Source organism: Sorex fumeus, unplaced genomic scaffold, assembly GCF_029834395.1.
Source record: "Sorex fumeus unplaced genomic scaffold, SorFum_2.1 ptg000098l, whole genome shotgun sequence".
Lineage (NCBI taxonomy): Eukaryota > Metazoa > Chordata > Mammalia > Eulipotyphla > Soricidae > Sorex > Sorex fumeus.
Window position 1 is genome coordinate 14501369 of NW_026606155.1, and position 121896 is coordinate 14623264.

At 41.7% G+C, this 121896-nt stretch overlaps 1 protein-coding gene across 1 annotated transcript; it reads left to right on the forward strand.

Moving 5' to 3' along the window:
- Positions 1–60980: 60980 nt before the first annotated feature.
- SEL1L (SEL1L adaptor subunit of SYVN1 ubiquitin ligase) lies at positions 60981–121451 on the forward strand. The gene is made up of 21 exons (XM_056133498.1): positions 60981–61162; positions 68196–68233; positions 69459–69687; positions 81533–81700; positions 85273–85378; positions 86561–86723; positions 90217–90270; positions 90361–90420; positions 97734–97815; positions 98140–98294; positions 98751–98807; positions 101987–102055; positions 104050–104127; positions 108700–108762; positions 110033–110120; positions 110437–110585; positions 111699–111864; positions 112367–112441; positions 113897–114069; positions 117817–117945; positions 120895–121451. The coding sequence occupies exons 1-21, from the start codon at positions 61090–61092 to the stop codon at positions 121102–121104; spliced, it is 2385 nt and encodes a 794-aa protein (XP_055989473.1). The 5' UTR covers positions 60981–61089; the 3' UTR covers positions 121105–121451.
- Positions 121452–121896: the final 445 nt, after the last annotated feature.

The following is a 121896-nucleotide window of genomic DNA, read 5'->3' on the forward strand; positions in this document are numbered from 1 at the left end:
GTAGGCAGGTAGATAGGGAAAGGCCCTTTGCAATGGAAGAATTCTAGGAATGACCCAACTTGTGGATACAGAAAACAAAGGCCTGATAAGACCATCCACAGACCCTCAGGATATAGGCCTCCCCATGAAATTCCTCTTTTTGGACCTCCCTGGTAACCTCCTTAGCAACGAACTTTTACCTGGAAAGAAGCCCCACGTGGGGGCAGTTGGAGAAACCCTATAAAGGCCACCTGGAACAAAGGAAGGGCGCGCATATGCTGCCTGAGCCCATGTGCTGCTTGCGCCCACGTGGCCGAGCACATGTGGTGCCCGAGCACATGTGTCGCCCGCATCTCCCCTCTTGAGATGTGTACTTTCATGCTTTCGTGTCTAACTTTACTCTCTCTCTCTCCCCCTCCACACCTAAAAATCCTCCAAATAAAATCTATTTACTTCACTGCTTGTCTACTCCTGAAATTCCTTTCTGCGAGGCGAGACAAGAACCCAGCAACCCTGGGTCCCGAGTGGCAGAGGTGGGTAGGGAGAAAGTGACTGTCTTTCTCCTCCCCGCTTCACATAAGTCACCCGTGGGGCCCACCGACATCAATACCAACTATACACCTGATTTCTTCAGCTGAAAAGCTCTCACCACTGTTCCCTTAGCCCGGGCTTGCCTTTAATCAGAACTGGAGTGCCTACTCCTCCCCCTGTTCTTTCTCACTCATCCCCCTGCACCCGAATCACCTGGAAATCTCTTCCTGGGAGTGTCAGCCTGGGCTCCAGCCCACATTAGCCTAATCCTGGGATTTGGACAATGAATCCCTGTTCCCTGCCCTAATCATTCACACTACCACGTGGCATGGAGACTGCCCACAGCTGCTTCTTCCCTCATACCTTCCCACCACCAACATCAAGTTCTGAAACGTTCTAGGATGCAAAATTGGACAGCATGTCCGGTTTTGAGATGATGGATGTCTCAGAGCTGAGTATTAAACCTAGAATGTGTTACTGACTGAACCACTAATCAAGTATCTCCTCTGTCAGGCCTAACACAAACTCCTTCTTGAAGAGCTGTAGTGGGGTGTACAGGGTGAATTGTAGGAGTCCTTGAGCAAAGAAGTTTCTGATGGACAGGCCACAGCCTTGGTGGACAGGAAAGGGAAGGAACGATTCTGGAGATAAGATCCAAATCCCAACTTCACATATCCATATTTATCTCTCTCCCTCCTCCCCCAACCCCATTGACTTTCTCTAGGAGTCATCCATCACCCCAAATGCCTGGAGTTAACTCCTTTTAATTCAAGGCACTGGAATCCCAAAAGCATTCCCTTCCCTCTCCGCAAATATAAAAAGCAACTCCAGAAAAACAGAAGAAACAGAACACTTACATTATTGGGGAAGGGAAAAGGAACTTTTTGAGTTTGTCTTTAAATTGGTGCTAGCTCCTTTAAGAGTGTAGGGCCCCCAGGCACTGACCATTCTTTATTCCTAATTTACATTAAAACGCCAGCACCTCACAGGTGTTTGTCTCCTCAGCTCTACAATCCTGCCCTTCCAATGAACTTCTCCTGAGCTGGGGTAAATAAACATCCCTCTTCTATGAGATCATGTCTCCTTCTCATAAAGTATCTTTGTTCCATTCTGCTGGAATTTCTAAATGTGTGCTTGCTGGATTTTGCAAATGGGAAGGCCCAGGAGAGAAGAAGAGCAGAAAGGAGAGAGAGAGAGAGAAGGGGGCAGGCAGCCGGGTGCTGAAGATAAAAATGTGACAAAAGCACAAATCACAGGCTGATGCTGTCAAAGTCACTGCCAGCCGCTGGCTGATGCTGGGGGCTGGAGGGCTCCTCTCAAAAGAGACACAAACTTCCCAGACACAGACTTAAAGCCCCAGCTGGGCACTTCACTGCTGGCCAGATGTGGGAACTGGAGGCTCAGACCTGTGTCTCCACTGCTCCTAAACCCCCGGGTCCTTTGCCCCTGCTGGCCTTTGTCTCTTTTTTTTTTATTATTTTTTTTTATTTTTTTTATTAGTGAAAAATCATGAGGTACAGTTATAGGCTTACAAATTTTGTGCTTGGGTTTCAGTTATACAATGATCAAGTCCCCATACCTCCACCAGTGCCCGTCATCCATCCCCATGGGTCCCAGCATCCCCCCCACCCTCATCCCCCCCCCCTCCCCCCCGTCCCATCCTGCCTCTGTGGCAGGGTATTCCCCCTTGTTCTCTCTCTCTTCTTTTGGGTACTGTGTTTTGCAAGAGAGGCTTTGAGTGGCAATCATGTTTGGTCTATCGACTACTTTTAGCATGCTTCTCCCACCCTGGGAGGGCCCTCACAACACCCTTCCTTTGGTACTCTCTTCTCTATCTGAGCTTCCTTTTCACCTAGAGCCTGTGGCTGGCCTTCCATTCATGGAGCAAAATTCCTAGTACTAATCTCAGCCATTCCTGTGTGTCACTCTCCCTTTTTGTTGCTTTATGTTCCCCAGATGAATGCAATCTTTCTGTGTCTATCCCGCTCTTTCTGACTCATCTGCCATTTGACCCAGCTATAGCACTCCTGGGAATATATCCCAGAGAGGCAAAAAGGTATAGTCGAAGTGACATCTGCAATTGTTTGTTCATTGCAGCACTCTTTACAATAGCCAGAATCTGGAAAAAACCTGAGTGCCCAAGAACAGATGACTGGTTAAAGAAACTTTGGTACATTTACACAATGGAGTACTATGTAGCTGTTAGAAAAGATGAAGTTATGAAATTTACATACAAGTGGTACTACATGGAAAGTATCATGTTAAGCGAAATGGCCTTTGTCTCTTTTGCAGGACTGGGAAACAAATATTCTAGGTCAGACCTCAAGAGTTAGGTAGAGAAACTTTGCTTCCGCTTTGCTACTGCATAGCAACTCTTAAGCCCCCGGTGTCACTGGCACTTGGCCTGGGGTCCCCACTTCGGCACCTATGCACACCCCTGGTGACAATTCTGGTTTATTTTCTCAACTTAGAATTCTCTGGAGCCTGGAGGCTTCCATTCTAGTTTTTGGGGACCACCACACAGAGAGACTAGAAAGAAAGATAAAGCTCCCCAGTCACAAGGAAGCGCTTCTTCCCCTGGTTAGTTCAAAGTAGAGGGGCTGCTCTTAAGTGGTGGAATGGGTTTTGTGACAGCTTTGTCACTACCAGGCCCTGGGAGCCCTCTCATCTCTGAGTGTCGCTGTCTTTCCCAGAAGGAGCTGGCCCTGCAGCTCATCACACACAAGGTAACCACACACAGGCTGCGCATGCCGGTTCTTCTCTTTCCACTTCCAAGCCATCAGCTAGATTACTGAAGCTCTAGAGAACCTAGGTTCTAGATCACAGAGATTCCTTATTTATTTGGTCTACTGGCCCTCTGGACCGTTTCAAAAAAAACCGGTAAACAGAAGGGAAAAAAAAAATAAGCCCAAGCACCACCAATGAGACAGGACAACAGATAGAGCACTTGCCTTGAATGAAGTCAACTGTGGTTCACCACATATAATCCCCCGAGCAACACCAGGAGTGATCCCTGAGCACAGGGTCAAGAGTGAACCCTGAGCATAGTTGGTTGTGGCCCCACAATAAACAAAAACGTATTCAGTGTCCCCTGATGGAAATCTGCTTTCTTTAAGCAAACAAAGAAGAGGCAGTTCCAACTTGCAATAAGCCTCCTCCCCATAATTCTAGCACCTCGCCTCTCCCGGTGTAGAGCATCTCAGTTTCCATCTGAAGAAAGTTTACTTCATGCTGAGTTTTGGAGCACCCTGTCCCAGAGAGTGCCCTCTAGTGTGCGTCATTGGTCGGGTTGGAAATTAAAGAGCACACAGAAAGAAAGAAGCACTGGGAGTTCAAAATGTGGGGGGGTGGCATGATGTGTTCAGTGGCTTCAAGCCCCCTTCCCAGGCTCCTCCAGCAGAGGAACAAAGAGAAGGGGGAAGGGGGACTCGTGGGTAGATGGTTAAAGTGACTCACTTAATTCAGAGCTCTTAGCATACTTATAGGACATCTGAAAGGATTCAAGATATAGGGCTGCACGTAGGTGTGATTGATCATTTACAGAGGCAAAGCATTTCAGCAGAGGCAATTCTCTTGGGGCAGGGGGTGGGGTGATTAACTCAAGGAGACACTCTGTCTCCTAGGGACTTCTATATTGCTTTATTGCTTTTCTCTTTCCCTTTAGTTGTGCATATTAAATAATTAATTTAAACTTAAAAGTTTACTTCTTTTAGTATTTGCAGTTCTCTGGGTAAACACAGTAAGAGATGTAATTCAGCTCTCTGGACTCTGAGGGCAAGCAAAGTTTTTACCTTAAATCCCAGACTAAGTCATCAGACCAGTTCAGCTTGTCCTTCCCCATGGGTGTCCTGTCTCTTAAATCATAATGGCTTGCATCAAAAGCAAACTTTTATGCTTTCTAGAATGTCCCATTTCAATGCTGGGGTAGCTTTTGCCACTTGCCCCAGGTCAAACCCAGTCTCATGACGGGACCTCCCTTTGCAGGGTGTTAGAAACTATGGCAGCTGAAGCCTGAGTCATGTGATTATGACAGATGCCCAGGAATAGATATATTTCAGAGGTCAATCAACTCCCAAATACTAGGAGCACAGCATTAAAGGTATTTCTGTTTTAAAGCAAAGAACATTGCTCTATAGTAACATTATCTGTAGCACTGTCCTCCCTTTGTTCATCAATTTGCTGGAGCAGGCACCAGTAACGTCTCCATTGTGAGAGTTGTTACTGTTTTTTGGCATACAAATATGCCACAGGGAGCTTGCCAGGCTCTGCCGTGAGAGTGGATACTCTCGGTAGCTTACCGGGCTCTCTGAGAGGGATGAAGGAACTGAACCCAGGTCGGCTGCATGCAAGGCAAACACCCTACCCACTGTGCTAATATGAAAAGGCTATAGGAGAAATAGAAAAGCAAGTAATTCACCTCAAATACAAAGTCCAGGATCACCAGAAGTTTTGGCTTATAAGTAATCAAGACTGACTTGGGAAATACAACAATGAGAGGTAAAACACAAGGGAAATGTTAAATATAACATTTAACTCAGGGGATTAGAAATGATCTCAAGAGCACTGTAAGCGTCTCTAGGGGGAAGTAAAGGGACAATTCACCTAAAACATTTTGGGTCAAAATCCAACAAAGAACCTTTAAGGGTACAACTTGAAGTCAGTTGTCCTTCAAGAGAAGACAATGACCAGTTCTCTAAGATGGCCCCAATCATTGCCTCTCCTGAACCACTCATTACTTCTCATATCCAAAATCTAACCCAGCAAAGGCAGCCTTGCGATCACCAAATGAAAGGAACTATAGGCAAAAATAAGGGAATTGATTCCAAACTTCATGCCCCTTCAACTTTACTTACAATGCCCACCTGTCTTGGAAACTGAGGTCACAGCATTGTGAATGTGCAGCTATGTTTAGCATACTAGTTTTGATGTCTGGTCTATTGCTTGGGAATCATGTCCATTTCCTATTAACACAGCAAAGTATGCTCTTAGTTTGGCATAAATCTTTTACTGGTTCACTAGTTTTCATTGACATACTTCCCTCTGCGTGAGTGCTTCATAAGTAGAATAAAATTCCATTACAAGGTCAATGAAAAAATTAACACCTATGAGTGTTCCCAGACTTTACTAGGTGTTATGCTTCGAGGGGAAAATTGAGTCATGGCATATTTAAGGAGATGCAATGATGAATAGGTCTGACTGTTCTCTTTAAATCTCTATGATTCTCCCAGAACCTCGAAAGAGACTCCCGCTCCCCAGACACTGTCACTTTTCTGCAAGACCACCCAAGAGTGGCGATGTGGCATGTCGGTCTGCCAGTCTACAGCTTGTGATGACAGACCCTACAATCCATTCTGGCCAGTCACTCTCCCTATGAACCTGTCCCCAAAATTCTTAGGCAGCCCATAAATGAGGTGAGTTTGATTGCCATTCAGTTGGTAAGGAGGATATTTTCAACTATCCTTTTCATTTCTGCTAATTTTTTTATAAATTAGAAAATAAAACATAAAACTACAATGAAAAAGCATCATAATGATCACATTTCCTCTTATCCAGTTAATAACCCTTGTTAATATGTCATGTTGGCTTCTAATTGGGGGGGGGGGGGAGGCTTTTAAAATAAAGCTACCATTTTAAATATAAAAATAGTACAAACCTATGATCAAAGAGTAAATAATGGAGAAAATCACAAAGCCAAGACAAAATCCCACATTTTGGAGCCAGGGCTATAACTAAGAGGTTAAAGCACTTGTTTTGCATGTGTGAGGCCCTGGGTCAATCCACACATTCTGGAAAAACTCTTCATATAAAGTTAATACAATCATATTATTCTGTGCACTGAAACAAAAATACAGAATGAGAGATAAATGGAGAGAGAGGGCAAAATGCAACTATTCAAATTTTATAATTTTCTTTTAAAAGTGTTCATTTCAGGTTTGCACTGATTTTATAAAAATGAAAGAAGCTAGAGTGAAGTCAAAGGTGTAGGATAACAATTGATGTGTCCTTTTCTCCCTTGCCACAAGGAGCTTAGATTTATCAGGTTGCACCCATCACAGTGCTCCCGAGTCACTCCCATTCCTTTGTTTGTCTGTAACCACTTCTTTGTGCTCTCTTCCTCAACAAGTTAATCAGCTTTTCCCCTAATCAGAATCTGTTAATTTGTAAGGTCAGATCCTTCTAGGACACTGAACTTGTAAGTTAATATTGCCTTTCTCCTCTCCTTATGTCTTTTGAATAGTTTACTTTAATGCAATGATGTTTTTGTATAGATACAGGAAGACAGTTAATATTATGCTTTGTAACTTAGGATTTAACTAGCTTTGGATATTATTCATTCCCGGGAATCTGCTTTCTCAACTTAAGCCTCAGTTGTCCTCACTTCCTAGTGCCCCCAAGAGCAAGGTCCCGACAAGGGTCTGGATGGAACCAGGGCAAGCAGTAAGCTATGTGCTACCCTGGCATCGAGATGGGCCAGGCCAAAGTGCCACTATACTTAACTATAAGTTAGGAGTTGGATCATAGACAAATGTTGTCATGATCCAAAAGTAACGATGAGACTAGGACCCTGCTAGGGATAGGAAAGACTATCTGGCCTGAGCACTGTAGTCTGAGATCGAGATGGCCCTAGGACAGCAATTCTACAAGCTTAAAGTATTTCTTACTGTGCCTATACAAAATGATTTCTATTACATATGCTTATATGTTTGTTGGACAAGGAGAGGAGAAACACACCCAGGGGATTCTGTTCTAGGGTAGGTTGATCTGCTAAGTGAGAATCTGTCCTTGAAGCAGCTTTCCTGTGTGTCCTGACTAGTTTGGATGAGGCTGAACATTTCTCCCCTTCAAACTGCCTTCAGTAAATAATTTCAGTATATTGTAAGAGGCAGTTTTCCTTTTCTCACAGAAACCTGGCTGGTCTTTGACATGCAGATCTCAGGTCCTAGCCAGGCCTGATCTTTGGGATGTAGATTCCAGGCTCTAGCCAGACTAGTCTTTGGGATGCAAATCCAAGTGCTTGTAGTCCAAGAAAGGTTTCAGTTTTGGTTTTGTATCTTCTTTTAGGTAGACAAAATTACTGGCCTGCAGATGCAAAAAAACAGTGTATGTTTTGCTGCCTCAGTGTTCTTTCTGTAACTCCTTTTGATGACATCACTGCATTGTACCCTTTAGAGGTACCATGATCTATATAAGGAGATATTGGGGGCTCTCTAGGGGGAACACAGGCTGAAAGAATCTGGGGGGACACAGGCTTGAGAGAACCCGAGGGTCACAGGTCTGAAAGAACCTGGGCCCTCCATGACATAAAGTTCTTTTATGGGATATAATGAGACTGTAAAAGTGGGCTGAGGGAGGCAGAGGAGAGACAGGAGTGAATGGAGAAGGATTGGAATAAACTGCAACTAAAACCAACCAGCCTGGCCCTCGTTTCCTTCCTTCACCCGCGCATCGCCATCAACCTCCCTGGAGTAGGGAAATGGCCTGAGACTACCGAATGCAGGTAGCGGGAGAGATAGACCGCTGTTGTCTTTTTGTGTTTACACAAAAGGAACTGTGGAACATCAAGTGCTTCCTCACTCTTTATAAAGATGTATTTTGAAGCTATCACTGAGGTTAAGAAATGAGTTTATGAAAGTAACAAAGTATGAGATTAATACCCAAGAATAGCTGAGATCAGCACCAGGAGGATTACTCCATAACTTAGAGGCCAGCCGGGTATCCTAGAGGAAAGGGCTGTTCAGATAGAGAAGGGAGCACCAAATAAAGGATGTTTGGAGGATCCTCCCAGGAGGGGAGATGCATGTCGAAAGTAGACTATGGACTGAACATGTTTGCCACTCAATGCCTCTTTTGCAGACCACAACACCCAAAAGGAGAGAGAGAACACAGGGGATTGCCCTGCCACAGAGACAGGGGGGATGGGGGGATGGGGGTGGGAGGGATATTATCCATGGTGGTGGAAAATGGGCACTGGTGGAGGGATGGGTATCTGATCATTGTATAATTGAAACCAAAGCACAAAAAATTGTAAATCTACAACTTTAAAAAAAATAAAATAAAATAAAGGGAAAAAAAAAAGAAATGAGTTTATGAAAGACATTAGAGGATTCCAAAATTTTTAAAGCTTCTTATTTAGTATAGATGGTTCTCCTCACTCTGCTATTTTCTGTGAGAGATGAAGGTTTTCACATTCACCTTCTTTCTTATTCTCTCCCCCATCTACCAGATATGAATTCTACTCTCATTTTTTGCATTGCCCGTGTTTATAATATTCAGCATTCTTTGCCAATAATTCTCTAGTTCTTTAATATTTAATCTTCATTTATATGAGTTAGTATTTACTTACCAGTATTTACTTACGAGTATTTTTCCCAGTAGTTCCTCAGGTGCTGCATTGCATAAGCTCTCTTGTGTTTCAAAATTCCTTTGTGCCTGAATGTTACTTGACATAAAAAGAGTCCAAAGTCAATAGTCAGTATATAATTGCTTGAAGGCCACAAATTTGGTCCCTGGCACCACAAGGCACTCCAGCACAGCCAAGTTCAGTCTAGGTGGTACCTACACTTCTTGGCGTCAGCTGCACCACATCATCAACCAAAAACTAAATCATCAGACCCCAGTAGTATTGCCGAGGATTTCCAGGAGTGAATGAATGTCCAGGTGCTACTGGATTGTCCTCCCCTCAAAAGAGCCCTAGGTCAACTCCTTCCCCCTTGAAGAGTTTAGAACTCTAGTTTTTGTTTGTTTGTTTTTTGTTTTTTATTAAACCACCATGAGATACAGTTACAAAGCTTTCATGTTTGACTTTCAGTCATACAATGATCAAACACCCATCCCTCCACCAGCACATTCTCCACCACCAATGTTCCCAGTATAGACCCCTTTCCAACCCTCCCCCTGCCTCTATGGCAGACAATTTTCCCCCTACTCTCTCTCTACTTTGGGGCATTATGGTTTTCAATATAGATATTGAGAGGCTATCACATTTGGTCTCTTATCTACTTTCTGCACACATCTCCGATCCCGAACAATTCCTCCAACCATCATTGACGTAGTGATCCCCTCTCTTTTCTAGCTGCCTTCTCCCGCAGCTCATGAGGCAGGCTTCCAACTATGGAGCAATATTCCTGGCCCTTATTAGAACTCTAGTTTTATTGTATCCTGTCATCAAACATTGTTATTGCAAAAAATTTAGATTTGTTTGGCTTTATTTTTTCTCCTTCTATGTGAATTTCTTACTGCCTCTATACACCTAAAGAATTATTTCTAGGGCTGGGAAGAAAATGTAAGGATTAGGATGTGTCTTGCTTATGTCCTATCCAGGGTCAATCCCTAGTATCACATGGTATCCCAAGAAGTTTTGAGTATAACCCTGGAAACCCCCCAAAAACTTCAGAGCTGTCCTTGGTGATCCCCTATGTGATAGGGTCTGAAAATCACTACATTATTAGACCTAAGCACTGTATCACCAGTCAACGGACTGAATATTGCTGAGAGAGGACACTGGGCCCCTGAGCACCACTTGGCAGGCCCTTACTTCCAAAAAAAAATAATTTTATTAATATTCCTTTATTATAAGGAAAAATAATTTTTCTTTATTAAGTTCTGTTCTTTAACTAAAATATTTTTAGTGTTGATTATGCCTCTAATCTTCCCAGAACAAAGAGTACTTTTAGATTGAAGACTCAGTTTTGTTTTCAACTCAAGATAATTTCTTTGCTCTTTATTTCCTTGAAACTTCTTCTGAGATACCCAATACTGTTGTTCCAGAATCTTCTGAGCCTTTCCATAATGGAGAGTTTGAATGGTTTAGTTTAAAACTCAAGTCCAGGTCCTCTACCAGTAAGTCACAGCTTCAGTCCATGGGTGAGGGGTTTTTTTTCCCACACTTAATGTCCTACATTTATGTTTCTTTCCTCCTTTAATTATGATTTAGGGAGAACTTTGATTCATTCCCTGTTTCATTAGATTGGGGGAGGGACAATTTGAATAAACCCAATAATGCCAAGTCCTCAATTTTTATAGATGTTGTTAAATTGTGCAACATACTCCCATGCTCACCCAAGGTAGGAAACACCATACCCCTTCCTTTCTTGCCTCCTCTAGAAAGTACACGAGGAAAACAAGTGAGAGCCACCCATTGATTAAGCAAATACTAGCTGAGCGATGCTCCTTGCCAAGCACTATAACACAGCAATAAGGTACACAGGCTCTGTCTGAGTCCTCATGGCACTCTGAGCCCCAAGGAGCAGGCTGACATTAATCCAAGAATCACACAGATCACATAAAATTAAAATGATCTCAGTTTCATAGAATGAGAAGAATTGCGTGGCTGGATGGCAGTAGTGGAAATGCAAGGCAGCAGACGATAGACTTAAAATGTTCTCAAGATGACACATATTATGTTTGCCTCAATTTTGTCACATTTTTTAAAAAAAAAAGAGTAAGTACCACGAGAGGGAGATAAATAGTGCAACAAAAGCATAGATGAGTGTAGGTCAAGAAACCTTTCCCTGAGGAAGAAATGATTGAGCTGAAATCCAAAGAAACAGTAGGATGAAAGTTATTACAGGGCTAACCTTGAAACCACTCTAATTTATAAAAAAGATAAATCATTCACACACGTTGGTGCTTCATTACCAGGATGGCAGGATAATGTATTTGAAATATTAGCCAAGATTCCCCCCTGTATTTCCTTTCACCTTGTTCCCCTTCCCCTCCTACTCACCCCCCAGGAAGACAGGTGAGTTTTGTGTCTGTTCTGGAGGGAGACAGAAGCAGAAGCACCGGAAGGAAAGCATCATGTAGACTTTCAGGGGCATTCTGAATTAGGCTTCTGGTAGAAAATGAGAAATTTAGGGGACACAAGGAGATTCCTGGGTTTAGGCTCTTGGGGAGCAATCATAAATTAAAGAACAAGGATCCCTCCCATTCCCTAGATTCCAAATAATTGCTCATGCTTGAGCTACAGAGCCAAAAGAAAAGCAATGGGATCAAGATGGAGAGAGTACATAGGGTGGAGTATTTGCCTTGCATGTGGCCCACCTGGGGTCAACTCCTGGCACCCCGTATAGTCCCCCAAGCCCTACAAGGAATGATCTCTTAGCCTAGAGCCAGGACTAAGGCATTAATACCACAGGGTGTGGGAAAGAAAGGAGAGGAAGGAAGGAAGGAAGGAAGGAAGGAAGGAAGGAAGGAAGGAAGGAAGGAAGGAGAAGGGGAAGGGGAAGGGGAAGGGGAAGGGGAAGGGAAAGGGGAAGGGGAAGGGAAAGGGGAAGGGGAAGGGGAAGGGGAAGGGGAAGGGGAAGGGAAGGGAAGGGAAGGGAAGGGAAGGGAAGGGAAGGGAAGGGAAGGGAAGGGTAGGGAAGGGAAGGGAAGGGAAGGGAAGGAGGGAGGGAGGGAAGGAGGGAGGGAAGGGAGGATGGAAGGAAGGAGGGAGGGAGGGAGGAAGGGAGGGAGGGAGGGAGGGAAGGAGGAAAGAGAACAAAGAGAGAAAGTAAAACAGTGTGATCATAGAAACTATGGGTGGTGAGGTAGGGGAGCTTTGGGCTAACTTCAAGAAACCTTCAAACCTGGTGAGGTGTGAGATGAGGCATCTGAGTCCATGAGAGGGGCACCTGTTTCTTAGGGAAGAACCCTGGAGAAAACAGCAGATGTGGTGAGAAAATGGTTCCCTGAAACTGTGTGATGGGTCACAGTGGAATTCCCTGAAGTACCAGAGGGAGTAGAGTGAGGTGATCCATCTGGAATGCATTTCCCTATTCTTTGATTGCAGTGATGCTCTCGGTCGCATGCCCAGATAGCTGTGTTGCTCACATGTCTTCGGGTGCAGTGTTCACACACACCTGAGGTTGCACGTTCTGTCACATCACAGCAAGCACAGTTGTTCCTGCCAGGCTGGACACAGGTGAGTGGCAGAGAAGATCAAACTCTCCACCTCACACTTGCACGTCAGTCACTTTCCCTACACAGCCACCCTCAGGCCTCTGAGCATGAAACTTGTAGAATGGAAAAGGATGTGTCCTGGCCATCCTTCATGAACCCATACCCAGAACAGGAGAAGGAACGGCCACCTCCATAGATTCTATGACCCAGATGACACACGGGGCTTGTGGGACACCAGTACCCGTGCCCCTGCACCACCCTCCTGCTGCAGCAACACCCCCCCCCACCCCATCCCCTGCCACTCCAGAATTAGAAACATGAACTGATGAAAATAAAGTTGGTGCCATCCTAGCAGAAGGAGAAAACAAAATAAAACCAGGACAATTCTTTGGAAGATAAAGAGTTCTGTTCCCTGGTTTCCAGGCTGAGATGCTTAGTAACGGCAAATTTCCCCTTATGCATCTTCTTGTGGCTCTGAGTAATACACTTGCATCATCGAGTGATGGTTTAGTCACAGTACAGTAGTCCCCGCTGGAACCTCATGACAGCCCAAGTTCAGCCCATCAGGCCTGGTTAGGGTTCATGGGGGCTACACAGACTAAGTGGGGGTACCACCACTGCCGGCCTTGCCTCGCTCTTCCAACTCACTGGGCTGTTTTCTTTTCTTTCCTTTTTTTTTCTGGTAACTTTCCTCTTTGATGAATTTGATGGGAATAGAATCCACAGCTTTAGGATGGTGATGATGTACCAAATTTGTCTATTCATTTTTAACTTCCTGACCCTCTGTAAGTATTAGCTGTGCAAAACGGCTTCCTTTTATAATGTCTCATACAGTGTAAAGAATTTCTATGAACTCCAAAGGCTGCCAGGAAGCCTGCATTTAACAGCTTGGCCAACCGTCCGAGAAATTCTGAAGAGACCCAAAGACAGCTTGATGCTTTTTGATAACGTGGCCTAATTTTTAAGACTCAAGAAATCAGATCCAACTGAGTCCTAAATGTATTTTTCAACATCTGGAATGTAGAATACTTAATGGATCACTCCCATCGATACCCCAGTTGAATAAAAGCCTGAAGGTTAGAACTTGCCACTTTTAAAATATTAGACGAAGCGTTGAGGCCTTTAAATGTTGTTTTAACACTGCTTGGTGCTGAGAGCCATCTGGAGCCGAAAAAGGCAGGTTCCAACAGCGTGGCGATGCTGCTCTCTGGTGGTAAAATGCAACCGCGTCTAAAACATTTCACCAGAAGAGATTCCTAAAGTGCTATCAAAGCACTTCGGGGAATTTCCTACAGTGCTACCAAATTTCCTGTAGTTTCCTATAATTTTAATTATAATTTTAATTAAAATTCCTATAATTTCCTATAGTGCTACCAAATCATGTGTGCTGACCACATTCTGTGAGTCTGTACAATTTGCAGGTGTTAGTTTATGAGTATTATTTACTCAGTATTCATAGCCCAGCTTCTTTCCAAGGATGCTACTGATCACCCGGCATTACAAATGGAAAGAGTAAAACACAAAGAAGTTAGCATACCCATATTTACTCTAGAGACAGTGGAAGAGCTGGCACTCAAAGCCAGGCAGGCCTGATTAGAAAGCTCATAGGCTTTCCAGTAATAATCATACTAATTATTATTAGCAGTAATTTGTTCCTAGATGTATCACCAATGTCTTACACTGAATGGATAGTCACTATTTGTTGAGTATATAAATTATAATAGTTTTCATTTGCAAATATGTAAATATGTGGGAATATATATCACTGTATCACTGTATCACTGTCATCCCGTTGTTCATCGATTTATTCAAGCGGGCACCAGTAACATCTCTATTTGTCCCAGCCCTGAGATTTTAGCAGCCTCTCTTGACTCGTCTTTCCCAACAATTGGAGGCTCTTCCAGGATCAGGGAATGAGACCTATTATAGTTACTGTATTTGGCATATTGAATACCCCACGTGGAGCTTGCCAGGCTCTGTCTGTGTGGGCGGGATACTCTCAGTAGCTTACCGGGCTCTCCGAGAGGCATACATAGATATTTCTCTCTATGATTTGCTGCCCATAAACATGGTGTGGTAATTATGGAAAATAGTAAGAAGTGTCTTATAGGGTCTGGAAAGACGCCTGGAGCGTGGCAGCAGTTGGGTAGTGGAGGTCGGCTGCTGGGGATGGGTCCCTTGGAGCCGGGAGGGCTCTCACCTGCCCCCCTCTGGGGCACCTCAGTGAAAACGGCCTGGAGTCAAGTGGCATGGTTATGGAGAGTCTCATTTTATGCTACCTTCCGTGGGAAGCAGCTGTGCATTCTCGGGAATATATATATGTCACTGTCCTCCCATTGTTCATTGATTTGCTTGAGCAGGCCCAGTAACATAGTGAGACTTGTTACTGTGTTTGGCATATATAGAATTTATCATGGGGAGCTTGCTAGGCTTTGCCGTGTGGGCAAGATACTCTCAGTAGCTTGCCGGGCTCTCCAAGAGAGGCAGAGGAATCGAAAGCGAAGGAATCGAACTCGGGTTTGCCCGGTTGGCCACGTGCAAGGCAAACGCTATTGCTCCAGCCCTTATATATGTATACATAAATATATATATACATATATATCATCATAGGCTGCTTAAGCATGAATACATAAGCACTGTAGCACTGTAACACTGTCCCCCCCCCCCCCCCATTGTTCATCGATTTGCTTGAGCGGGCACAAGTAATGTCCCCATTGTGAAACTTGTTGTTACTGTTTTTGGTATATCAAATACGCCACGGGGAACCTGCCAGGCTCTGCCGTGCTGGTAGGATACTCTCGGTAGCTTGCCGGGCTCTCCAAGAGGGACAGAGGAATTGAACCCGGGTCGGACACATACAAGGCAAACGCCCTAGCCGCTGTGCTATAGCTCCAGCCCACTGTTAGATAATTCCATCATGCAAATATCATCAGTGCAACATACAATCCAAACAATAGAGCCCACCACACACACCTAGCCTATATGATATAACCAGTTGGAACCACCCCCATAGTATTTGTGATCACTACTAACCAAAACTCATTAAGCTATACATAACTGAATCAAGTGATGAGTACTTTCCTTGCATGTCTATCTTTTTTTTTTTTTTTTTTTTGCTTTTTGGGTCACACCTGGCAATGCACAGTGGTTACTCCTGGCCCTGCACTCAGGAATTACTCCTGGTGGTGCTCAGGGGACCACATGGGATGCTGGGAATCAAACTTGGGTCGCATGTGTGCAAGGCAAACGCCCTACCCACTGTGCTATCACTCCAGTCCCACATGTCTATCATTTGATTATAATCATCACTGTAACACTGTATCACTGTCATCCTGTTGTTCATCCATTTACTCAAGCGGGTGCCAGTAACATCTCCATTTATCCCAGCCCTGAGATTTTAACACTCATGCTGAACTAATTTAAGACTTTATCATAGATGATTTAGCTCATTTTTAAAAATCATTTAAGCACACTTTTTTGTACACATCATTCAACAAGCATTTATTAGGAACCTACTACAATGCTAAGTACTGTGCAAGATTCTTTGAGGTTTTAACGGTTCGAGTGATACACCTACAGCCCTATAGCCAGTCAGTGGACTTCTCTTTCACTTCTAAAAGCTGGAACTAGAACACAATATGGCATCTACTTGTAGTGTAGTGTTTTGGAGAACAATTCTTGACTATTACTGTTATCCTGATTATTTAAACCACTAGTTAGAAACATGAGGCAGAGGGGAAACTTGGGTTGTGTTTTCGAACTGCATACATTAAAACAGTCCTGACAACAAGAAAAAAAAATTTAAAAATGGGACTACATCCAGTTAAGAAATTTCTGCAATGCAAAGGAAATGCTGATCAGAATAAAGACACTCCACAGAGTAGGAGAAAATATTTGCCAACCATTCATCTCACAAACCAGTATTATCCAATATACACAGGGCACAAGTAACATCTAGTCACAAGATGTTACAACCCCATCGAAAATGGGGAGAAAAGATGAACAGACATTTCCTTCAAGAAGACATACAGATGGCCAACAGGTATGTGGAAAAAAATGTTCTCATGGCTGATCATCAGGAAAATACAAATTAAAAAATGATATATCTACACAATAGAAAACTATGCAGCTGTTAGGAAAGATGAAATCATGAATTTTCTTATAAGTGGATGGTCATGGAAAGTATCATGCTAAGTGAAATGAGTCAGAAAGAGAGGAACATAGAATGACTGCTCCCATTTGTGTAATATAAAATAACATAATATGAGACTGATACCCAAGGACAGTAGAGACAAGGGCCAGGAATACTGCTCCATAGTTGGAAGCCTGTCTCATGAGCTGGGGGAGAAGGCAGCTAGGATAGAGAGGGGATCATTAAGTCAATGGTGGTACGAGGGATCGTTTGGGATGGGAGATGTGTGCTTAAAGTAGATAAAGGACCAAACATGATTGCCTCTCAGTATCTATATTGCAAACCATAATGCCCCGAAGTAGAGAGAGAGCATGGGAGACACTGTCTGCCAGAGAGGCAAGGGGAGGGTTGGGTTGGGGGGGAGGGATTATTCTGGGGACATTGGTGGTGGAAAATATGCACTGGTGGAGGGATGGGTGTTTGATCATTGTATGTCTAAAATTCAAACATAAAAACTTTGTTACTTTATCTCACAGAGATTAAATTTAAAAAAAGAGCCTTCATCCACTGTTGGTGGGAATGCCGACTGATCATCCTCTTTGGAAAATAGTATGGGCACTTCTCAAAATACGAGCTTCCATATGACCCAGAAGTTTCGTCTTTCAGTATCTACCCCAATGGCCCCAAAATACTATTTCTAAAAGATATTTATTTCATTGTAGCACTATTCACAATAGCCAAGATCTGGATACAGCCAAAGTATCTAGCAAAAGATGACTGGGTAAAGAAATTTTGGTATATATAAAAAATCTTTTCTCACTCCACTGTAAGAAGAGATGAAATTGTGCAATTTTCTGTCACCTGGATATAACTAGCAGATATCATGGTTCATGAAGCCAGTAAGTCAACAGTTGAACAAGAAACTTGTTCTATAAAACTGAACTTACCTGGGGGTGAGGGTTAGTGTGAAGTGAGTACTAGGACACTGTTAGAGGGAAGGGGACACTCTGGTGGTGGGCATGGCATTTGGAATAATATATGCATAAGACTATTATTGACCATATGTTAAATCATAGTTCACCAATAAAACTGGGATGGTGGAGACAGACCATGAAAAATTATAAGTATTTGTGAATCTTTGGGGCTGGAGCGATAGCACAGTGAGTAGGGTGTGTCCCTTGCACGCGGCCGACTTGGCCAACCTGAGTTCAATTCTTCCGCCCCTCTCGGATTGCCCGGCAAGCTACTGAGAGTATCTCGCCCACACAGCAAAGCCTGGCAAGCTCCCCGTGTCGTATTCGATATGCCAAACACAGTAACAAGTCTCACAATGGAGACTTACTGGGCCCACTTGAGCAAACCGATGAATAGAAGGACAGTGCTACAGTGTTACAGTGAATCTTTGGGCATTTTGTGTAATCCCTTGAGGAACCCACTGACTTCATGAATCCACAGAAGAACCCAGGATTGAATCAAAAAGACCCCAAAGCCATTGTCTGATCTGCTTACTGAGCCATCACACCGCCAACACACTAGAAACAAAAAACAAGGAAGGGAAATTTGGGGGTAGATCCATTTGCATACCTACCCAAGAGATATTCTACCAACTCAACCATGAAAATATTTGAGTAGTATTATTGAATTTAGGTTCAATGAGAAGTACAAGTCATGAATTTCCTATTTGTAAAACAACCAATATACAGAATAATCACTAAGAACTCTTTCATCTTCAAAGTATACTGATCGAAATTAGAGAAAAATTGCCTTTCTGCATTCTTCTCTTTGAGATCAGAGAATCAATGTTAAATACACCCAATGTGTTCTAAAATCTCAATCTTCTTTTGTTACTGCAAATGTATTCATTCAATGGACAAATATATGTTGACTAAAGCGAACTTGCACAGGTTTTACTTAGTTTTGAGGTTGACTTTGAAATGGAAGGAAAACTGACATTGTGGCTTTTACATTCCTCCCTTTAGCACCTGTCCTTTGCTCACTTTTCTGGAGGTTCCTTATCTGAGACACAGTGGGTACCTCACCATGGAGAAGAGACACATGGGGTAAGCAAGCACTCAGAATACGGCAGACAGGAAATGAGGAGATAGCTTACACCCTTAAAGGGAATGTGCCTACCTGATAGATGGCCATGAAAAGGAGACCCAGGATAGGCAGACCAAGCATTCAGGTGAGCAAGTGCCCCATGCATTGACTTCCCATCTCGAAGCTCACAGCCCCAGCTGTTTTGTTCCCTTCCCCCTTGTCTCTGTGGACAGAGGGAGGTCCAGGAGAAACACATTCATGTAGGACTCATCCATCACCCCAGGGCTCCTTGAAGTCATCCCTACTGATGGAAGGGGAATAGGAAATTCACACAAGACCTATGGGGCGAAGTGGATGAGGGAGTTGAGGTTTCCTCAGGAGCCCAGGAGCCCAGCTGCCCAGCATGTCACACACACAAGCCTTCTGCCATTTGCACTAGAATAACAATGTCTGAGAAGCCCATCAGAAGCTGGAAATATCCTAAGTCAAAATGCATTTAATATACAGAACCTTCCAAACACCATAGCTTAGAGTCAACCACCTTAATCATGCTCAGAACACAATTAGTCCACGATTAGGCAAAATTATCTAATACAGAATATACTTTATAAGAAATACTTTATAATAGATATCTTTGACAAAAGTGCACATATATATTTTATAAGAAATTCATGCCTTATCCTCATGGTATTTATTGAGTGCTGTACCAGATGTGGAATACAGAATAGTTGGTGACCCTAGATCCATTCCAGGGTGCTGCAATATGCCTCATTGCCAGTGCCCAGCACCACTAAAGAAATCATAATGCATGTCATTGGCTGGCAGAAAGACAAAAATTAAAGTTTGAAGTGCAGTTACGTACTACATCCTGAGTAACAGACTTCCCATATCCCAAGATTCCTCTGATCAGAACACACCTCTGAGTCACCAGAATCTAGTGAGAACTTTTTGTTATTGAATCACTGTGAGATAGTTACAAAGCTTTCATGTTTGAGTTTCAGTCATACAATGATTGAACACCCATCCCTCCTCCAGTGTACATTTTCCACCATCAATGTCCCCAGTATCCCTCTTCCCATCCCAACCCTCCCCCTTCCTCCATGACAGACAATTTCCCCCATTCTCTCTCTACTTTGAAGCATTATGGTTTCCAATATAGATACTGAGATACTGAGAGGCTATCATGTTTGGTCCTTTATCTACTTTCAGCACACAACTTCCATCCTGAACAATCCCTCCAACCATCATTGTCTTAGTGATCCCTTCTCTATTCCAGCTGCCTTCTCCCCCAGCTCATGAGGAAAGCTTCCAACTATGGAGCAGTATTCCTGGCCCTTTTGTCTACTCTCCTTAGTATCAGTCTCATATTATCTTATTTTATATCCCACAAATGAGTGCAGTCATTCTATGTCTGTCCCACTCTTTCTGACTCATTTGACTTAGCATGATACTCTCCATGACCAACCACGTATAAGCAAATTTCATGACTTCATCTTTCCTAACAGCTGCATAGTATTCCATTGTATAGATATACCAACGTTTCTTTAACCAGTCATCTGTTCTTGGGAACTTGGATTGTTTCCAGATTCTGACTATTGTGAATAGTGCTACAATGAACATACAGGTGCAGATGTTATTTCTACTGTGCTTTTTTGCACCCTCTGGATATATTCCCAGAAATGGTATTGTGGAATCATATGGAAGCTCAATTTCTAGTTTTTTTTAGGAATGCCCATATTGTTTTCCCAAAAAGCTGGACCAGTCGGCATTTCCACCATCATGTCTGACTCTGCTGGCCTTTCACCTTTTCTTAAAAAGGAAGTGATTACATGGCATAGAACGACCATTCTAACTCTAGACTTCCCTTCCGAAGGAGAAGGACAGATAGATATAGAATAATATCTCTCAGATGTGGCATATAAAGAAACATAGAAATGACTAAAGGCAACAGATCCTAAGAACTGGTACAGAGAATTTAATTTAGCAAGGAGAGACCAGTTTTGGGGAATGGTAGTGTTGAAGAGAGGACAGTGAGATAACAATGGCAAGAACTGGACACTTTAGTGGACGGTGTAGTGGACAGTATGGTGTTGGAATGCTGTATTACATGAAACCCTATAATTATAGCAGTATTATCAATTGTGGTGCAATTTTTTTTAATTTAAAAAGCGAACATGGTAAGTGAAATGAGTCAGAAACAGAAGAACAGACATAGAAAGATTGCACTCATTTGTGGAATATAAAGTAATAGAATGGGAGACTAACACCCAAGAGTAGTAGAGATAAGTACCAGGAGGTTTGCTCCACGGCTTGGAAGCTTGCCTCAAATGCTGGGGGAAAAGGCAACTCAGATAGAGAAGGGCCCACCAAGTAAAGGTTTAGAAGGCCTGCTCGGGATGGGAGATGTGTGCTAAAGTAAACTATAGACTGAGCATGTGGCCATTCAATACTTGCATTGCAGACCACAACACCCTAAGGGAGTGAGAGAGTAAAAGGAAATGCACCTGCCACAAAGGTGGGGGGGGGTGGAGTGGGGGTATGGGAGAGATACTGGATCATTGGTGGTGGAGAATGGGCCCTGGTTGGAGGGATGGGTACTCGATCATTGTATGAGTGAAAAGTAAGCATGAAAGTTTGTAAGTCTATGACTGTACCTCACGGTGAATCATTAAAAATAAATAAATAAATAAATAAATAAATAAATAAATACAAAAAGTGAACATGAACATGACTAGGTCCAGGACTTCCCTTCATCTTCAACAACCAATATTGCAGAAGCTGCAAGTTTCTGAAAGCATCACCAGATTCCTTCCTACTTACCTGCCCACAAAATTGCATGAGACACACACACTTTGTATGGCTGCTATCCACATCTTTAACTGTACCTCACGGTGATTCACTAATAAAAAAATTTTTAAAAAAAAAAACATCTTTAGTGTGGGCTTTTGCTGCATCACCTACTATGAACATTAAAGTAAAGCTTGAAAAGTAAGTCAGGAATGGCTGGGTGCCCAGTGTGGACAAAGCAGCCTTCAATCACTACCTGGGCCTCCCAATTCTTACCATATTTGCCTTAGATGGGCCATTTTGGTTTGTGTTCAGCAGCATCTTCTTAGGAAGTAAACCTGACTGAGCATTCATGTTGAGAGACAAGTCCCTTTTGATCTGCTTTGAAGTGTAACACTAATCCCTGGGCTCAGCAGGTAGATGTATTGGGAGAGTAACATTTTTTGGTCTCCTTTGAAGGGAAGTCTATTCCAATGCATATCACAGATCAATGTAACCTGGGGACAGAGGATGTTTCTGGTAAATGTGCAGTTAAGGTGTAACCCTATCTATAGAAAACATATTTGCTCTGATCACCCTGTGCATGTGACCAGTTGCACTCTCCCTCCACCCTCAACCTATATAAAGGCTTGATGTCTCTCAATAAAGTGGAACTGCTTCACAGGACCCCCATCATACTCGTGTGCTTATTTCTTATTCCTTGGAGGTGGCAGTGGCAAGGTTTGCTCTTAGTCCCGGACCCATCCCCTTATTTAGAGGGAAGCTCGGCCCTGTCCTCAGGACCCTGAGAGGCAACCTCTTGCTGGACCAGTGAGAGCACTGAACAGCAGCCAGGAGAAGACCCCAACAAACACAAACTCTGGGATTCAGGATTCTTAAGACTCAAACACATGAAATGCAGTTCTGCAGGCAGTCTTATCTCTGGGCCTCGCCACTGAGATGTCTTGCTTGTATACTCTTTCTAGCAGCAGCTTTTCATTCCACTGCTGCTGGAGCACAGAAGCTGTGAGTTTTCCACTAGCAAAAACTGTCAGTTGCATTGCAGGAAACTGAGTTTCCTTAACAGAGGTAAGGGGGCAGATTTCTGTTTTTGCCTCTCTCCCTGGATCTTCCTCCATCTCATCCATCTAATTTATCTCACACTAACAAGATAGGCAGACAGGGACACCCCAATGCCTCCTGGGCCCAGTGAGGCACAATCCTGTGCCTACAGGTTCTCTAAGACTTGTTCATACTTTGCTGATTTCCTTTCAATGTCTCCACCCCATCCGAAGGAGATAGTCTCGTTTACTTCAAATCCACTCCCTTCTTTGTTCCCTATTCCAGTTCAAGGCCATTGGCAATCTCACACAACTCACTAAATCTCCAAATAACCTTTTAATGGGCTGGAGCGATAGCACAGTGGGTTGGGCACTTGCCTTGCACAAGGCCGACCCTAGTTCGATTCCTCCGTCTTTCTCGGAGAGCACAGCAAGCTACCGAGAGTATCCCATCTGCACAGTAGAGCCTAGCAAGCTCCCCGTTGTGTATTTGATATGCCAAAAACAGTAACTAGAAGTCTCACAATGGAGATATTACTGGTGCCCGCTCCAGCAAATCCATGAACAACAGAAGAACAGTGCTACAGTGCTACCCTTTTAAAAATGGAAATGAGGATCTCTCCTGTAAATAAGCCAGAGAGTTTAGAATGCCAGCAGGCTCAAGATTTCTGAAACACTGAACATGTTTTCCCTCACATGCTGAAAACAACCTGATGTTACTTTTCACCCAGACTGCGTGGGGCATAAACTATGGGTGCCACCCAGGCCCTGAATCATTTGTACTGTACCTCAAGTCTACTCCCAGCCTGCCACATGGCCTTTTTTTCTATTAAAAGACATTGCAGAGGACAGAGAGATAATACAGTCAGTAGGGCATTTTCCTCTCAAGTGGCTAACCCGGGTTCAATGCCCGGCATCCCATACTGTCCCCTGAGTATCATCAGAAGTAATCCCTGAGTGCAGAGCCAGGATTAATTCCTGAGCATTGATGGCTGTGATACAAAAACAAAAAGACATTGCAGTTTTTTTTTCAATCTCTAGAAATGTTCTTAATATCTCCTGAAAGAACTAGGACATGAGGGATTTGTTTCAGTTCTGTTTTTGTATGTTTGTTTGGGTTTTGGGTTTGGGGCCACCTGGCAGTGCTCAGAACTTACTCCTGGCCCTGTGCTCAAGTTTCACTCTTGGCAGTGCTAGGAGAACTGTATGAGAGGATGAGGTGCCAGAGACTGAAATCAGGTCAGCCATTTGTGGGGCAATGTCCCACCTCCTGTTCTATCTCAGGAAATGAGTGATTAGGAGTATTCCTTGTATGCTGCAGGGATATAACTGAACTTGGTGACAACAAGTACATAAATGAGTCATAAACAGCCGTAGAATTGTCAAAGCAGCATTGTGGGTAATAATGTTGATGTTTTTATCTCTGACTCCTGTATCTTACATCTTAATTGATTCTGATGCACAGAAAAAAAAGAAGGTGGAAATTATCTTCCTCTCTCAAATCCCAACAAGGAAAACAACTGCTAAGCAGACAACACATAAAATAAAAACTAACTACAAACTGGGGTAAGTGTCATGGAGTATATAAAAGGAGAGAAGTACCTATTGATTTTATGTATACACTCTTTTTCATTTGTGAATAAATTTTAAGGGAATGTTACATGTGCATCTTGGTTATAAAATATATTGAATGGCCTGGGAAAAAATGTATATATGATTAGCTCTCCTCTGTAAAAACTCACATAATGTTTCAGAAGCTAGTATTTTCCAGAGGAGATTTTTTTAAACTTACTTCATTTTGATCATTAGTTTGATTAGTACCTTTAAAAAATTAAAACCAGGTTTATCTTAACTAACAATGCTTTTTTAGAAGAGACAAAATGAAGTCTTAATTCAGAATCCTTCTATCCTGGTGACACCACACTAGCCTGGTGTCAGGCGACACTTGGTGACAAAACTCTACTGATCTGAGCCAAAGATTAGTCCTGGTTACTCTTTGAGTGGGCCAGGCTAGCTCCCACCCAAAGAAAGCCTCAATAGCTGTTCTCATCCCAAAGTCTCCACCATGCTTCGGGGTAGACTCCATCACCTCAGGACTGAGCCTCACAGAGAACCTAATCTTCAGAAAACCTCAGGTGTGGCTGGAGCGATAGTCCAGTGCATAGGGCATCTGCCTTGCATGCGGCCAACCCGGGTTCGATTCCCAGCATACCACATGATCCCCCGAGCACTGCCAGCCAGGAGTAATTCCTGAGTGCAGAGCCAGGAATAGCCCCTGAGCATAGCCAGGTGTGACCCAAAAAGCGAAAGAAAGAAAGAAAGAAAGAAAGAAAGAAAGAAAGAAAGAAAGAAAGAAAGAAAGAAAGAAAGAAAGAAAGAGACAAAGAGAGAGAGAAAGAAACTTCAGGTACCCAGATCCTTGGAGCTAAAAACTCCAGGCCTCCTCAGAGTTGGGATGGGGGCGACTTCCCCCACTACTTTTACTTCCAGAAGCCCCAACAGCCATGCCACAACCCACACTGCTGCCATGTAAGCTCATCTACCAGCCTTGTTCTAGAGATTCAAATAAATTTCAAAAACGATCACCTAACTGCAGAAATTTCTCAGACACCATTCCCACTGAGACCTTGGGGTGCTTTCTGAGATGTGAGGGCCAGCTCCCACACAAATAAAGTCCCAGCAGATACTCTCACACCCCAAAGCCACTGTCCAGTTAAAAAATTAACTCTAGCTGGACTGACTTGTTAAGAATTCTGAATTTCCTAGAGCATGTGGCCACATTCACAGCCATGTGACATCTCCAGTATCTATAACACTGACAACCCAGTAGTAGATGTAACATAGAAACCAACCAATCTTTGTTAGCTTAACTTGCAACAACAGTTCCAATAGAAGACTTAAATTGCAACAACAGTTTAGTAAACCCTCAGACAAGGTCTTAATGTCTGAGGAAATGCAACAATTTTCACAAATTTTCTACTACTGAAATATTTTTCAATCATTCTATTAGCCATCTAAGGGTAACTAGCAACATGAAATAAATTACTGTTGGCCTCCTACAGTGGGGGCAGGTTTGAGGGATGATTGAGAAAATAGACAATGGTGGAGGGAAGATGATGGTAGGGGTGGGATTGGGATTGGAATATTGAATGCATATAACAAACTTGTTCGTGATAATTTGTTATATGTATTCAATATTCCAATCCCAATCCCACCACCACCATCATCTTCCCTCCACCATTGTATTTATTTTCTCAACCATCCCTCAAGCCTGCCCCCACCTTCTTCATGATAATTTGTTAAGCCTTTCCTTACTCATCTTTCCCAACAATTGGAGGCTCTTTCCCGGGTCAGGGGAATGAGACCTGTTATAGTTACTGGTTTTGGCATATTGAATATGTCCTGGGGAGCTTTCCAGGCTCCACCTGTGCGGGTGGGATAGTCTTGGTAGCTTGCGGGGCTCTCTGATATATATATATATATATATATATATATATATCATATATATGATTATATATGATATATATGATATAAGACTTATATATGATTATATATGATATATATATTTTGTTAATATTAACACTGTTAATAGTATTAATATTAATTCACCACACTCACCATTGATGTACCATATTAGCATCCCTCTACCACTGTTTCTAATCTTCCTCAATGCCCCCCCCCCACTATTTAGCAAACTTAGTGCCCTAGGCAAACTTTTAGAGTTTGTTCTCATTGACTATTGTTTATTCCCTTACTCTATTGTTATATTCCCCCACCAAAACAAAACAAAACAAAAAAGAAAACACAACGATTAGCCCTGGACCTTCTGAGTGTGTAAATGCACGTACTGAGGTCATGATTGCGATAGAACATAGGAAAGTGGAGCTCAAATAGAAAATAAGTCAAGGTCAATGAGAGAGTGCAAAGGAGGGAGCATATGTCTTGCACTCAGAGGCCCCAGGTTCAATCCCCAGCGTTATGTTTACTGAAGAATCAGTGGGATAACCCAGGGGCCCCCACACCACTAGTCCAACCAGCACTGCATCACAGCAGAGCATCAAACCTCCAAGGTTGCACAGCCCCCAAAGAGAAAAATAAACAGTTCTAAAAAGGTATCTCGCTTAAATGTGCTTAAACTGAAAACAAAGAAATTGAATACATTCTGGTCAAGCATAACACACATATTCCTGACCAAGACAGTATATATTTTCTATTGTGTGATTTAAAAGCTATGTAAAACTTAAAAACTATTCTCATCAATTCACCATCTGGTCAGGCTAGATGAAAGCCTACAATCTCATCTTCTGCACCAAATGAAGATATAATTTCACACTACCAGACCTAATTTGTGCATGGGGAAAAAAACACAAATGCAATTACCAGAACTGAAAAACAGGATTAACAGAGAGCAATCAATAACAGTCAATAAAGAAAGATAAGTAAATGCAAATTGAAAACCTAACTGTGACTTATCTCATTTTGGAGGGGAGGCTTCGAAGCAGAGCTCAGGGAACCTGGATCCAGCAGAATTGGGGGCCACCAGGACCACCTCACTGTGCTCAGGGTGTTCAGGGCTACCCCAAAAAGTGCTCAGGAGATCAGGTAGTAGCAGGAATTGAACTTGGGGCCCCATATAAGTCCTTGGTCCTAACTGTGACATTCTTAGGAGGGTAATATGTGTTCAAAATAGAGGACCACAAGGTGGCTCAAAAGGCTGGAGCATAAGCTTTGCACACGGGAGCTCTGGGCTTAATTCCTTACATCTTGATCCACAAGCATCACCAGGAGTGACCTCAGACATGGCCCAAATAGGCAGCCCTGTAGTAGCACTGTCCTCTCGTTGTTCATTGATTTGCTCGAGCGGGCACCAGTAACATCTCCACTGTGAGATTTCTTGTGATTGTTTTTGGCATATCGAATACACCACAGGGAGCTTGCCAGGCTCCGCCATGCAGGCGGAATACTCTCAGTAGCTTGCCAGGCTCTCTGAGAGGGACAGAGGAATTGAACCAGGGTCAGCCGCGTGCAAGGCAAATGCCCTACCCACTGTGCTATCGCTCCAGCCCATGGCCCAAATATCAGACAAAAAAATTACAATAATACTTACTTTTGTAGCACTGGAAGTATTTTCAAAGAATGATGACAAAAAAAATGTCTAACTTTAGCATATCTAGTTTCAAATTTTGATACAAAAAAGAACAAAAACTTAATGAAGATTTTTAAAAAATGAAGCAAATAAGCACTCTAGACATTAGAAAAGTCTAAGTGTAGCCACTAATTTAATGAATAAAAGATGAAGAAAGAAGACACAAAAATTTATTATTACTTCATTCAACCAGCTTTACAAAGGTCAAAATTCATGTTGAAAAGTTCATAGTCATTATAGTATTGTTAAACTATCAGCAAGGTAAAAGCAAAATTCACAGTATTTCACTGGCTTGACATCCTTATGAAAATAGGCTTAAGTGAAGTCTTCCCACTTACGGCATTTCCTTAAAAGACTGATGAGAAAAAGTTCGTGGCTTATTTAATCTCATTAACAGTTGATATATAGATGAATGACTCATAAAATTTACCACAAATCCAGAATATTATGCGGTCAACAGCCAGGCAAGGTATCCTTGGCAGTAAATTTCAGGGAGTTATAAAACCAAGGAATGTTTAGAGCGAGAAAAAACTGTGGTATTGCTGCTGGTGAAATGCACAGGGAGTCAACAAATGGGAGGAAGTATGATTCAGGAAATAACGAGGGACAGGAAAAACACAAGGCAAAATTAAGGAAAGGAAAAACGTTTGCCCTGAAAATATAAAGAATTAGAATGTCACATGGCCAGACTTGACAGATGGCCACCAACCATCTTAACCTTCTGCTAGAAAGGGTTGGAAAAGTGAATCCAATGGAGAAGACGAGCTTCTACGGAGAGAGGAGGAAGCACCATAGAAGACATTAATTTCTACACCAGCCAGAGTAGGGAATGTGAAAGGGAGTGCCCTGAGCTGTCTAGGAAAGTGAACTTTCCAGGCCTTATCCCAGCTGCTGCATCTGGAGCCTTTCTGCGAAGTTGAAAGTAGTTCAGAAAATCTCCTTCCTTGATACTTTATAGTTAGTTCCATGCGAGTTTTCTCTTTACAAGGTAATATCCTTCAGGGAATATTTATAACACATGTAAATATTCATGAAATATTCATATACACAAAAACAGGATCCCCAAATCCGGGGGGGTTATTAAATAATGATTCATGAGTCAGGCAACATCCACCTAGTGAATAGAAAGATGTTGTTGCAAGGTGTTGTTAAAAAAAAAAAGTGGAAGTTTTTTCTAGTCAAAAAGAGGGTGGAGTAAGAAAGATTATTTCAGACAAAGCCACCTTCCATTAGAAGAAGTCATGTGTATCAGCTCACTAATGACCGGAAACTCCAGTTCGATTAACTTGAAATTCCAATTTGGGAGAGGCTTAATTAGCTGCAGTGAGGTTAAGTACTAAGCCTTAGCAAGGTCTGGCATGAATGAAGCCATTTGGGGCCTATTGTTCATTTTTAACACATTTGCCTGTTTTCAAACACATACTTGGCTTAACTGAGAGAGTAGCTCAAAAGAACATTAGTTTTTGAAGAGCTTTGTGCCACAAATTTAAAAAAACACTAATGAATGACTGAGAAAACAGACTTTTTTCACTTTCATTCCCTTTTTTTATTATTTTTAGAAATTTGGTTTGTCTTTTTTTTTTCTTTTTGTGTCACACCTGGCGATGCACAGGAGTTACTCCTGGCTCAAGCACTCAGGAATTACTCCTGGTGGTGCTTGGAGAACCATATGAGATGCTGGGAATCGAACCTAGGTCGGCCGCGTGCAAGGCAAATGCCCTACCCGCTGTGCTGTCGCTCCAGCCCCTCGCTTTAATTCTTAAGAGATAAACTGGGTTGCATACAGAGAACTCCTTCCTGAGAGTAACAACACACAATGGGGAAGTAAGAGAACTTTTGAACGGAAAACCTTGGAAAACATTATCTGTGCCAGACAACCAAAAGCAACCCACAGTGATATGCCAGATTGATGTATGTGACCTGGATAAGGGGGGATGAGACCAGCTTTTCACGTCTATAGACTTCCTCACAGAACCCACAATCCCAGCCTCATCACAAGAAAAACTCCACACAAGCTCCACCTGTGGGACAATCCTCCAATTATCTTGTCAGCACTCCTCATGCTCCCCGTGTCTTTAACAATAAGGTACGACTGAAAAACTGTCAGAGCCCAGAAAAGCCTGTGGAGGTCTAATGAAACATAGTGTGGTACTCCAGATGAAATGCTGAGACAGGAAAGGGACATCAGGTAAAATAAGGGAAAGCTGTAAAAAGAATGGACTCGAATTCATCATAATGCATCACTTGTGGTCCACTCATTGTGGTACATTCTTTTAGAAGAAGGTCAGCCACAGGAAAAAGCCCGGGTGGGATATAGGGAAACTAAGGAACATCTCTGCAACATTATAAATCTAATACATTTGTGTGATAAAGTTTTACTTTTTAAATGATATAAAACATAACTCTCCCCGCCTCCCCCCCCCAAAAAAAAAAGAATTGCACCTCCTGGCAGAAAGGAAGTAGCTAAGAAGACACTCAGCCCAGAGAGGGAGGCAGACATAGGACAAAAACACACATCACGGTTCAGAGGCCTAGGAGGCCTACTATGGACTCAGCAGGACACTGATTCTAGAACCTTCCTACTTCCACCATCCTAACACCATGGATATGCTTTCTAGGAAACAGTCCTGCATTTGTCGCCAGCAGTCATGACTCAGCCTCAGAAACCTTACCCTAAGAGGGCCTCTGACGGTACCAGTCACTGAGAGAAGGAATTTCCTCCCTCAACCTGTGCGGGGCCATACCAAGTGAAGACCACCAGGGGGCGCGCGGCGCCAACCTGAACAGCTGCAGAACCACTTGGCAGTTTTGTGAGTTTTAACCCGCAGTATTTCTGAGTTTCTGCTCCTGGAGAAGGCAGCCAACAACAGGAGAAACGTTAAGTCTGATTTTTAAGATCACGGTAAGCATCTGTCAGTGACTGAGGATAGACCAGGTATGTGCTTCCATAGTCAAGGCAGTGCTAGTCAAGTGCAATATTAAACTCATTTTAACTTCTGAACTTTATACCAACATCTCACTGATGGAAGACACCTGAATTTAGCTAGTAGGAGTGTCATTTTTCTTTGGTTTAGAAAAGAATATTTTTGTTAATATCATTGCTTGAGTTTTGTTTTTTGTCATCTCTGCTTTAAAACAACTAATTCAAAACAGTTGGTTCCTGGATTGGTACGAGACCTATTAATGCCCTCCATCCAGTGGGGCACCTTACAATCAGTGGTAATTTAAAACACAAAAGTGACCTCCAAGCAATGTAGAAAAATTCTTTGTGACATCAGTCATATACTTCATGGCTGTCCACCCTCCCCATTCCCAGCAATCAACCTGTTTTCCTACCCACTTTTTCCCGCCACAGATACCAGAATGTTCCCATTCACAGCCCACCTCACACTCTGGAACCACTGTGAGTATATACATCAGGTTTCCCATTTCACATCTGCTTTATGCCTGATGATAAGGAGAACATATGGGGGCTAATGTTTATCATAGAGGATCCCCCAAATCACGTGCTATATCCCTGTCCCCCCCTCCAGGTAAAAGTATTAGGAAGTGGAGGCACTGGCATTTATCTGATGGATTTGAAAACAGGAATTCTGTAAAACTCTGTGTACATAGCACAGTACCCAAGACATAGTATTAACATAAGTACCCATCAACAGATGATAAGGTAAAGCAACTGTAGTGTATATACTCAATGAAATACTCTTTGTGTATATATATACTCAATGTCAACTACTCGGACACTGTTGAGATAAAGTATAGTCTTTGGGATGAAATGGATGGATCTGAAAGTGGTTATGCTAAGTGAAAGAGTAAAGAAGTGGAAGACAATTTCAGTTGGTTTTAGTTATGTGGAATATGAGTCACTGTCACTGTCCTCCCGTTGTTCATCGATTTACTCGAGCAGGCCCAGTAACGTCTCCATTGTGACAACTGTTACTGTGTTTGGCATATCGAATACGTCACGGGGAGCTTGCCAGGCTCTGCCGTGCGGGCAAGATTCTCTCGGTAGCTTGCCCGGCTCTCCGAGAGGGGCGGAGGAATCGAACTCGGGTCAGCCATGTTGGCCGCGTGCAAGGCAAACGCCCTACCCGCTGTGCTATCCCTCCAGTCCGGAATATGAGTAACTAAAGCAAATGAATTGATTTGAAACACCAAAACTAAGTCCTAGATTCAGTGAATATGATAGTGGTTAGCAGAGGGAAATGGGGGTGGAGAGTGGAAAGAAAGAAGAGAAGAGTCTTTTGGCAGTAGGACTACATTGAAACTTTGGTAGTGAGAGTGAGAACAATTACACATGTATGGTAGGGTGTTCGCCTTACAAGCGGCCAACATGGCCGACCCGAGTTCGATTCCTCTGCCCCTCTCGGAGAGCCCGGCGAGCTACCGAGAGTATTCATATGCCAGACACAGTAACAACAAAGTCTCCAATGGAGATGTTACTGGGCCCATTCAAGCAAATCGACGATCAACGGGAGGGCCTTTATCTTTATCTTTATTTTAAAGACAGAGACGTAAAGGTGAACCCTGAACCAAATCAATGATAAGTGAGTGAAAGAAGAAGAATTTAGGTCCCTTGGAAGGTAATTAGAAAGCAAGGAATTAGAATAAGGATACAGTCTCCAGCCTCCAGAGTCATGAAAAACAAAATTGTGTGGTTAGTAAGCAGCCTAGATGATGCTCTTTTGTACACAGCAACTTAAACAGATTAAGACAATGTCTTAAGAGGCCTAGGCAGAAGGTGAGTCCCCTAATTTCTTTATTCTCAACTGTTCCAATTCAAAGAAGAAATTGTTCTTGCTCATGACATCTGCCAACACACACACACACACACACACACACACACACACACACACGCCAAATGCCACCATTTGGGAAAAAGGGGAGCAAGGCCATGCAAAATACTCTTCCCTACACTCCCCACTCCTCCACTCACGTCACCAACTCTGCTGCCAATGAGACTCCTTTGGTCCATCTCTCCCTTCCTGTTCCAGGAATAGGAAAATCTTTTTTCCTTTGTACCACATCAAACTCTACCCTGCCCCACATGACAGCGATATAAATTAAGAACCTGGTGTCTTTGTTTCATGCAGTAAATTGTTCCCATGACTACAGTGGTTCTTTCCTTTTGCTATGGGGTGAGGGTGAATAACAGCTATTTAATTCTATAGACAATTATCGCACCACCTTGATTTGGAAGAGTACTAGAAGAAGAAAATGACTTTACATAATGAGGTAGGTCAGAGTTTAGAGTCTCTGTATCATAAACATTTAAAGCAAATGCCCTTAGTTTATATCCAAGGGGTTGAAGTCAGACTCCCTGGCTCTATGCAGAAGTGACAGGATTAGGGGGTACTGTGCCACCCAGGAGGTCAACCTATATCTGTGCAGTGAGTGCATCAGCAGCCTGATAGTGACTTCAGGCTTCCTGATACACCAAAATTGCTGCTGTTCCTCTGGCAAGACCCCAACAACTTGGAAACAAGCTTCCTGAGAAATTAAATGGACAAAAGTCGAGTAAAATGTGGGAGTAACGCCCACAAGCCATCTCCGACTCAGCTATACAAGCTAATTTATCGGCCTTGCTTCAGAAACCCATAAATAAATCTTGAAAGAGGTCAAACTGAGTCATTTAAGTGCATTAATGGCCAAGATTCAGAGACTCAAAAATGAATCTTGGAGGAGAGCAGCACACCGCAGATACATCTCCCCATCCCACACCAGGCTGATTTCACCAGGGCACCTCAGAGGGAGGCAGGTGTGTCCTTCTGCCTGCCCCAAATGAACCCCAGCAGCCACAAACCTCCAGAACTCAATCTCCACCACCCTCACAGCCAACCCTCACAGGCTAGTCCTGAGCCCCCCACACATAAGAATGAACCTGCTGAAGGTCTGATTTTGGGGTGGAAACTCTAAACAATAATGGTGCATCTTTTGTCGAAACAATGAATCTAATCAAAGTAGATAGAGTGTTAATTAGAATTCATCTGCCTCACAGGCATTGGGAGGGGCGGGAGGGGGGTATATTGGGGTTCTTGGTGGTGAAAAATAAGTACTGGTGAAGGGAAATGTGTTTGATCATTGCATGATCGAGACTTAAACCTGAAAGCTTTGTAACTTTTCTCATAGTGATTCAATAAACAAATAAAAAAATAAAATAAAGTAAAAAATAAATTCCCCCCCTCCAAAAAAAAAATTAATGAACCTGCTGAAAAACCCAGGTATGCAAGACTAGTGACTGAAAACTCCAGGCTTCACGGCGTTGGGGTTGGTGATCTCCCCCTCATCTCTCTGCTCTTCTGGTTTCCTGGCAGTTATGCCCAAGAACTGCGTAAGCACCATTTAAACACATTAATGCCAGAATGCAGAGACTCACAAATGAATCTTGGAAGAGAGAAGCACACCACAGATATGCTTCCAGACCCCAAATACTTAAAAATTTTAGAATTCCACTTTCACAGTCACATGACACCTCATACTATTCATGGCAAGCATATAAAATAAATGATTTAGCATCTGCCTAAGGATCAGGCTATGGTGGTGAGGGGAAGATTCAAAGCGATGGTGGTGGGAAGGTACATGGTGATGGGATAGATGTTGAGATATTGAATGTAAACAATTACTGTGGACAAATTTATGAAATATTTTTTTAATTTTTAAAAAAGTAATGCTGAGTTCATGCCTGCTTCAATCACCTTAACCATGGCTGAATAAATATGTAGCAGTACTCCTACATAAAAAGGGGGGGGGTACAGGGTTGCACTGTATTTTGTCCAATCTGTGTCTGGTACACTGACTGTCATGAATGCTGAGTCGCATAGTAGGTAGGGCTAGGAACATGAAGTGGAACAAGGTGAGCCTCCACAGCAAATGGTGCTGGGGAAATTGAATAGCTACATGCCAAAAAATATCATGAAATAGACCCTGATGTCACAGCATTCACAAATATTCCTTCACAATGTGTTAAAGACCTTGATATCAAATCAGTTTCTGTAAAATACATTGAGGAACATAAGCAGGAGTCAAGGGGCTCCTGACCTCAGAGGAGTCTTCAATGACACAACCCCAATGACGAAAACAAAAGCAGAAATAAATAAATGGGACTAGTCAAATCAAACTAGAAATGTGTATGCACTATGAAAAGAATGAAGCAGAAGATTGGAAAAAAGAAAAAAAGAACCACCTCATGGAATGGAGAGGTAATAGAGTGGGAAGGTACTTGCCTTGCCCACAGCCAACTTGGGTTCAATTGCTGGCACAGAATTTGGTTACTTGAGCCACTGTTAGGAGTGATCCCTGAGCACTGTCAAGTGTGGCCCAAGGAATAACCTGACACTCACCCCCAGCCAAAAAAAAAAAAAAACCTCCACTGATTGGGAGAAAATAATCACACATTAAACAAAGCCTAATATTCTTTTTTTTTAATTTAATAATGTAGGAGTACTGCTATTTGTTCAGCCATTGAATAAGCTGATTGAGTTGGCATGAACTCCACAGTACTTTTTTTTTTATTTTATTGTATCACCGTGAGATAGAGTTACAAAGTTTCGTGTTTAAGATTCAGCCATACAATGATGGAACACCCATCCCTCCACCAGTGCACACTTTCCACCACCTACGTTCCAAATATTCGGCCCCCACCCCCACATCCCAGTCCTCATACTGCCTCTATGGCAGACAATTTCCCCAATACTCTCTCTCTCATTTTGGGCATTATGTTTTGCTCGAATTTTCCCACCACCATTCAAGCCTACCTGCCAGGGGCAGATGCTAAATAATATATTTTCCATAGAACATTTTGAATATCATGAGAGCTCACACAGACACGATTGTAAATGTAAATTTCTAGATTGTAAATGGTTGGGTTCCAGAGACATCTCTGTATGGCACTTAACTATTTTGGGATTCAGTTGGGAGTCTCTGGCCCAGGGCTGTTGGTGCGCTAAGATGGTGTCCGGAGACAAATTGTGGGCGTGATAACCAGTCTGCTGGGTGGAAGGAGACCCAGAAAAGGCCTAATATTCAAGATAGATAAATAACTCTCTCAAATTTAACATAATAATGGTAACAACCACCAATATCAAAAATTGGGGAGTGAAATGAATAGACAGCTCCTCAGAGATAACTTAAAGACAGTCAACAAGCATATAGAAAAACCTGTAGCATTACTGATCATCAGAGAAAGGCAAATAAAACAGACAATAAGGTGTCACCTCACACCAACACGAATGTCTATGATAAAAAGTCTGGACACAATAAGTGCTGACTGTGATGAGTTCAAATAGGAAGTGCTCTTTTCTGTTAGTGAGACTTTGTTTGATTCAACCTTTATAAAAACTGCTTTGCAACTTCCTCAAAAATTAAGAATAGAATTTCCTTTTGACCCTACAATTCTAGAACTGACTATACACACTCACAAATACCAAAAAAAAAAAGCATTCATCTGAAAAGACATGTGCATGTGATGCTCATCACAGCATGACACAGCATACATGATACAATATTCAAGACGTGATAACAAGTGTCAGTGAGAAGATAAAGAAGGTGTGGCATATATACACAATTGGAATTCTACTACGTTATGAGAAAATATAAGATCATATCATTTACTGCAATTTGAATAGAATTGGAAGATATCATGCAGAGCAATGGGAGTAAAAAAGATAGACACAAATTTTGGGAGAGTAAGGAAACAAGGGATTAGACAATTCCCATGGAAACAACCCTGAGGTATAGCCTGAGGGGGTTATAGAAGTGAGGGGGAGGTATCTGGGAAGAAGGGTGGAGAGATCAAGCTCTCTGGAGGTGGGCATGGTTACAAACCACCATAGTGGTTCTATTGTTAAAAATAAATCCTTAAAAAAACTACAATTTTTAAAAAGATTATATAATGGAATTCAGAGAAAAGTAAAATATTAGCATGATATACTATTCTAAACAATTAACCCATCTATATCTAAGGAACAAAGTCAAAATATACCTAGAACTATTTCATCTTAAATAGTTTGTAAGGACTATATTTCACTCCAGTATAATAAAGGTAAAGGCCCTCCCGTTGATCGTCGATTTGCTCGAGCGGGCCCAGTAACGTCTCCATTGGAGACTTTGTTGTTACTGTGTCTGGCATATCGAATACTCTCGGTAGCTTGCTGGGCTCTCCGAGAGGGGCGGAGGAATCGAACTCGGGTCGGCCATGTTGGCCGCTTGGAAGGCGAACGCCCTACCCGCTGTGCTATCGCTCCAGCCCCAGTATAATAAAATGAATTTTATGTTTTTCTTTTAAAAAATAAGTAATAAAATTAGGTCATTAGTATAAACCCTCATCTAACAAATCTAACAAGTCTAATGTCCTTATAGGGAGAGGAAATTAGAATACTCTCTCTCTCTCTTACTCTCTCTCTCCCTCTTTCTCTCTCCCTCCCTCTCTCTCTCTCACTCACACACACACACACACACACACGCACACATACACACACACACACACACAAATATACAGTGAGAAGATGCCATCTGCAAGCTAAAAAAGAGAAGCCTCAGAAGAAACTAGCCCTTCCAAGCCCTTGAGCTCAGAACTCTAATCTTTCAAACTGCAAGAACGTTTACATTGTTTAAGTCACCCAGTCTGTGTACTTTCCTAATGGCAGCCTGAGAAGATGCATAAAATGAAAACAGTGTTCTACAGAAACCCAAAGCCCTCCCCCATGGTCTTTCACCATGCCCCTCGTTGAAGATGGGGAAGGAGGACTCAAGAAAGTAGAGAAGTTTTACAGCTGCTGCTTTTCACCAGTGGGGTGAATCAGGGAGATTGTATGTAGGCTACAGCAGGTATGTGGTCGCTCCTTCCCCTCTATCCTCCAAAAATCACCCTCAAAAATGTCATCACCTACCCTAGTTAGATAAAAATCAGAAAAAGGAATTTTAAAGAAGTGTGGGAAAGTTGGCATCATACAGACATGACATAATTACCCATCAGAAAACTATATCCTTTCCACCCATTCCCACTACAACAGTGGTTGTTAACTAGAGTCAAGTTTGTCCCTTGTGGGATATTCTAACACATCTTGAGAGACTTGTCACTGTCACCCTCTGGGGAATAGAAGAACTCATTGTAATATAGTGGGTAAGGTAAAGGTAAAGGTAAAGGCCCTCCCGTTGATCGTCGATTTGCTCGAGCGGGCCCAGTAACGTCTCCATTGGAGACCTTGTTGTTACTGTGTCTGGCATATCCAATACTCTCAGTAGCTTGCCGGGCTCTCCGAGAGGGGCGGAGGAATCGAACTGGGGTCGGCCATGTTGGCCGCTTGGAAGGCGAACGCCCTACCCGCTGTGCTATCGCTCTGGGTAGAGGTCAAGAATGCCACTAAACACTCTTCAATGCAACAAGAACTATCCAGCAAACCCCAATGTCCATAGTCCCAAGTGTGAGAAACCCTGTAATACAATCACAAATTCCTTCACAAAAAGGATTCAAAATGTTAGCAGCTGTGCTAGGAACCTAGTTAAGGTAGCACAGACTGAATAACAACACTGAAAACATGAGAACCAAACTGCAACCACCAAACCTTTTTTTAATTTTTATATTTCCATAAAGTTGTTCACAGTAATTTATTACATTCAATATTTCAACACCAATCCTACCCACCAAACTTTTAAATGTGCCTGTCAAGGTGGTAGGCAGCTGCGGAAGTGCAGAAGGGAACAAGGTAATGAACACTGGTGGAGGGAAGTTGACACTGGTGATGGAATTGGTGCTAGACCACTATATGCCTAAAACCCATCTATCAATAATTTTGCAAATCATGTTTCTTCAATTGTTTAAAAATAAAACTGTTGCTGTTTTTCTAGTTTTTAGAATTTAGCACATTGTGCATTGCACTGAATACTCTCTTGGTCCATAGGATGGGAATAATCATCTAATATGACAGATGCCATGCCCATGGTTAGGTTATGTTGTAAGCAAATATGAAGGGATTTTTACAAATCTAATGTCCATAATAAGAAAGCTTTGAAGTCATCAGAAGGAAGATTATCCTGGGTAATCTAGATTAGCCAGACTAGTCCTTTAAAGGAAGGTTATAGAATATATCCTGAGGGTGCAAAACACAGTAGAAATGACATCTGCAACTGTATGTTCATTGCAGCACTGTTCACGATAGCCAGAATCTGGAAACAACCCAAGTGCCCGAGAACAGACAAATGGTTGAAATAACTTTGGTACTTCTACACAATGGAATACTATGCAGCTGTTAGGGATGAAGTTATGAAATTTGCTTATAAGTGGATGGTCATGGAGAGTATCACGCCAAGTGAAATGAGTCAGAAAGATAGGGACAGACATAGAATGATGGCATTAATTTGTGGAATATAAAATAACTTAATATGAGACTGATACCAAAGGACAGTAGATACAAGGGCCAGGAATATCACTCCACAGTTGGAAGCCTGCCTCATGAGCTGGGCAGTTGGAATAGAGAAGGGATCACTAAGCCAATGATGGTTGGAGGGATCATTTGGGATGGGAGATGTGTGCTGAAAGTAAAGGACCAAACGTGATTGCCTCTCAGTATCTATACTGCAAACCATAATGCCCCAAAGTAGAGAGAGGGTATGGGGAAAATTTTCTGCCATAGAGGCAGGGGAGAGTTACACTGGGGGAGGGGGTTTGCTGGGGACACTGATGGGGGAGAATGTGCACTGGTGAAGGGATGGGTGTTTGATCATTGTATGACTAAAACTCAAACATGAAAGTTTTGTAACTATCTCAGGTGATACAATAAAAAAGAAAAAAAGGTTTAAGGTCCAAAGATTTGAAGCAAGTGAATCTCTCTACTGCTGGACTTCAAGTTTTAATAAATTTATCACCATGAGTTTTGTAGCTGTAAGTAAGTGAGTTCTGGCAATATTCATGTATGTGCACAAGTGAACATTTCGATTGCAGCCTGTGAGAAGGTGAGTAGAAGACCAAGCCCAGCCCTGTCAGGATTCCTGAAGCATGAAAACTACAAGAAGCAAATGTGTTTGAAGCTGATTGATACATTTGTAGTAATTTGTTTAGCAGCAATAGAAAATAATTACAGTTTACTAGATTTCTAATAAAAACTGTGTTTTAATAAATGTTAGCTTCTCTAAGAGACCTGGATCCATATTGTCACATTTAATGAACTTTATGAATTTAAACAAGTCACTGCTTGGAGCTGGAGAGATAGTTCTGTAGGTAAGTCTCTTGCCTTGCCTACAGTCAACTGGGGTGATCCCTGAGTCTCAAAGAAGAAGTCAGTCCTGAGCATAACCAGGTGCTGACCCACCCTCCAAAGGGGAATGAATTTATTACAACATACAAGAAAGGATTGAAACTTCACCAATTCTAAATCTTGTCACAGTAGGTTCTTGGTTATTGTGCTTTGCACCTCCCACACCTTTTTTTTTTCCTAATGGTGTCTTTAATGTTAAATAGCACAATAGTTAGCTTGTCAATTTTTTTTATAATAAATTTTCTTTATAGCAGTATTTGTTCCTCAAAACATGACACTTGCCTCACTACATCCAATTTTTATTATGAAATAAAATATGTAGCAAAATGCCCAAGATCAAGTACATACAAATTAAGACAGGGAATATTTTATGAAAAGGGAAAAAGTCCAATAGGAAAAGGATTAAGCTGGTGTCTGCTTCTTAGAATTTAGAATTGGGTTTTAAAAAGAAAGTAACAGGAAATAAAGGCAAGCAGTCCAGCTGGAGGAAAGACATAGGAAAGTGCAGGAACATGTCCAGGAGTAATTCCTTCTACAGTAGAAGGTATGGATCTGCGTTGGATTGTGTAAGCCTCTCCCCCCAATTCATATGCTGAAGCCTCAACCCTTAACATGTTTGGAGAAGAAATTGTTAGAAGGTCATTAGGTTTAGATGAGGTCACAAACGTGGGACCTGATGTTGGTCTGAGAATCAGAGAGCTTGATTATGTGCTCTCCCTGTGACATGAAGCAGCTGTCTGCAAGGGAACCCCCTAGATCCCCACCATGCTGATTCCCTGATCTGTCTGACTTCCGGCCTTCTGAAATGTTGAAAGTAAAGTTTTGTTGCTTATGCCATCTGGTCTATGGTATTTTGTCATGGCAGCCTGAGCTCACTAACAGATAAATGGATTAAAGAAAAAGGAAAAAATAGTATTAGAGATGTTTGCGTAGAAAAGGAGAGAGAGATCTTTGGTGTGTATGCAAAGAAATTTGAATTCTTCACATAAGGTCCTGTCCTCCTGCTCTCTGGCTAAGCCTTCAAGGTTTTCTGGAGGATCCATAAAAAACTAAGTAGTTTTTGATAACTTTAGAAAGACTGCACATGAACAGAATACTCAGACTGGACACTTCCTTAGTCACCAGTTAATCAGCGCTTAAAAATTTCTGAAAATGCTTAGCTTCCAAATTGTTCCAGATTCTCTCTTGACTTTTCTCCCTATTGGTCATTCTCTCTATTTTTGTTGCTAAGTCATGTTTCATTATAATAATATATGACAGCTCTTTCTCCATTCACTTTCAAAGGGATACCATAAATTGTCCCACAATCTTCACTATTAATATTTTATAGAATATTTTGAGAGTATTAGATTTAATTATTGAATATATTTAAGTGTTGGCATATAAGGTAAAATAAATAATCAAATATATAAAGTTAATTTCAAATAATTTTAGTCATTGAGTCCTTCTATTGTCCTACCAGTTGTAGATGAGTTTTTGATGTACCAGATCCTTATCAACATTTGATATTAATATGTTTTTACATTTTCTCCATTCCTGTAAGACTAATTGATATTTTGCTATGATTTCCATTTATGTTTTATCATTAGTAATGTTGAAAGCTTTTTCACAGGCTTTTTTCCTACCCACATATTTCCTTTGAGATATCCATATTAAATCCTTTCCATGTTATTTTTTGGTATATTATTGATTTCTTTATAGATCTGTAATATAATAAGCCAGAGTTACACTAATTATATTATTTAATATTTATTTTATGTATGTTATGACACAGTTTGACATCAAACTAAAATATGTTTTTACTGTGAAAGAAACTATCACTAAAATAAGAAGATATAGCAATGCACAGGAGAAAAAATATTGACACATCATACAACCAATAAAGGGTTATTAGCCAAGATATATAAAGCACTCATGAACCTAAATAAGTAACTTCATCAAAAATGGGAGAAGTGCTAAACAGGCATTACTCCAAAGGCGAGACACAGATGGCCCATGAAAAGTGTGTATCAACTTTACAAGAAAATAATATCCAACTCCATTCAAAAATGGGGAGAAAGAAATGAACAGAAACTTCCTCAAAGATGAAATACAAATGGCCAAAAGGCAAATAAAAAATGCTCTACATCACCAATCATGAGGGAGATTCAAATCAAAACAACAGTGAGATATCACATCTTGCCACAAAGACTGGCACACATCAAAAAGAAGAAGGCAGAGATGCTTCCAGAACCTGCGCCAGACTGAGTCTCATATCCGGGGAACCCCGAAAGGTGCCTACCACTTGCCCAAACAGAATCCTGGCAGCCGAAAACCTCCACATTCTGATCGCCACCGTGCTCATGGCTGGACTCCACAGGCTCAGGACGAGCCTCATTCAGGAATGAATCTGTTGAAAAACTCAGGTGTACAGGTTTTGTCACCAAAATCTTGAGACCCTCAAGGAGTCAAGGATGGGCTACCTCCCCCCATCTTCCTGTTTTTCAAGGAGCATGGGAATCATGCCCATGAGCTGCCTCTAGTACCATACAAGCTTATTAATCTGCCATGATCCAGAGACTCATAAATAAATTTTGAAAGAGATCAACAAGCTGCAGAGATGCTTCCAGACCCCAAAGTTACCATCCTGTAAAAATGTTAATTCCAGCTTTATTACCCCATTCAAAATTTTAGAATTCCTGGAGCGAGCATGCGACATCTCAAACTCTACATCATGGATATACTAGGAGTAGCACAACACATTAGAGGGGATGTAAAGTAGAAGGTAACCAATTTTTATTAAGAAAATATTAACACACAAGGCTTAACTTAACCTATAACAACAAGTTAGTAATCTCTTATACAAGGCTTAATGGCCCCGGAGTGAGATACAACAATCTTCATGCACTTTCTTCTAAGAAAACCTTTTCTGATCATTTTAGTGAATTATTTATTATGAGTATATAAAATAAATTATTTAGGAACTGCTATCAGGGCAGGCTTGGGTGGTGGTTGAGAAAATTGGAAATAATGGTGGTGGGAAGGTGAAATGGTGGTGGGATTGGTGTTGGAATATTGAATGCAATAAATTATGAGCAACATTATAAAAAATTAAATTTTAAAAAGAACAAGAAAAATCAGTGCTGTCAAAGAAGCAGAGAGAAAGGGACTCTCCTTTATTCATGGTGGGAAGGCTGACTGGTCCAGCCTTTTTGGAAAACAATGTGAAACAATTTCAAAAAAAGTAGAAATTGAGCTAGCAATATCACTCCTGGAAGTAAACCCTAGGGACCGAAAAATACAGAAAAGTCTTCTGTTTTCCTTTGTTCATTGCACCACTGTGCACAATAGCCAGAATCTAGAAACAACCCCGGTGCCCGAGAATAGATGACTATTATTTCTATTACTAATAGAAACTATGGTACATCTACACAATGGAGTCCTACTCAGCCACCAGGAAAAAAATGAATTCATGAAATTTGCTTATACATGAATGGACATGGAGAGTATCATGTTGAGTGAAATAAGTCAGAGTGACAGATATAGAATGACTGCATTTATCTGCAGCATTTGAAAAAAAAAAAACCATGAGACTTATATCCAAAGACTGTATAAACAAGGACTGGGTGAACTGGCCCATGGTTGGAAGCTTGCCTCAAGGGTGGGTGGGGTGCAGGAGAGTGCAGTTAGGACAGAGAAGAGACCACTATGACAATGATAGTTGAAAATGATCACCCTGGACAATAACTGAGTGATGAAAAGAGGTAAAGTGATATACATGGTAACTTTTCAGTAGCTGTATTGCAAACCACAATGCCTAAAAGGAAAAAGAGAGAAGTGTGTGCCATTGAGGTGGGCTGGGGAGAGTGGGGAGGCCTGACCTGGAGGGAAACTGAGGACATTAATGTTAGGAAATGTACATTGGTAAAGGGGTTGGGTGTTGGGACATTGTATGATTGAAACCCAATCATGAACAACTTTGTGGCTGTGTAGCTTACAGAAATTCAATTTAAAAAAAGAGGAAAAAAGTTCATCATAACTGATTTTCAAGAAAATTCAAATCAAAACAATAAAATATCACCTCACACTGGTGGAATGGCCTATATAAAATCAAACAAACAAAACCGAAATGTATGAGATGGTATCTCATTGTGGTTTTGATCTGCATCTCCCTGATGATTAATGATGTAGAGCATTTTCTCATGTGCTTTTTTGCCATTCGGATTTCTTCTTTGAGAAAGTTTCTGTTCATTTCATTGCCCCATTTTTGGATGGGGTTGGATGTTTTCTTCTTGTGGAGTTTAACCAGTATTTTGTATATCCTGGATATCAACCCCTTGTCAGATGTGTATTTGGTGAATATCCTTTCTCATTCTGTAGACTGTCTTTGTATTTTGGTCACTGTTTCTTTGGAGGTGCAGAAGCTTCTTAGTTTAAGATAGTCCCATTTATCTATCTCTGTTTTCACTTGCTCGGCCAGTGGCGTGGCATCTTTGAAGATACCATTAGCTTCAATGTCATGGAGGGTTTTGCCAACTTTATCTTCAATGTACCTTATGGTTTCTGGTCTGATGTTGAGGTCTTTAATCCATTTTGATCTTACTTTTGTACATGGTGTTAGGCAGAGTTCTGAGCCTATTTTTTTGCATGTAGCCGTCCAGTGATGCCAACACAATTTATTAAAGAGGCTTTCCTTACTCCACTTCACATTCAAAAGAACAAAAGCAACCGATGCTGGCGTGGATGTGGCGAGAAAGGGACACTCCTTCACTGTTGGTGGGAATGTCCACTGGTTCAGCCCTTCTGGAAAACAGTATGGACAATTCTCAAAAAATTAGAAATTGAGCTCCCATTTGACCCAGCAATACCACTCCTGGGAATATATCCCAGAGAGGCAAAAATGTATAGTCGAAGTGACATCTGCACTTGTTTGTTCATTGCAGCACTCTTTACAATAGCCAGAAACTGGAAGAAACCTGAATGCCCAAGAACAGATGACTGGTTAAAGAAACTTTGGTACATCTACACAATGGAGTACTATGTAGCTCTTAGAAAAGATGAAGTCATGAAATTTACATACAAGTGGTACAATATGGAAAGTATCATGCTAAGCGAAATGAGTCAGAAAGAGAGGGATAGACATAGAAAGATTGCATTCATCTGGGGGATATAAAGTAACAAAGTATGAGATTAATACCCAAGAATAGCTGAGATCAGCACCAGGAGGATTACTCCATAACTTAGAGGCCAGCCGGGTATCCTAGAGGAAAGGGCTATTCAGATAGAGAAGGGAGCACCAAATAAAGGATGTTTGGAGGATCCTCCCAGGAGGGGAGATGCATGTCGAAAGTAGACTATGGACTGAACATGTTTGCCACTCAATGCCTCTTTTGCAGACCACAACACCCAAAAGGAGAGAGAGAACACAGGGGATTTCCCTGCCACAGAGACAGGGGGGATGGGGGGATGGGGGTGGGAGGGATATTATCCATGGTGGTGGAAAATGGGCACTGGTGGAGGGATGGGTATCTGATCATTGTATAATTGAAACCAAAGCACAAAAAATTGTAAATCTACAACTTTAAAAAAAAATAAAATAAAATAAAGGGAAAAAAAATGAAAAAAAAAATAAAATAAAATAAAATAAAGGGAAAAAATGGAAAAAGAAAATCTTAAAAAAAAAAAAAAAAGGGCGCTGGTGGAGGGATGGGTACTTGATCATTGTATAACTGAAATCCAAGCACAAATTTTGTAAGTCTGTAACTGTACCTCATGGTGTTTCACTAATAAAAAAAAATTTAAAAAAAAAAAAAAACCGAAATGTATTGGAAGGTATGTGAAAAAAATAGGAACCTTATTAAATAATGGTGGGAATGTAAACTGATTCAAGCCTCTATGGAACAGAGTATGGAGGTTTTTAAAAAAAAAAAAAACTAAAAAAAAAAAAACCCAGAATTACCATACAGTCCACTGATTCTATTCCTAAGTAGCTATTAAAAGAACAAAATCTCTAACTTGAAAAGATATAATTGCACCTATGTTCATTACATTGCTATGTTCAACAATCTAGATCCAGAGACAACCCAAGTGTATAACAACAGATAATGGTTGAAGCAACTTTGGTTCAGATAAACACAATGGAATACCGTAGCTATTAGGAAAGATTAACTCTTGCCTTTTTATGCAACATGGATGAAACTGTACAGAGGTTGTGCTAAGCAAAATAAGTCAGAAAGGAAAGGACAAATGCCAGATGAAATCAGTCATATGTGGTATATAAAGAAACCAAGCACAGGAATAGAAAATGTTCAAAAAGAAAAAAATCTTTATACCCTGACCACAGAACTGAGGTTACTAATTGCAGGGATTTCGGGAAGTTAAAAAGCTAAAACTGGTGGTAGGCATCATGTGGTAACATTGACTACCTAAAATATGTAAACATTTACGTATATATATATATAAACTGGTGAAAACATTTATATATATAAACTGGTGAGCAACACAGCACTGAAGTCAAGCACTGAACTGTCAGATTCAGTAGCCCTTGCCCCCTACCCAGCACCACTGGAAGTAGTCCCTATTTTTAAAAAGTCAATGTGATGTGACTCAGAAACACACACACACACACACACACACACAAATGGACACACACATATGGACACACACTCATTCGAAAATGAATCCAGGATAAAGAAGGACACAAATGAGACACGACAAACTAGATGCACTGTATGGCTTTTGTGCTTTCTGTTGCTAGAAATGACATCACTGTGGCAAATCTATACAATCTGATGAAGTCTGGCGAAGGTGATGGTACAGAATGAGTGCTGCTATCAGGTTTGTAACTTTGACTACTGCTGGTCACGGGAAAAAATGCTTTATTTTCAGGAGTTAGCTGTATGTTAGTAGAATTAGGGGAAAAAAAAAACCACATCTCTTTAAAACTTTTTCTCAGGGCTGAATTGATAGAACAGGGGATAAGGTGTTTGCCTTGTATGTGGCTGACCTTGGTTTGATTCCTAACACCATTATATGTTCCCTGAATACTGCCAGGAGTAATCTCTGAGCACAGAGCAAGAAGTTTCTAAGGACAGTTGGATGTGCCCTACTGCCTAAAAAAACCAAAAAGCAACTGCACTGTAGCACTGTCCTTCCTTTGTTCATCGATTTGCTCGAGCAGGCCCAGTAACGTCTCCATTTTGAGATTTGTTGTTACTGTGTTTGGCATATTGAATACGTCACGGGTAGCTTGCCAGGCTTTGTGAGTTATTGTTAAACTGATTAACCAAAAAGCAAAATAACAACAAATTACTCTTTATTATTTTAATTGAATGTGTCTCAATATGAGATTCCTGTATATACAGATATTTTTATGTAAATATAAAATGTATATTCATTCATGTATATTTTAATACATATAAAACACTTTTTTTTTTGCCAAAGAAGTCCTTTGAGTTGGATTTCCATAAAGCCAGCAAGACTTAGCTTAGTTAGGAGCCTGGTTAAGAACAGAGAATTATTTAAAACCTTAATCTGCATCATAAAAGCTTCCTAAATTTACTGCAAAGTGACTTACATTTACAAAAAAATATATAATCTGAATATCTTAAGAGCCTTATTTGAAAGTACTCATGTTGTAAAAGTAAAGTAAAGGCCGTCCTCATTGATCATCGATTTGCTCTAGCGGGCCCAGTAACGTCTCCATTGGAGACTTTGTTGTTACTGTGTCTGGCATATCGAATACTCGCGGTAGCTTGCCAGGCTCTCCGAGAGGGGCGGAGGAATCGAACTCGGGTCGGCATGTTGGCTGCGTGCAAGGCAAACGCCCTACCGCTGTGCTATAGCTCCAGCCCAGTGGTGCAATCGGTTAGCGCGTGGTACTTATACGGCAGTACTCATGCTGAAAATGAATATTTTTTACTTACCGTTCTCAATTTCACACCATTTATCAATTTCTATGAATCAAACATTTGAAGGTAGGGATTAGGGGCATAGCTCAAAGGGCCAGCCTGCCTGCGCTGTATGCAGAAGCCCTCAGTTCACTCCCCGGGACTACATGTTCCTCTAAGTATGACCAGGAGTGGGCCCTAAACACTGTGCCAGGAGTAGCCTCCAAGCACTGCTTGGGTGTGGCCAAAATTCTTTTTCGCATGATTGTTTCCATTGGTGATTTTACCATTATATTCAAACAATGGATAAAAGTTTAATCAATTTAATGATTCCTAGGCAGTAAAAGGCTGGAGCGACAGCACAGCGGGTAGGATGTTTGGCTGGCACACTGACCCAGGTTCAATTCCTCCACCCCTCTCAGAGAGCCCAGCAAGCTACCAAGAGTGTCCCGCCCGCACGGCAGAGCCTGGCAAGCTCCCCGTGGCATATTTGATATGCCAAAAACAGTAACAACAAGTCTCACAATGGAGACGTTACTGGTGCCTGTTTGAGCAAATCGATGATTTGCTACCATACTACTGGAGGAAAAAGGAAACTCTAGGTCGCTATTCAAACCATCATCCAAGATAGCCAGTCTCAGAGTTGTAAAAACAGCATCATGGCTGTTCACCAATAACAGCCTAGAAACCCTCCAGCATCTGGTCCCGTCTATGACCTCATCTCCTGCTAGTCCCTGACCCCACCCACTTCTGCAGCCACAGGCTTCTTGCAGTTCTTGGAGAATAAGTGCTATGCCATTGCCTTGGAAGTTTCACTACGGCTGTTCCCTGCTTCTGCAAGTATCTTTACTCTTACATCTTGATGACTCAAGCAATCCACTTTACATCTACAAATTTGGGTTTCATAGGGAAACCTTCCTTGACTTCCCTACTTTACATTGACATGTCCCCAGATTCCCCTAGTTCTTAATTTCCCTGTCCTGCTTTGTGTTTTTCCCCTCTACTAGCACTTAGCACAGTGGGTAGGACGTTTGCCTTGCACACAGCCGACCTGGGTTCGTTTCCTCCGTCCCTCTCGGAGAACCCGGCCAGCTACCGAGAGTATCCCACCCGCATGGCAAAGACTGGAAAGCTCCCCATGGCATATTCCATATGCCAGAAACAGTAACAACAAGTCTCACAGTGGAGACGTTACTGGTGCCCGCTCGAGCAAATCAATAAACAACGGGAGGACAGTGCTACAGTGCAGTGCTACTAGATCTTATCATCTTCTGCATTATATTCTGAAAATTTTTATCTTTTTTTCATCCTGTCTAGAACATAAACTTAATGCCAGCATCAAAAACCAGGTTCAAATTTCAACAGAACAATGGGACAAAATCCCATAACAATAATCTCTCTCAATGTCAATGGGCTAAATGCACCAATTAAAAGACATAGAGTGGCAGGATGGATTAGAAAATTGAACCCAACATTCTGCTGCCTGCAAGAAACACATCTCAATAGTCAAAGCAAACACAGACTCAGAGTCAAAGGCTGGAAAACAATCCTAAAGGCAAACAGCTCCCATAAAAAAGCTGGGGTAGCCATCCTTATATCAGACCACATCGATTGCAGAGTGAGGAAGGTCATAAGAGACAGTGAAGGCCATTTCTTATTGATCAAAGGATCTGTACAACAGGAAGAACTTACAATAATAAATGTATATGCACCTAATGAGAGACCAGCAAAGTACTTAAAACAACTACTCATAGATTTGGAAAAAGACATCAATAGCAACATAATACTAGTGGGAGACTTCAACACAGCTTTGTCACCTCTTGATAGATCAACCATACTCAAGCTTAGCAAGGACATACTTCATCTGAGGGAAACAATGGAAGAAAGGGACTTAGTAGATATATACAGGACACTTCATCCTCAAAAAGCTGAATACACATTCTTCTCAAGTGTACATGGAACATTCTCCAAGATAGACCACATGCTGAGCCACAAAACATGCCTCCATAAAATTAAGAAGATAGAGATTGTATGAACAATCTTCTCAGACCATAATGCACTGAAATTAGAAGTAAATCACACACAAAAACAGAAAGCTAAATCAAACACCTGGAAATTAAACAGTGCGCTATTGAACAACGAGTGGCTTAGAAAGGAAATCAAAAGATTCCTAGAAACGAATGAAAATGAGAACACGAGTTACCAAAACTTATGGGACACAGCCAAAGCTGTGTTAAGTGGAAAGTTTATAGCTCTACAAGCATTCCTCAGGAAGGAGGAGCGAGCACACATAAATAACCTAACCTCACAGCTTAAGAGCTTGGAGAAGGACCAACAAAAGGAGCACAACCCGAACAGGAGAAAGGAAATAATAAAGCTCAGAGCAGAGATTAACGAGATGGAAACCCAAAAAACAATCTGAAAGATCAATGAAACCAAGAGTTGGTTCTTTGAGAAAATTAACAAGATCAATAAGCCTCTAGCAAAACTCACAAAGAAAGGGAGAGAGAAAACCCTAATAAACCGAATCAGAAATGAAAAGGGGGTCATTACAACAGAAACTACAGAAATTCAGAGGATCCTCAGGGAGTACTTTGAGAAGCTTTATGCCATGGAACATCAAAACCTCGAGGAAATGGATAAATTCCTAGACTCCCTCAGACTCCCAAAGCTGAACCAAGAAGACCTGGAATACCTGAACAGACCTATCACCATCAAGGAAATTGAAATGGTAATAAAAAGTCTCCCAAAGCACAAAAGTCCTGGCCCGGATGGATTCACTAGTGAATTCTTCCAAATCTTTAAAGAGGACTTACTCCCAATGCTCTTTAAGCTTTTCCACGAAATTGAAATATCAAAAACACTTCCGAACAGTTTCTACGAAGCAAATATCACACTGATACCAAAAGCAGACAGAGATACCACAAAGAAAGAGAATTACAGGCCGATATCCCTGATGAACACAGATGCAAAGATCCTCAACAAACTACTAGCAAATAGAATACAACTACTCATCAAAAAGATCATACACCATGACCAAGTAGGATTCATCCCAGGGATGGAAGGATGGTTTAACATTCGGAAATCAATCAACATAATCCACCATATCAACAAAAGAAAAGATAAAAAGCATATGATCATATCAATAGATGCAGAGAAAGCATTTGATAAGATCCAGCACCCCTTTATGATGAAGACCCTAGCCAAAATGGGTATAGAGGGGACCTTCCTCAACATAATTAAACCCATCTACCACAAGCCTACAGCAAGCATCATCCTCAATGGGGAAAAACTGAGAGCCTTCCCTCTAAGATCAGGGACGAGACAGGGATGCCCACTCTCTCCACTGCTGTTCAATATAGTACTGGAAGTACTTGCAATAGCGATTAGGCAAGAAAAAGATATTAAGGGCATTCAGGTAGGAAAGGAAGAAATCAAGCTCTCACTATTCGCAGATGATATGATACTATACTTAGAGAACCCAATAACTTCCACCAAAAAACTCCTAGAAACAATAGACTCGTATAGTAAAGTTGCAGGTTATAAAATCAATACCCAAAAGTCCATGGCTTTCCTATATGCAAACAGTGAGAGAGAAGAAAGCAACATGAAAAATACAATGCCGTTCACAATTGTGCCCCAGAAAATCAAGTACCTAGGAATCAGCTTAACTAAGGAAGTAAAGGACCTGTACGAAGAAAACTACAAAACGCTACTTCAGGAAATAAAAGAGGACATGAGGAAATGGAGAGATATCCCCTGCTCATGGGTCGGGAGACTTAACATTGTCAAAATGGCAATACTACCGAAAGCATTGTATAAATTCAATGCAATCCCTATAAGGATACCCATGACATTCTTCAAAGAAATGGAGCAAACACTCCTGAAATTTATATGGAACAATCAGCCCCCACGAATAGCTAAAGCAATTCTTGGGAAAAAGAAAATGGGAGGAATCAACCTCCCGAACTTCAAACTGTACTACAAAGCAGTAATAATTAAAACAGCATGGTACTGGAAGAAAGGCAGAACTGCAGACCAATGGAACAGGGTTGAATACACTGACATCTCCCCTCAATCATATGCTCATCTAATCTTTGATAAAGGTGCAAGTAATGTGAAGTGGAGTAAGGAAAGCCTCTTTAATAAATTGTGTTGGCATCACTGGACGGCTACATGCAAAAAAATAGGCTCAGAACTCTGCCTAACACCATGTACAAAAGTAAGATCAAAATGGATTAAAGACCTCAACATCAGACCAGAAACCATAAGGTACATTGAAGATAAAGTTGGCAAAACCCTCCATGACATTGAAGCTAATGGTATCTTCAAAGATGCCACGCCACTGGCCGAGCAAGTGAAAACAGAGATAGATAAATGGGACTATCTTAAACTAAGAAGCTTCTGCACCTCCAAAGAAACAGTGACCAAAATACAAAGACAGTCTACAGAATGGGAAAGGATATTCACCGAATACACATCTGACAAGGGGTTGATATCCAGGATATACAAAATACTGGTTAAACTCCACAAGAAGAAAACATCCAACCCCATCCAAAAATGGGGCAATGCAATGAACAGAAACTTTCTCAAAGAAGAAATCTGAATGGCAAAAAAGCACATGAGAAAATGCTCTACATCATTAATCATCAGGGAGATGCAGATCAAAACCACAATGAGATACCATCTCACACCTCAGAGACTGGCCCACATTCAAAAGAACAAAAGCAACCGATGCTGACGTGGATGTGGCGAGAAAGGGACACTCCTTCACTGTTGGTGGGAATGTCCACTGGTTCAGCCCTTCTGGAAAACAGTATGGACAATTCTCAAAAAATTAGAAATTGAGCTCCCATTTGACCCAGCAATACCACTCCTGGGAATATATCCCAGAGAGGCAAAAATGTATAGTCGAAGTGACATCTGCACTTGTTTGTTCATTGCAGCACTCTTTACAATAGCCAGAAACTGGAAGAAACCTGAATGCCCAAGAACAGATGACTGGTTAAAGAAACTTTGGTACATCTACACAATGGAGTACTATGTAGCTGTTAGAAAAGATGAAGTCATGAAATTTACATACAAGTGGTACAATATGGAAAGTATCATGCTAAGCGAAATGAGTCAGAAAGAGAGGGATAGACATAGAAAGATTGCATTCATCTGGGGGATATAAAGTAACAAAATATGAGATTAATGCCCAAGAATAGCTGAGATCAGCACGAGGAGGATTACTCCATAGCTTAGAGGCCAGCCGGGCATTCTAGGGGAAAGGGCAGCTCAGATAGGGAAGGGAGCACCAAATAAAGGGTGTTTGAAGGATCCTCCCAGGAGGGGAGATGCATGTCGAAAGTAGACTATGGACTGAACATGTTTGCCACTCAATGCCTCTTTTGCAGACCACAACACCTAAAAGGAGAGAGAAAACACAAGGGATTGCCCTGCCACAGAGTCAGGGTGGGATGGGGGGGATGGGGGTGGGAGGGATATTATCCATGGTGGTGGAAAATGGACACTAGTGGAGGGATGGGTATTTTATCATTGTATAATCGAAACCCAAGCACAAAAAATTGTAAATCTACAACTGTACCTCATAGTGTTTCACTAATAATAAAAAAAAATGAAAAAAAAAAACAGGTGTACCTCATGAGCCATGCTCAGGAAGATAAACAGAGCAATCACTGATATCTGAAGCAAACCTGTGCTCACTCTAGGCATTTTCCCTTATCCTCACAGGCATAAACAATCCCACAGAAAAACAACCAAAGACAGGTTGACTCGGGTCAAGAAAAAAAGGGAGAAAACAAGGTTATTTTATAATTTTATACAAGCCCAGCCGGCTGGAGCGATAGCACAGCGGTAGGGCATTTTCCTTGCACGCAGCCAACATGGCCGACCCGAGTTCGATTCCTCCGCCCCTCTCGGAGAGCCCGGCAAGCTACTGAGAGTATCTCGCCCGCATGGCAGAGCCTGGCAAGCTCCCCGTGACATATTCAATATGCCGAACACAGTAACAACAAAGTCTCCAATGGAGACGTTACTGGGCTCGCTCCACGAACAACGGGAGGGCCTTTACCTTTACCTTTATACAAGCCCAAACAAAAGCAAGTTTTCGATACGTTGCGGAAGCTTTTTGCAACTTTCCCAAAGGTTCAGAAGAATCTCTGGGGTTACGGAAAGCTAAAATAGACATACCTGAGCCTTGTAATTTGACCAGTGTGACAACTTCTCATTTTGAGCATTGTTACATTCTCTTGCTACGATTGGACCAAGACAGAACTTTAAGAACACTTTTGTACTGAGAAATATACCAGGCCTCTGATCGGACAGTAGTGGCCAGTGGAGACCAAGAAGTTGAGCCCTTCAGACCCTCCACTCACTTCTCACTTCCCCTTTGTTGCCATATTATAAAATACAAACCCCGTTATGGTTCTCTGCCATTTTCTGTGCATGCGATGCATGTTTGTTGTCTGTTCTACAATTCGCTTCCTCCATCATATATGTGAAAAGAGTTTCCTGAAAAACGATTACAATACATATAAATTGTTACATTATCCCATCTCTGCTGGACATTAATTAAACCAGACTCCTATTCTCTCTCTTCATGGTTGTTCTTCAGCTCACGCAAGTGGACATTGTTTCCAATTTCAGTTTTCATGCCAATAAAACACCTCTTTTCTATCCAGTTGTTCCTGTGCTTTTTCAGAAGACACCATCCATAAGATCACAAACACTCTTCCTTACTGGCCCAAATGAGTAACTACTACTTCTCAATGACAAATGTAGTCTTCTAACCTTTCCCTCCTTAAGATAAGGATTATTGACTGAATCCTACTAAACGTAATGTAAAGGTCCTCCCGTTGATCATCGACTTGCTCGAGCGGGCCCAGTAATGTCTCCACTGGAGACTTTGTTGTTACTGTGTCTGGCATATCGAATACGTCACGGGGAGCTTGCCAGGCTCTGCCGTGCGGGCGAGATACTCTCGGTAGCTTGCTGGGCTCTCCGAGAGGGGCGGAGGAATCGAACTCGGGTCGGCCATGTTGGCTGCGTGCAAGGCAAACGCCCTACCGCTGTGCTATCACTGACTGAATCCTACTAAATCATATAAATCAAGTATTGTATCTAAGAGTATGCAACTGACAACAAGTTCAGATTCCACAGAACTTTCCCACAAATCGCCAAAAGCCCATATCCTACACTGGAAGTTTTTCTGATGCCTTACTACTGAGACAACCCAATGTGTATGTTCTTCCTCACAGGGGAAGGCAGTCACAGTGCTAAACATTTCTTAGGATACTTGGTGATAGGTTAGTAGGTGGAGTGCCTGACTGGAGAGCATTTTGTAAGAGTCTAATCTTACACACACACACACACACACACACACACACCAAGTGCAGATCCATCTACACCATCCTTTTGGATCCCTGAAGTGACAAAAGAGCATGTTATCTCTGTTGCACTGCAAATAAGTGTGTTTGAGTAAGTACTGCACCAAAATATGCTTCCTGCCTGGTCCCAGCAACAAGAGAGGGAGTCCCAAAGTTATATATGTTCAGGCTGTGAAGGTATCCTGGCTTTTCTTCTGTTATGAGTCAAAATTATTCCAAAAAAATTACATGCCTCTAAAATACATGTGACTTCAGAAAGTAACTTGAAAAATAGCCTTATTTTTGCTTTTGGAACTGCATTTAGTAGCAAGCAGGGTCTACTACAAACTCTGTGCAAGGGATTGCTCCTTCTGGTGATCAGGGAACCATGTTGAACATGTGTTCACTCCACTCAATCATATAAACACACACACACACACACACATACACACACACACACACATACAATCTCACACCCCCATTTTATTCATCTATCAGCTTTAAAACTTAAGGTTAGCAAATAATACATCCACAATCTGGAATGTGCACTTTGATCTTCGTGACAGTGATTATAATCATAGAACGTGACATGAGCAAAGTTTATTTTGATCACTTATTATGTATCACCAGATACAATCCTGGAATCATGTAGGGCTTCAATGATATATAAAGCTCTTGTCCATTTTCTCAAATAATTTAGAATGTACGAGTTAATATCAGGTTTTAATTGACAATATTGTGCAAAGATCATATTTTCATTTAACCAGGAAAAACAATCACGAGAATAATGACTTTATTATTACTTTACCAAGTAAAGTATATTCTTCTCCAAACTTGATGGTGGAAATCTCCTCCTTTTTGCCACCTGCTCCATAATCCTACCCTGTCAGATATGGTGATACAAGTGTTGGCACCTGTGCTCACTGCCAACTAACAATAAACCCCTAAGAATAGCACAAGATATACTACAGTTAGTGACAACCACTTCCTTCTCAGAAAAAGGGGCTGTGGTTTCTTTCACCCTGTGTAAGCAAAAGCAGGCAGCATGTATATCGTGAACATTTACAGGAGTTTCTCAATAATTGAGAATATTTTATTCAGTGAAATAAGGTTGCATCAATGTCATCTACATAAAAAGATACTTGTTACCTACTCCATAGTGTTCTATGCAGAGAAAACAGGTTTTCTGCATCTTGGAAGTCTATGCCACTGACCAGAACACTTATGTGGACAAAAGGAACAGAGTAAAGACAGCTGAGCAAATACTAAATTAATATTAATGCCTTCAAAGATAGAGTGAGTACATAGTATTAACTGGGGATTTTGGCAGGAAAACTTGTGGAACATGTGCTTGGGCTAGACAAAACCGGGTCTTTGGATAATTCACAAAGTTCTCACCAATTAATCATCATGCAATGTGGCTGGTTGATAAAAATGATAAAATTAATTTGGCTTTTTTAGGCTATAATCTAGACCTGTTTTGGAGACTTGGAGTTCCCCCTAGAAAGATTCTATGAACATTCTCAAAACATGTAAGTTCTTCATTGCTTGCTAGTGACAGCTCAATAGTCTTTTAAAATTAGGAAGAAAGCAAATGGAGGAATGAACTATTTTATTAATTTGAATAAAACTAAATCTGCTTTTTTTGCTTTACTTTGCTTCTTTGCTTAAACGAAGCAACTGGTAAAAAATAACATTTTGGGTAACTCTAAAATGAAGAATTTTTTCCCCTCATGTATTTTGAATCGCCCAACAGACTCAGTGAAGAAGACACTAATAATATACCCATTTTGGGGTATGATGCCACCAACAGGTCAACCTGTACATGTGGGGCGAGTGCATCAGCAGCCTGATGGTGTTGCAAGGCTTCATGACACCCCAAAATTGCCACTTTGGCCGGACCACAACAACTTGAGACTAAGTTTACCAAGAAATTAATTGGCCAAAAGTTAGGTATGTGGGAACCATGCCCACAAACCACCTCCTGCTCAGCTATACAAGCTCATTTGTTGGCCTTATTTCAGAGATCAACTGATAAATCTCAAAAGAGATCAAAAGCTACAGTTAATCTTGGACCCATTCATGGTGGAACATACTAGGGTGAATCGGAGGGGGGAAGGTTGGTCTGTGTCTGCCCAAGCAGAGCCCCCAGCCACCACTTGCTTCCACAATCCAAAATCGCCACCATACCCCCGGCCTGACTCCACTGTCTCAGGAAGGACCTCACCAAGTTATAATCTCCTGAAAATTTGGGTATGCGGGTTTTGTGATGGAAATCTCCAGGCTTTCACGGAGTTGGGGTGGGTTACCTTCCCCCACTTCTCAATACACATGGAAGCACTGGCAGTCACCCCCACAAACGAACTCCAGCACCACCCTGTAAACTCTATTACTGGCCTTGTTTCAGAGACCCATAAACAAATCCCAAAAGAGATCAAAAGCCAGAAACACAGCAGCGAGTCCTGGAAGACACCACAGAGCCAGAGATCCCTCCAGGCCCCATACCGAGCCAATTTCACCGGGGCACCCTAGATGGAGTAGGTGCAGTCTCCCCACATACTCCAGATGGAATCCCAGCAACCAAGAACTTTCACAAACAAGGCCCAGGAAAGCGGGTTCCAGGACTAAATCTCCATGCCACATGGAGGCAGAGGTGCCAGGCTATTCTTCCCTGGTTCCCCACCTGCTCATCCGCCTGGCTGTCACCCCCACAATGTGCCTCCAGGCGCCATCTTAATGTACCAACAGCCCTGGTCCAGTGATGCCCAACTGAAACCCATAATGAATTAGTGGCCTACAGAAATGTCTCTGGAACCCAACCATTTACAATCTAGGATTCTAGGACTGCGAGGCCATGGTACCCAAGATATTCAAAATGAGCAATGGACAATAAATGGTCTAGCATCTGTCCCTGTCAGGCAGGCTTGAATGGAGGTGTGAAAATTTCAGCGAAACATAATGCCCGAAAGTAGAGAGAGAGTATTGGGGAAATTGCCTGCCATGGAGGCAGGGTGAGGACTGGGATGGGGGAAGGGGATATACTGGGGACAGTGGTGGTGGAAGGTGTGCACTGGTGGAGGGATGGGTGTTCAATCATTGTACGGCTGAATCTCAAACATGAAAGCTTTGTAACTGTATCTCACAGTGATTGAATAAAAAAAAAAGTAATGTGGAGTTCATGCCCAATTCAATCAGCTCAATCAATGGCTGAATAATAGCAGTACTCCTACATTAAAAAATTTTTAAATATGCCCATTTTACATATAAGATACAGAAGAGTGAAGTAAATTTCTTGTATCCTAAAAATGCAAATGATCTTTAATATTTAAGATGCCTCGAGGTAAATTTATCATAGGTAGCAAGTAGGCTGAAAATCTTATGAAGACATTTCATAATGTACTTAATAATAACTAAGGTATTTAATAATGTATTACTAAATTCTATGCATTAAAAAAAAGATACTTGGGGCTGGAGTGATAGCACAGCGGGTAGGGTGTTTGCCTTGCATGCAGCCAGCCTGGGTTTGATTCCCAGCATCCCATGTGGTCCCTTGAGCATTGCCAGGAGTAACTCACGAGTGCAAAGCCAGGAGTAACCCCTGAGCATCACCAGGTGTGACCCAAAAAGAAAAAAAAAAGATACCTAGTACCGGTAGGTGGCAAATTCAGTGCAATATACCTATTGTTGAACTATGTCATTGGTTCTGGCCTCAACAAGCTCACAATTAATTCAAAAGGCAAGGCTGTGAATATTCTGTAGACATTCAAAGATATGAAGACCAAGGAGAACTTATTCTTTGGGGCTCATTATAAAAGAATCAGACAAGATGAGGTACATACAAACTCAGGTGCATACAAAGAGAAAAACAGCATACCCCCTCAAGAATGCAGCTGTCAGAACAAATTTTTAGTTGTTGAATGGGAGAGTAAAGTGTTTAAGGAAAATTAATCTGGATGTCATGCGGTTTAGTTTCAATGAGAGGAAAATGACACAGGCTTTTTTCTAGCAATAGTGTCACTATTGCTAGAACTCAGGTGCATATAGAGAGAGAGAAAAAAAAGAAGTCTCACAGGGAAATTTTCAGATAGAGGAGACATTAACATTAAAAAGCAATTAGTTCCAATTGCTAAGGCTTAGTGATTGATCGGAGAAAAATACAAAGGAAAATACACATTTTCCACTATAATTTAAAATCAAAGGAACTCTGAAATATCATCATTAGTGACAGAACCAGAGATAAATATCAAAGAGTTAGTAGTAAAAGAGAAGGATCTTTCTTTCTTGATTTTTTTTAAAGATAAGTGTCTTTTATGGGGCAGTATTCTTCTATTATTCCTTTTAGTATTAAGTGTGACACTCTCATAAATGTTTTTTAAGCCTCTTCCTGGAAAAGAGGACTATATCAAAGAGAGTAGAAGACAAATACATAGAAGCATCAAGGTATGCGCCAGGGTGCACTTTCCACAAACATGGAGATTAGACGGTTTAGACTGCAGGCCTAGGTGCAAACTGCAAGTGGTCCTAGGGGAAAGAAGCCAATTTGGTAAGCACTCACAGCTCTCGCCCACCCCTGCCAATTCTCCACCCCACTGCCATGGACAGTAAGTGGATGTCTTGGGTAGGAATTTAATACACAAAATTTTTTCTACACTGCAGTCACTATCACCTTTCTCTCCCAGTCCTATCAAACTTGCCTCCTAGACCAGCGGTTCTCTACGAGATACCATATTACCCTTATGAGCCCTCGGAATGTTCCAAGGGGGCACAAGTGAAAATTGCAAAACCAGGGGACCATGAAGAAGACTCGAGGGCCAACAGGTAGGACAAAGAGGCCTACTAGTGAGAAGGGGGCCACAGTGGGGAACAGATTGAGAAACACTGGTCTAGACAATCAAGAAAAGAATAATGGAACTTACCAAAAAGAGAGATGAACACAAATACTCAAAATTGTTTTTGCAAACAGCTGTTAGCATGTTTTCCAGTTGAGTATCCCATGGGTCTGAAAAAAATTGAAGCTAGCACTGAAAGTATCTGCATGGAGTTAGTTTCTTTTCCTTTGGTTCATTAAGGGCAGATGGTAGTGAATTACATCCTGGTTTCCATATATATGGTAGGGGTTTTTTTGGTTTTGTTTTTGTTCTGTTTTATTTATTTTTGGTTTCGGGTCACCTGGTGGTGCTCAGGGCTTACTCCAGGCTCTGTGTTCAGGGATCACTCTCCGCAGTGCCCTAGGGACCAAACCCAGGTCACCCCCTTGAAGAGTAAGTGCCCTATCCCGCTGTACTATTTCCCCAGCCCAATGTCAATGGTAGTATTTTATCTCAGTTAAAATTGTTTTCAAATTTAGCCTAGCAGTTGTAGTTCCCCTCAACGCTCCTAATCACCGTGTCCAACTAGAAAAGTCTAAATAAAACAAAGAGGAACAGGAACTTCCACATGACAAGCGCTTAAACTTAAAGTGTGTGCTTCTTGATATTTAGTCTTCAAAGACAAACAAAAAAAAAAAAACAAGAAAGGCATGCGGTACACAGCCTTGAGGCCAGATGTTGGCAGAGTTCTAAACTTCCACACACACACCGCCCGCACTTGGAAAGCTCTCCCAGAAGGGACTACATTTCCCAAGAGCGCACGCGGCACGAGGACCGCGAAGTGCATTGTGGGAAATGTAGTCCGGCTTGACTCGCTCCCCTCGCCCGTCCCGCACTCACGCTCTAATTGCCGAGTGGTTGAACCCAGCAGCGCCCAATTACCTGGGGCCATGTCGGTGAGGCCGTGGCCCAACCGGGGGAGCCGGTGTGGGAGGCTCGAGTCCTCATTGGCCGAGGCGTGACCCGGGGGGCGGGGCCATAAGGTGGGCGCGCAGACGGCGGGGATTGGCCGGGCGGCCCACGACGGCGGCCGCGGATTGGCCGGGCGCTGGGGCAGGGAGGCCTGGGAAGGGGCGGAGGAAGGAGAGCCGAGCAGGAAGAGCAACGGCGAGGCGGTGGCGGTGGCTGAGTTGGTGGCGGTGGCAGCGGCGACAGCGGCAGCTCCAGGGGGTTGGCAGCGGCCCCGAGAGCAGGATGCGGGTGTGGGTCGGACTGACGCTGCTGCTCTGTGCTGTGTTGCTGCTGGGTTCGGCCTCGGCGTCCTCGGGTCAGTATCCGCCCCCCTCGGGCCGGAGGCCCGGAACCAACGCCCCCCCACCCCCCACCCCCGCACCCCGCCCCGGCACCCCCACCCCCAGCCCCGTGGCTTCTGTCCTAGGGCTGGGCCGTGGGGGCTCCCGAACTGGGGGGGGGGGCTCCCTCTGCGGGCACACCACGCACGCACCTGTCACTCGCGGGGCTTCTTTGGACTTGGCTTGACTTGGGTCAGAGGGGGGGTGGTGGTAGGGAACCACCGGAGAGGGGAGGGACAGGAGGAGTGGTCCCCCTCGCTGCCATCCCCTGGCTGCCCCACCAACTTTCCAGGACAGAGGAGGAAGCGACTCCACGGGCACGGATCCGGGCTGCCGGCTCAGACACTCACAGTGACAGCTGAACCCGGTGGCGGGGAGCTGAGCCTCGACTTCCCTTCTCTGCTGCCCGGGGCTCGGGGACTCCCGGGGTTCGTTGGATGGAGCAATCCGGCTGTCACCCGGCAGGGGACTGGGCCGGCCGCAGCAGGATGTGGACAGTAGTGGTTTGGTCCGTGTGTCCAGCAGCCCGGCGGATCTCTGGGTCTCTTCCTGGCAAAGTGCACATCTGGTGTGGTCAGCCCAGCTGCCGCCCACCTTTTAATAGTTTCCAAGAGAGATGCCTCGACTTGTTCCATGTTTGGTGGCACTTGGTTTTTTTTTTTTTTTTTCATTTTATTTTTCATTTTATTTTATTTTTGAGGGACTTTGGGTCTCTGTCGATTTGAAATGAATCGCACCTGGTTTTAATTTTAAGTCTTTCTATAATGGAGGAGACGTATGTGGTTTTCAATCGATTTTTCTAAGCTGTTGATTAATAATCTGCTTCTGAAGATAGCTTCTTTTTTTTAAAAAAAAAACTGTCTAGGTCTGAAAGCGGCTATTTTGAGTGTGTTGGTAAAGAAACATCAAGCTTTTCGCGTTTTAGTCAGTTTCAATTAGCAAGGCAGCTGCCTGTGGCTTTAAATTTTGTAGAACAAGGCAGAGTATAAATGTCAACTATTTTTTTTTCCCCCAACAGAATATTTCCCAGATGGTTATTTGAGTCCCCAGATTATCTGTCCTAGTTGTAAGTCAATGCCGTCACGTCATTCTGCTGCTAAAATAGGTCTGAACCTAAAATTCTATCCATAATGTGGTTTGAGATATTATTTCAGAAGCAACAAGCAAGCATATGTTTGTAGCTTTACTGTTAACATTATGCTTGGTAACACCCCCCTTTTTTATTGATGGTCTGCCTTCACGAGCGAATGCTGAAAACTTCCCCTAACTCTTAAGCACACCTAGTAGTTATTTCTCAGCAGAACTAGGAACTGCAGCTGTTGCATATATAATGCAGGGTAGGGAATTCGATGGACCTGGGATCACCTGCCTCAGAAATCCCCTGAAGATTTGTTTTAAAATGCAGTTTTCGAGCTGAAACAGTAGGGGTAATCTGTAGCTTCACAAACTCAGTAAGTGATTCTTCATTTTAAACTTTGGGATCTGGTTTGTAACGACTGTAGCATATATCCCTTTGATTTCAGTTTATAGATGTAAAGAAAATTCAGGCATGCAGACATTTTCCTGCATCATTCTTTGCCTAGGTAGCCTGTGTTTTGAGCTCCATATTGATGATGATGCTACTTAGAGAAGTCATTTAACCAACAGTTGAGGTTCTCAGGACTCTAGAATTAGAAAGCTGTTGTTACTGATCATTGACACCGAAGTGTTAAATCCTTGGGTCATATTAATGTAGGCAAACAACTACTGGGTTCAGGAACAGTCTGCTCTGATTGCCATCATAGTTACACTGTGCCAAAACATTTTTTTGGAGGGGGTTTGAAAGCCACATCTGCCAGTGCTCTGGAGCTACTCAGCTTTCTGCTCAGCTACTAAACCAAGATCACTTGCATGCAAGAAGGCACCTTAACCCAATATTTTTCTTTTTCTCTGACTTCCCCACAACCTTCCCCCCCCCCAACATTTCTTTGGCAGAGACAAACAAAACAGACACTGTCCTCCCATTGTGCATCGATTTGCTTGAGCGGGTCCAGTAACATCTCCCATTTTGAGACTTGTTGTTATTGTGTTTGGCATATTGAATATATCATGGATAGCTTGCCAGGCTTTACCCTGTGGGCAAGATACTCTCTGTAACTTGCCGGGGTCTCTGAGAGGGGCAGAGGAATCGGACCTGGCTCAGCCGGGCTGGCTGCGCGCAAGGCAAACACCCTACTGCTGTGCTGTTGCTCCAGGACCACTTCTATATTAAAACAGTTTTGGTGTTTGTACGTTGCAGGTAGTAAAGGCAGTATGTGACTCACATAAAGTTAAAATACGGGAAAACTTAATGTGAGTTTTATATATTGAGTACATCTTTTGTTTGCTTACTTTTTTTTTTTCAGCAGATACTTTTTGTGTTTTCGGGTCATACCCTGCAATGTTCAAGGCTTACTCCTTGAGCGTTGTGCTCTGTGCTCTGTGCTCAGGGATCACTCCTGGTGGTGCTCAGGGGACGATATGGGGTGCTGGGGTGCTCCAGCCCAACAGTTGGCTCTTATATTGATAATATAAGTTGTTAGCTTCTAAAGTTTTTTTAAGTTTAAATTTGAAGATTTGCTTCTGTTTAAAATTAATTTTTTTTTTTAATCATGATATCATGCTGATTTAGAATTTGTTAGTGGTTTTCGGGTCAAGCTGCATTTCTTTCAGGGCCTGGGGACTTCCCATAGCGCAGGGGACCACTTGGTTATTTTCAGCCACCGGGCCAGACAATGCAGGGACCCCAGGATGTGGTGCTGTTTGGGCCCTGTAGTTCCAGGGACCAGAAGAGTCACCCCAGTGTTTGGAAATATCCAGGGCTATCATCAGTGATGCCGACGGATGGGGGCATGCAGTACTGGGGCTCAACCAGGGTTGCTGCATGGGAAAATGAACCCTTCATCCCCGTACACATCTCCCTGGCGGTCAGGTTGCCTTATTTTGTTTGGGTTTGGGGTGGGCTGCTTCCAGCAGTGCCCAAATCAGTGCTCGAGGTCACTCCTGGCCCTGCTCAGGGACTTTGTGGTGCCAGCTTTGGGACCCGGACCTCCTGTGTGCCAAGTAGGCTCTCCAGCTCAGCGACCTCACTCTCTGAACCTCAAGTTACATTTCTTACTGGGTAGAGTATCATTGCTCATTAAAGTAACCTTGGTCCTATCACTATTACCAGCTGTTATTTTAACATCTTACTAGTTTTAAAGGCATGCAGAAATTCACTTTTATTAGAATACTGCCCCCCCCTCCCCCCCCCGTGAAGAAATTAAAGGAAGAGATTTAAGACTTAGGGCCCTCCTTAGGGGCTGCGAGATAGTACAGTGGGTAGGGCACTTGCCTTGCACACATGCAGCCAACCGAAGTTCCACTTATGTCCCCCTGAGCTGCTGCAGGAGTGATCCCAAAGCACACTTGGTGACAGCTGAACTCTTTGGGAGCTTCCTCAACTCTCCTGGACTCTGCATAGAATTTTAGTGTTCTTTTCTGCCTTAAATCCCAGTTTCTTCAACTGGTTTGTGACCTATCATACAACTTTGTAAGATGTTTTGAAATAAACTTGTGGGGGGCTGGAGAGATAGCACAGTGGGTAGGGCATTTGCCTTGAACACGGCCGACCCGGGTTCGATTCCCAGCATCCCATATGGTCCCCCAAGCACCGCCAGGAGTAATTCCTGAGTGCAGAGCCAGGAGTAACCCCTGTGCATCAAAAAAAATAAACTTGTGGTTTATTGTCAGTATATACTTGATTTATATATCTATTTTCTATACTTACATCCAGGCTTATGTAAAATTGCTATTGTGGAGAGAGACAGGGCCAGTAGTGAGAAAATATTAAGGAGGGCTGCTTTCAAACACTAACTCAGCAGACAGGCGGCATTCCCTTAACTTCCTTTGACAAATTAAGAAAATATTGACTGGTAAGCTTGTATTATCCATCCCCTTTGCCACATGCTCTCCATTTTCTTTCTGCTCATAATTTGGTCCACAGCTGACAGAGCTTGGGGACTCCTCCTGACTGAGTTCGGGACTTGCTCTGACTGAGCTCTGGGACCACGCGGTGCCAGGAGGTGGAGGAACAATGCATGTATTCAAGCCTGTTGAACTGTCTCCCGGCCAGGTTTAAACCTCTTTGGAATAATTGAGTGCATAGGAGTAATAATGAGAAGTGGTCTGGGAATTACACAGATTTTTACTGGCAAAGCAGGAGACAGAGTGTCTGGTTTCTTGGTTCCGGGCCTATGCCCAGTGGTGATGCTTGGCAGGACTTTGTACAGTTAATCTCGAACTGGTGCTCATGGGGACCACCCTTGAACCTCCCAGGTTCTCCGGCCCTTGGAGCTATGTCTTTGGCCCCTAGAATGCCTGACCGCTTCCTGCCAAACTGTTTGGCTTTCAGGGGGGTTAGCAGTCTGTGAAGCTATGTCTGTGGTCCCCAGAATGTCTGACCACTTCTTTTTTTTTTTTTTTTGGCTTTTTGGGTCACACCCAGCGATGCTCAGGGGTTAGTCCTGGCTCATACACTCAGGAATTACTCCTGGCAGTTCTTGGGGGACCATATGGGATGCTGGGCATTGAACCCGGATAGGCCCTGTGCAAGGCAAACACCCTACTTGCTGTGCTATCGTTCCAGTCCCCTTCTGAACGCATCTTATCAAACTGTTTGGCTTTTGAGGGGGTTTAGCAGTCTGTGGTGTGAGGCTCGGAGTGACTTGTGCTGGGTTTCTCTTGGGGAAGCTGCTGTTCTCGGATAGTCCTGGGCTTCCAGCACCTTCTCTGAGCTCCAGCCCTTTGAGCTGTCTCAGCCCTGTCCACTCCAGACAGGGTTGAAGGTTTATCAGTCTTTGGGATTTGCATCACAAGTGGGGAAATGAATGTGTAATGATCATTTACAGAAGAGTATGTCTGACACCTTGCCCTTTTCTTCACTGATATAATAAAGATGAAAATTGGTCTTTTTTTCCCCCCACAGAAAGGCACACAATTACTAAAGAAAGTCAGTTGTATTAAGGTGATACTGTTGAGTGAGAAATTCCTAACTTTATGGAATAATTTTTGCTTTTTTTTTTTTTGGTTGCTTAATACCTGTGTTGTGATAGAAAGAAGTACTCTTTGCTTTTTATTATGCATAGTTGTTGTGTCTTACCTGACTAGAAGTCGCTGGGCAACCTCTCCAAAAGTGTTCTATGTGGAGTGGTACATGTAAGTGTGGTGTATTCACGTAAATGGATATATCAGCTTGATAAAGAAGCTCGCTTATGCTTTAAGACTACCATCTGGATTAGGCTTTCCCAGGTTCGTAAATGAGAATGAATTCCTACGTGTCAGTACCCCTTGAATATGATCCTAGTTTGTGAGGAAAGGAGAGAGAAGCATGATGCAATTCAGATGAAATAAGGCTGATGTCACAAGCATCCACATCTCTTGGAATTCAAACACACTAACACCTACCTGCTTGTAGTGTCTCAAACATACATATTTCTTTCTTTCTTCACAGGTCTCCACATTAGTAATTGAAGTTCAAAAGTTGGGCATATACAATGTGCATTTACACATTTAATGTCTGCTCTTGATAAATTAGTTAATATCTGTGATTACATAGCTTTCCTATTGAAAAGAGTTACATTTGTCCCTTTGTGCAGAGATTTGTGGAGAGTGAAATTTGAACTATTATATTAGAAAATGGAGTTGATGCCTGTGAAGAAGGTAGCAGAGAAGTGATTTTTGGTTGGCATCTGCCCAAACGCTGTGGGCACTGTGAAATTGATACTGCTATACTCTTCTCTTCACCTATCAGAAATAAAATATGTTTTGGCTAGCAAGAAATAGAATTAGAAGAGGCCGGGTTTGGAGAGAGAGTCCAGTCAGTTGGACGCTTGCCTTGCACACCGCCTCCCGGGGTTTGATCCCCGGCTCTCCGTGTTGAACCTCGAGCCTGGCCAAAAGTAAACTCTGATCACAGAGCCGGGAGTAAGCCCTAAGCACCACTGGGTGTGGCCCCAAAAAACTGAAAACAAAACAAAATAAGGAATTTCAAGAGGCCAGGGAAAAGTAGTAATAGGAAAACATAGAAAGATTGATTAACATAGGGACCAGAGTGATAATTCAGTAGGTTTGGTGCTTGCCATGCATGCGGCCCACCCAGGTTTGATCCCCAGCATCCCATACGGTCTTCTGAGCACCATCTGGAGTAATTCCTGAGTGCAGAGCCAGGAGTAAGCCCTGAGCACCACTGGGTATGGCCCCCAAAAAAGAAAGAAAAAAAAACATTAACATAATAGAACTAAGTCAAAGTAACATTAATATGGGAAAAAATGTATAATTAGAGACTCTACTTATTTATATGCTTAAATTATTTTATCTACTTAATCAGATCTTATATGAGTACATGAGCATATGATAACACTTTTCACATATATCTGGTTATCTTTTCAATAAAATGAAACACAAGTTGTAAAAATCTTAACCGGCAACTTTGTGGTCAAAAAATCCTTAGTTCCCTTCTTTAGTGAACTGTAAAATGGTAATACCCACTAAGTCTAAGTTCTGAGTAGGGTGAATAGGTGAAATCCTACATCATAAGATTATATTTACAAAGTGGATAGCTCACTCTCCATAGTACACCAGATGCTTATACAGGGATGAGATGTTTTCCTTAAGAAGTGTCCTCTGTGTAGCAGATGAAGCTCATCTTTCCTGGTGAAAGAAAACAACCGGCTCCAAACTTCTCTTAATTTTTCTAAATAGTTCCTGAAATCAATTTGTAGGTTGTTCTAGAGTTAATATTCAGTGTGTGTGTTGTTGCTTGTACTTATCAAGTGCTTTCTTTCAGTAATACATGTAGCTGGAGAGAGTCCAGCAGTAGGTTGCTTGTACGCCACGGACCCGGGTTTAATCCCAGAACCCTCAGTGTTCCCTCAGGCACTGCCAGGTGGAGTCCCAAACCCAATAACAATACAAGAAAGATGACTAAATTATTTTCACATTTATTTGCAGATGAAGAAGGTGGCCAGGATGAATCATTAGATTCCAAGGTACGTAGTAAGTTTTGCATTGAACTAATATTTCATGACCATTGTTATGCTTATTAGAAAGGATATAAGATCTTCTATTTTTAGCAGTAGAATTGAGATTTAAAAAAAAAAAAAGATTGCTGGTGCCCATATTAATTTTAGTTCTTCTAGGGAAAGTCTATTACGGGCCTCTTTTTATTTTTTTTCCCCTCTTTTTTTTTTCTTTTTAATTTTTGAAGTATCATTCATTCTCGGGCTGGGGTGATAGCACAGTGGGTAGGGCGTTTGCCTTGCACACAACAGACCCAGCTGACCCAGGCTCGATTCCTCCTCCCCTCTCGCAGAGCCCGACAAGCTACCGAGAGTTTCTCGCCCGCACAGCAAAGCCAAAGCCTGGCAAGCTCCCTGTGATGTATTCAATATGCTAAACACAGTAACAGCAAGTCTCACACTAGAGACATTACTGGGCCCACTCGAGCAAATCTGTGAACAACGGGAGGACAGTGACATTCATTTCCACTAGGTTCCCCCCATCACCTCCAAAAGAATTACAAGTTAATACACTTCAGTTGTTTGAGTGGGTGAATAAGGCTTATTATTTAGCTATCTAAGGCACACAGATCACTTATGATCCCCCTGATTCCTGGATTAGCGGGAATACAGATAAGAAGCAGGAAGTTATAATACAGGACTATGATAGGGAAAATACAAAATACATTGTGAGAATGAAAGGAAAAACCCTAATACAGACTTTGGAAATTAAGAACGGCTTCTCGATGACTATAACATCTAAGTTGAAATGGAAAGTCTAGGAACATAAAAGAAAATAAAACGGTAGAGTGTTTGCCTTCCATGTACAAGACCCCAGGTTAATCCCTGGTACAGAAAACAATTTTTTTTCAAAAGCCCTGGTTGCTGATGAAAGTCTGAGACAGGCATGTACCAAAGGTATAGAGCTAGTTCACAGGGGTGCGTTCCATGCTGATGCAGCCACCGCCCAGCTCCAGAGTCTAATTTCACCTACTTTGTGGGATTCTCTCTTTCTTTTTCTCTCTAAATAACCTCATCTTCTCCTTAGAATGGACATGCCTCTTCAGTAAAAGTATTTTTCTTCACAAAAAGAAAAAAAAATGTTTGGATGGCACATTCAAGGAGCTGAAATATAGCTAGATTAGTAGAAGTTAGGATCACATTAGGTTGGAGTGTGCCTTGGTACTATTGAGTCTAAAATGCTTTATATTCTCAGACTTCTTTGCCATCAGATGAGTCCGTAAAAGACCACAGCACGGCGGGCAGAGTAGTGGCTGGTCAGCTGTTTCTTGACTCAGAAGAATCCGACTTGGAGTCATCTCTTCCCGAAGAGGACACCCTCCGAATCCCAGACGAGGAATCTGTCTCGGAAGAAATCAGCTTTCTGGACTCTGCAAATCCAGACAACAAGGACTATGAAGAACTAACGGAAGTACAGAAACCAGGTAGTTTGGACCTTTGCTTTGCTTTGGTTTGCTTTAGGATTGAAGTCACTGACATCTTAAAATTAGTGTAGAATGATGTTGCTGAAGAAGTCTTAGTTTTACTGGTTAACTGCATATAATTCATAGAGTAGTTTTACAGGATTTTCTAGACTGTACTAACCTTTTCAGTCATCCTAGGTAATTTGACTCAGGTGCTTATCCCTCGCCTCTTGAAACTTACATAAACTTTAATCCTCTTTTTAATTTTTACTTTCTTAACATCCTGTACTTTTCTATTTAAAAGCTGATTTTTATCACAACGAAGTATGCAAAATACCTGTCCTTAAAAAGTGTCTTCTCTCTCCTCTTTTTCATCAACTTTCCCTCGTTTATTTCTTTCAAAATTCAACTCTTTTGCTATTAACCACTCTTGGGAATTTATCCACATTCAGAATTTGTGTGTGTGTGTGTGTGTGTGTGTGTGTGTGTGTGTATGTGCGTGCAGGTATGTGTGGTGGTTGGGATCAGACTCAAGGCCTTACATGTGCAAAAGCAAGTGCTCTTAGCACCAAATTTAATCCTTAGCCCTCAGATTTGAGCTTTTAAAAAAAATTTTATTTCAAGTATTTTGTATTTATGAGTATGTAATCTTTTGTGGGGCCTGAGTAGGGCACTTGTCTTGCATGCAGCTGGCCCAGATTCTATCCCCAGCATCCCACATGCTCCTCTATCCAGCACCAGAAGTAGTCCTTGAGCATTGCTGGGTATGGGCCCAAAAAAGAAAAAAAAAATTAACTGCTTTAATCCCGTTAACTTGAAGAAGCAACTTAAAGCAATTGTTAAAAAGGGTACATTGTGTTTAGGGAGGAGAGCAATAGTACAACAGATAGGAGACTAGCAGTGTACACTGCAAACCCAGGTTCGATCCCTAGCACCCAGTATGGGTCCCTGAGCCCACCACAAGTGATCCGTAAGTGCCGAGCCAGGAGGAAACCTGAGCACCTATGTTGGACCAAATCCCAAAATAAGAACAAAATAAACAGTGTTTCGGGAAATAAAATGATACAGAAAGTAATCTGCTGATCACAAGTCCTAGGTGAACCCCAGATGAGAAGGTCTCAGAGGCAAGGTTGGGGAAGGGAGGAGTGTGGAAACTGTGTACATAGACTACTCTAAACCCATGTCCTCAGCTGTAGTAGTTTGTCTTTAAAAAAAAAAAAAAACAAGACTAAGTTTTGTCAAAATGTATATACCAGACTGGGGAAATAATTCAGGCCTTAAAATACTTGCCTAGGTTTTGTAAGACCCTGGTTTTAGTGCTGCTTGAATTTTGTATTTGATATAAAAATGTTTAAATATTTTTATAAATTAGCACTGTCCTCCCGTTGTTCATTGATTTGATCAAGTGGGCCCAGAAACGTCTCCATTGTGAGACTTGTTGTTACTGTGTTTGGCATATGGGATACATCATGAATAGCTTGCCAGGCTTTGCCGTGTGGGCGAGATACTCTTGGTAGTTTGCCGGACTCCTCAAGAGGGGCGGAAGAATCGAACCTGGGCCAACCGGGTCAGCCACATGCAAGGCAAACTGCCTTCCCACTCTGCTATTGCTCCAGGGGCTGGAGTAATATTATAGCAGGTAGGGCATTTGTCTTGCACGTGGCTGTCTTGGGTTCTATCCCTGGCATCATGTGCGGTCCCCTGAACCCACCAGGAGTAATTCTTGAGTGCAGAGCCAAGAGTTACTCTTGGGCATCATCAGATGTGGACCCAAATCAAAATAAAATTGTTTGTTACGAGGTTGTTTTAGTTGTCTGAGAGAGCTTGAAGGCGTACTTTGCATGCAGAAGCCTCAGAATTCATTTCGAAATTCCTAGCACCTACATGGTTCCCCCAAGCTCTGCAGCGCCATCCTCCCCACCTTGCAAAGATAAATTTCCCCAAGGTAACCCCAACACCAAACAAAACCAAGAAGTCGCATTCAAATCCTCTGGGCTTCAGGGATATGCACTGTGACTGAGTTGTCATTTCTGATAGACCTTGACTGACAGGACTAAGAGGTGTCTCACTCTTACTGATCCTTTTGAGCCAAACTCTGTACTATAGGTGAGATGGAACAAAGAGCAGAGTTGACGGATTGAAGTCATACGAATCCGAGCTCTTACCCAGTATGGAACCTGGCTAATTTTTTTCAAGAGATACAATTTTCACAAGATTCAGGGAAAGTGCAGAAAACACCATGACTGAGCTGTTCCCAGTTCCTGACTTGCCTCAGTTGGGATGTGCTGCCGCCCATATTTTAACATATGAGGGCTCTGAGTGCATATGGAGTGTGACTTCTTTAAAACGAGCTATTTTGGTTGTGGGACATTTCCAATTTGTTCTCTAGGAACTGCAGTGTGTGTGTGTGTGTGTGTGTGTATTTTCCCTCCTCCTAGTATGTCACGCTTTGTGAAATACATAAATCTCAGCATAGTGCATACTCTAACCTAGGGTTTTTTAAACTTTTTTCCACTCATGACCCCTTTTTGTTGTCGTTGCCGGGGAGAGGGTGGGTGGAGGGGGGGTCCACAGTGCTCTGTGGATACCTAGCGGTGCTCAGAGTTTATTCCTGCATTTAGAAATCACTCCTAGAAGGGCTTGCAGGACCATATCTATGGGATGCTAGGTATTGAACGAGGTTTGCTATATGTAAAGCGAATTCCCTAACCTCTGTAAAATGGTTCTAGCCCCTCATGGCCCCTTTTCACCAGAAAAATGCAACATGAATGAGCATTGCCAGAAACTCTTCAGATGTATTATGCATCAGCACACTCAGAAATCTTTAACTGTTCACCAGATTTTTCGAGAACCCCCACCACCACGTCCCCATATGGGATTGCAACCAGTAGTTTAAGATGTCTTAATAAGTCTAGACAGATTGAGTTGATCCCCGCTCAAGCATTCCATCAGTAAGGGCTCTCCCAGGAGAAAATAGGATTAGTTTGTTTGCCAGGTGACCTATTGTTTCTAAGGTAATTCAATGACATTGCCCTGTGTCTTGGTAAGAGAATGAATGACAGACCTGCTGCCCGCCCTGCTGTCGCCCCTTTAGGAAAGGGGGTAGATTCTTTCACCTTGGTATCTTTTCCTGAGACTAAAAATCTCAATACCTAACAACTTTATTCTGACACTTGAATATGTATCATGCATATACATGGTGTCAAATTGACGCTGACAGCTTTACTGCTTATAGTAGGACTGCTTGGGTGCAAAGATGCTGTATGAGTCTTCCAGTTCTTAGTATATGTTTTGCTAGGGCTTGTAACGGGTTATTTTAAATCACTTGAATAATTAGATGGCGATTCCAGTGATACACATTCAGATTCATTTTGTTTTAGGTTTTAGGGGTGAGGGGAGTGGGGGGAGGTTGGAGCCACACCCAGTCGTGCTCAGGCTCCCCCTGGCTCTCTGCGCAGGAGTGACTCCTGCCAGTGCCTGGGGAGGGCTGTCGTGCTGGGGACTCAAACCGGGATCAGCAACACTCAAGGCAGGCTCCTTAACCTTTGTACTCTCTCTCCAGACCCCCATTTTAGTTTTTTGCCTGGGGACCACGCCCAGCAGTGCTCCTGTGTCACTCCTGGCACTGTTCAGGGAACCACAGACAGATGCCGAGATTAGCTTGGAGCTCCTGCATGCAGCGCCTGCGCTCGAGCCCATCGACCTTTCACTCTCACGTAGTTTGAGTCTTTAATAATTTTTATTTTTCTTTCCATGTAGATGTTTTTCCCATAGTAGTAAGGCACTGGGAAATGCTCCAGTATATAACACAAGTTGCACAGGAGCTGTTTTGTGTGTGGTTTGCAACTACAAACTGGGACGTGTAGCAGTTACTCCCGGCCTGGCTCCCTAACTCAGCCTCCCCCCCATGGCACCATCGTTCGGATCTGAATAGAACCCACACCCGATCCTGTCGTTTCCCTGCGTACAGCCCCGCCACTTCTCCCCACTTGGCTGCGAGATGAAATGTGCACTTCTGTGTCTGGCGGGCCTGCTGGCCTCTGTAACTGCATCTCCCCGGCTCTGCCCCAGGTCCTTTCAACAGTACTGATGCCCATTCTTCTAGGCTGGGATGCCGAGGAAAGAGTGAGGCACATGGGGTTGGAGGGTCAGGGAAAAAAAAAAAAAAATTGGCAAGTCCCCACCCTCCTTTTCTTTGACTTGTCTAAAACTTAGCTCTGGCCTTGGGACTGGATTCGTAACTTCTGTCACTTTGAAGGACAGACACAGTGCAACCTCTCTGAAATTTTAGTCCATTTGCCTTTAGAGACGTGAGACTCCTCCTACAGCTCTCTAGAGGAAAAAACAAAACCCAAAGACCTTGACCCAGCATGGCCTAGAGCATCTGGGGGACCCAGGCAGTCTCTCTCTCTTCGTACTGGGTTGGTCGTTTCCAAATTCCATAGGCAGTTTTCACCTCTCACTGCAGAGAGGAGCAGCGGCTGCCACAGCAGTGAAATCGCACTTCTGATGCCAGCGGATGTTGGGGAGTCCCCGAGAACATTCCCATGGTTGGTGATGTGTCGGGAGAACTGTGTGCACAGTTGTCCTCACCACTGTGAGTTCTTACAACCAAGGGATGCAAAACAAAATTCCAAAGGAAGCAAGGCGCAAATTTCTCGTTCTTTCAGCAGCAAGCGGTGACAACATATTACCTACTTGCTCATTAGAGTCCCAGTTTTGGGGGGAGGGGGAAGGGGTGGGTAATGGGTGCTAGTTATGTAGTCACACTCTGCCAAACATACCAAAATCGTGCACCCCCACAAGGAAAACAAATTTTGAGCACTGCCACAGTGCTTGTGCAGAATTACAGCGCAGTGAGTCACTTTGATCAGCTAGGGTGATGGGAACCGTCCCAGCAGCTTAATTTCTCACATTTCAGCCCAAGACACACCTTGCAAGGATAACAGCTTTCTCTCTTAACTATGTCCTACATAGCATCTGTATTAAACTTTTGTTGAAAATTAGTAACTAAAAGGTCTTGAGGAGGGAAATGAGTACTTTGTGATATTCCCTCACATCTAATGCTTGTCGTCAGTTTGAAAAGCAGAGACTTTATTGCACAGAAAATCCATCCAACAGTGGGAGAAGCGGATGCTTATTTGACTCACACGATCAGGACTTCGGGACTGGAGCCCTCGAGGACTCAGCAACCTCCGGAGTCAATCGGTTGCTCCATCCTGTTTGTCTCCTGTGATCACGCCTGGGGAGGGCTGCTCTTGGTTCTCTCTCTCTCTCTCTCTCTCTCTCTCTCTCTCTCTCTCTGTTCCAATAGTGTTAGTGTTTATGCTTTTGATATAGAAAGTCAGTTGGACCTTCACTACCCCCACCCCCAAAGCCTTTGCATTACTTCTCGTCCAGCCAGCTGCTTGCTTTTCCCAGCCAACCCTCACTCCCACTCCTTGGTTAGCAGAGTCAAAGGTTTTGGCATCGTTTTTGATAGTGCCTGTTACACAGTTTTGTTTCCGTATAGACCACGCGTAAGGTGCTTTCTGATATCTGTCCATCTCCCTTTGCCTTAGTTTCCTTATTGTGATACCATCAAACTCCATCTACAATTACAGCTGCACATTATTCCTCTGTGTGTGTGTGTGTGTGTGTGTGTGTGTGTGTGTGTGTGTTTATATACTGCCTCCTTTCTCTCTCTGTTCATCTCTCATTGAACCTTTGGGTTATTTCTCTGTTTCTAGATCTTGGCTATTGTATTTAATGCTACCCTGAATGTTGGTGTTGTGCATCACCTTTCTGAGTTAATGTTCTTGTGTTCTTGGACCAGATGCTGAGTGAAATTGCTGGATACTGTGATAGTTCTGTGATATATACCTTCTTAATTTCTTAAGAAATTCCCTGTTTTCCATATAGAGTCTGACTCAGGTGGCATTCTCACCAGCAGTGAATGAGGGTTCTTTCTTCACCACATCCCCATCAGTACTGATTGTTTGTAGTCTTTTTGCTCTAGGCCATTCTGACTGTTGTGCAGGTAGCATCTCCTTATTGCTCCTTGTCGTTTTGATTTGTGTTTCCCTGATAAGCGATGACAAACATTTCTCATATTCCTACTGTTCATCTATGTGACTTCCTCAGGGAAATGGATGCTCATCTTCTCTCCATTTTTCAGTGGGATTAGGCTCACTTACAGTAACATCTGCCTTACTCGTCGTCCATGGACCGGAATGTTCATCCCTATGAAACAGCCAGTTCACAAAAATTTCCAGAATAGTGTTCGGCCCATTTTCTGGGGATTGTGGGTTCAGCCAGAATGGCATATAGAATTAACTAGTGCTAGTTCCTTATGTGAAAAGTTATGTGGTTTTGCTTTTGGGGTTTTTTTTTTGGGGGGGGGGTTGGTTTTGTTTTTTTTTTTTAAATGTTGGCAAGTGGAATCAGAAAGGAAAGAACTTTTTAATCTATTGATATTCATTTTCTTAGGGGAGAAAAAGTTTGTAGTAGTAGGTACAAATGACTGATTTTTCTTTACATTTTTCTATTTTTTATTGCTTCAATTTTTTTCTGCAATAATGTTATTCTTAAGAGTCTTAACAAAAACAAAATAATAAAATTAGCATCTTTTTTCAGTTTCAAATGACACCCAAAAAACTGAATATACACTTACTGTGTACTTAAAATTGAATTCTAAATTAAGCAAGTTATTTCAGTATTAGAATGGCATTTCTACCTCAGGGACAAAACAACCCTTAATTAGTAATTCTATGAAACAGACAGTGAATAAGGATCAGAGACTATTGCCCAAAATAGAATCTGACTTTTTGGGGGGAGTGGTGGGGGAATTGGGCCACACCCAGTGGTGCTTGGAACTTACTCCTGGCTTTGCACTCAGGAATTACACCTAGTAGGCTTAGGTGACCATGTGAGATGCTGGGAATAGAACCCTGGTTGGACACGTGCAAGGCAAGCACCTTCCTCTCTGTACTGTTACTCCTGCCCAAACAGATTCTGACTTTAATGAAAACATTTTTTGTTTCTCTCTTTATTCCCTATTTATCTCTTTATTAATTTATTTACTTTTTGAATGTGCAAGAAATTATTTCTACAAGGAAACTTGTTTAGGAACCATTTAGGGACCTAACCTTGTTTAGGCACCATCCTTGGGGGAGAAGCAGTCTGCTAGGACTTTAAATCCATGTTGTTCTCATACTTCATAACTCACAGGTTTTCTCCGTGACTTTTCAATGTGCTTATCATCAGATTGTCAGGAATTTCGTCACCCTGCTGGGCACAAGGATCAGCGCTTTCTTTTTCTATTCTAAAATGATGAGTTATTTCACAGAAAGAGAAGTGAGCTTAATGTGAATTCTGACCTTAAGGTTTCGTTCATTCTGCAAATAACTTTTTATTTCTATGAAAGATACATTTTATAGTTGGGGGCAGCACCCTGCCAGGCCTGAGGAGGTGGTTTTAACGGCCCTGTGGTGCAAGGGGTTCAAACCCCAAACCCCTGAAAAGAATGTTGTCATCCCTAACACAATGCCTGCCTTAGGAAGTTAGTGTCAGTTCTTCTTTTTTTGTTAGTGTCAGTTCTTCTCAGCTGTGGGTCAGAGGGGGCTGCATGCAGCAAATCACATTCCATGGGTATTTTCCTTAAAGGATAACTGTCACATTTTTCCTAGCCAGCAGTCAAGACATCTTTATTTGCCCACACCGTTTGCTCTGTCCCAACTGCTAAGTGATCTCTACTACAGCTTTGTTTTCAGCATGGGATGATGATTGCTTGACTACTTTCTTTTTTAATCTTATGCTTACTAAACTTTCTGAACACTACATGATGATTGTCCTGAGACAGATAGCTCTTTGAGAAATGTACTTGTTTATTTTGATTTTATGGTTTGGTTTGTGGAACCATGCCCGGCTGTATTCAGGTCTTACTCCTGGCTCTGTGCTTACTCCTGGATCACTCCTGGAGGACTCAGGGTTTCAGGGAATGAACCTGGGTTTGCTGCATGCCAGGCAAGTACCTTCCCCATCATATTGTCTCTCTGTCCTTCCTTGATTTTTTCCCCAAGATTGAACCTAGTCGGTCACAAGCAAGACAAGCCCCTTCCCGCTGTATTATCTCCTCGACCCTTCCATCACTTTCTAACTGCTGGCTGCCTCTCTTTTGGTCTTGGCCTTGATTTCACTCCTCATCAGTATTTTTTCCTTTTTTGAAAAGCATATTCATCACTTGAGGGCTAGTTCCTTAGAATTTTCCTCATCTTGAAACAAATTTGCCCCAGGACTTGGCTCCCATGCTTCCTAGTAACCTTTAATTCTATGCTGGTGCTGTGTAATAACTGCACCATAGTTGATTTAACCAGTCTCCTGTTGGTAAACCTTTGCATTTTGTTGGTTTCTTATTTTCAATATGGCCATGTACAGATACTATGTTGTACATATCATATCTCCTATCTCCTATCGTACCTTCTAAGAGCATTTCTGTGAGTAAAAATCCAAGAAATGCAAAATTACTATCTGAATATAGAAAGGACCTTTTATTTTCTGGTTCTGGGGGCCATGCCCAGCTGTGCTAAGGGCTCACTCCAGGCTCAAAGATCACTCCTGGGGTCTTGGGGGACCTTGTCGAGTTTTGGAGAATGAACCTGGGACAGCTGCATATAAAATAAGCACCCTACATGCGCACTATCTCTCTGATTCCAGACCTTTAAATTTCTAATAGATACTACTGAATGTCCCTCAATATGAGATTTTCTGGTTCTGGGGGCCACGCCATATTCCTGGGCTCCTGCCAACAGTATGAGTAGTCATTTACCCATTCTCTGGACAAACACTAAAGATTTCAGATTTGGATGCTTTAAAAAAAAATCTAGTTTTCTTTTTAAGAGAAGATTTCTATTAACTCAGTTATAAAGCAATCTGTTCATTATTATGAGTACTCATATACCCAAAGTTAAAGGTCATGATAGTTTGTCATTATTGATTTTATCATTATTGTCAGATATGATTATTTAGGAAAAATGACTTTTTATATGAAGATGCAAAATTGGCATACTGACATCCCTGTCTTATCACTGTCATTAACTTAAATTGCATACTTAGCTTTATTTTTGCCATAGCCAGAATTACCATTTTATCTTAAACTGATAATTGCTTTTATGGCCTAAATTTCTTAAATTCTTTCAGGATGAGTTGAAAATTTTGCAAAATTTCTCTATAAAAAGAATGAGACACTGTAGTGAGCAGTCTTTATTAGAGAAAATTAAAACTAGGAAGTCCCACAGTCAGTGTCTTTTTGGAAAACTTTAAAACAGCTTAAAAAATAGTAAGTTTCCCTGTTGTGATTTTGTACGGAGGGGACAGTTGAAAGATACAGAATTTTTTTTTGCCCAGTAATTTACTGATAAACACCCAGATGGGATCAGCATTCCCTTGTAGTTAAGTTGAAGTAGGTGCCCCTTGGGATTTTATTTCCTTCTGAAGTTAGTGCTGAATCAGCAGTTAATTAAAACTTGTTGCCAAAAGCACTTTGGATCTTTCCAGTTCCTCTTCTGCCGTATAGTCCCATCACATGAAAGAGAGTTCACTCGTGTGTTTGAACCTCTTCAAAGTGTTTCAGCAAACGAAAATACTGTTAAGCTGTTTTTTTCTTAAGTACACAGCTAATAAGTAGTAGGGTTTGGATCAGGTGTTTTGAGTCCAGAACCTACCCTTTTTTGGGGGGTATGGAGGGACACCCATATCAGCAGTGCTCAATACTCTTGGCTCTGTGCTCAGGAATCAATCTGGTGGGCTTGGGGGGAGGACCATATGAGGTGCCAGGCATTGCCCCGGGGTTGGCTGCATGCAAGGCAAGTGCCATGTCTGCCATACGATCACTTCGGCCCCTGAACCTATACCCCTTAATCACTGAGCTCTGATGCCTAATTAAATTTTCCATGCTAAAGTAGCCAGTAGGAGTTGTTTTTTTGGGTTTTTCTTTTTCTTTTTGGGTCACACCCAGCATTGCACAGGGGCTACTCCTGGCTCATGCACTCAGGAATTACTCCTGGCAGTGCTCGGGGGACCATATGGGATGCTTGGAATCAAACCCAGGTTGACTGCGTACAAGGCAAACACCCTACCCACTGTGCTATTGCTCCGGTCCCAGTATAAGTTAACAGCACTTATGCCATATATGGTTCTAGATTGAACGCTACTCACCTGGTCTTCTAGGGTACCTCTTATTCAGTGTTTGAAGCCAAGCCGACTCTTGGCTTCAAATTTAACTGTCTACTGGAAAAATTTCTCTTGGGCTATGACCAAAAAGATGTAGAAAACATCTTCATTTATTTTGCTTATTTTAATAGCCACCTTGTCTGTGACAGGGTCAAGTCTTAATTTGTCTCTCTCATGATCCACTTCATCCCTACCCATTAACCTACTCCTTTCATGTTCTCTGTCTTAGTAAGGGCAACCATCTACTTCCTTCCTGAAGCCTAATTCCTGGGGACCTTGCTTGACTCCTCTCCTCTCATGTGCACCTGTAGTCAGTAAGTAGCCCTCTCTATGCTTTCCTGGTGGCTCCTGAGTGCCTCTGCTTTCTCACTCCATCATCCTCTTCAGACCCCCATTGCCTCTTGATTCCCTTGTTATCGCAACCTTGAAATCGGTCACCTTGCATAAAGCTTTGCTTCCTCCCATGCCACTGTCCACTCTCTTTATAAATGTATATCTGGCCATGTCAACACTGACTTAAAACTCTTAGGAGAGTTTTCTTTGTTCTCAGGCTAACGTCCAGACTCCTTAATAAGACTCGGGCTCAGACTCTCCCATCTGTCATCTCACGCTTCTTCAGTCCCTCCTCTTGTCTGAGTCACTTAGGCACTCATCCTGCCTGTTCTGCTGTCCTGAGCTCTGATCTCTGATATGCTGTACCCACTTTCATCTGATTGTCAGCATGCACAGTTCCCTTGGCCTCCAACACTTCTTCCTGCGACCCTTCATCTCCCCCGTACTCCTAATCAGACTTAATGGTTCATGGCGAATCCCAGCTCCTTTCCTTTCCATAACATAGACTACACTTTTACTTAACTCTTCCTTCCCAAACACTCAGTTTTATACAGCAGAGACCTCTACATCACCTCATTTTGAACATTTGTCTTTATCCCCAGAAGCAAGGAGATACTTTGAAATGACTTACAGAACAAATTGGAGATAGAGTCTCCGTAGGCTGTGTGGTGGGAACTGCAGTATGCAAAGAAGTAAGCTTAGGGGCTGGGAAGAGAGCTCAGCGGTCTGGAGCATGTATTTTGCACATGAGAGCCCCAAGTTTGACCCTCAGCACCTTATGGTCCCCCAGGATTCCATTGAATAGACCCCTGAGCACTGCTCCAGGAGTATTTACTGAGCATTTTTACGTGTGAACTGAAAAACACCCTTAAATACCTAATACAATGCTGGGAGATCTCCGAGATTCAGGTGAACTTGGCCTAAGGAGTATTTTTTCAGTCTAACATTTTATGGTTGTAGAAATTGATATACAGAGTTCAGATTAGAAAAAGGAAAGTTGTACAGAGCAGTTGACTCAGGTCTGTTTGCCAGATTTTTTTCACTCACTAATTGGGCAGGAATTTTACCGTAGACTTAATATTATGTGGATATTGTTTCTTAAGACCTTTAGAAATTCTATGCTAATTATAGATGTTAGTCACACTAGGTTGATGCTTCCTCAAGTCACCTTTAAAAAAAAACCATTGCTAACTTGTTTATATCCCTCCTTACAAATTCTACATCTTCACTTTCAAATTCAAATTACTGAAATTGACCGCGCTGGCTCATTAAATACCAGAGGTGTGGTTCATATTTAGATGTTTCTCTTTCCTTGTCTTTCCAGTTCTGACTGCCATTGAAGGCACAGCACACGGGGAGCCCTGTCACTTTCCTTTTCTTTTCCTGAATAAGGAATATGACGAGTGTACCTCAGACGGCCGGGACGATGGAAGGCTGTGGTGTGCTACCACCTACGACTACAAGGCAGATGAAAAGTGGGGCTTTTGTGAAAGTAAGTACTGTTCCGTAAAAGGCATGTCGGGATATTGCGAACATCAGAGTTAAGGTCTTTTTCTAGCCATCCTTTTCTACCTTGGTCAGAAATACTGTTGATGACATGGTTATGACTGCTCCATATGGTCTTTCTTACAAGCAGAGGGCATGCAACACATTTCATCTAAATTGTCCTTTGAGCAACTTCTTACATGGGTTTTTCTTAGGGTCTACTGTTGAAATTCAGAGTCATTTCTGTAAACACTGGACAGGCTGCTCAAATAATGATGTATTTTGGCACTAAACGAAGCAATGTTATGTTGGGGGTTACTAATTGTTAGAGCATGACCCTCTCATTGTTCATTGATTTGCTCGAGCGGGCCCACTAACGTCTCCATTGTGACAATTGTTACTATGTTTGGCTTATTGAATACGTCACGGGTAGCTTGCCAGGATTTGCCGTGCGGGCGAGTTACTGTCGGTAGCTTGCCATGTTCTCTGAGAGGGGTGAAGGAATCGAACCCGGCTCTGCCAGGCCGACTGCGTGTAAGACAGATGCCCTACTGCTGTGCTATTACTCCAGCCCAATTGTTAGAGGAAAAACAAATTTCTTTTAAAAATTCCTGGAGGGAGGACAGAGTGATAGTATGGCAGGTACTTGCATGCAGCAACCAGGTTCAATCTGTTTCACCCTGTATGGTCCCCCAAGCACTGCCAAGAGTCACCTCTGAGCACAGAGCCAGGAGTAAACCCCTGAGCACACCCCTGTGGCCTAGAAAAAGAATTCTTGGAGCATAATATTCCATGTTACCATTAGACCAATGGTAGAGCATGTGTCCTGCATGTATGAGGCACTCAGTTGGATCCTTTGTATACCCTCTCCAAAAGAAGTTCACGTTTGACAACTATACTTTATCATCGTAAACATTTGCATGCATCTGAAAGACCTGACATCTAATGGTAAGCTGTTTTCATGTAACCTTTTCTCACTATAAAGGAAACATAAAATCTTAAACATTTTTTTTCCTAATGCCAAATAACATTCTCAGAATAATGACTCTGACAGGTATTCAGACCTTCTGGGAACTTGCCTTGGTAGTATAGCACTGAGCTTTAGTGTGGTGGGTTATATACCGGTGTTAAATCATACTCTGGAATTCTCTAATATTCTAAATAATGATCAGTAAAAATGGGAAAAATATACATAGGCATTCCTAGAAGATAATACCAAATATAGTTCATCTTGAGATGTAGACATGTAAACCATTGTGAATCGTATTTCAGTTTAATGTCAAATCTTGTTTTTATAAGAACTCTTATGTTTTTTTTTAAATTTTTATTAAAGCCATGATTTACAAAGTTACTGATGTTACAGTCTTAGGCATACAATAATCCAACACTAATCCTTCCACTCGTGTTCCCAGATTCCCTTCCCATCCCAACCTGCCACCTCACCCTCACCTGTCACCTTGACAGGCACATTACAAAGTTCCAGTGACTACCACATAAATCTCATGTTTTCACTTCAGTTGAATCTGTGTTTTGAGTATATACCCCTCACTCAGATCACTGGGATAACTGAAGCCCCAATGCTTGTTAACACATTGTTTCTCATTCTCTTCTTCCCCCCTTGATCTCTTTCCTTTTTTGTCTCCTCTTTAAACACTGGGGTCAAAGGTGAGCTACGTATCCCCTTTTACTACAGTACATTTCCTCGTCCAGTGTTCTGTATTCCGCAGATGAGAGAACTCACATGTATTTCTGTAAGCATTGATCCTGACAAAATATTCAAATGTTTCCGGAGTTCTAGATTTCTGTTAAAATGCCTTATTAAAATGGGAACATAATTATTTTTATTACTGAGGCGACATGGTTTACAGTGGTATTGATCTTCATGCTTTAGGAGTACCACGGTACAATACCTCTGGCTCTACCGAAGTGTTGCAGACCCCTCCACTGCTGTTCCAATGTCACTACCAGTTCACCCCAGTTCCTGCTCTCTGACTTGGTGACTCAGCGTTATCTGAGTCCAAGGGTTTGTTTTCAGTGGACACTGTCCGTTTCCTTTCTTTGTCTCTTTTTCATACTAGATCATCTGGTGTTGTCCCTCTGGCGCTCCAAGTGGCAGAATAATTTTTGAGGAGTTTATTGTGATTAGTTGTTTTCAAAGTTGTATCAGTGCATTAGGGGCAAAGTAGAAAATTTAAAATATTCAATACAAACCTGTTTTTCTATGAAGGTAAAGTGTCCTCTGTTTAAAACAGTATTTTTTTTTTTCTCGCTAGTATTCTATAGGGACTGAGCTGGAGCGATAGCACAGTGGTAGGATAGCACAGCGGTAGGGCATTTGCCTTGCACGCGGCCGACCTGGTGACCCAGGTTCGATTCCTCCACCCCTTTCGGAAAGCCCAGCAAGCAACTGAGAGTATCTCGCCTACACAGCAAAACCTGGCAAGCTCCTCGCGATGTATTCGATATGCCAAACACCGTAACAAGTCCCAGAATGGTGACGTTACCGGGCCCGCTCAAGCAAATCCATGAACAACAGGAGGACAGTGACAGTGACAGTGATTCTATAAGGGCCACACTGGGCATTGCTGAGTGCCAGGATCCTCCTGGCTGAGTACTTTTTGGTCCAGCCACTGGTGGTACTTGGGCTCTCACAGACCACCCAGGACTAGTAGGGGTCTTGCAGGGGCCTGTCATACTCCCCCACCTGCATCACCCCCTCTAGCTCTTTCTGTTGTTTTTAATGTTCTTTCTGTCCCGATTACAACAGATGTTAGCCCCTGATCAAAGATCTCCCCACATTTTTAATTAAGTTAAATACATTTTAAGATTACTATTATGACAGAACCTTAAATATGCCTTTTCTAACAAAATTATTTTATAGACAGGGAACAACAAATAGTCAACATCATCATAAAAGATTTTTCTATAGAACTTGGGGTGGCAGAAGGTCAGGATTGGGGGTCAGCAGGGGTCTTTGGGACACTGTTGTAAGGAAAGTGGGCTTTCAGGTGAGGGGTTTAACTAACCATGGAAAGTTTAATAGTGTTGTAAATCTTGGGATTTTAATGAAAATGATTAAAAAATATAAGGGAAAAGATGTAACTCCCTCTCCCCCAATGATATAATTTTGCGAGTCTTGCCTTTTAAAATTAGGGTTTCGGGGCTGGAGCGATAGTACAGCAGGTAGGACATTTGCCTTTCATGCGGCCGATCCGGGTTCGATTCCCAGTATCCCATATGGTCCCCGAGCACCACCAGGAGTAATTTCCTGAGTGCCTGAGCCAGGAGTAACCCCTGTGCATTGCCGGGTGTGACCCAGAAGCAAAAAAAAAAATAGATAAAATTAGGGTTTGTTTTCTGTGGTTTTATTTTTGTCAAATAGATACAGATATAACACAGATAAAATGCAGATAAATATTTTGTCAAAATAGAAAAAGTATAAATCATGTGTCTTTGAGATATGGAAATGGGAAATTTCTTTGACTGTGTTTATATGAATTCCCAAAAGAATGCATACTGATGTTTGATAATTAGTGTACAATTTAAATCCACTTAAATGCATCTGACATTTATTTTCAGCTGAAGAAGAGGCTGCTAAAAGACGACAAATGCAGGAAGCAGAAATGATGTTCCAAACTGGGATGAAAATCCTCAATGGAAGCAATAAGAAAAGCCACAAAAGAGAGTAGGTAGCACCACCAAATCCAAAATAAGTTAAATAATTTATTTTCCAAAGTGTAAAAAGTCTTCCTGAAGTCGCATTATAAGAAAAGCATAATACATAACGTATATACATATGGACATTGGTGGCATTTTATTTTCTAAGTCAGTTTAGCTTACAGGGAAAAAAGATTGTAAATAATCAGTAAATCAAGCTTGAACAGTGAGCACTGTAGAAGTAATCAACTAAAGCTGAAGAGAATGAAGAATACATATTCTGTTCAGAATTTAAAATGACTTAAAGCTAAAGGAATTGGTTTTGGTTTTGGTTTTGGCTTTAATAAGGGCCTCTGCGGGGGCCACCCCAAGTGACACTCTGCCCAGTGCTGCTGGCCCAAAGGCTCTGTGCTGCCATGAGGTGGTCCTTGTTGCTACTGGGGCCTGTGTGGCAGTGGCAGTGCTGGAGGGGAGACCTGCTTTGGGGTCTCACAGATGCAAGACATGTGCCCCTCCCCTTGAGCCATATTTCATTTTTGTCTGTTGTTGTTTATGGTTTTTGTTTTGCTTTGTCATTTTCCTGGTCTATAGGAAAATTACAAATTTTCAGAGTTGGAGCACTGGGGGCAAAGTTGAAAATTTAAAATATTCAATACAAATCTGTTTTTTTTTCTTTTTTTTATAAAGCTGAGGTAATTCAAAAAGAAAACAGCAATGCCTAACACTGGGTTATTTACTGATACCATATTATTAAAATTCATTAAAGAATTAGTATTTGGGGGATGGAGAGAGAGTATAGCGACTAAGGTGCTGGCCTTGCATCATGGATTCAATCCCCAGCACCAGGATTGGTCTCCAAACCCCCTCAAGATAAATCCCAGAGCACAGAGCCAGGAGTAATTCCTGAGCACTGCCTGGTGTGGCCGCAAAGCCAAATCAAACAAAAGGAAGAAGGAAATATAACTTTTTAAGTTACTACTACTGTTCTAAGGTTTTGTAGTCACAGAGCAGCCGGCACCTCTGTAAAACCAAGGAGAAAAATGGTTTTTACAGCCAAAAGTCAGCAACTTGGTAGAAATAGCTACCAGAATATCAGGGATTCTGTGGGATAAGGAAATGATTTATAAATGATGAATTTTAGAAGGCTTTGAAAATATTTAATGGCAGTACAAAATATTGCTTCCTTGTTTTTATCATTTTGCTTTTAAAGAGCATACCGGTATCTTCAGAAAGCAGCAGGCTTGAACCATACCAAGGCCCAGGAGAGAGTGTCCTACGCTCTTCTGTTTGGTGATCACTTGACCCAGAATGTTCAGGCAGCTAAAGAGATGTTTGAGAAACTGACCGAGGAAGGCTCTCCCAAGGGACAAACTGTAAGTTTACCTTCAGTGGAGAATCTCTCCAGACAGAACTCCTGTGTGTTACAACAGCCCTTTAGTCTCTGTATTTTGACAAATCGAATGGCAAGGTAAATATCTCTCAATAATAATTTTGTTGCCCGTCAGTTTACTAGCCTTGGACAGTTTTTCCCTTTGGCCTGAGAGCATTGGGCATCACTTATGGCGCATGTGCAATTCTGTCACTACACTCGCCAAACCAGAGTTTTTTAGTTTTTATTTATAAACTTTCAAACTAGAGCTATAGAAAATGAAATATAAAGGTTGCTCCTTATTGAATATTTTTTTACAGATTTTAGGTGTTTCAGTTCTTGTTAATCTGGTTAATGTTTTGTTTTACATATACGTACATGACCATTATAACATGTTAGAAATACGAACTAGCAAAATCAGAAAAATAAACATGTATACGACACATATTAGTGCATACATCGACCTTGCTCTCTGTGTGTTTCTGTGTACATAAATTCCTTATTAAAATGAGGTACCACAGTCTACTATTTCATAAACTATTCTCAAATCAGTAGTCTTCATCTTTCTATTCTAATATTTATATTGTATACTCACACCCTATTCACATTTATAGCTACTGAACCAGAATATTTTATACCCAGGTTTTAAGAATATCCATTCAGGATTATACCACTTAATTTTTTTTTCTAGAATAGTCTCTGCCTATTTTTTTCTGAGAATTTTCCTGCAGAATCGTCTACCTTCAATTTGTCACTTTGTTCCTTCGTGATAATTTTCTTTGCTTATTTGTAATAACTGCCACATCCAACAGTGCCAGGATTGAACTGACGGCTGCAGTTTTAACTATTTTTCCAGCCTTTTCTTGGGATCCTTCATTCACCACCTGTATTTCATGGATATCTCAGAAATCAAGTGAAATATTTTTGATTAAGCTGCATTACAAGAGGTTTTCTGTTCCCTATTGTATCATACTATTTGATACATAGTATCTGCTTGATTCCCTGTTAGTAATGCTAAGGTGGACCTAGACTTAGCCATCACCTTTATTTAGTAAAATGCCTTCAGTAATTTGGTTTTATTGGAGGAGATGGCATTTGCTTAAAGGTTAAACAGATTTCAAATAAACAGTAGTAGGAGTGGTGACCATTGGTTTCTGTGAAAGTCTGCAACTCTTACATAATCTCATCTCTCTCGTTTGCAGATCGGTCTATCTTAATTGATCCTCCTTTGTTTCCAGAGTTTGTTTCCATTTGTATAAATCCATTTATATAAAACTCTTCTGGATATATTCTGGATAGCTTCTGCTCTGAGGAACTTAATTTTTTTTAAATTTTATTTTTGCAGAGTTGTTCACAATAATTTATTACATTTAATATTCGAACACCAATCCCACCACCATTATACCTTCCTACCACCTTATTTCAAATGTTCACCCTGAACCCCAAACATTGTCCCCAAAGCAGAGCCGAAATAATTTATTTTGTATTGCTTATTATGAGGGCTGGAGCGATAGCACAGCGGGTAGGGCGTCTGCCTTACAAGTGGCCAACATGGCCGACCCGAGTTCGATTCCTCCGCCCCTCTCGGAGAGCCCGGCAAGCTACCGAGAGTATCTCGCCCGCACAGCAGAGCCTGGCAAGCTCCCCGTGACGTATTCGATATGCCAGACACAGTAACAACAAAGTCTCCAATGGAGACGTTACTGGGCCCGCTCGAGCAAATCGATGATCAACGGGAGGGCCTTTACCTTTTACCTTATTATGAATAATCCGCTAAAAATGATCCAAAAAAGTTTCCTTAAAGGAAAAAATGTGAAGATTGTTGTATTTCACCCTGAGCCATTAAGCCCTTTGATAAGATAAACCCCTTCAAATGTGGTGTGCTGCTCTTGATACATCAATGGTGTAAAGTATGAGACATCGCTGTTATACAGCCGGATTCTGGAGGTTTTGGCTGCCAGGGCTCTGTTGGGTCGGGGAGGGGAACTCACACCCCACCCCGACCTCCAGGTTGCCCCTTGTCAAACAGCCTGGCTCAGGGTCTGGAAGCATCAATGATAAGGCATTCTTTCCAGTAGAATTTTACGTGCTAATGTTTTATACATTGCAAAGCACTTAACGCTGTAATTCTAGGTGATAAAGCAAGCAAAAGCCCCCAAATTACAGCAATTTAACACTATAGTTCACTTTGAGGTGGGGGTGCATACCCAGCTGTGCTGTGCCCTACTGACTCTCAGCTCAGAGACCAGGTATCACTGTTGGCAGTGCTCAGGGAACCACATGTGGTGTGCCAGGGATTGGACATGGGTTAACTCCTGCGAGGCAACTGCCTTACCCCAAATTATCTCTCCAATCCCTACAGTTCTTGTTCCATCCACGTTCAACACAGCTTTCCTTGTCCGTGATTCTCTTCCCAGAGTTGTGACTCAGAGTCACGGCATGTTTCTGTCATGTAACTGCATCATCTGCAGCACAACTCTCCAGGCCCTATGAAGGGAGAAAAGAGCTCTGAAGGATTCTCTGGAATGTTTTTTAGGGCTTGGCCTGCAATTGGCTCACATTCCTTCCGGCTCCATGGCCCCGCCTAACTTTACAAGGGAAGCTGAAAATGTGGATGAACGAGCTCATGAAATTCGATTGCAATATCTCTTGTAACACCTGCTTTTTTAAAAAATACTTTTCTAATTTTTTAACATTTTTATTTTTTATTTTATGGTCTTTTGGGGTTATACCAGCGATACTCAGGGGTTACTGCTGGCTCTGCACTCAGGAATTACTCCTGAGGGGGGGACCACATGGGATGCCAGGGAACTAATATTACTAATCCAGGCCAGCTGCATACAAGGAAAGCCCTGTCCACTGTACTATTGCTCTGGCCCCACATCTGCCTTTCTAGCTAATTTGTGCCTTCATGCCTGCGGGAATGATTCTTAGAAGGCAAAACAAAGATCCTTACCACTGCACTTACCACAGTTGTTTGGGTTTGCGTGTTTCACTTTTGTTTTTTCTTAAGAAAATTGTGTGTGCTCTGAACCATAAAGTGACTTTCATTGGTCCCTTCGACTAGAGTCCCTTGCTGCCTCTTTTCATCTTGGTATAATTTATCTTATCCATTTTCATTATGTATCTTCCCCTTTGCACAGATCGTAATATAATGATGGAGTGGTTCAGGAGTTGTTTTGTTCTCAGAACTGCTCATCAGGATATAAGTCATTTGTGTATTCAGCTTTCTTTCTAAGGTTAACACTCGATTAAATTCGCTTTGATGTTTGAGCTAAACTTTTCAACATGTTTAAATTATATTTTCACAGTGTAATTTGAAAATATATGTAAATTTGAAAACTTGATGTAACTTGTAATCTACATTTTGCAAATTTCCACAGTCCAAATCTGGTACCATGTAAAGATTATTGCATCTCTTCATTGTTCATAAGATTATGTGTGACTTGGATGAATCTCCAGCAAAGGAAGAATTCTTTTCTCTTATTTTATTGCAGGCTCTTGGCTTTCTCTATGCCTCCGGACTTGGTGTTAATTCAAGTCAGGCAAAGGTAATTATACTAAAACTATCGAATAGCACAAATTGTACTGGGAAAACTTGTACATAAGTTTAGTTAAGCATCTTTTATTCTTTTTTACAGGCCCTTGTATATTATACTTTTGGAGCTCTTGGAGGCAATCTAATAGCCCATATGATTTTGGTAAGTAAGGCTTAGATTGAAATCTAACAATGTTGAGTAGCAGAAAAAACTGTTGATTTATTAGTGGTCAGGACATATATTTTTTTTAACTTTTTTATTGAATCACTGTGAGATAGACTCTTACAAAAGTTTTCCATGATTGGCTTTCAGTCATACGGTATTCCAGCACCCATCTCTCCACCAGTGTACAGTTCTTAGCACCAGTGTTCCCAGTTTCCCTTCCATCATCCCCCAGCTCCTGCTTGCTTGCCTCTATGGCAAGTGCTTCTCTCTCTCTCTCTCTCTCTCTCTCTCTCTCTCTCTCTCTCTGGGATCTGATAAATAGTTGAAATTTTTTTTTAATTGAATCCTAGTGAGTTAGACCATGGGCTGGAGTAATAGCACAGCGGTAGGGCATTTATTTGCCTTACAAGCGGCCAACATGGCCGACCCGAGTTCAATTCCTCCGCCCCTCTCGGAGAGCCTGGCAAGCTACCGAGAGTATCTCACTTGCACGGCAGAGCCTGGCAAGCTACCCGTGACGTATTCGATATGCCAGACACAGTAACAACAAGTCTCACAATGGAGACGTTACTGGGCCCGCTCGAGCAAATCGATGAACAACGGGAGGACAGACAGGACAAGACAGAGTTAGACCATCACATTACAAAACTGTTTATGATTAGGTTTCATTCTATAATGCTGTTTGGACATCTTGGCCCCATCCCTAACATTTTATTTCTTTTTTGAGTTTTGAGAACCTTCAGATAGTTCTCCAAAGGAACAATTTCCCCCAGTTAATTTTTTTTGCAGTTTATGAGACATGGTTACAGTTGTGTTCTGCTTATGGTTTTGATGTGTAAATGTACTATACCTTCACCATCACCAAATGCCCAAGATCCCCCACCACTGTACTTGTATCACTCTGAGTCCACATCTTCCCTTACCCAACTGCCTGGTAACTGGTTTTATTGTCCAAGATCAAAACTTTGTCATCATCCATTACTGTCTATTCTATTGTTTTGTGTCTCTCTTTATTATAAACGAGTGAGCTCATCTAGATTTGTCTCTTCCATCTCATGTATTTTATTTAACATGATATCCTCCAAATCCTGGCAAGCTACCCGTGGCGTACTCGATATGCCAAAAACAGTAACAATAATGGTCCTCATTCCCCTGACCCTGAAAGAGCCCCCAATATTCCATCGGGCTACCGTAGCACATGACAGGGACGAATGGAGATGTCACTGGTGCCCACTCAAGCAAATTGATGAACAATGGGGTGATAGTGATAGTGATCCTCCAGATTAAAAAGTGCATGGAAATACAAATATAAAATACAATCTTTTAACTTTTCTTACAGCTTCATAGTATACCACAGTTTGTATGTACCACAACTACTTTACTCATTCGTACATTCTTGAACATTTGAGTTATTTTCGTGTAGTGGTTATTACTTAGCACTGCAATAAACAAAGGTATGCATATATCCTTTTAAATTAATGGTTTTCTGTTTTGAGGAGTAGATATCAAGAAGTCAGACCTATGGAAACACTATTCTTACTTTTTCCAGAAGCCTCCATGCTGTTTTCCTTGGAGACTGAACCTGTAACTTGCACACCAACAATCAGTGAGGTTCCTTTTTCACCACATCCCCCATCAACACTGTTTCCAGTCTTTCAAAAATACATCTACAAAAGCCTCCACTTCTGTCATTTGGTACAGCTTCCTTCATTTTTTCCCCATTATTCCTGGTGCTTTGTGGGAGCTTATCAGGGTGGAGCGCTGAGTTCAGCAGACTGAGCAGTGGTCCATTGCCTCCGTCTGCAATATCAAGCCTGTCCCTCTATTGATTTCTGGCAGTCATGGATGCCGTATGAGAATCTCTTAAATGATCAAATTGGTGCAAGTTGTGTTATCTGTGTGACAACAGGGGATTTGAGACAACTGTGCTCTGTAGTTTCTGTTGCATCCAGATAAGCTAGCCTAGATTTCTAGTGTTTGACAGTTGGTGTAGGGTCATAGTCTGGACTGACTTGGGAAGTCACTGGACTTCATGATCATCTGTACCCAAGAAGAGCTGTTCAGCAAACTGATCTTTGAAACCACAGGTGATGTTTGCATTTGTTTATACCAGTTTGAACACGGCTGCTCTGAACCTTGGCCTGATGGGCATTGCTCCTCTCCAGTAAGTTTGGTTCCTGCCGTGGCCTCTAGAATTGAATTAAATTTTTCTTCTACGTTGGATTTGTCAGTACCATTTTATAGATTGGCCTGTTGAAGACATGACATTTAAATTGATGAAGGACTTAAATATAGAGAGCCATGCCCATTTGAAGTTTAGTGTAAAGCATCTTTTACATGATAGCCTTGGTTGCTTTTTTAAAATTTATTTTTATTAAAACACTGTGATTTACAAAGTTGTTTATAATACATTTGCTTCGGGCATTTAGTGTTTCAACATCATCAATGTGACCTTCCCTTCACATTGTGTTTTCCTACCAACCCCAACCTGCCCCCTTAGGCACATAACAAATTTACCTTATATTGCTTGTGCCAACAAACCTTAAAGAAATGGCAGACAAAATGATCAGAAAGTAAATCAGTAAAAGCCAATTTGTGATTGTAGCACTGTCCTCCCACTCATCGATTTGCTCAACTGGGCACCAGTAACATCTCCATTGTGAGACTGTTGTTACTGTTTTTGGCATATCGAATACGCCATGGGGAGCTTGCTAGATTCTGCCATGTGGACGAGATACTCTCGGTAGCTTGCTGGGCTCTCCGAGACGGAGGAATTGAACCTGGGTTAGCAAGCATGCAAGACAAACGCCTTACTCACTGTGCTATCACTCCATCCCTATTTAATACAATATTATAAAATGTCTATGCTCATTTATATAAGAAAGTTATCAGCTCTGGAATCTTAAGTATATTGTGTTGAATTTTTATATTTGGATTTTATTATGGTAATGATCATCATATCTTACCTGTCATAAATAAAACTTTTACAAAATGCTGTGCTAATATATTTTAGAGTTTACATGAAATAGGTAAGATTTACATATGGAAATTTTTTAAACTCCCCTACAATTTATATAAACACTGTGATTTACAAAGCTCTTCATGATGATTTGTTACAGGAATTTGATATTCCAGCACCCACCATTGTCTTCAATTTTCCTAACCACTCCTCAAGCCAGCTCCCATAGTAGACCCAATATAATTTTTTGCTTATTATATATATATATAAATTATATATAAGTACAGGCTGCAGCGATAGCACAGCAGTAGGGCATTTGCCTTGCAAGTGGCCAACATGGCTGACCCAAGTTCGATTCCTCCGCCCCTCTCAGAGAGCCTGGCAAGCTACCGAGAGTATCTCGCCCGCACGGCAGAGCCTGGCAAGCTACCCGTGATGTATTCGATATGCCAGACACAGTAACAACAAGTCTCACGATGGAGATGTTACTGGGCCTGCTCGAGCAAATCGATGAACAGGAGGACCGTGACATAATATATAAGTAAATATATAATTTATATATCTTACATATATATTACAGAATGATCAAAAATTATGTAATGTATAGCACAGTAGTAGGGCATTTGCCTTGCATGCAACCGGCCCGGCTGACCCGGGTTCAATTTTCTGCCCCTCTCAGAGAGCCTGGCAAGTTACCGAGAGTATCTTGCCCACAGGGTAAAGCCTGGCAGGATAACTGTGAGGTATTTGATATGCCAAACACAGTAACAAGTCTCAAAAGGGAGACATAACTGGGCCTGCTGGAGCAAATCGATGAACAACAGGAGGAGAGTGCTACAGAGAGTGCTATATAATTTATAAAATTTCTATAAGTTATACATAAATTAAAGAATGATCAAAAATACTTCCTTAGAAGAAAATTACTGTGAATTAATGAATTATATCTTACCAGGGAGACTTTAAGGCCTCGTGTGAGGGATTACTAAAATGTTACAGGTTAAGCCTTCTGGGCTTATATTTTGTTAGGCTTTATTTGTTTTCTGTGTTACATTCCATCCAATTGGTCTGCTACTACTGGCTTTATCAGTATTGTAGAATTTGGAGATGTTGCAGCCACGTGCTCTAGGAAATCGAGAATTTTTCATTGAGCAGTATAGCTGGAATTAAATTTTTAACTGGGTGGGGGCTTTGGGGTGTGAATGTTACTGCCACAGCTTCCAGAAGTACAGGGAGATAAGGGAAGGTAGCATATTCCTACTTTGTGGGAATCTGGAGATTTCATTCACAGGGACCTGCATATGTGAGTTTTTGTCAGATTAATTTCTCCCGGTAAGGCTTGGTCCTCACATGATGGAGTCTGGCTGAGGCATGGCGGCGACCTTGGAGTTGTGGGAGCAAGTGGTACCAGAGCTCTGTTTGGGCAGGCGCTGGCCTGCCCTCTCCCCGGAGTGCCCCAAATGTCTCAGCCATGAGCGGCTGTCTAAAAATTTTTACATCTAGCTGATCTCTTTCGACATTTATTTATGACTCTCTGGAACAAGGCCAATAGATGACATTACATAGCAATGGAGGTACTTTGTGAAATGTTGGTTACTTTAACGACTCAGTGGTAAACATAGAATCTTCCCACTAAGCTGCATCTTTTTTTTTTTTTTGGAGGGGGGCTGTGGTTGTTTTGTAAAGCAAGATAGTTTCTATTGAACGAAACTTAGATGTGAGGGGAGAGAAAGAGGAAGTACACAGTACACGTTCAAGAGAGAATACAGGCTTGTCCAAAGTGGGAAAAGCAAACAAAGAGACATAGAGACAAGCAAGATACAGGTTCAAGGGAGAGCACTGGCGTTAAGAGAAAGAGTCGAGCAAACTTTTTGCTGAGATGTTTACCCTGCCTTCTCTTTATAAATTGACTTTGATTAAGTCATTTGACCTCTGACTCATGTTACTATGTTCCAAGTGAGTAAGTGGATTCTTGAAGAATTGTAAAAAGAGAAGAGCAGAAAAGGGACTGAAAGAGAAACCAGTCCAAAATTATGGGAAGGATCTACAGGCTTGGTCATTAATAGGATATGAGGCATAACAAGGAAGGTCTGGGTTTCTTGCCAGCCGCATGAATCCTAGATAGCTTTGCCTATAGGCATTCAAGAAGTATTTATTGAATACTTACCACTGGAATTTATCCAAAAACCAACAAGATGCTGTACCAGTGTTGAGCAGGCTTTCATTCTACAAAAGGAAACACAAGTATGGAGGCTATGACAATATGGATGAGAATTTAAGGAAGCATCTGGAAAGACACCTGATCCACATTGGGATTGGAAAGAAGAGGATTTAAATTAGTTTGAGGAATAATGCCACCAAAATGGTTTCTGCAGATAAGATATTAGAGAATGAAAGGACCAGTGATGTGTGTTCAGACTTCAAAAGCAGCATATGCAAAAGGACAGTAGCAAGAGGATATGTGGTGTTTGCAAGACAAGTGCCAGTACTGATGGTAGCTGGAGGGTAGATTGCCAAGTAGTTCATCTGCCAAGAGGTAGACAGATCAGAGTGATGGGCTGTATATTGTGCTAATAAGCTTAGGTTCCATGCTGTGATCCGTAAGCAATTAAAGGAACTTAAACCAAGGGTGATATTTCTGAAACATGCCTAATTTCTGAAGGCAGGTTTTGTTTACACTGACTTTAAAAAAAAAATGTAGGAGTACTTTACTGCTATTTAGCCACTAATTAAGCTGACTGAAGTGGGCATAAACCCCACATTATTTTTTTTTCTGATTTTTTTAATTGAATATCCGTGAGATAGACCATTACAAAGCTGTTCATGATTGGATTTAAGACATACAATGGTCCAACACCCATCCTTCCCCCAGTGTGCATTTCCCACCAGCAGGCATCGCTCGCTCGTGCGCTCTCTCTCTCTCTCTCTCTCTCTCTCTCTCTCTCTCTCTCTCTCTCTCTCGCTCGCTCGCTCCCCCCCCCCCACCCCTTTTCCTTTTGTGCATTTTGGCTTGCAATACAAGTGCTACATGGACATCATTTTTGTTGAGGGCATTTAGTATATTTATTGGGAGTAGGTTTTTAACTGTCAATTTTGGGGTGTGGAGGTGACACCCAAGTCTTCCAAAAGTACAGAGAGGTTAGGAGTGATAGCCCATCACGACCCTGAGAATGCCTGGAGATTTCAGTCACAAAACGTACATAACCCAAATTTTCTGTAGATTATATCTCAGTGAGGTCCTTCCTGAGACAGTGGAGTAAGGCTGTGGGCATGACACCATTTTGGATTATGGAAGCAGCCAGCTGCCAGGGGCTCTGCTTGGGCAGGCACCAGCCTAACCCGCCCCCCTATGATTTACTCCAGTCTGTTTAGCAAGCATGGGTCCAAGATTAACTGTGACTTTTGATCTCTCTCAAGATTTATTTATGGGTCTCTGAAATAAGGCCAGTGAATTAGCTTGTATAGCTGAGCCGGAGGTGGTTTGGGGGCACCGCTCCCGCCTACCTAACTTCTGGCCACTTAATTTCTTGGGAAACTTGGTCCCAAGTTGTTGGAGTCTGACCAAAGGCACAGCAACAATTTTTAGGTATCAGAATGCCAGTGCACTCACCCTTCGTGTACAAGTTGACCTACTGGGGGCACCATACCCTCTGTTTACACTAACATTTATTCCTTAAATTATAATGAGAACATTCATTTGAGGTGATTTTGAAGAAATATGAAAATAGTTTTGTAGGGTGAAACATGTTATATATTTCTCAACAGTAATGTCCTGTGTATAAAGTTTAAAAATTAGGGGCTCAGGGGTGATATATAAATAAATAAATAAAAATTAGGGGCTGGAGTGTTAGCACAGCGGGTAGGGCATTTGCCTTGCACGCGGCTGACCCAGGTTTGATTCCCAGCATCCCATATGGTCCTCTCAGCACCACCAGGAGTGATTCCTCAATGCAAAGCCAGAGTAACCCGAGCATTGCCGGGTGTGACCCAAAAAGAAAAAAAAAAGAAAGAAAATTATTTGAGTTTATGCTGAATGACTCCAGAGAGCTCCAGCTTGAATCTCTGCTCTTTACACTTAGTTTAGACGTAAAGTGCATACATTTCGTACATGATGTCTCAAAGGTTTATTTTGAAACTATTACTTACATTTCCTGTTTTTAAACCCTAGTCTAGTCATTGAAGGTGCTGAATAAATTACCTCAGAACCTGGAAGTCTGAGGTAAATGACATTGTGGTATAATTGAGTCTAAAGATGACAGAGTAGCATTCTAAATATGGTTGGCTTGCGAGTTCCAACAAGAGTGCCTCCAGAGCATGTGAAACTATGGTCTCTCACCTGAAGCTTGTCTTACAGGGTTACCGATACTGGGCTGGCATTGGAGTCCTTCAGAGCTGTGAATCTGCACTCACCCACTACCGTCTTGTTGCCAATCATGGTATCTATTTTTTTACATTTCGCCTTACAGAACGTAAATATCTATGGGATTAATTCTAACAATTATTATACTACTTGAAATAGCATGAGCAACTTGAGTAGAAATATCTTTCTTTATACTAGTTGATCAAGAAGTACCTTTAAAAAACTTTTTGCTTTGGCTTTTAATTCTTAAATGTTTTATGGATATTTGTGTAGTCCATAACTTTACAGGATCTTTTTTTTTAACATGGTGTCTTACCCTCACTGACAGCAGAACTTCTGCATCTGTGTGGGGCAGTCCTTCTGACGTTCTTCATGTTATTACTTTGTTCCCACTTTTTAGTTGCTAGTGACATCTCTCTGACTGGAGGCTCAGTAGTACAGAGAATACGACTGCCTGATGAGGTAGAAAATCCAGGAATGAACAGTGGAATGCTAGAAGAAGATTTGATCCAGTATTACCAGTTTCTAGCTGAAAAAGGTGATGTACAAGCACAGGTATGTGTTTCAGCATTTCGTGGGATATCTTGCATCCCGATTTGTGTTTAAGTAATATTTTCATTGCTCTGGCCAAATATTAGCTATATGTTAGAACACCTGATGACCTTTTAAAAATCACCAAGTCTCACACTCAAGACATTCTATTTGATTTTTTTTTTTTGAATACTCTAGTATTTCCTTTAGAATAGGTTTATTGGTGACAAATTCCATTTTAGTTCATCTGGAGATGTCTTAATTCTATCTTCATCTCAGAAGGAGCCTTTTAATTTAAAATGCACATTTTTCAGTTTTGTAAAAAGGTTGGTGAATAGTAGTGTAGTATCGTCAGGAATTAAAACAAAATTGCTGTCATGAAGAGAAATCTTTTTTTAACCACACAGTTCCCTACCAGTTGAATTTAATTGCATACTCAATACTATTGTTGACGCTTATCTCAATTCTGTTCACATTCAGGTTGGTCTGGGCCAGCTGCACCTGCACGGAGGCCGAGGAGTAGAGCAGAACCATCAGGTAACTTTCCTGTTCCCAGGCTCCACACTGCCTGTTGCAGTATCAGTGAGAAGTGATGCTCGAGTCAGTCACCATCATTACAATGAAAATAATCACTATGAACTTCCAAGATCAAATTAAGCCCAGGGCATAGCTGAAGGGGAAAAAAAAATAACGTTTTTTTTTTTTGACCTCGTGTGGAGGTTCCAAACTGTAGTTCTCAAAACTGCCAAAGAGGGAGATGCAGCATCTTGATTTTCTATAGGTTTTTCTTGAAAGTGTCTTAAAACTTCTATTAGAAGAGATTTAGTAGAGCTGAGGAGAATCATGAAATGATGGAGAATGAAGACTATACAGCCATAGCAGTCAGCCGTGCCCCTGCCCTGTCTCCTGAATACCACTCTGCTCTTCCTTCTTCCGTCCCTGCATCTGTCACTTGTGTGACTCATGTGCTGCTTGCCTTTTCTCAGCAGTAGCCTTTATATTATCCCTTGCTTTAAACTTTTTTTGAATGGTCTACGATAACCCAGTAGCTTAAAATCAGAAGCTTTACCATGTTCCCTCAGGCCCTGTAGCAATCTCTCTACCTGACCAGCTCAGTGCTTTCTGAGTCGCAGACACGCAGACCTTCTCTGAGGCCTTTGAAAATATCCAGAGCCTGTGCCTGAGGACTCCTGGAATGCTGCTCCCTCTCTTAAGGGAATATTACCCCTCACGCCCCACCTCTTCCTTCTTATAGCCAATTCCTAATAATCCTGCAGAATTCAACCTGGAGTTCTCTGCATACAAAAAAAAAAAAAAGACGAAGCTGGGTGTTGTCACAGGGAAAGTTTTGGACTCTTGATGGTCTTTTTATGTTCTTATCATGACTTTAGACTCTCCTGTAGCTTCTCCTTCTCTGAGAGGGCCCACCCGTTTCTACATGGTGCCCCAAGTTAATGCTTCGGGTTTATCCATCCCAGTTTCCTGCACCCATCTGGGTTGTGCCTTAGTTTTTCCAACCCCAAAGAGTTCGTTATTTATACCCCAAAAGGGATGTGGTCCTCCTGCCTTTAAGTAAATAACTTATTTTTAAAAATAGAGGTATTGGTATAGTTTTAGTGATACGTCTATTTTATTATGATCTAACTCTTAAAGCTGAAGAAATGGGGTAGATGAAATAACTAATTATAATACGTAACTAGCTTTGTAGAAACAGTTTCAACAATATTACTGAACATCTGTCTGTGCCAGGCACCATCATGCACAAGAAATAAAGTAGCAAGCCAGGCAGATACTGTTCATGTTCTGGCAGAAAATACAACTTTTACATAAGGAACTAACCGATGAGCGCTTCAAGAAATACCAGTTTTCAAAAATCACTTATATGGTACATGACATATTCCTAGAACGTGGTTGGGGCTCAGGGAAGACTTACTAGAGGAAGATTCCAGTCCAAGATCATTTGGAAAAATTGTACACAGACTTCTCCCAAAAGCCATTCTCTTCATTATCTGCTCTGAAGAAGCCTCTGTTCTCTCTTATAAAGAATGCTTCTTTTTCTAGCTCCTTAAAACTTCCCTCAGTATCTTTTTTTTTTAGTAAAACTATTTTGCTTCACCAAAAATTCACTTGATCACTTGATACCCCATTACTCATCGATTTACTCGAGCAGGTGCCAGTAACGTCTCCATTCATCCCTGTTACGTGCTGGCGTAGCCCAATGGCATCTGCTTGTTCTAGGAATATGCAGAGCCTCAAACCAATCATTTAGGGTCTTGATGAAGAAGTCTGACCATCTTGTAGGTGGGTGTCCACACGATCTTTTGACATCCCGTGGAATCCAGTCAGTAGTGGCTTTAGTCCAGTGGTCATCTCTAAACCTCATTACGTGTCCAGACCATCTGATTTTTGATGCCTTGGCAAAAATTAGAACAATTTAATTCACATAGCAATTTTACAGCTTTTATTGTTCCCATGTCATTAAAAGTTGGCATTAGGCCAGGGAAGTACCAGATGAACTGGTTAATAAAAGCAGAGGACAGAATTCTGGGTAAGAGTTTGCTTCATACCTTTTGTACAAATTTTGGCTTATTCTTGGTGGAACACGCTGGGACGTATAAAGCAACAACAGTGTGAAGGTTTCACCCACTTTGGAGAAGAATGAAAAGGAGCTTCCAATATGTTGTTACAGTCATTCAGCTTATATTTGAGTACCTACTACGTGTCATGGGCTGGAGCGATAGCACAGCGGGTAGGGCATTTGCCTTGTATGCGGCTGACCCAAATTCGATTCCTCCTCCCCTCTTGAAGAACCCGGCAAGCTACCGAGAGTATCTTGCCTGCAAGGCAAAGCCTGGCAAGCTACCCGTGACGTTTTAGATATGCCAAACACAGTAACAACAAGTCTCACAATGCAGACATTACTGGGCCCGCTGGGACAAGTCAATGAACAGCAGGAGGACAGTGCAGCAGTGCTACTATGTGTTATATCAGCATTCAGGGTGCCATGCAAGAAAAAATCACTTTGAATTTTTCCTTAGGGAGCTTCAAGTTTACTAGAAGCATTGGATATTTTTTAAGTGGTCACACCGAAAAAATGATACTTGTTACTGAAGAGAATTACAGAATCTAGTATAGTTAACAACTGGGAAGTGGAAGTTGTCAAGGGTAACATCTCTGTGAAATGAATGATGTGTAAGGTAGACCTGGAGATGGAATCATTTGAAGCCAAAGGAATAGTAGATGTTAGTCCTTAAGCAGGAAGGAGCAAATTTTAGGATTCCAAAGTGCCCAGAGCAAAATGCAGCTAAGATTATCAGGGTCTGATGATGTCATTTGATTCCCCACAACAACCCCAGTAGCAATAAAGAGCGGCATGTTGGGGTTTGAATAAACCAAAGAATAAAAGATCAGTAAGGGGAATATAGTCCCAAAGTCCAGGTGAGAGATGATGTTGCTTAGAGTAGGATTGTGGCTGTAGAGAATATGAAATGGATTCAGGGTGGTTTGGTGGTAAAGCAACATGGTAATTGATCAGATACGAGAGTGATGGGAAACAGCTATTTGGGGTGACCAATTCATGATATCACTGTGTACTAAAATCAAGCTGTGGTAATATAATGAGTGTTTAATTGTTCCTGAAGTAGTTATTTTGAATAAAAGTCAGAGATAAGAGTCTTTTAGGAGCTGATTGCTTTTAATACATTGTTTTCTCACAGAGAGCATTTGATTACTTCAATTTAGCAGCTAATGCTGGCAATTCGCACGCGATGGCCTTCTTGGGAAAGGTACTGTCCCTCCTGCAGCTCTGTTATGTAATAACAAGATGTGTTGGCATGATACATGTACTGTATTCAGGATCTGCAGCTTGCAAAAACAAACTGGAAATAACATTTCTAATATAAGGATACTCTATCTTAAGTGTTCTGAAACTTTTTTTTTAAATAAATATCATTTGCTCAACTGTATGTTAATTCCCCATTAAAGTGAACTATCACTATCTGAACTACTTTTTGTGTATTCTGTGCAATAATAAGGAATTTATCTCTTACATTGCACATTCTTATTATTAAGTCTTTCACAATTGTTTCCTCCCATACTGAGTAGAGGCAATTAGAATGTGTTGGAGCTCGATTTAAGGTCTTTTTAGCTTGATTTAAGGTGGGAGCGCCTCCCAGGTTTGTGGGAATTAACCCCCCAGCCCCACCCCCGTGCCCATCTTGAGACAACCAGGCCAGTGGTTTAGTGCTTGGGCCCAAGGATCAGGTACTGCTCAGGCCCTTTGCTGGGTGCCGCTCGGGCAGCTGGCTGTGCTCCAGGGTCTTAAGGGCCAAATCTCATGATGCTCAGAGACTTCCAGGGCTCCGTCAAGCAATGCTTGTGAGGCCGTGTGGTTACCATAGATGATAACCGGGGGCGTGTCTTCTTTGTTCCCTGGCTCCCGTATAGTCTCCTTGACCTCGAGGAGCGCTCTTAATTGTCTTAAATATTCTAGCCAATCATACACCCCTCAGTAAGGTTCTCAGGCAAGAAAATATTTACATCTAGGAACATAATGGACATAGTCCATATGTCATGGCACAGTCTCAGAACTTTTGCATTATTATGAAAGCAAAACAAAATGTAAAACCAATGATTTTTTTTTTTTTGCATAACTGAACCCTAAGGTTTGGAGGCTCAAATTGTATGCGATGCAGAGTTTCCCCAAAGAGAAAAAGCAACTAACTGCAATTAGTTATTTAAGACTGAAGAATTTTTACATTTAGACATTTCTATCATGACAGCATAGAAATTGGAATGCCTCGTTCAGTTTTCTTAAAAACTTCATTCTGTTCCTGTGATTTTTGCTTCTTCAACCATGGAGCAAAATCCTGTAACCAAACTTGGGGGTCAGGAAAAATTTTAAATTCATTGTTTATTATCAGCAGATGTTTGATTTGTGTATATGTCCAGCATCACATAAGACTATCAAGAACAAAGGATTTGCAGGTGAAAATAGTTTTAGAAGGCCTGCTCTTAGTCACTAATTACCCTTATCTCAAAAAAACAAAAAAAAACCACTTTTCTCTATCTTTCTCCTTACTATGTAAAAAGTTCTGATAGTTTCATTTTTCTTTTATTAGCATATTTTATGCCTAATATTTCAACAATTTCATGTTTGAAATCTTTCAAAATAGATTTTTAGTTTTTCATTTTTCTTAATACCTACCTTTGGGCTGGAGCAATAGTATAGAGGGTGGGGCAACCTCTATGATTTGGGTGAGTGAATTAAGTATAAATCGATCTTGCATGTGACTGACCAAGCTTCATCACTGGTGTCCCATCTGGTGTCCAAGCCTGTTAAGTAGATGAACCTAAGCACACAGTCTAGAGTAGGCCCTTGAGCACCTCCAGTGTGGCCCACAACAGTGAGCATTGCTCACCATTCTTCTTCCTCATTTTAATCACTGATCCCAAGCAATGTGTCGCCTCTGGCCTGGAGTGAGAAAACAAATTTTCTTCAGAGATTGACCTATGCACTGATTTTATGTACTCATGTTTATAATAGTTAAGTGATTCATAGATATATTATGACTCAGAAATCATAAATGTGATGCGACAGAAAAGAATTCTATAAAAAGGTTGACTGTTAAAGCTTTGCCTATGATTTCAAAATTGCCTGTAGGGAATTTTAAATTGTACTGCAGTGTTTCAGTACATCAAAAATCAGAATGAGATGTGCGGTGAAAAATGTAAGTAGAGAGAGATTCTACTTTCAGTGACATTGAGGTCTGTTTTCCAGATGTACTCAGAGGGAAGTGATATTGTACCACAGAGCAATGAGACAGCTCTTCTCTACTTTAAGAAAGCTGCTGACATGGTAAGACTTTATAGCTCAAGTGTGTTATAAACCAGTGTATCAGCGTTTGGTACATTCAGGTGTGCCATATTACTATTCTCTCCATAAATACATTCATTTTATTGAAGGACTAATGCTAAACGTGCCATAAATAATTTAAAGCACTATGTAACTATGATTCAAGTGAGTGAATTAAGTATAAAGTTTTCCGATTAAAAAAATATATATATTCTTAAGAACCAGATCATTGTTTCTTTTCAGTTTAATTGAGAAGTTTCCTGATCAGGAAAATAATGATTTAGTAATGAAGTTGGAATTACATAATTTATTGGATATTTTTGACAACCAGTCATATAATGTAGGATTTGGGGGGCCTGGGCCCCACATTTCATTAAATCCTCATACAGGCTTAAAAACCCCTCAGAAATCCTTTCAGAAACTTCCAACTTGGAAAGGTGATAGAGGGAAATAGCACCTATAAAGGGGAACAGCACCTAACCCCAAACCATCAGGTAGTAAAATTAGCTGATTTTTTTTTTTATTTATTTATTGAATCACTGTGGGAAAGGTTACAAAGCTTTCAGGTTTATGTCTCAGTCATGCAAATATCAAACACATTTCCCTTTACCAATACTTATTTTTTCCCATGAAGAACCCCAATAAAACCCCACCCCCCAACCCTCCCCGTCCCTGTGAGGCAGATGAATTCTAGTTAACACTCTATCCGCTTTGATTAGATTGTTTCAATAAAAGATTCACCACTATTATTTAGAGTTTACCCCCCCCCCCAAATCAGACATGCTGAAAAAGCATTGTGAAGTGATTTGCTTTCTACAGCTGGGTTCAAGAATTAAATGTTGGTTTTGGATTTCTGCTATTTTACCTATTGACCCTGGAAGTATTTCTACTGAAAGTCAGATAGGTAAGAAATTGGTTTCTGTGTTCTGGAGTCGTGGCCGTGCTGGAGAGCCGCTCGTGGGGGGCAACTGGTGGCCTCGGTAGGGCGTGAAGGGCGGAGCGAAACGCCCCCCTTCCCATGAGGTTTTAGTCGCCCCCACACTCCCGGCTCATACCTGCTGTCCACAAGGCTCCCATGTGGCCGCCATCTTTCTTTCCAGAGAGGAGAGGGCGAATGGGGCAACACCCTTTCCCCTCCGGCAGACTTGATGGGCTGGATCAACGCATAGTCCGTTCACTTTTCTGCTCCAAGCTGCTGGGTTCTGCATTAAGTCCTTGTGCTTCTGGGGCCATGGCCGTGCTGGAGAGCCGCTCGCGGGGGGCGACTTGTGACCTCGGTAGGGCATGAAGGACGGACCGGAACGCCCCCCGACCCATGAGGTTTTAGTCGCCCCCACTCCCCCGGCTCATACCTGCTGTCCACAAGGCTCCCATGTGGCCGCCATCTTTCTTTCCAGAGGGAGGAGGGCGGAAGGGAGCAACACCCTTTCCCCTCTGGGCAGAAATGATTGCCTGGATTAACGCATAGTCCTTTCACTTTTCTGCTCCAAGCTGCTGGGTTCTGCATTAAGCCCTTGTGCTTCTGGGGCTGTGGCCGTGCTGGAGAGCCGCTCGTGGGGGGCAACTGGTGACCTCGGTAGGGCGTGAAGGACGGACCGGAACGCCCCCCTTCCCATGAGGTTTTAGTCGCCCCCACACTCCCGGCTCATACCTGCTGTCCACAAGGCTCCCATGTGGCCGCCATCTTTCTTTCCAGAGAGGAGAGGGCGAATGGGGCAACAAAATTAGCTGATTTTTTTATTTGTTTTCTCTTTAGGGCATTTGCAGAATTATGCTTATAATTTTACAAGGTTTTTTTTTTCAATTTTTATTAGTGAAACATCATGAGATACAGTTGTAGACTTACAAATTTTTGTGCTTGGGTTTCAGTTATAGAGTGATCGAACACCCATCCCTCCACCAGTGCTCATTCTCCACCACCACTGATCCCAGTATCCCTCCCACTCCCCATCCCCCCCATCCCACCCATGAAAGAGATAGAAAGATCTTTAAACCAAGAGTAGAGTTGGATTTGAGCTTAACTCTGCCCTTTAAGAAATGTGATCTTTTTGGGAGGTAGGGGTGGACCTAGCACACCTGGCGATGCTAAGGGCTTACTCCTGGCTCTGCACTCAAGGATCAGTCCTCGAAGAACCACGTGGAATGTTGGGGATGGAAACCAGATCAGCTGCTTACATGACAAACGCCCTACCCACTGCACCATCTCTCCAGCCCCAAGGAATATAATCTTGAACACATAATTTTACCTGTGAATCTTTCATTGCTTCACTGAGAATCAAGGTTTCCCAACTTAGTTGGTCTATAACTCCTTGCATCCCACCACAGCAGTATGAAATGATCAGAGTCATTTTTTAAGCCTGTAAGAGGATTTAATGAAAAATGAGGTCTGGTATAACCACTTCCTGTGACCTTGTTACCTCTGAATTTTATTCTGTCTGCCAATTTTCAGTTGATGTCAGATTCTGTGAGATAAGGTAATTGTGGCTTTCAGAATATCATGGCAAGCTTCTCTCAGATGGAAAAACATATCTCTAATGACTACAGACGTGTGTGTGTGTGTGTGTGTGTGTGTGACAAATTTGAGTAATTTTATGGTTTTTTTGTCTTTCTGGAAGTCCTTAATTTTGTCCTGAATCTGGCAGGTTTGTTTTAAGTAATCTGCAGTATATACATTATAAACTAAATATGTTTATCTGTTAAACATTGAGAACCATCCTCATAAATTGTTAGATTTTTGACATTTTATTAGTAACTTTGTATTTTTATTGAACTAATGTTTTGTATACCAGTTGCCTTTGTGGGCTCTCAAATTAGCTATAAGGTTAATTAAATATTCATAACACATGCTCATGTATGTATTTGTGTAAATAATGTTTATGTTAGATTATTTAACTTTTAAATAGAGAACATAAATGTTCTAGGAATAGATCTTAATTTAGACATAAATTAAGTATATACTAAACTTAGGATGATATAAATTAAAAAAGCATACTAAATTTAGAATAAGTAAAAAAATATAAGCATTAATTTAGTATAATGCTTATATTTTTTATAAGCATAGAGCCCAGCAAGCTACCGACAGTATCTCACCTGCATGACAGAGCCTGGCAAGCTCTCCGTGGCATATTTGATATGCCAAAAACAGTAAAAACAAGTCTCACAATGGAGACATTACTGGTGCCCGCTTGAGCAAATCAATGAACGGGAGGACAGTGCTATAGTACTCTGGGGCCTGGAGAAAATTAGGCAAGTATTTAAGACCCGTTATACATCTCTAGTGCATATGTTTCATCATACATTGCCAACCAATTGCATGTTACTATAATTCCAAATGTCACTTGAGTGTTTTCCAAAGGAGACTGTCACATTGTTTTCTGTTCCTCCAGCTTTAGATAAATTCTAGATGGTTTTTCTTTGTAGGTTTTAAAACAGTTTGCTCTACAAGGTTCCCATAATCTTAAACATAACTTTGTGCATGATACTTTAAATTTTTAAAAATGTTTTTTATAACCGTGATTTCCGAAGATGTTCATAATACAGTTTGTTTCAGGCATTGTGTATTCCAACACCAATCCCACCACTGATAGGACCTTCCCTCTACCAGTTTCCCACCCACCACTCCAGCCTGCCCGCTCTCAGGCACAAACAAATTTACTTCATATTGTTACAACACAAAGGCAAATGGGATCATCAAAACTTAGATCCGTGAAAGTCAGTTTATGATAATTGTTCTATCTCACCGTGCTGTTTATACAGTCATTATCTGAGGATCTACTCTGCGGGTTAGTGCTCATTGATCCTCCTGTGTTATTGTTCAGGCTCACTGAGCTTGGTGATTTTCTCTGCAACTTTCCCATCAGATTTGCTGTGGTCCTACTAGGCTGACGATGCTATGAAATTCATACGTGGCTGCACAGTCTTGTAGCTGTCGTTCTGGAACAGTTTAGTGGCTTGGCAGTTTGATGAGGTTCAGTTATGGAGCTGGGCTCTTTCTTTGTCAGAGGCTGTTGGATGTAACTGGGGATGCTGTGCCTTCAGGCAGAAGGGAGAATCGGCCTCCCCCATTCTGAGAAGACCCCAGTGTTCTCCGCGTAGATCAGTCTGCCTGGGAAGATTCGGTGGTGTCATGTTCTTTTGGAAATGGGCGCTGGCAAGATGATCTCTTAAACCTATCTTTGCCAACTGATCCCACTGTTGCTTTTATTATGTGGTTGCCGACTCTGCACCATGGTATCTTCTTTATTGGAGTGGACAGTCACTAATGGAAAAACTACAATTAAAAAATTGAGATGAAATGTGTTATTCTAAAGAGATGAAATGCACTAGTCATTTTATATCATAAATTATGGAACAGATGTTCATAGGGCTAGTCACCAAAATGTACTTCTAAATAAATGTACTATTTGCTTTTTTTTCAGCAGAGTATTGAAAGCCTCCAAATGTCTGAGTCAATACTGTGTTTAGCCAGGTTGTTATCAGTTGAGAAGTACTGAGGCCTATTTTGAATGTGTGTGTCAGATACTTCTTTTGCAGTCACTTAACGAATCCTTTTGTGCTTTTGTTTCTGGTGTCCAGGGCAATCCAGTTGGACAGAGTGGGCTTGGAATGGCTTACCTCTACGGAAGAGGGGTTCAAGTGGTACGTTACCAGTCCGACATTCTGACTTTAACAAGCAGTGAGCCAGGGAGGTAGGGCTGTGTTCCTTCATCAGCTCCCAAGCAACCCAGGTGAGGCTGTTTGGTTATGACCAAAGCTGAGCCTTTTTTTTGTGTCTGAGTTTTGATCCCAACCACCACAAAACCAGCAGATCAATGGCTTTCTTTGAGTGGCTTTCTGGTAGCTTGTACTCTAGTGGGAAGTTGCTTCCTGCTGTTCTACCCATTCTCTCTCCTACTGTCTTCCAGATGGCCAGGGTTTAAGCTCCCCCCTTGCAACTTAAGCCTAAGAAATGCTTGAGTCCCTCCCATTTAGGAGACAGCAAGCTTTCTGTACTGCCCTTTGCCCTTCTACCACCTCCTCTCTCCTCTCTCAAAGCCGAGTTTCTCCAAAGAATGAACTCTGATAGCTGCTCTTTAGCTCTTAGCAATCATGACGCTATCTTAGGTAACTGCTCTGTATAGCTCACCAGGAACTAAGTGTCAGCTCCAGTTGACCATTTGTTGCTCCTGCTCCATTTAACCTCTCTTCCTTGGAGTTCTGTTGACTGCAAGTTCTCTTGGTTTTCTTGGGCCATTGCTTCCCATTCTCCTCTGCCACTTTCTCATGTTGGATACTTCTGGATTTTCATTGGTAATCCCCTCCTCTGTGTGGTTTCTGCAGAAAGTTGGGTTCTTTTAATTTGGATCCAAAACCCGGTTTAGGATTTTAATCTCTAGGTATTTTCTAAAACAAAAGACAGTACAGTGTTTCGATTTTGCTTCTAAGCATTTTAGAATATTAAAGTCCAATCATGATCTTTGTTTTAACTTTTCTCATGAACATGTGTGATATTTGAGATCTAGCAGTTATGTAATGTGTAGTAATCTGCCCAAGGAAGGAACAGATAAAGACTAATTTCCCTTATTTAAGCCAGGGGGAAAATTGAAGTTTTAAAAGGATTCATTGGTTAATAGAAAAGATAATGATTGTTTCAGAATTTCTGGCTTTGTGTTTTACTGGTTTTTTTTAATACTTTCTGTGGATAAATATATAGTTGTTTCATAAGAGTGATTTGCTTTCCTTCACGTTATTGTTAGTCCCCTATGACTAAAAGTATATTATCATTTGTGTATCATTTAAAAAACTATAAAGTAGTTCATTTATTGGCTCTTCTAAGAATGGCTTTTTGAGGGCTTCATTCTTTTCAGCGAGTAAATCATTAAATCAGCCTTTTGAGTTTTCTCACGATGGACTCTCTTTTTGTCTACAGAATTACGATCTGGCGCTGAAGTATTTCCAGAAGGCAGCTGAGCAAGGCTGGGTGGACGGGCAGCTCCAGCTGGGCTCTATGTACTATAGTAAGCAGCACCGAAATCGATGCACTGTCTTAGAGATTTCTTTGATTTCTTGGCTAGGCACCCCCATGAGACGAAATTGCTAGCTCTTGAGTTCTGACTAATGTCCTCTCAATTTAGTGATTCGTGCATCCCGTTTCATGGTAAATTAGATTCATCTGTATGAGTTCATGAATCTCTACTAGCTTCACATCTTAGAACTCCAAATATCTCTTCACGTCCTTCCTCCTCTAGAAAACTAAGACTTCGGCTCAGTCTTCAAACTTTTCCTGACCTTCGGTGTGATTTGTTTTGTTTGTTTGTTTTTTCCCCCTTACAGATGGCATTGGAGTCAAAAGAGATTACAAACAGGCCTTGAAGTATTTTAACTTAGCTTCTCAGGGAGGCCACATCTTGGCTTTCTACAACCTGGCACAGATGCACGCCAGCGGCACCGGAGTCATGCGGTCCTGCCACACGGCAGTGGAGGTGGGGATTTTCCTGCCGGCTGGGAAGATAGGAAATTGATTTGCCCCATAGGAAAAGCTCTGCTCTTTCATTCTGGTTTTCTTTGCATGATTCCTTCCAAGTAGAAGTAGACTCGGCCCGGGTCAGGAACAATAGTGGAGCAGATAGGGATAAACCCCTGGCACCTTCTGTGGTCCCCCCAGCACTGCCAGGAGTAATTTCTGAGTGCAGAGCCAGGAGTAAGCCCTGAGCACTGTCCGTTGTGACACCTCTCCCTTCCCCCAAGAAAAGAAATAGACTAAGCCTGCTAACACTCAGGGAAGACTGTGAGATTCTGTTACAGCTTTGTGTATTTATTTCTCTTATCTTTCCTTCTTAGAATTTTTTGATATTATCATCTGTACATGTGTATAGATATTATTGTCCAAGTCTCTTCAACTTAGAAATTAAAGACTCTAATTTATTATTGTCTAAATCACTTTAATACCAAGGACAGTATTGAGACATTGCTTTTAGAAAATGTTTGTGGGAGATAGCCCAGCAGGTAGGGCGCTTGCCTGGCATGTATCCAACCCGGGTTCGAGCCCTGGTACCATATGTGGTCCCCCAAGCTCTGCCAGGAGTGATCCCTGAACACGGAGCCAGGACTAAGCCCTGAGCACCTCCAAGTATGGCACAAAGACAAAAAAATTCTATGTTAACTGAGTGTTGTAAATGAAAATGGTCATCTTCCCTACTTATTTTTCTTTATCTCTCTCTTAGCTGGCAAAATTTGAGTAGCATGGCATATGCTTAGCAAAGTTTATGAATCTGTGCTTGAGTTCCCTGACTTGTAGAGTGCCGTCTGAATAGATGGACCTCATACAGTAGTCCCTCTGTTTGGTTCACAAGCATGCCCATGAAATGTGGGAACAGTGCCGAGGCAGGAAAATGATGCCTAACTAATTGGTACTATTTTTACAAACCTGTACTAAACACTCAGTGAACACTTAAATACCCCGCACTTTCATGTATATTTCGTAAACTTGCCAGACATTCAAAAGACAAACTTAATAATCCTCAGAAAAAAACAGTTTTCTGGCATGTATTTCTTATTTTTGAACTGAAATACGTTTTCCTTTCCCGTTCTTGCAGCTGTTTAAGAATGTATGTGAACGAGGCCGCTGGTCTGAAAGGCTTATGAGCGCCTATAACAGTTACAAAGACGGTGACTATAATGGCGCAGTGATCCAGTACCTCCTTCTGGCAGAACAGGGCTATGAAGTGGCGCAGAGCAACGCAGCCTTCATTCTCGATCAGAGTAAGGCTAATCTTAGTCCTGTCTTTGGTTTAGAATACAAAGATTCAGATTAGGTTAACTTGCCTGAAAGGTCACCTAGAAATTTCTGTATTATTGTAAAGAGATGGGTAACACTCAGCAACACCTAAGTCTTCAAAGTGTGTTTTATTTCCAGTGGTGACATTTATCATAAAATTCAGTGCATTCGTTAAGTACATGTTTTCAAAATTCAGCAGATGTGAAAACATTGTTTTTCCAGCAATATGTAAATCCCTAGGGGTGGCTCCGTCGGAAATTGATTTCATTATTTGGTTCCTCGGATAAAACGAGTTTCAGGAAGTAGCGTTGTCCTGACTGTAGTGCTTCAGAGAACTCAACATTTTATCCTAATCATCATTTAATACCTATTATACTCAATTCTTGTTTTAATTGTACTCCACATGTGCAGTCTAGTTTGCAAATGAAACCTCAAAATGTATTGCCTTTCCTTGAATGCCTTGTTCATATTTCACCTTTCCTGTAGGGGAAGCGACCATTGTGGGCGAGAATGAAACTTACCCCCGAGCTCTGCTACACTGGAATAGGGCCGCCTCTCAGGGTGAGTGTTGGTTCTGTGATTTTCCCAGAGAGCTTTTCTTACAGTTTTGTTTTTTTTTTTTTTTACTCTCCCATAAAGAATGAATTGTGTTATCACCTTAAACTTAAGCAGAGTTCTTAACTAGTGATTTAGCTTGTTTGCATCATGAATGTTATTTACTCTTAAAATAGAAATATTTTGGTTCTAGGCCCAGCCTTTATCAGTTGAATTTGAGTCTCTTTTCCATGGACATTTACAGTATAGTTCACTTTTTTAGTTTGAATCCAGTATTGGGGGGGGGGGGGGGGAATCAAATAGATTGTATGCTAAAATATCAGCCTAAAGCCCAGAGACTTTTTTTTTTTCCCTTTATTTTATTTTATTTTTTTTAAAGTTGTAGATTTACAATTTTTTGTGCTTTGGTTTCAATTATACAATGATCAGATACCCATCCCTCCACCAGTGCCCATTTTCCACCACCATGGATAATATCCCTCCCACCCCCATCCCCCCATCCCCCCTGTCTCTGTGGCAGGGCAATCCCCTGTGTTCTCTCTCTCCTTTTGGGTGTTGTGGTCTGCAAAAGAGGCATTGAGTGGCAAACATGTTCAGTCCATAGTCTACTTTCGACATGCATCTCCCCTCCTGGGAGGATCCTCCAAACATCCTTTATTTGGTGCTCCCTTCTCTATCTGAACAGCCCTTTCCTCTAGGATACCCGGCTGACCTCTAAGTTATGGAGTAATCCTCCTGGTGCTGATCTCAGCTATTCTTGGGTATTAATCTCATACTTTGTTACTTTATATCCCCCAGATGAATGCAATCTTTCTATGTCTATTCCTCTCTTTCTGACTCATTTCACTTAGCATGATACTTTCCATATTGTACCACTTGTATGTAAATTTCATGACTTCATCTTTTCTAAGAGCTACATAGTACTCCATTGTGTAGATGTACCAAAGTTTCTTTAACCAGTCATCTGTTCTTGGGCATTCAGGTTTCTTCCAGTTGTCCAGAGACTTTTAACATTTGTGCATTCTTTTGCATTTGAATTTCAATTTCTCAGTCTCTCCCCTCTCAGAGTTACTACCTCCCCCCACACTTCCCCTTCTAGGTAGAAACAGTGGTCAAGTTGAACCATTTCATTTTATCTTGGATTTTGGTTTTGTTTTTTTGTAGCACTATAGTGTTAAATTGAGCTATTTTAAAATGTAACTGACCTGGTAGAATAAAGCATGATCATTTGAAGAGTATTACTAGTGAATTGCATATCTATTAGAAAGCCTTTAGGAGAGCCATGCTTCTAGCTTAATTTCATACTGAATTTGTAATTTAGCTGAAGGGTTTGATACTATGTTTGTATACTATGAGCCAAAAGTTCTTGATTTTATGGGTAACTGTTTTCACAAGCAAAAAATAGCAATTTCCTCTGTTTCAAACATGCTCTTCAGGCAAGTTTATATTTACTTCTTCTAGGCTATACTGTAGCAAGAATTAAGCTGGGAGACTACCATTTCTATGGATTTGGCACTGATGTAGATTACGAGACTGCGTTTATTCATTATCGTCTAGCATCTGAGCAGCAACACAGTGCACAAGCTATGTTTAATCTGGGATATATGCACGAGAAGGGACTCGGCATCAAACAGGTGAGGGACCTCAAGATAAATATTGCAATAATGGAACTCTGATTGGTGGGAACATAAACATTTTTATAGAAATAGCCTTTCTTTGAAATGTGAGCAAACTTTATATAATAAGTTGTGAGGCAGTGTTTTCATTTCAGTTGACTGTCCTTGTTTCACTAATCTCTGAATACACACACTTACTAGTCACCACACTGTGATCTTTAGGGTATTACCGACAGGTAGACTCACGAAGGCTGAACTGGAGTGCTGCATCTGTTGAGAACTCCTTTCGGAAAAACCTGTCTCCGGCCAATTATTCTTTCTAAATTTATTTTCAGATTAAATAAGTTATTTGCTCCTGATACATTATTTCTACTGATAGATTATTTTTTACTTCTTATATCTTCCTAATGAAATCTTAACATTGTTAAGACTCGTGGTATTTGTTTTCCCAGCATACCCTTAAAATGTGAACTTAATGCACTGTTTCCTTTAAGTTTACATTTAAAATGTTCTCTCATAATAGCCAGGGGGCAGAGCAGTATTAAAGAAGGTGAAGCACTTGTCTTGCAGGCAGCCAACCCGTGTTTGATTCCCGGCATCCCATTTGGCCCCCCAAGCCACCAGGAGTGATCCCTGAGCACAGAGCCAGGAGTAGGTCCTGACCACCACCCACGGTGGCCCAGAAAGCAAAAAATAATAATAATAATCAAAAATAAAATGCTTATTCAAAGAATCTTAAGTTCTAGATTGCATTTATTGATAATTTCTAATAAAATGATTACTCAAAGTTCCAAATTTGATATTCCTATTATTAGTCTTTTAAAATACACAGCATATTCTTTAATTGTAGATTGTATCTTTTCCATTCTCGCTGAATTTATATTTTCAGCCCACTGTTCCCTTAGAATTTATAATGCATCTTTTACGTTAATATATAATTTGATTTTTTAAGGCTTATGATGCATGTATCTCTTACTGATGACCCTACTTGAAATAAAAGTATATGAATTAAAATTTTTGATTACCTATGAAACTAAATATTATAAAATATTCTTTTTTTTTTCTTTTTGGGTCACACTCAGCACAGGGGTTACTCCTGGCTCTGCACTCAGGAATTACTCCTGGCAGTACTCAGGGGACCATATGGGATGCTGGGAATCGAACCAGGGTCGTCCACGTGCAAGGCAAATGCCATATCCGCTGTACTAATGCTCCAGCCCCTAAAATATTCTTGAAATTATTCTGAGTGACCATTATTGATCAGTTAAGACACTATTGACCACATCCACATGAAATTAGAAATTTTGGTAAAATTTTACTTTTTTGTGAATTATTAAAAATGTATTTTTCAAAGAGATTAATGTGTGGGTTGGTTTTTTTTTGTTTTGTTTTGTTTTGCTTTTTGGGTCACACCCGGCGATGCTCAGGGGTTACTCCTGGCTCATGCACTCAGGAATTGCTCCTAGCGGTGCTCGGGGGACCATATGGGATGCTGGGAATCGAACCTGTGTCAGCCATGTTGGCTGCATGCAAGGCAAATGCCCTACCCGCTGTGCTATCACTCCAGCCCCCTCAAAGAGATTAATGGAGCATTTTTTCAACATTAAGTGTCACTGAGTGCACTTACTTTTATTTTTGCTTTTATAAATGTATGGCTGGAACCTTATTCACATAAGTAAGTATATGTGAATGGAAGGAGTTTTATTATAACCAGTCACTTAATTCTTTAAATTGCCTTGAACTGGTATGCACTCTTACTCCATTGAGACTGGTTAACACAACACCATAAATTAGAAATTTTAAACAACAGAAATTTATTTCTCACAGTGGCAGTGACTGGGAAGTATAAGGTCAAGGTGAGACAGCTTAGGTTTCTGTGAGGACTTATTTACCGAGAGCTCTGTGCCCATGACCTCATCTTATCCAGATTACCTCCACCAGAACCTTTCCGCCTAATAGCATTACATGAGAGCCTTGGGCTTCCGCCTTTAGTCTATAATAATTGCCAAAAATCAGAGTGACCTGTCCTTAAAAAATTCTTTTTAAATCATCTGTCACCTGACAGTTGACTTAAACCCACTTCCGTTTTGTTGAAAGCAAATCTCAAGAGACTCACAAAGGGAATGTGTGGCTGGTTACTGGAGTCATTCACTCTCGGTTTCTGGGAAGACTCCCTAAAAGGCTTTACCATGACTTTATCAAGTAACTATTCGACCCTTTATCACTTAGAGCCACTTGGTTCAACCTAATCTGCTTAAGGGTTGAAGGAAAATTGGTCAGTTCATTTTGCTAACATGCAATTTTTGTTTTTTAAATTATATTTGGTATCTTCTAAGTTCCAAGATATAAATTTTGATGCTTCATATTTATATTGATACTAGATACTTGAATATGGTTCTCTGAAGACTTGGAGCTTACAAGCTAAGTGTATTGAGTTTACGGAAGATCACTGACGTGTAGCATGGTTATTGAGAGTTGGCTGTCAAATTTACCTTAATTTCTATACCAAAAGTGTGCATTTTATAACTAAAATAAAATTGAGTAATATAAAGATCATTTTCATAAGCTATAGTTTCGTAATATTTTCAAAAATATACTTAGTTTACTGAAAGCAATCTAGATTAAAATGATATAACTGAACAACTTTATTATTATAAAATAAGGATATGAATGTATCCTATTCTGTTTTTGTTTTGGATTTATACCCAGGAGTGCCCAGATGCTAGTCTCAATTCAGTACTTGGGGGTCAATTTGGTGCCAGGAATTGAACCTAAGCTTTTCTGGGTTCAAGCATAGCCTATGTTACAGCTTATTGAGCCATTCCTCCAGCATCGTGCCCTTCTCATTGTTTTTGGGTTTTTTTTTTAATTTTTGTTAGTGAAACACCATGAGGTACAGTTGTAGTCCTTCTCGTTTTATAATTTTTAGTGTCCTATGGTGTTTAGCTATATGAATTGTGTAGAAAGATCATGATAAAAGACATGATAGAACTTTGATAGGAGTAGTAGAAGAGAACTCTGGGGGCTTAGCTTTTAAGAATAATCATTTATAAAAATCAGAATAACTGTTTACATAAGAATCATGATAATCTTTTCCTATTCCGGTTTTAAATGAAAGAGATGTTCATAAGTTTACCTAAAACTAATTGGCCCAGGGGCCAGAGCAATAGGAGAGCAGGTGAGGTGTTTGCCTTGTGTGTGGCCAACCTGGGTTCAATCCCCGGCAACCCGTTTGATCCCCAACCCCAGCCAGGTGTAATTCCTCATCAAAAAGCCAGGAGTAAGCCCTGATCACTACCAGGTGTGGCCAAAAAGAAGTGGGGAAAAAAAATAACTAATCAATCCAACATAGCTAGAAAAATTTTAAGAATAAAAGAAAATTGATTATAATTGAAATAAGTCATTCAGATTATGAATTAATCTATACGAACGAGTATGCCTTCCTCACCAAAAAAAAGTGAAAATTATTATTCAAACTTAAACTAGTGTCATACATAGATAGATAGCATTATCCACCATATCTGCACAATGAATGGATGTCAGGGAGGGCACCCTGACATCTTATATTTTTCATTTCACATTTTTAAAATTAAGCTTCAACAATGAAAAAAAATGAACCCATTTAAAATGCGGGGTTTTTCCGTTAAGGGAAAGTTTTAAAATGACGGCTTGCAAAGGTAAACTAAGTGTTTTCCTATTATATAAGCTAAATAATAATTACTACCCTAACAAGAAGTGAATTTTGATCTATTACCTATATTGTAGGATATTCATCTTGCCAAACGTTTCTATGACATGGCAGCCGAAGCCAGCCCAGATGCACAAGTACCAGTCTTCCTAGCGCTCTGCAAATTAGGCGTTGTCTATTTCGTGCAGTACATACGGGAAACAAATGTAAGTGGTCCGAGCCTCTTTCCATTAAAACACAAGCGTTCAACCTTCTTGGTCTGTAGGTTTTTATTTTGGAAGCCGGAGAGGGGAGACTCTCCTGAAGGTCTGTAATCTTCTCTCCTTCCCCAACCCCAGTACAGTACCAGTGGACTCATCAGGTGACAGGTGAATGTAGCCACAAAGTGATTACAGTTTTCATGTAGCCTTTAACCATGGCTCCCATGCATTTTTTATGGATTCCTGTGTTTCCCGGGTTAAGGAAAACTTGGAACAGTTTGAAGCGGTAGTTAACTAAAGCATTAAACTTTAAATCTTGGGCCTGTCCACGCCCAGGGACTCAAACCTGTCTGTCCACTCGAAGGAGGGGGGGCCTAAGGGAGGCGAAGTAAACCCAAAAATGGCCCAGATTGGTGTACTGGATTTTTCTGATAATGAAACCTAAGTTAAAAACCACCAGAATTTTGTTTTCTAAAAATACCATGAACTCATAAGCTCATAGTCGATTCTCAATAGGAGATGGGTTTCCCATTCTCTTCAGAACAGCCACCCCTTAGGACCAAAACTTTTTAAACTATGATTCTTGGATTCTCCAATGTTGCATTTCATCTGTAAAAGTTGTAGCTCCTCATCATAGGTTATCCGGTGCAGCATTTAACTCTGAAGTCCACAGATGTATGCAGAAACAAAGGCTATTTAATTCACTCAGTATCAGAGAAAGATGGTAGTTCACATTTTGTTAAGGCTTTTAAGAACACTGGCTCATCTTTAGGTCTGGGAATGGGTGTTCCTTTGTAAAGTAGGAAAAAATGTAGTCCACACTGCTCTGACAGCTGTGAAGAGAATTTCCATGACTTCTTCCTGTTGCACTCTCCCCCTTGCTCCTAAGCCATGCTCCAGAGGTCTGGAGAGGCTATATTCTGTCCTCTTGATTGCTTCTACTTCTGTAATACCAAATTTATAGTCTCTTATTACCATGGGTTACCATACGCTGTATCCTCTGCTAATTGAAGGTGCTTTAAGTCCTTTCAAAGCCAATAGCATAATGGACAGCCACTTCTCTCTCACAACTAATTCAGACCCTTGTTTCTTACAATTTTGAGCACTAATAAATGGTTGATTATAGTTCAAGGATATAGTCATGCAACTATAAAAGCAGATCATTTTAAATACAGAAGTAATCATTGATTTTTTTTCATTGAATTGCTGTGCTATACACAGTTGATGATGATTTAGTTTCATTCATGCAGTGTTTCAACACTCATCCCTTCAGCAGCTTTTTTTCCCCACCTCCAATGTCCCCGGTTTCCCTCCCGCTTCCTCCACCCCCACCCCCGCCTGCCTCTATGGCAGACACTCTTCTTCTCTCTCTCTCTTTCCTTTTAGCACTGTGGTTTGCAGCAGTCTTACTCAAAGGTTATCATGTATGTCACTTTAGCTTCTTTGGGGACTCAGTTCTTGTTCAGAGTGAATGTTTCCCACCATAATTGTCATACGGGTGTCTTCCCTGTCCTAACAGCACTCTTCTGAGTCTGTCTCTCTCACACTCATTTCACTCAGCCTGGTACTCTCCATGTCCATCCACATATAAGCAAATTTCATGTAAAGTCAATTTTTAAGTTTCTTTTTATTGAATCACTGTGAGCTACAGTTACAAAACTTTCATGTTTTAAGTTTCAGTTATACAATGATTAAACACCCGTTCCTCCACCAGTGTACCTTTTCCACCACCATTGTCCCCAGTATACCTATCCCCCACCCCACCCCAACCTCACCCCTCCCCCTAACTCTGTGGCAGACAATTTTTCTCTTACTCTCTCTCTACTTATGGGTATTATGGATTGCGGTACAGATAGTGAGCCACCATCATGTTTGGTCTTTTATAAAGTCAATTTTTTAGCACCACATAATCCTACTCCTTGATATTCCAATTAAAATAACAACAATAGTATTAACTATTGTTGGAAAAAAAGAAAATACAGAATGTCCCATAATGGGTCTCTCACAGGGTTTACAGATAATAGGTAAGGTAAAGGTAAAGGCCCTCCCGTTGATCGTCGATTTGCTCGAGCGGGCCCAGTAACGTCTCCATTGGAGACTTTGTTGTTACTGTGTTTGGCATATCGAATACTCTCGGTAGCTTGCCGGGCTCTCCGAGAGGGGCGGAGGAATCGAACTCGGGTCGGCCATGTTGGCCGCTTGTAAGGCGAATGCCCTACCTGCTGTGCTATCACTCCAGCCCTTACAGATAATAGTTTCCTATAATGTTTTTCTAGGAAAATTTAGTACCCCTTCTTAGAAATGTATTTATGGGGACTGTTTGCAAATTACTTAAAAATTAAGGATAGTAACCCTGTTTACTTTCTTTGTGGATAAGTAGCAGTCAGATCATTTAAGATACAAGGATCATTTCTCTTAAAATATACTAAAGTGGGGCCAGAACAAGGGCATTTTCCCTTGCATGGGACTGACCTGGGTTCGATCCCCTTCATCCCATATGGTCCCCTGAGCATCACCAGGAGTAAATCCTGAGCACAGTGCCAGGAGTAGCTCTTGAGCATTGCTAGGTGTGGCCCAAAAACAAAGCAAACAACAAAAATAAAAATACTAACGCAATTAAAATGTCATAGACAACATAATTAAGCTTAAATTCAAGAGTTGATTATTTTGGGATTTTTTATAGTTAAATCATTCCTTCAACACATGATTTTGAGCTTCAGTTGAAGTCTTTTAAGGTCTTTGCAAAAAAAACAAAACATTTCGAGATCCATTCCTCCTAATCTGGTACTTAAAACCTCCTTTTAAAAATAAAAAAAAAAATTCTAAGAAACACATTGCAAAATGTTTCCAAAACCAGTTATTTTAGTTAAGTTCTCCACTCTAGTTTTAATGTTGTCGTAGCCTTCCTCCTCTGACACTTTTGTGATCATGGTGATTTTTTTCATTCCTTTCAAGATCCGAGATGTATTTACCCAGCTTGATATGGACCAGCTCCTGGGGCCCGAGTGGGACCTTTACCTCATGACCATCATCGCGTTGCTTCTGGGAACTGTTATAGCTTATCGGCAACGGCAACACCAGGACATGCCTCTGCCCAGGCCGCCGGGGCCGCGGCCAGTGCCACCCCAGCAGGAGGGGCCACCCGAGCAGCGGCCTCCACAGTAACAGCCGCCCGGTCCAGCCTTGATCACTGACCGCCACGGGACTTGCTTGCTGGGAACACTGCGTCGATCTGGGACTCGGGATCAGCGGCCACCTCCTGGAAGAGGCACAAGGAATCGTCGGATTCCTGAAGCTGCTTAGAATCTGATGCCTTTATTTTCAGGGATAAGTAACTCTTACCTAAACTGGGTTGAATGTTTGTTTCAATGCTGTATGAATAACAACTCTCAGTGGCTTTCCCTTTCTCTTTTTTTCTGGAAACATGAGACAAAGAAATGTCTCTGTATCTGGTTCTCTGTCTCTTGGTCTCTGTCTGTCTGTGTCTGTCTCTCTTCTCTTCTCTTCTCTTCTCTTCTCTTCTCTTCTCTCTCTCTCTCTCTCTCTCCTCCCCTCATCCCCACTCTCTCTCAGGCTCTCTTTTCACTCTCTTGACATGAATACATTCTTCTGTCAACCATCTTTAAGGTGTTGTTCATTGACACTAAAAACTGATCAATGTAAAAAGGAAAACCCAGTTGGTTGCAAGTTTTAACATGTTTGAAAGTCTGAAAAATAGAACTTGCCTTTTAAGTGGGGAGGGAAAAAAAAAGTGTTCCAGAACTGCAATAACTGAGAAACTTTACCAACCCACACCCAAGTATACCTGTTCAGCATATTTGTTATTTTAAAAGGGAAGGTTGGGAGGTTCCCGTCTTACTAGTGGTTGCCACGTTTTCTAACATGCTTCTCTCCTTCAGAGACTGGAAGGTTTTAAGGGGTTCTGTGTGAACTTCACTTCCTTGGAATGGAACATAT

Excerpts from the sequence above, each read along its gene's own strand:
- SEL1L (XM_056133498.1), top strand. The coding sequence starts at position 61,090 with ATGCGGGTGTGGGTCGGACTGACGCTGCTGCTCTGTGCTGTGTTGCTG. Across the intron at positions 81,701-85,272 it reads AAAGTGGGGCTTTTGTGAAA|CTGAAGAAGAGGCTGCTAAA; the intron begins GTAAGTACTGTT and ends ATTTATTTTCAG. Across the intron at positions 114,070-117,816 it reads AGGGACTCGGCATCAAACAG|GATATTCATCTTGCCAAACG; the intron begins GTGAGGGACCTC and ends CCTATATTGTAG.